Here is a 144,179-nt window from a genome sequence, read left to right on the forward strand (position 1 = left end):
GCCTAGTTAGCAACGAAATAAATGACTCTAACCAGGAAGCGGAGGCATAGGGAAGACTGGGGTTTGTGCATCAAAGAACGGTGCAAGTAAGGTTTGAGTAAAAAAAAAATGACTCTAACCAGACTAGCGTAATGTTTTGACGCACAACCCCCATGGAAATGACTCCTGTCTTAGCAAAGACAGGAGTCATGCCCCCCTGCCCAATGGCCATGCCCAGGGTACTTCTGTCACCTGGGCATGGCCATTGGGCACAGTGGCATGGAAGGGGGCCCAAGTTAGCCCCCCATGCCACCTAAAAAAAAAAAAGAAATTACTTACCTCTACTTACCTGTACTTACCGTAGATGGGTCCCCCCATCCATGGGTGTCCTCCAGAGGTGGGTGAGGGTGTCAGGGGGTGTCCCTGGAGGCAGGGAAGGGCACCTGTGGACTGCTTCCATGGTCAGAGATCATGGAAATGAGCCCACAGGTCCCTTAATGCCTGCCCTGACCAGGTGTTAAAAAATAGCGCAAATCAGGCTGGGTGCCATTTTGTAAGGCCCGCCTCCTCCTGTGCGTCAAAATAACGCGGGAGGATAAAGAAGGTTCACATGCTTTAGAGTAATTTTTTGCATGTCATTAGTGCAAGGTAGGTTTTCACGCACAAAAAATGACTCAAACTCCATAAATTTGGCGCTAGACGGGTCTAGCACCAAAGTATAAATATGGAGTTCATTTTGCGCCGGATTTGCGTAAAAAGAAAAATAACGCTAATCCGGCGCAAACAGAGTATAAATATGGGCCTTCATTTTTTACAGATTAAGCACTGGGCATAGGGCTGGAATCTCTTGAAGGGGAGAAACACTCATGCACCACAAGGGACTTCTGTTATATCCAAAAACAAATCAATTTTGAGTTGGGCGTTCACGTCCCAGAGTCATTTGTATGTTCACAAGGCCTCCAAAGCGCTAGTGATCTTCAGCCAGGAAATATCAGAATTGCACCTCGTGCCATGTACAAAATAGTACCCTGGGCATGCTCGGTGAGAATCAAAACATGAACAACTGTCTGGTAGAAACACTGACCTGGCCTTTATCTGACGATATACCGTCCTCTCCACCAACCCCTATGTCCCTACAAGCCCAAACTTGAATTTTAGATCGCAGAGTCTGCTACATTAATGCTCTATCCTGTTTACATTGCCCTGTACATTTTACCTTCTTTCGAGAGTAATATTTCATGTTAAGTAAAACGAGTGTTTTATGCCTTTCATTGCCTCACTGTTTTAAGTTTCCCAATTCTGTTATCTCTCTCTCAGTGTAATTCGTGGCCCTATGGTAATGCAGTTTCTTTCTAGGTAACTTACTGCTGCAGCATCAGTAAATTCCTTAACCGGGTATATATATGTCTGCCTGTTACAATCTTTTCTACACTTTTTTAGAATTATTTTCTTTCTTAGTTTGGTGTCTGTATCTTTCACGCTCAGTTCACTTCCAGTCCCAGTGTGTGAATGACTGCTGGCTCTTCTTTATTGTATTTCCTATCAATATCAGTAAATTGGGTGTCAAATTATTACTTTTATCAGTGTCAGTGTATTCCTTCATCCATTGTTTATGTACTACTTGTCCCAGTGTTCGTTTGTATGGGTCTCTCTGTCTCAGGGGTACAGTCTCCCATTTCGGCATGCTAGTATTGCCCTATCCCTAAAACAGAGTCTCTCTGGTTCAAAAGCAAATGTTTTCTTGGCCTGCGGTTGATATATTGATTTCTAAGACCTTCTTTAGGAGCAGGATGTTTAATTACGATATGTGCCATAACTGGTATTACCGCACATATCACAATTATCCGTTTTGTGATAAATATAGGCGTGTGAAATCTGCCGATATTTATCTGGGGAAAATGCCTGGTATTTAGATGTGGGTTTTGGTAGCACCAATACCCACATATTACTACGCAAAAACTTGTAATTGAGTGGTATTTATCACTCTAGAAAGATACATTCTAAGCATGGTGGGATTTCATCAGATGAGATAAATATCACACCAATTACTGGGCCGCCAATAACAAGAAACTACTCACATTGCAAGAGAAGTGGCCACAGAGGATATATTAAACCTGGAAAAGAGATCTATCAAAAGGATGGCCCAGAATGAATACTTCTTGCGTCTCTAAACTGGGCGAATAACGAGGAAGGGAGACAGCACAGCAGGATGGAATATACAGCTTCCTGGAGCAGGGGAGATGTATCTGTGGCATTCAAAGTAGATGTGCTTGTGTGTGAATATGGTTGGTGAGAGTAGGTAAAGGCTGTGGTCTTATGTCGGGTTTTCCAAGATACGAGGAGCATAGATTATGACACTAGCTACTATCAATGTAAAAGAATGGCTCTTTGCTTGCACACCATAGCTTTAAAAGATGTGGGACATTAATATATCTACCTCTTAGATGATGAGCAAGCATGGTGAAAAAGCTCGACTTCCTCTAGAAGGACCTTTCCAACCGACGCCAGTTCATTCACATAGGCACCTCTGGGTCACAAAAGATAAATATCATCTGTGAAGGCCCTTAGAGTTCTATATTGTCGCCTGTCATATTCAGACTTTAAATGGAGCCTCCTGTTGCTCTAATCACAGATAACAGCATCAAGATTCATCAATATGCGAATGATACACAGCTCTACTTCAAACTCACATCTGCCTCAGACATTTACACCTCAAACACTGCTTCCACATCATCCAGACCTTATGTTCGGTCCCTAAGCAACTCCTAAGAGTATCCTATTGTGTAGCATCAGATCTGACACAGAAATTTGAGGATGACTGGTCTTGCACAAAGTCTTAAGCCTTTTTTTTAACATTACACTGTTGCTTAGAGCTCAAAGCTCCAATGGAAATGTATTTTATGCAACATCTCCTTAACATGCAAGAGATCTTCCTACTGCTCAGGATTGTTTAATTTGGGGAATTGCGGGTAACAATTTAGTAGCCGATCTCAAAAAAAATTGTGACATGTAAAAACTAAACAGTGCTCTATGATGGACCACCACCATCCGGTGCAAGGCCCTTCGTACCAGCGCAAAATTTAAACAAAATTGTTTTCTTGATAGGGAGCCAGTGAAGATTATGCAGAGTGGGGGACATCCGTGTTCCGATTGGCAAGGTCAAAAGTAATCAGGCTGCAGCATTTTGGACTACTTGAAGCATACACAGCTGCTGTTCTGGTAGTTCAAGATATAAGACATTTCAATAAATCAATCTGAAGGTTATTAAAGCCTGAATCATCAACGTTTTTGCTGAAAAAGACTAGAAGTGTAATCATTTTCTTAAGGAGCATAGCACTCCAAAGCTAGGGGTGGGCAGTGAACAATGCTCCTCTTGTGGAGTTTGCTGAGTTTATTTCCACTCTGTGCTCCGCTAAGAGCAAGGAGTGGCAAAAAACTCCACGTAGTGGAGTGTTGTTTTTTCCTCGTTCGCGATAACCAACATTAAGTTGGCAACCGCGAGTGAGGAAAATCTTACTCCAGACCACCTTCAGGCGAGATTTCTCAGTGCAGGCGGTCATGGATGGGCGCTACCACTTGTGATGAGAAACCTTTTATTGATGTTGAGGAAGCTGCTGCTCGAGAAGAAAATCTACTAGAGCAGCAGAAAAGAAGCAGCGCTCTCTTGCACTGCACATGATGCAGTTTGCACTGATTTTACAGCATGGGACAAACATCCAGCGCTAAAAATCAGCGCGAACAGCAGGACCTAATGCACTCCACTGCTTGTGGAACTTTGCGTAGCATGACAGAGTTTTTTGGTCTACCCAAAGCATGTGCCAGCTACTGATCTAATTTGAAATGTGAAAGACAAACTATCATCAAATTCGATCCCTAAGTTCTTAAATGAGCCTTCTTGTAGGCCTGGGGAAATGCATCATCAGGCCAAAAGGTTTTCCAAAAATCTCCCACCGTATTACCAAAAAATATAATTTCTGTTTTGTCTGCGTTGCACTTAAGCTGGTGAAAGGTCATTCAGTGGAAGGCAGTAATCTTAGAACCTGCGAACTCTTCGCCCTTACCACATGAAAACAGCAGCTGTGTGTCGGCAGCAAATAATAAAATTTTTGCCCCAAGGGCTTCCGCAATCTGGGCCAAAGGAGTGAGATACAGATTGAATAAAGTTAGGACTTAAAGCCAAGCCCTGGGGAACTGCTACTGACAGTTCACATGGTTTTGAAGAGAAAGGAGGGATACAAATTTGTTGGCTTCAACCAGTTAAAAAAGAAGCAAGACAGTCCAAGGCTAGTCCTATTACACCAGTACCCTGGAGACATGCTTGAAGTCTACAGTGGGGGATGTGTCAAAGGCCGGCTACAAATCTAATATAATCAGCGCTGCCTTTCCCCCACTGTCTAGAATGCTTTTGATGTGTTCCAGAACCTCCAACAGTGTGGTCTCTGTGCTAAAGCAGGACCTGACGTCTGACTGGCAAGGATGGAGTTGATTATTGACTTCAAAGTAGAAGGAGAGCTGATAGTTCAAGTGCTTTTCAAGAATCTTGTGGAGGCTGGAAGTAAGAAAATCTGCCTATAGTTTAAAGGAGTGCTGGAATCTGCCAAAGGATGTTTTGCCAGCTGCAAAGCCTTTGCTTGGTTCCAAGAGGACGGTACCCCTGCAGTTGTTAATGACATGTTAAGCACTCTTTACAAGAGGATTGTTATTAGAAGCCCACACTACTGATAGTTAGGCATGCGTGGATCAGAAGGCAAGCCAAATTCAGAGTACACAAAGCTTGCAGCGAGCTCGCCAATGTTATTGACTCTAAGCTAGACAGAGTTGTGTTAACTGGATGGTTGCTCCTGACCTGCAGTTTGTCAAATACTTCTACAACTGCCCTTATCCCGGTGGACAAACTGACTTAAATGTTCTGAATCTTAGTCTGAAAATTTGTAGCTAGTTGTTTGCACCATTCAGTTGAGAGGTTGTGGGTCCTTACACTCGCTGTCACTGCTGTAAAACCTTTGACAATTGCAGAAAAGAGGGGCAGATAGCCCACCAGACACCAGGGAAGATATCTTTTTCAAAATAAGAGGGTGGAGGTATGGCCATACTCACACCCCAAATGAATGAGGCCAAAGTTATTCTGCCCACCAGTGGGCAGATGGGGCAAGTACCCCCGATCCACACCCCGGGGCAGAAAGTCTACTAGATGCCAGGGAATTGAAAAAAAAAAAGAAAATAGTGGGGGGGGTGGCTACCAACCAGTACGGGCCTGGTTATGCCCCCACCCCAACTGAAGGGGGTAACAGTCTTTCAGCTCTCTCCCCACACAATAAAACATCTTATCCCACGGCAAGCAGGAGGACATTTGATTATTTTGGGTTTTGGTTTTACATTTGGGCCATGAGAGCTTGGCTAACTCTCAAAATCGTCCCACTTGGAATGGTGAGGGCTGCACTTTTTGGATTTTGGGATGCTGCCATGCAGAAAAATCCACAAGAGCTAGACACATCTGAAAACTAAACATCTGGGTGATTCCAGGGTGGTGTGCTTCACATGCACCCCGCACCAATTTCTTACCCACAATGCCCTGCAAACCTCCAACTTTGCTTGAAATCACACATTTTTGTGATTGAAACTTTCGGATTCTGCAGGAATCCACAAAATTCCTACCACCCAGCATTGTCTCATCTATACCGATAAAAATTCTGCTGCACCTGTCAACCTAAAAATGATTTTTTTCAAACTGTCCTTTTGGACCCGCTTTGGGTCCCCCTTAATTTTGACATGTTTTTGGCTCTTCCCTGTCACAGGCACTTGGCCCACCTACACAAGTTAGCTATCATTTTTACCGGGAGACTGAGGGGAACATTGGGTAGTAGGAACTTTGTCCCGGTGCAGTGATCCCACACAGAAATGTGGGAAAAATGTGTATTTTTAGCTAAATTTGAGGTTTGCTGAGGATTCTGGGTAAGAAAACATTGGGGGATCCATGCAAGTCACACCTCCCTGGATTCCCTCGGGTGTCTAGTTTTCAGAAATATTCGGGTTTGGTAGCTTTTCCTATATGGCTTTTGAGCCCAGGACCAAAAATGCAGGTCCCCACCCTCGCAAAAACAGTAGTTTAGTATTTGATAATGTTGATTTGTCTACATAGTGTTTTGGGGCATTTCCTTTCACGGGCACTAGGCCTACCTAAACAAGTAAGGTACCAATTTTATCGGGACACTTAGGGGAATGCTGGTTGAAAGGAAATTCATGGCTCCTCTCAGATTCCAGAACTTTCTGTCATTGAAACGTGAGGAAAAAGTGTTTTTTTTGGCCACATTTTGAGGTTTGCAAAGGATTCTGGGTAGCAGAACCTGGTGAGAGACCAACAAGTCACCCCATCCTGGATTCCCCTAGGTGTCTAGTTTTTAAAAATGCACAGGTGTGGTAGTTATCCCTAGGTGCCAACTGAGCTAGAGGGCAAAATCCACAGCTTGGCACTTTGCAAACAACAGCTCTGTTTTCTTTGAAAAAATGTGATGTGCCCATGTTGTGTTTTGGGGCATTTCCTTCATGGGCACTCGGCCTACCCAAACAAGTAAGGTACCAATTTTATCGGGACACTTGGGGGAATGCTGGTTGAAAGGAAATTCATGGCTCCTCTCAGATTCCAGAACTTTCTGTCATTGAAATGTGAGGAAAAAGTGGGTTTTTTGGCCACATTTTGAGGTTTGCAAAGGATTTTGGGTAGCACAACCTGGTGAGAGACCAACAAGTCACCCCATCCTGGATTCCCATAGGTGTCTTGTTTTAAAAAATGTGCAGGTTTGGTAGGTTTCCCTAGGTGCTAGCTGAGCTAGATGCCAAAATCCACAGCTAGACACCTTGCAAAAAAACAGGTCTGTTTTCTTTGGGAAAATGTGATGTGTCCACTTTCTGTTTTGGGGCATATCCTGTTGCGGGCGCTAGGCCTACCCACACAAGTGAGGTACCATTTTTATCGGGAGACTTTGGGGAACGCTGGGTGGAAGGATATTTGTGGCTCCTCTCAGATTCCAGAACTTTCTGTCACCGAAATGTGAGGAAAAAGTGATTTTTGCCCAAACTGTGAGGTTTGCTAAGGATTCTGGGGGACAGAACCTGGTGAGAGTCCCACAGGTCACCCTATCCTGAATTCCCCTAGGTATCTAGTTTTCAAAAATACATAGGTTTGGTAGGTTTCCCTAGGTGCCAGCTGAGCTAGAGATCAAAATCCACAGCTAGGCACTTTCCAAAAAACACGTCAGTTTTCAATGTAAAAATGTGGGGTGTCCATGTTGCATTTCCTGTTGTGGGCATTAGGCCTACCCATGCAAGTGAGGTACCATTTGTATCGGGAGACTTGGGGGAACACAGAATAGTAGAACAAGTGTTATTGCCTCTTGTCTTTCTCTACATTTTTTCCTTCCAAATGTAAGTCAGTGTGTAAAAAATACATCTATTTGAGAAATGCCCTATAATTCACATGCTAGTATGGGCACCACAGAATTCAGAGATGTGCAAATAACCACTGCTTCTCAACACCTTATCTTGTGCTCATTTTGGAAATACAAATGTTTTCTTGATACCTATTTTTCACTCTTTATATTTCACCAAATGAATTGCTGTATACCTGGTATAGAATGAAAACCCATTGCAAGGTGCAGCTCATTTATTGGCTCTGGGTACCTAGGGTTCTTGATGAACCTACAAGCCCTATATATCCCCATAACCAAAAGAGTCCATCAAGTGTAACAATATATTGCTTTCATAAATGTGAAATTGCAGTACAAAGTTACAGAGTAAAATGTGAAGAAAAATTGCTGTTTTTTTCCACCTCAATTTCAATATTTTTTTATTTCAGCTGTTACTTTCAGTAGGAAAACCCTGTAGAATCTGCACAAATGACCCCTTGCTGAATTCAGACTTTTGTCTACTTTCCAGAAATATTTAGCATTCCAGGATCCACCATTGGTTTCACACCCATTTCTGTCACTAACTGGAAGGAGGCTAAAAGCACAAAAAATAGTGAAAGTGGGGTATGTCCCAGTAAAATGCCAAAACTGTGTTGAAAAAGGTGGTTTTCTGATTCAAGTCTGCCTGTTTCTGAAGGATGGAAAGCTGGTGATTTTAGCACTGCAAACCCTTTGTTGATGCCTTTTTCAGGAAAAAAGAAACACAAGCTTACTTCTGCAGTCCTTTTTTACCATTTGTTTGAAAACATTTTTTTGCTGGATTTGGCTAATTTCTTGGTCTCCTTCAAGGGAACCCACAAACTCTGGATATCTCTAGAATCCCTAGGATGTTGGAAAAATAGGCAGCAAATTTGGCGTGGTAGCTTATGTGGACAAACCGTTATGAGGTCCTAAGAGTGAACTGCCCCAAATAGCCAAAAAAAGGCCTGGAACCTGAGGAGGAAAAGGCCTAGGAGAGAAGGGGTTAAATGGTGTGTATTGGGTTTTCCATTTAAAGGCAGAGAAAATGGCAGAAAATGGTTGTAAAAACACATGACTCTCCCCAGTCATCAAGCAAATCGTCTGAACAGTACAAACAATATCCTCCCACCCCAAATGTCTCTTGTGTAAGTAGTTCAGGCACCAGATATTACAGAACAGAGAGAAGTCTGCAGTATGAACATCTAAGACGCACATAATTACATGTGGGCAAGAGCGTGGACAACACTAGAAGTTCGTACTGCAGTTCCCTGTGAGGGAGATGCTTGAGGTCAGATAACATGGCCGCCCAGGCTCGCAGACCATGATCTTTCTTAAGGGCTAATTTATAACTTTCCTTGGCATTCATATTATACTCCTTCTTCTGTCGCCTTTCCAGAATATGACATCTTTCTGTTACTACCCTAAGGCTGTCAGAGAACTAAGGATTAGACACCTATTTCTACTTGTTCTGCAAGGGAGAGGATGTGCCACTTTATCAATGGAGTCCCTGATCCAATTATCCAACAGCTCTACATCCTTCTCTAACTCACCTAAAAGAGAAGGAGAGCTAGCTTCCAAGGCGCGGGAAATTCCAAAGTCTGTATTTCATAAAATGTTCTATACTTTGCTATCGGCTAGCAGCAGGACCATGAATTTTAATTAAAACCTGCCAGGAAAACTTGACCAGTTGGTGATCAGTCCAAACCAGAGGTATAGGATCCTCAAGTTGCAGCATTCTATTGGAGAACGCCTGATTCAGAACATGACTACCTGATGAGTCGGTTTAAATATAAATAGGCTAAGATCTCAGGAGGCCATACTATCTCTAAGCTCCCTTGCCTTATTATCTTTTACTTTGTCCATGTGTATAGTAAGATCCCCTAGAACCAGCACAGAAGCATATCTCACAGCTAAGTGAATTAACACAGCCTCTAGCGATTTGAGGAATGAGCCCACCGACCCCAGTGGTCTATAAATTAGAACACCCACGACCGATTGCTGATGGGACAAAGTGATGCAGAAGTTCAATCCAACTAAGACAGAATTCCTGTTATTTTAAAAGAACAACAACCAAGAAACAATACAAACCTGGCTCAAACACATGAACCTTGAAGGCTTTGAACCACAACTTTTACCAAGCGGCAAGTCGCTTTGACACAAACCTCACCTTCAAGAAACACATTGTCAAAAAAACAAAGATGACCTATTACCAGATTTCCCTTGTAAACAATGTCAAACTCTTTCTTCCAGAAAGCAATTTCATAACTGCTGTTCTAGTTCTTACACTCTTGCACCTGAACGGGGGTAATGCCCTGCTTCATGGTCTCCCAGACTCCACACTGGCACCTCTAAGGTCATCTTACATGCAGTAACACGTCTCATCCAGTGCCTGAAGAAATATGATGACATCTCCCCCATCCTGATTGAACTCCATTGATTCCCCTTGCTGGTCTGCACCAGCTTCAAAACCTGCTGGATCATTTACAAAACCATTGTGATCAGCACCCCCTCTTATCCTGCTGACAAGTTTAGCTGCACCAGGACACCATCAGATTGCCTGCTATGAAGTGTAAGAAAAGGAAAAATAAGACAAAGGCCTTTTCCACTATGCAACCTGGATTTGGAACAAAAACCTTATATCCATCAGGACCACCCTAACACTGCACCAATTTATGAGAGCTGAAGACTCACCTTTTTAAATAATTTTAAAGCTCATTACATCAAAAAGTATTAACCATCCACAACCCAGCTGCCTTTCCTACTATTTGGGTCTTTAATTATGTTTAGTGTTCCACTTCCTTTTAGGAATTTTGGTGCTATAGAAATACCATAAACATGCATACATGCATTCTATCTGGAATTTTAAGAAAAAGGTAAAAAGGTTAATTGGTGGATTGCCTGGCACGTCTTACTCTCCCAAGGACTTTTGGTGCTCACATAACCTAAAGGAGAACAGAGGCTTAGCAGCTTTTTACTAAATAAATCTCTTAAAGAATGACATATTTTATGTTTTTTTTTAGTAGTTTGAGGTTTTCTATGGTGGGAACCATGCCATGTTGACATCCGAATGCTTTACCCTGGTGTACAGGATGACATTTTAGAGAGAGACATTGCTAGAATTTGCATAACTATTTACAGAGAATGTTGGAACATAGATTTTGTGGTACAACTTGAAGCTCAATAGGACTGTTATTGTCACCAAAGACAGGTTAAAACAGGAGCGCAGCAACATAATATATGCACACATGTGTACATGATCAAAATGGAATGCTGTGTGGAGCACACACTGTCACTCCTGAGAGTCTATGGGTGCTTTGGTGCCTTGTCTTTGTGGAAAAACCAGGTCTTGAGCTTTTTCCGGACCTCTGTTAGGGTTGGTTCTCCTTCAGTTGTTCTAGGTTCTCCTACAAATAGCGGAATGTGAGTGAGACGAACTTAAGTAGTAGAACATTAGGGGGCATATTTACAAGCCCCTAGCGCCACTGGAGCCGCCCTAGCATCATCTTTTTTTTTTAACACTAAGGCAGCGTTAATGAGGTCTTTCTCTCGCGCCGTATTAACAAAGTGTGCAATGCTTGCATTGCGCCACTTTGTAAATCCTTCCACCACACTACACGTGTGCCAGGCATAATGTACGAGGGGGGCGTTCCAACACAGGGAGGCTCAAATAAGTGGCACTGTGAAATTTACATTTTACTTCGCCATTTTTTCTGTCATTTTTTATGCCTGCTCAGAGTAGGTGTTAAAATGACGCACCCATTTCAATCAATGGGCCTCTCTGTGCTTTGCTGCACTAGCGTCAACATTTTTAACTCCAGTGCAGCAAAGCGCCAAAGTAGCATAAAAAATGTTGACACTATTGTCCTAACGACCGCCATGGAGTGCCGTATTGTAAATATAGCGTAACCATGGTGTTGTTATGTGGGGAAGGGGTAGTGCATGAAAAGTGGCGCATCGGGACTCATACACCATTTTCTTGCAAATATACCCCTTAGACTTTAATCATGAAGTGGGAACTGCTACAGAGGAAACGTTTTTTTAGCAGGTGGAGTCATTTTATTCCACTCATAGTTGACACGTACACAGGCTTTCCTCACCTACCAGACGGTATAGGACGTGGTAGTCATGGGGTAAAATTGGATACCATGCAAGCGCAGACAACCAGTACACCAAGCAGAGGAAAGCGTTTGGATAGAACATAGAATTATGCAGAGTATGCTGAAACGCCGCAATAGCTGCCATTTCGATTAGTAAAATATATAAATGAACATTCTCGAAATGGCGGCAAATCGTAGCTCAACACAAGACGTCACGAAAGAAAGTAATTCTGGAAAGAAAGAGGAAAAATATTATTGATGTTTTTCCAATGATAGATTGAGGCAAACATGAATGATTAATGCAGTTTAGGTACGGATGGAGATGACGGCAGCATCAAGTCTGTATTTGAACTCCTTTATGCCAAAGTGCTCACATTATGTCAAGTAAGGCCACTATTCTGCCATGGACAGCAAATAAATAGTCAATATTGGCTACTATGTGGCATGGATTCACCATGATATAGCTGATAGTCAAAATGTAACTAAAAAATGCTGATTGTATGTCAAGAATGCACATCTTTTACACAGCAAATTGCCAGAATGTGAGCTACAACTCCCCCATTTTGTTAAACACAACCAGTATAATGCCAGGGATGTTCAAAATGTCCCCGGGAATGCTTCGAGAGGCGCAGAACATGCCAGGAACTCCTGCCAGAACTCCCTATTCACATATATTCACGCGTAGGCACGCAGGAATGGACACACTCACACAAGGACATGTGCCTTCGCTCATACTCCCTCACTCATGCACACACATTCACACACAAAAACGTATTCATCTCTCAGCTCAAGCCCCCCTCCCTTCTCACTTGCCTCCTGGCAAGTAATCCTGGCTTCTGCAGTCTCCAAGAGTCACAATTTTTAGGTCTACAATATCCTGAGCTGCAGACAGAGGTGGCAGTATTATGTTGAAGAAGGTCCATTTGCCAACATGCCCCCTGATGCGATGGAGCGGTAGAGATCAGGAATGCTACAGAATGGTGTCTTCTGAGCTCGGATGAGACCTACGAACTGCACAGAGTTGGTCAGCACTTCAGGCACAGATGAGGGTGGCAGGAACAAGCTAGACTTACTGGCAAGGGCAGCAGGGGCAGATGAAACAGGTAGCATTGAGGGACTACAACTAGATAGATAGATAGATAGATAGATAGATAGATAGATAGATAGATAGATAGATAGATGATTGATTCATAAATTAACAGTGTGCTATCAGTCTTGTGTGTGAAAAGAATCCCCTGACAACCACAAAAAGAAATCGTTTTTCTTTGCAAAGATACATGGAAGGAGTGTATATATTTCAGTTATATGCATTGACCAGAGACTCTGTAGAATGATAGGCTCTAGATGAAACATGACTGAGTAATGTGACCTGCCACTAAGACTTTACAGGAGCTTTACTTTAAAGTGGTGCAGGAAATGTGACCCGCCCCTTTATTTGGGTATTCTGAATTAACATGTATGTTTTTCCCTGTGTGCTAAATTAATTTCACAGCGGGTGCATTCTAAGCAAGTGAGCTGCCTGTTTTAGGAGTTGTCTGAGTTTCCTTGTTTGGCAATTGGTATGACACCTTCTTAAGCAATCAAGGGGAAGGAACAGTACTTAGAATGGGTTGCAGGTGCAATATCTTCGTTTATGCTGGGCTGCAGAGAATAGACTTTGGCTTACATTCTACTAGATTTTATTCATAAAGCACCAAGTGGTAACACCAAACTCCTTTGTTTGGGGAAATCAAAGAGGGGAAGTAGAGAACAAATTATTGGTGCAGATGAAGCAGAGGTTCAGTCAGCACAGAGGAGGAATTAGGTGTGTCCTCCTCATACAGTGACAAGATTTGGTGGTGAAGCATTGGGAGTTAAAGCAATGACCAAAGCCCTGCTATTTCGGAGGGGTCTTACCAGATGGAGAGCTGGGTGTAAGAGGGTCGAGAGTATAGCCTTACAAGATGAGACAAAAATGATGAAATTCTTAGGTGACGAGTCAACCATAAATAAGATCGAGCAGGTGTGTGTTTAGGGATTTTCCAAATTGAAAAAGATCCTTTTGAACTCTGAGACCAAACGGGAGAAAGCTCCAGAGGGAGGAGACATAAGGATGGAGTGATCTGCCATCAAAATGTCCGTATAGAGTCAGCCACATGGTCATTATGTCATGGTCATTCCACAAGAGGCTTCTAGTTGGAAAATACATAAGCAGCTTTGAGTGACAGATAGTGCAGCCAGCGACAATGAAGGACTTTATGAATGGAGTAGTGTTTTTAAACTTAATTTTTGAGGTAGAAAATGGAGGGCTTTTATGTCCAGCATTATGGGGGTTATTCTAACTTTGGAGGAGGTGTTAATCCGTCCCAAAAGTGACGGAAAAGTGACGGATTTACCACCAGCCGTATTACGAGTCCATTATATCCTATGGAACTCGTAATACGGCTGGTGGTATATCCGTCACTTTACCGTCACTTTTGGGACGGATTAACACTCCTCCAAAGTTAGAATAACCCCCATTGTGTTCTTTAACTTTAGGCCAATCACCAAGCAATCACCGTGGTGCAGGACTTGCAGTTTTGTGGGTGATTTGTTTGGGAAGGCTGTTGCAGTCATTCTGTGTATACTGGACCCAAGAAAGTATCACTGCGATTTTCTGAGTCTGTGAGCCAGTGGCAGGATTGTTTTTGCGCAGGGCCGTATAACTACCTGCACAAAACAAACCCTTAGATGCATTTTCTTCTTTCTATGTGTGGTGCAAAATGCAGCACATCCAAAGAGAAAACAATGGAGAGAAATACAAATATATATCCTCATTTTAACTCACTTGAGAATATGTACCATTCTGACACAACCCCAATTTCACTGACCTTACTTAATAAATCTAGGAATATGCCAAAATCCATGGGTGGATGCATATGAACGCCCATGCTCCACCCATGGAATGCCTTCTCTGCAGAGAGTAAAGTCACTCTGGATTTACTAAAGTGGCTTTGCGTGGCTTGGTAAATATAATTTAAGGGCATGCATTGCCTTTCATTGCCTTATGTGAAGAAAGGACAATGAAAGCCCTCAGTAAATTGGGGCCCTGGTGTATCCAGTGCATCTGCTCTTTTAACAAGAGTGAGATTAGAGAGGCCGTACAGAGGGAACAAAAACCGGTTCACCGACAGTAACCATACCAATTAAAATGAACCCTTCAGCTGTTGCTCGACTTGGTGTACTATTTGCATAGTTATGAAAAAAACACAGCTAACAAATGGATATGTACATACATTCAACATATTAAATGTAAATCTGAAGCACTTAAATATTTCTCTTGGGTTGTACAAGCACGACCAGCCCTTGACAAAAACCGATGGCAATCATTTCTCAGGCTATATTTCTCTCCCCGTCTCTCTAATTTGTTGGAAGGCTGGAGGGGAAAGGAGGGTGAATTGTTTGCTGATTTCTCAAGTGCTTCGGCTGTGAAGTTGATCACCGAGCAGGATTCAAAGAAAATACAAACAGATTTTCTTCGAAAGAGATGCTGAAATCTGCAGATAATATTTCTTCACGGGATCTGAAAATAAGCCTTTTTTTACTTGTACCCGCCATCGGATTTAGCTGAAAGAAAATCCTCTGTTGGGAGGGAGACTGCCGTCTCCATGGCAACAAGTAAGCGACAAACAGAAATCAGTCAAAGAGACAAGGTTACTGTAATTTAAATATCTGGTGCTTTTTCACACTAGCTGCAAAATGCACAAACAATAATGATGCTCTTTGTGTTTTGGAAGGCGCGAGGCGCTCCCTGACTCCCATATAGCCCCACAAATTTAGCGTCCATGACACACAATCGGCAATGTGCAGTAAAATAGAGCATGCGGTAGGTCTGACCGAAGGGGTACATTTGTACATTTTTTTCCTCTAGTACTGTGTACATTTCAGGTGAGATCTATGAGTTTTACGCATGTTGAGCTAGGGTGGAAGTCCGTGTAATTAATTGGAAATTACACAAAGGCCCGTATTTATACTTTTTGACGCTAAACTGCGCTAACGCAGTTTAGCGTCAAAAATGTTTGCGCCGGCTAACGCCATTCTGAAGCGCCATGCGGGCGCCGTATTTATTAAATGGCGTTAGCCGGCGCAAGCAGACCGGCGCTGCCTGGTGTGCGTGGAAAAAAAACACGTACACCAGGCAGCTCCAGCGTAGGGAAAAATGGCGTTAGGGCGTCTTAAAAATGGTGCAAGTCAGGTTGACGCTAAAAAATCGCCTCCACCCGATTTGCGCCATTTTTAACAACGCCCAGACGCCATTTACATGACTCCTGTCTTAGTAAAGACAGGAGTCATGCCCCCTTGCCCAATGGCCATGCCCAGGGGACTTATGTCCCCTGGGCATGGTCATTGGGCATTGTGGCATGTAGGGGGGCACAAATCAGGCCCCCCTATGCCAAAAAAAATATATAAAAAAAAACAAATTTATACTTACCTGAATGTCCCTGGGGTGGGTCCCTCCATCCTTGGGTGTCCTCCTGGGGTGGGCAAGGGTGGCAGGGGGGGTCCCTGGGGGCATGGGAGGGCAGCTGTGGGCTCATTTTGAGCCCACAGGTCCCTTAACGCCTGCCCTGACCCAGGCGTTAAAAAGAGGCGCAAATGCGGGGTTTTTTGACCCGACCACTCCCGGGCGTGATTTTTGCCCGGGAGTATAAATACGACGCATTTGCGTCGCAGACATTTTTTGGGACGGGAACGCCTACCTTGCATCTCATTAACGCAAGGAAGGCGTTTACGCAAAAAAATGACGCTCTTTACTCATACTTTGGCGCTAGACACGTCTAACGGCAAAGTATAAATATGGCGTTAGTTTTGCGCCGAATTTGCGTCGAAAAAAACGACGCAAATTTGGCGCAAACGGAGTATAAATATGCCCCAAAATGTTTTGGTATAGGATCGTCATTTTCACAATGTGTTTCTCAGAGTAAATTACATTGCGTTCCTTTCCCTCACCACAGTCCACTGTCTAATTTGACACCAGTTATGCACTTCTGTGCAAAAGGCTCGTGAGATGCCCGCATCAACCTAAGTCCATCCAGTTTCTCTAAATTGCGCCGCTGATGCTGCGAGCGCACAGCACCAGCCATATCCTTTTTCTTTCTCAAACAAGTCAAACTCCAGAGAAAGCTACTTGGTACGCACAGGCAGAAGTTAAAAAACGAAATTATTCAAAGCTACCGATAGCCCAAAAATCGGGGTCAATGTAAAAGTTACAAACAGTTCCTGCATAGAGGATGCCAGAACCAACATGTGAGTTCAATTATGTCCTGAACCTCTCTGCTAACCACCATCCTCTTCGATATTAGGGGAGCGGTAGCAGCTGACGATTCTCTGCAAGGCTAAATCCAGTTCACATTTATCTCTATGTCATTGGTTTTCTCATTTTTTTCATCTGGAGCAGGCACGGTTGGCATTCTTCCAAATGGGCAACTGTGTTGCTCATGCAGCCCAAAGAATTCTATGTTCTTTTGTCAAAGGCACAAGCTTCTATATTTCCATCTGTTTGACTAACATACACTTTCACAGTAAGACCACCGGCACAGGCGATTTGCACAAGCTAGATGCATTCCTGAAATTGTTCTACCTCATATGGGTTCTCCTTGACTAACAATGGAGATTTACAACACTGTCAAGTGGGTTGTGCTGTCATCTTAATACAATTCTGAATGCACCCAGAAGATTACTTCTCTTGACCGACAAGAACCCACGCATAATCCGAGGCTTAGGGGGCCAGATGTACGACCCTCAGTGTTTGTGACTCACGGTTCACATTTTTTTTCCACTCGAAAAAAGTGATGTTCAACAGTGTCTGAGAGACTGTTTGTGATTTGCAAATGGGCTGCAAGGGACCTTCCTCATTAAAATGAATGAGGCAGGTTTTAATTTCTGACCCATTGGGAATGGCTGGCACTCCCAGGAATGGTGGCTTGCTAGGGTCAGCAGACCACCACATCTGTGACTGCTTTTTAAATAAAGCATACTTTTGTTTTTGAAATAAAGCTTGTTTTCCTTAGAGGAAAATGGGATGCATTAATAAAAAATAAAAAAAGTTTTCAATTTTTAGAGTGGGCAGGGGTCGGGGGACCACTGCCTGCTCTAAAAAAAAGGTTGGTGCCCCCATTCACAAATGGGAAGTGGTCTCCTGGGGACCTCTTCCTGTTGCAAATGGGTTGCCTCCTCCTTCAAGGAGACAGTAAAGTATGAATGTTTTGTGACCGCATTCCCGGTCGCAAAACATTCATACATACCAGAAGGGATGACCTTTACAAGTCTCTTCATATTAGCGACCTGCAAACGCTATTTTGTGAGTCGGTAATAGCTACTGACTCACATATTAGGGTTGGTACATTGGGAAATGTATTTTAACAATCGCAAACAGTCTTACCTGAGTGTCATTGGAAGTACTGCAGTATCAAATGTGTCCTGTTGTCCACATCCATCTCCTCTTCCTCTTCCTCACTGTCCTCAGTGTCCACTGCTGCCACAGCAGCATTGTCACTCCCCTCCTCCTGCAGATAGGACACATGGCTTCTTAGGGCCAAATTGTGCAACATGCAGCATGCAGCAACAATCTTGCAGACCTTCTCAGGTCAGTAGCATAGGGATCCACCTGTCAGATGGAGGCACCTGAATCTGGCCTTCAGGAGACTGAAGGTCCTTTCAACAATCCTCCTGGTATGCTCATGAGCATCATTGTACCTATTTTCAGCCCCTGTTCTCAGATTCCTTACAGTGTTCAAGAGACAGAACAGGTTTAGGTAGCCTGAGTCACCTGGAAGAAGTGAGGGACAACCATTAGCCCTGCACAATGGCATGGGGTATGCCTCCTGAAGGCATACACTGACATACATTGGGTGGGGACTCAGGCTAAATATAAGCCACACCCTGTGTCTCTGTAGTTGTGCCAACAGCTGTTGGACACTGCTGTTTCTCAGGACAAAGGCATCATGCACCGACTCAGGATATTTGGCCGTGACGTGGGAGATGTACTGGTCAGCAAATCACACCATCTGGACATTAAGTGATTGGAAAATCTTCTTATTCCTGTACACCTGTTCATTGGACCGGGGGGGAGGGGGGGGGCTAAGGCAATATGGGTCCCGTCAATGACCCCAATCACATGTGGTATAGAATCCAGCCTTCACAATTCATCAACCTGGGCGAATGCAATGTAGCTGCACATGTGTTTGAGCAAGGCAGACAAAACCCTTGCAAGCACAATAGAGAACATTGGCTGTGACATTCCTGCAGCCAAGCCCACTGTCACCTGGAAAAAGCCTGTTTCCAGGAAATGGAGCACTGATAGCACCTGCACAAGAGAGGATATTACTGTGGTGCCACGGATAGCAGGTAGCAGATCAGGCTCCAATTGTGTACACTGCTCTGTGATCGTGGCCCTGTCCAAATGATAGGTGAGAATGATGTGCCTGTCCTCCAGTGTAGCCAAGTCCATAAGGGGTCTGTACTTGAGTACAAGAAAAAATAAATGAGCTACAGCTAGTATCCACTGTTGTCCGCAATAATGTACAGAACAACTCAAAAATAATTTTAACAAAGATACACAAAATGATATTTATTACATATGTATGTACAACAAACACTAAACAACATAGTCAGAATTATATAAATATATACATATTCACAAAGAAAGACGGGCACTACATTTCTTTAAAATAATACCTACACATATATACAATCGATAGACAAAGACAAAGAGACGAGACAGGAAAGATAGTAAAAACACAACAATAAACAAAAAAATGAAGTTTGAATTTACAAAAAATACAGTGAAATAAACACTAAATATACACTTTCTTTTTCTAGAACTTAAATGATATTCATAATAGAACCATATTAGAATTCAAATCTTGACTGCGTCTCCGTCTCACTGATTCATAAAATAATAATTTTTTTTTTTTTAACACTATAAGTTCGTAGTCAATCCAAACAACTGCAGGAACCAAGCCTACGCGCGTTTCGGCGGTAGCCATCCAGTTTATAGGGCCGCCTTCATCAGGGCAGTTCCTTTTCAATATTTAATGAATAATATCGCCGATCTTATAGGTTCTCGGCCTTCCTGTACGTATACATCCTGATAGACATAAACAACAACAAAATAATGAATTTAATCTAATTCCTTGAGATCCGAATAACCACCAGAAGTTTGCACCAGAATAATACCGCAATCAAAACCAAGAAAAGAAAGTCGAAAATAAAATAAAATGAAAAGAGAAAATTGTGAAGTGATAAAAAGCAGGACAAAAGTAATAGAACACCTAAAATCCGTGCAGATGAAATAAACCAATGAATAAGTGTAGCAAAACCCCACCATATACGTGGATTCCCCCATAACAACATTCACAGAAAAAAATATTAATAATAATAGATCCCAAGCGGCGATGTTGATGAGTTTCCTCACACACAAGGCAGGAAAGGCATAAGGGGTCTGTACACAGGTGCATGCCTCCTCCTCCTATTCATCCACAGTGCTTGCTACCTATGTGAACCAAAAGTAAGAAGTGACTGGCAACAGGAAATATGGGCACACAACATCAGTGTGCACAGAGCATGTTTGTATGTTGGACACTGGAATTGTGTAAGTGTGTACATTCAACACCAATGACACACTATTAAATCAGTGCATGTGTACTAACAGTAGAAAATGGCAACCGCCTGTCCTGTATGCAGGGACAGGTGGAAGTGACCTCACTCTGCCAGCGTTAGGCGTCATGGCGGGAGGCAGTCTGCACTGCTATGCAATTCCTCATTGGCTAACATCAGACACAGGAACCAATGGTGATCAACGCTGACGGTGTTCACCGCTGGGGACGTAACCGCCATTTTCTGTCTATCACTTTACTTGATTCCTGACTTTCCATAGGACTACATCTCCACTGCATGTGCTGCTGTGACCTGTGTCTGGAACCTGCCATGGCCTGTGCAACTGAGGAAGGGGCCCCAGCCTTCACGTCAGAGGAGTTGGAGAAGCTCGTAGATGGGGTCCTACCCCTGTATGGGCAGTCGTATGGGCCTCCAGACCAACAGATGAATTCATGATGGGTACGTTGCATGCGACATGGCTGCATGTAAATGGGTGTGTGCTGGCATTCTGTCATGTGGGGGGTATGGCAGGTGACAGTCTACATGTAGAAATACGGGTCATGTGTGTGCCTGATGAGGGGCAAATGCAGCATGTAGGCCACATGTGTGACAGGCCACACTGTGTGGTTCATGGTGTCCCTCTGTTTGTGTTTCCTCTGCAGGGCAGCGTCCATCAGAAGAAGGGGTTGTGGCATGCCATCGCCAAGGACGTGTGGACCCTGGGGGTCCATAGCCGGCGGAGCTCCCACTGCAGGAAACGGTGGTGGGACCTGAGATGCTGGTCCCGGAAGACCGCAGAGGTCCAGCGGGGGACGGCCTCCCAACGAGGGAGGAGTGCCCGTCGAAACCTGGTCCCTCTGATGGCCCGCATACTGGCGGGGGCCTGCCCAGAGCAGAGCAGGGTGCTTGAGGGCATCACAGCAGCCACAAGGGGGTGAATTCAGTGTGTGTGATAACCATATTTGTTGCCTGGCATGGGATTTCGGTGCAGGGTTCTAGTCAATGGAAGCCCCAATAAGCCAGCTTAGACATTGCTCCATTGTCCAGCGTAGGTATTTTGGGAGTAATGCATATTTTGATAGCCAGGTAGAAGGCTTTCCATGTCAGACAGGGTTTAGTTGGTCCCAGTTGGTGTGCAGATGGCAGTGTTTGGCTCTTACCTGTTGTGGTACCTAGCCAATGGTATGCCAGTGTGATCCTTACTGCCCATTCTTAGTCTCAGTGTGTGATAGTGATGAGTATGCCATCTGTGCTGTTGTTGCTGTGATTGACCCAGTGCTCCCTTTCTTTCTCCCCCCTCTCCTTTTTGTCATCCTGTCCATGTGTGCATTATCATCCTCTGGTGAAGGAGCAGGCACCGGTGAGTGAGGGAGCTGCAGCCTACGGGACCCAGGAGGCTGAGTCCACTGACGCCGAGGGAACCAGTGGGACAGAGGTTGAGGGAAGCACCACAGGGGGGACAGGAGCTGACACAACTGACTCTCATTCCTCCTCTGATGGGAGCTCCCTGGTGGTGGCTGACCCCTCTAGGACCACCCCAGCTACAGGTTCTACCGCCACCCCCGTATCAGCACTACCCTCCCAGTACCCCCCCCACCGAGTTGCCCGTGCCCACTCACCCAGGAGAGTGGGTGTATCCTTCGCCCCAGGCATCTCAAGCCCTGCCTCTATCAGCCCTGCTGTCCTCAGTGAGGAGGCCATTGACCTCCTGAGATCCATCTCTGTAGGGCAGTCAATGATAGTGAATGCCATCTAGGGGCCGGCATTCCAGATTCAGTAATGCAATGCCTTCCAGGAGGGCATTCACAGTGGCTTGGCGGCCCTACAGAGATTGTTTCAGGATCTGGCCTCTTCTCTGACAGCAGCCAGTGTCCCTGTTTCTTCCGTTCTCCCTCCAACTACCACTTCCCAGTCCCAGTCTCTTCTCCCCAAACCCATCCCACGCACACATTCTGACAAGCATGCCCCAAAACAACAGACAAGACTCACACAGACAAACACAGGCAGCACACTTCAGTCCAAAAGCACACACACACACCCAACACACAGATGCACACACAACATCATCCACTGCCTCTTCTGTCTCCCCTCCTCCTCCTCCCTCACAGTCACATCAGCACTCACACCTGCATGCACAGCATCAACAGTCCCAGATCCTGCCACCTGCACAGCCTTGCCCACAGTCACAACAGCAGACCCGCAGACATGCACCCCACACACCATATGCACAGTTACCACCATCACCACATCATGCAGCACACCCACCTCACTTGCAGACACCACCACAACATCCATCCAAATGTCCTGTTTGACCTCCCACTCCTTGTCTGCCCCCCCAAAGTCACACAAACACTTGCACCCAGACTCCCAACAGCCATCCACCTCACACACGCACATTGTGCATGCACCTGCACCCAAGTCCAGCACACCTCCTCCTCCTACAACCATTCCCTCTACCTCCACTCCCATCCCTCCTCCCACAGCCTGCCCCACTGGTTCTAAGAAGCTTTTCTTTTCCCGCTTGACCTCTTCCCTCCCCCTCCCCCCGTCCTCCCTGTAAGAGAAAGGTCCCATCCCCCCAATACCTCCAGCACCAAATTTAGCCCTGTTCCACCCCCTAAGACGTCAGCTTCCACTAAGGGGCACAAGAGTGGAACTCCAGCCCCCGCCTCAAGCCCACTCCTCTGCCCCCAAAACGGAAGGGTAAAGTGCCACCCATCCCAAACCCAAGCTCAAGGACCCACCTCCCAAAATAAGAGCCAACCCCACTAACCCCTGAGGTGCCTGCCTGTTTCCAACATGGTATCCCTGCACAGTGGAGTCCCGATGTTGTCAGGAGTCAAGTTGGGGCTTGGACTTTGCCCTGTGGGCATTACAGACTTTGAACTGGCCATTGGGCCTGCAAGTAAATATGCAATTCTGTATTCTGCATTAAGGATGCCATTGACTCGGCGGCCCCTTTCAGAGTAGCTTATCGCACAGAGGGGACAAGAACATCTGCCCCTTGGTTCTCTCCTGAACTGAAGACTCTCCAAAGGGACTGCAGAAGACAGGAAAGGAAATGGAAACTCTATCCTAGCCTACCGGAAAGCATCAAACTGAGGGAAATTAGAAATTAATACAGTATAAATCAGCCATTAGACAGGTTAAAACCGTTTATTCCTCTCAGAAAATTCTAAATGCCTCAAATTCCCCCCAAGAACTGTTTAAAATGGTTAAGACCCTCTCTACTGCTTCGGTACCTCAAGGACTAGACAACCCGCAATCTTTCTGTGATAGGATAGCTTGCTTCTTTAACAAATCTATCACCAGAATCCATTCTGGATGTCAGGACTCTCAATTACTTATGAGAGACTACGACTCCGGTCCCTATCTAGAGCAGAGTGAGCTTCCTACATTGGAGAATTTTGCTCCATTAACTTCTCAACAAATTAAGGTCTTTCTATTCAGGATTCATTCAGGGTCCCCTGCCGACCCTTGCCCCCGAGGGTATTACAGCGGGTCTGTGACTCCGTTTTAGTACCGTTGGAAAAGCTGCATCCAGAAGTGCTTGAACGGGGTATGTATCCTTCGGAATGGAAAGAAACGACAATTGGTCCCATAATAAAAACCCGGGGGTGACCCAGAAGACCTTAATAATCTGTGCCCAATTGCTCTTCTACCCACACTAGCAACTCATGAGTGCCTAGATAGGTCCCAACACGGGCTCCGGAAACATCATAGCACGGAAACTGCCCTGTTGGTGACTACCGATTCAATCAGAAAACAGGTGGATGCAGGAGGGGGCACAATCCTAATCCTGCTGGATCTGTCGGCAGCCTTTGAAACCATTATGCACCTTAGGTTAACTGACCGTCTTTCTCATGTTGAATTGAGAAGACCAGCCTTAATTATTCTCACATCTTTTTTCCAGGACAGATCACTATTAGTAAAATGTGATGATTATAATTCGGATCAATTTCAGCTCCCCTGTGGAGTTCCTCAGGGATCCTCTCTTAGCCCAACTTTGTTTAATTTGTAAGTCACACCTTTGGCAGATCTGGTGTGCTCCTTTGGATTTCAGGTGTCCTCCTATGCAGAGGACACACAAATTATTGTCTCCTTTCGAGACAAGACGCAGGACATAGCTGAACAATTTCAGTCTTGCATTATAGAAGTAAGGAAACTGGATCGACTGAAACTGGCTTAAGATGAATGGGGTCAAAACTGAGGTCATTATCTTTGGGGCCAATTCATCTATTTGGGATTCAAACTGGTGGCTGGAGTCATGTGAGACATTACCGGTCCCCTCCGCTGCAGTAAAAAACCTTGGAAATGCTTATGACTCTGCCTTAACCTTCGATACCCAGGTCAATAAAATCACCAATTCATGCATCTGGATTATTAAGATGCTTAAGAAAATCCTACCTTTTATACCCCGGGACCTGTGAGCAACGGTAGTTCTAGCCTTGACTGCATCCAGGCTGGACTACTGTAAAGCTCTTTATCTTAACATCAATCAAGCATAGTTGTCATAAGTTACAACTTATTCAGAATCAAAGTGCGTGTCTGGTTCTGGGTTTAGACAAGTTTGCATCTGCCAAAGATGGTTTGAATGAACTCCATTGGCTACCGTTTAGGAAGCGCATTACTTTTAAAATTTTTTGTTTGGCTCACAAGTCCCTTACATGGTTATCACTCGCCTCTTCCATCAATTAAGTGGTACATACCTGGGCGGACCCTCAGATCAGGTGACCTTAAGTTAGCCTATGCTCCTAGAACTAAGAAAGTGAAATGGGGGGACAGAGCTTTCTCAGCAGCAGCTGTCAAACTATAGAATTCCCTTCCCTTTAAAATTAGGAATATTCCCTTCTTGTTGCTTTTTCGTAAACAATTCAAAACTTGGCTATTCCAGTCTTAATTAAGAACGGCCAAGGAACTCTTGTTTTGCCTTCTTAGCGCTTTGATACCTCCGGTCAAAATGCGTTTTATCAAATACTCTATACATACATTTGTTTGGATTTGGGCTCTTCATCCAACTGGATTACAGTGGTTGGAACAAAGGTATGTGTTCTGGCTTTCTTTGCTCTTGGGCCCTGTTACTATCAATTTACTCTACAGATGGTTCTTGGCGTGTGGTGTGTGTGTATGGTGTGTGTTGTGCGTGTGTGTGTCATTCTCCCCTCCCTCCCCCATCCTTCCCTTGTGTGCTAGGCGGCTTTACTCACACCGTCGTCTTTATCGGTATTGGTGCTCCAGGATGGCCATGGCGTGATACAGCATCAGGAAGACTTCCATTTCTGGTTCCTTGGCATCCACGGACTCCGCTGTGTCCCTGGAGGTGAGTGTCTCTTTTTATATGATGCGTTTCTGCCAGGCTTTTGGTGGCATTGCTACCGCCCCAGAAATCCTGGCGGTGTGCTATGTTATAATATGGTGCGTGGATCCTTGTCTTCCACCTGCCTGTAGGTGGGTACCGCCGTTTTCAGTGGTCATACTGCACTGTCAGTTGGGGTGGTACATTGGCTGTCTATGCGAGGGATCCCCGCCATGGTCATTATATGGCGGTCATTACAACCGGTCTGGTGGCAGTACTACCGCCGTCGCTGGCGTGCCAGTTAGCTGACCGCCAATGTCATAATGAGGGCCTATATCATTGGCCATCAGCTATACAGTATATGTGGTCCCTTATTGGTGGTCCAAAAGGGTATTATTATGGGGCTGCATGTATCCCACCTTCTTATGAAATGCTCATTGGTGACGACACAAGGAATGGGTTCCTGAGAATATCTGAAACTATTTCAAAAAGGCTAAATTCAAGTCTCTGCACGCAGTGTTTAAGATTTGGCGGACTATAAGAAAGAAAATGGGGCTTGGGAAAGTTAATTTTTATGCCTCCATAGGGGGCTAACAGTGCCCTTTCCTTTCTAGGTAAAGACCCCTGTTGTCAGGGTTGGGCAGCTCTGAGTTTGCGGAAATGGGGGGGATCTTTATGGTGGGTCCAGTATTAGCACAATTGAAGAACTTCAGCGGGAGTATGAAGTAAATAAGCATTATTTTTACCAGTAACCAACAGATCCGTGAGTTTATTTTAAAGATAAGGGCGGGTCCCGGTGAGATGATACGCTTGCAGATGATGGAAATCACAGCAAATATGTCCAGCTGTACAATCAGCTCTATGCGTGCTTAACTGGGGATTTACCGGATGATTTAGATAAAGCCGATTCTAAATGGCAAAAAGACTAGGGGGGACATTTATACTTTTTGACGCAAAACTGTGTTAGCGCAGTTTTGCGGATAAAAAATGTAACACGGGCTAACATCATTTCTTAACGCCACCCATGCGTCAAATTTATACTTTGACACACAGTGGCGCTAAGGACTGGTTAGAGTAATTTTTTTACGCTAACCATTGCGCCGCGTCATAAAGCAAAATGACGTTAATGCAGGAAAAATTACTCTAATCCGGTTTGCAACACGGAAAACATCGCAAACTGGATATGTGCCATTTTCCACCCCAATAGTGTCAAAAAGCGGCACAAATGCAGCAAACAGTGCTAAGGAGCCCCAAAATGGATCCCAGAAGCCAGGAGAGACCCCGTGGAGACCTCAGTCTACCAGGAACCAGCCACGGGGGCACAGACAAGACCCAGGGGAGAGACAAGAAGAAATGGAAGTGTCGTTTCAGCACAGAGGAGCATCAAATACTGGTCAGAGAGGTGATGGAGCACCAGCATCAACTTTTCATCACCTCTAAATTGCCAATTGGGAGGAGAGAGGCAATTTGGCAACAAACTGTCAACAAGATAAACAGTGTGGCAGAGGTCAGGAGAACTGTCACTGAGTGCAAGAAAAGTTGGCATGACTGCAAGCGCAGGACAGAGGAGAAAATGGCAAGGAACAGGAAGGCAGCACTGCAGACTGGAGGTGGGAGTCCAGCACTGCAGGAGGCCCTGGATGAGATGGAGGAGATGGTTGCAGCTGCCATCCCGGAGGAGATTGTCACAGGAATCGCAGGACAGGACAGTGCAGACTACCAGGAAACAACACATTTGCAGGGTAAGTTGCATGGGGGACCAAAATGCCTAAATATTAAGTGCAAGCAGGGGGAGGTACAAACCTACTACACAATGCATGTCAGCCATGGAAATCAGGGAGTGGAAAGGGCAAAGGGGCATGGCACGGGTGCATGGGCTGTGCAGGGGCATCCAGGGGCACAACACAACACAACACCAACAACCTTTGCCTGGGGGTACACCGCCATGCCAAGGCTGCTGGAAAGGCAAAACCAGTCCAGGAGTGTTAGCTAGAATGTAAAACTAGGCTGCTGTTAGAGGATAGCTGGTATTGTCAGAATGTGAACTAGGGGACAATGCCCAGTCTCAGGCCATTGCCTCAAGTGGCATTTACCATTGACAACATTTGCCACTATTACCTGTGCTGTGTGTGCTGGTCAGTTACAAAATGGCAGTTAGGTGCCCATGGCACAAACACACTCAAAATGAGGGTTCAGGATGACTACATGAGCAATCCAGTTCAATTCCTATCCAAATGCAACGCCTGTCAAATGCTCATGTCTATAGGCTCAATGAACATCAGGCATTGTCACTTACATTATGAAGTACACAGCAGTAATGTCATACCCATGCTGCCCATTCCAGGGTCTACCCCGTGCCTGTGTTACAATAGCTGCAATGTCACCTTGCAACATCTCAAATGTCATACTGCCAAGACAACAGCATTGAGGGGGGAGGACATATGTGTGTAGCTAGTGAAACACACCCGCACAGTCATTAGAGAAAATGGAACTCTGCCAGGCCCATCAGTGCAATGCAATGTAGCACACATTCACAAACATCAACCTGACACACTACCAATGCTGACACCTATATCGTGTCATGCCAATGCAATACATGGTATGTGCTAGGTTTCAGCAACGTATACGTGTATGTGAAATATCATAGACTGGGTCAGGGCCATATTGTTATGTGTGGTGCAAGTGGCATCAGAACACCAACAAGCATTGCACGGCCTCACCATGCTAATGGTAATAGAGGGAGGGTTGAGTAGGACAAGAAGGTGGCAAGACACAATTTGGACAGAACCTACACCTAGAGGACGTGACGCAGACAATTCCCCAAACTGCTCACACTACATGTGACATGCAGGTGGGGCATAGGCCTGTGGGAATGCAAATACTAATCACAGGAACAATGAACAGGAACCCAGATTATAATGTTCCACTAATAGGAAGTCAGTAATGTCACATTACAACTGCCACAAAACAGACACACAAATTGTACAATATCTCATTGCAGAGGACGATGGCTCTGCTGTGGATATGTCTGTCCTGGACTACCCTGATGACATGGATGATGAGCTGACAACCATTAGCCAGGAAACCCTCCAAGATGTCTTGGGAACCCTACAGATCACACCTTCAGTCGCAAGGAGGAGCACAGATGTAGCAGCCATACCAGAGGAACCACCCACCGCCCCAATAGTATGACCTGCCAGCTCCAACACAGCTGAGGACTCTGATGACACTGGGACCACCTTTGAGAGAACAGCTGTGGGAGCACAGCGGAGCTGGCCAAGGAGGTGCGGATGGGGATGCAAAATATGGCAGACAGCCTTGCGGGGATGCGCATGTGCATGATGACATCTGCAGAACAGTCAGCAGTCATGTAAGTCCAACAATCGCTATTGCAAGGACTACAACAGTGTGTGAGGGTCTTCACCACTGCAGTGAGGGAGTTGCCACAACACCTGGCCTCCCAAACTTTTCACTGCATGCATGACAACAATCATGACTCCCTCAGGGCTGACCTGGCTGCCTACCACAGGGATGTTGCTGCTATACTCAATCACCAGGCAGCTCCACCTTGCTGCAGTAATGCCCTTAATAGTGGCAGCTCCTGGGAATTCAGAGTCCTCTTCTCCAAACACTGAAGTGTGTGTTGCCCCTCCAAACCCACCATCACCAAGGGCAGAGTAGATGACACACACCTCAGAAGATGAAGACGTGGAACAGATCACCTTCACCCATAGGAGTGCCCAGTAGCACCAGCCCATGCCACATGGGCAGTGATTTTCCTATGTCCTGTGCTTGGCAACATGCCAGTCTTGATACAGTTGGTAACATGCACTGTTCTCCAACACACTGTTTACCTTACCACTATGGACTGCAATTGTCTCTCACTACCCAATTGGCAATTCATGTTCCTCTGCACTGAATGATACTCCATCGCAGCATGTCCAATGACATGTCTCTCAACATTGCACTTGTGTTGCGTCACAGTAGAATGCGTCACACCAATGGACTTACAAACCTGGACTATGTAAATATTGCACTACAGCACTTTCAAATAAACAGCACCTACACAACCACTTTGTCTCTGTGTAATGTGACACATCTACTGTGCAGGAGTTTTGTGATGCATGTAACATGTCAATGGCCACAGAATGTCAATACAAGAGCTTAGAAAGAATGTGGGCTGATATCTATGCACAAGGGTCAGGATCTTACAATCACTTGTGCTGCTTGTGGCTCATTTCTGAAGTTAAAGCACCACAAACAGTATAATGTTGTGTAAAAATTGTATATGTCAGGCCCAAGGTATCTACAAGATGAAACTCAATGCTGGCCACATCCCCTACAAGACAATCATTGTGTATGTGACATATGACTCTAAACTTAAATCCCACAACCACAACATGCATCAGGAATGGATGTGTAAGAGTGTTTGGACAATAACGTCACCTGGGAATACAATGAGAAAACTCATTGGTGTGATTTTTGTATTCTGAACTTTATAAGATTATGACACCACTCAGTTTATCAGGGTTCACATGAACAGGCAGATGTCCCACAGTGCCCAAGATTCCAACACAGGACCCAAACGATGACAGCTTTAAAATCACACCTACCACTCCAATACATGTGAACCATAGTCACACTGAGTGGTGGGTTCAATGGATGGCAGATGCATAGAGATGTAGCTTTGTTGTAGCTGCCAATGTGACAGCTCATTTGGAAGTGGGAATAAACATGTCAAGAATGGGATGTGGCTGCAGGATGGAATACACAGGAAAACACAAATTTGCCACTGTACCATCATGCAAAGGCCCAGATCTGCAAGCATATGACATATACCGTAAAGGAGTACCTAAAGCTTTATTACATATGTATGAAAGAAAACTTAAACTATGTCACACACCTATACTAACCTAACCTATCCTAACTATACATTACCCACAACTGGCCCTAACTACCCTATGCTAAACTTACTTACCACATGTAACTAAACACTCTAAACATCAACCCCTAACCTAAACAGATACTAACTAATACTAAAAAATGTTTTTTTTTGTATTTTTGTTTCTGGAATACACATAAACCCCAACATCAATACAAACCAACCCACCCACAAACTAACATGTAATAATATAACTCACCCCTCTCCCAACCTACTTATCCTATCTAAACTAATAGCCTACTCTAACCTATCACTAAACCCCCTAAACCCACTAAAAACAGTATAAAACAAAGAGGTGGGAAGGGACGGAATTAGGAGTGAGGCAAAACTGGACTCAGAGGTTTGCCCTCCTCAGAGTTTTTTTTAATCGACTTGTATCTTTGGCTGTTGTGGGCCACCTCTTGCTGGAGACTGTCCATTCGCCTTATGAACCTACGCATGTCCTACTGTAGCTGGCGCAATGCGGCCATGTCCATACCACCTGCTATGGTGGTTTGTGTCGCTGTGGATGTAACAACTGCAGGTGCTGGTGCCATGGTTGGGGGTGGTGGAATAGATGGTGCAGCAGTTGTTGTGACTTGTGCTATAGATGTTGAGGATGTAGCAGGTGTGGCAGAGATACCGGTGTCCACTGTGCCTGCAGTCGGGGTGGTGGCAGCACCTGTTGTGGCCAATGCTGGGCCCCCTTGGCTAAAAGCCCGCCATGCTCCTGTGGCACTTTCACGACGATAGCGTCTTGCCATCAATCGATACCCAGCCTCAACATCAAGGATGTGCCTGTATCTCACTGCCTGCCTCTGAAACTCTTGAATTTCTTCGGCATTCATGTTGGCAGCTGTAAAAAAGAGACAGGCAAACATTAGTGTCATCACTGTGTGATGCATGTACAGATGATAATCTAACACTTCCTCACAAATTGCATATGCAGTCAAAATCACAGTACAGATGATAAAATGTCCCTGAGGAATGACATGCCAATGCAGCTTACCCATCAACTATCGAACAGCACAGCAATGCACAACAAGGTGTGTACCAAAGTAATTGATCTGTTTATATATGTAGTGCAATTGGTCACATTGCAAATACAGCAAGTACTCAACATGTGCCAGGCCAACTAATCCCTATCATCTGGATCATCTTCAAGGCACACAAGACCTATGATTTGTATATGGAACTGGCAGGATGGTATGCAGTTGCCAATCATAAGGGGTTAGTGAGGTTTGGCACACATGCATGCTTGAATTACCTGTCTGTCATCTACACTGTGGCCATCACACCTAGCTACATATATTTTCTCCCCCTAACCCTGTGCCTCAGGTGGGATGGGCATGCAATACATATTTTCAACTGTCAAGGACAACCACTAAGCTTTGTCCATCTGTACATGGATTTAGTGAGTGGAACAAATGTAAGGAGGCCTGCCAACTAGGAGTGTGTCAACCATTGGTCATTCACATCTACATTCATGTTACAATTTGATTTGTGGGCAACCATCAATATCAGATCACACTGACACATTTCCTAAATCACCCATATTGATGCAAGCACACATCTGACCTTGACCTGCATGCACTCCTATAACATAACACTTAAGTTGTATGTAAATGGAGTACAACATGTGGGGCTAGATGCTGGGGGACAGTTACCCATAAAGTCCTACATATTCATTGCATTACAGGTGTTAGAAATGGGGTCTTTCGTTGCCAGTCAGGTTACCCCCCCTGTTCAAGCAAGGACCCTCACTCTAGTCAGGGTAAAAGAGAATCACCCTCAGCTAACCCCTGATTACCCCTTGGTAGCTTTGCAGAACAGTAGGCTTAGCTTCAGCGTGCTAGGTGGAAAGTATTTGTACCAACATACACAGTAACTTAATTTAAACACTACAAAATGACACAACACCAGTTTAGAAAAATAGAAAATATTAATGTAAACAAAACAAGACAAAAATCCAAGATACACAGGTCAAGTTATCAATTAAAAAGCAAAAAGAGTCTTTATGTAGTTTAAAACACACAGTAAGGGGGTCATCACGACCCTGGCGGTCGGTGGTAAAGCGGCGGGGAGACCGCAAACAGGCTGGCGGAAAGAAAATGGAATTATGACCGCAGCGGTTACCGCTGCGGTCATCTGCCACTTCTCCATTCCAACCGCCATGGCGGTGAAGACCGCTGGGCTGGAGATTGCGATCTCCAGCCCGGCGGTCATCACTAGACCGCCGACGGTATCAGGACCCTGCATACCGCCATGGATCTCGGGCGGTTGGGAACCGCCATGAGATCCATGGTGGTAGGCACTATCAGTGCCAGGGAATTCCTTCCTTGGCACTGATAGGGGTCTCCCCACCCCCGCCAGCCCCCACGAATCCTCCCCCCACAACCCCACCCCCCTGCCACCCCCCAAATGTGCCACAACCCCGTCCCCACCCCGACCCCGAACATGCACATATACACACCCCTACACGCACACATACACCCTGACAACACATACCTGCACACATACAAACAGACATGCACACTGTCCGACCCGCACACATTTCCCATACACACAACACCCCCGCACGCATACACTCACTCACTCACCCCCTCTACACTCTCACACGCACACCCCCATGCACACACACAACACCCCCCACCCCTTCCCTAATGGGGGCAGCTCTGCCACCACAACACCGTCACCAGAACACCGCCACACCAAATCATGGGATGGGATTCAGTGGGCAGTGTTCTGTTGACGTGGCAGTGGAGGTTGAGCAACCTCCACTTTCCCGCTGTCCGCCAGTATGGCTGCTGGAGGCTTTCCGTACGAAAAATGATGGCGGGCTGCCAGCGGTCTTCAGCACGGCGGTACCTCGGTGGTCTTGCGAAAAGACCGGCAAGGTCGTAATGACCCCCTAACAGTCTTAGCGTGAAAATGTACCTTGGGTGCGTCAAAAATAACCCTGCACGGGCGAGTGTGCGTCAAAAAGGGCTTGTGCTGTGTCAATTTCAGTTACAAGTGAGACCTTGCGTTGTTTCTCCTTTCGTCGGGTCGGGCGCGTCGTTTCTTCTCTACGCAGGAGAGCAATATGTTGATCCGGTCAGCACTCTCGGTTTCTGGCAGGCTTTGCGTTATTTTTACACGCCCAGCAGTACTTGCGTCGGAAATCCAGCCACATGGTGATTCAAAAACCACGCAGCACGGGTTTCGATCTCCAAGTCTCCATCATCAGCGATGCTGTGCGCCATTTCTCCCACTCAGTGCATTGATGCTTTGGTCGCATTCCCGGCGAGCATCGATTTTCAGCTGCAGAGCCATCAGCGTGTCATTTCTTCAGCCGCAGATCGGAGTCGCATTGATCTTTTCCCCACACAGCGCTCTGTGTGTGGATTTCTAACTCTTGGTCTGCCAGCTTCTCCTTTCAGGGTCCCAGGAACTGGATGGGCACCACAGGGCAGAGTAGGAGTCTCTCCAGAGAGAAGTCTTTGTTGTCCCTGAGACTTCAAACAACAGGAGGCAAGCTCTAATTCAAGCCCTTGGAGATTTCTTCACAAGATGGAAGGCACACAAAGTCCAACCTTTGCCTTCTTTCTCTGGCAGAAGCAGCAACTGCAGGATAGCTCCACAAAGCACAGTCACAGGCAGAGCAGCTCTTCTTCCTCAGCTCTTCAGCTCTACTCCAGGCAGAGGTTCCTCTTGGGTCCAGAAGTGTTCTAAAATCTGTGGTTTTGGGTGCCCTTTTTATACCCAATTTCTCATTTGAAGAAGGCCTACTTCAAAGCAAAGTCTCTCTTGAATGTGAAAAGTTGCTTTGCCCAGGCCATGCCCCAGACACTCATCAGGGGGTTGGAGACTGCATTGTGTGAGGGCAGGCACAGCCCTTTCAGGTGTGAGTGACCACTCCTCCCGTCCCTCCTAGCACAGATGGTTCATCAGGAACTGCAGACTACACCCAAGTTCTCTTTGTGTCACTGTCTAGTGTGAGGTGCAACCAGCCCAACTGTCAAACTGACCCAGACAGGAAATCCACAAACAGTCAGAGTCACAGAATGGTGTAAGCAAGAAAATGCTCACTTTCTCAAAGTGGCATTTTCAAACATGCAATCTTAAAATCAACTTTACTAAAAGATGTATCTTTAAATTGTGAGCTCAGAGACCCCAAACTCCACATGTCCATCAGCTCCCAAAGGGACTCTACACTTTAACCATATTTAAAGGTAGCCCCCATGTTAACCTATAAGAGGGACAGGCCTTGCAACAGTGAAAACCAAATTTAGCAATGTTTCACTGTCAGGACATATAAAACAATAGTATATGTCCTACCTTAACCATACACTGCACCCTGCCCTTGAGGCTACCTAGGGCCTACGTTAGGGGTGTCCTACATGTAAGAAAAGTGAAGGTTTAGGCCTGGCAAGTGGGTACACTTCCAAGTTGAATTTACAGTTAAAACTGCACACAGACACTACAGTGGCAGGTCTGAGACATGATTACAGAGCTACTTATGTGGGTTGCACAACCAGTGCTGCAGGCCCACTGGTAGCATTTTATTTACAGGCCCTGGCACCTCCAGTGCACTTTACTAGGGACTTACTAGTAAATCAAATATGCCAATCATGGATAAACCAATCAACAATACAATTTACACAGAGAGCATTTGCACTTTAGCACTGGTAAGCAACGGTAAAGTGATCAGACTTAAAAAACCAACAGTAACAGGGCAGAAGAAATAGGAGGCAGGAGGCAATTTGGATTGGGGATGACCCTGCATAGGCAAAAAAGTCCAACAACAGGGATGCACAATTTTGTGTGTTAAAATGATGCATCACCGTTTTGTGTGAATTAGGGTATGACTTGATGACTAAATTATGACACTGGACCACCTCCAAATCAAATGTGGGCATACAATAGGCAAAAAAAAGTCCAACAACAGGGATGCACAATTTTGTGTGTTCAAATGATGCATCACTGTTTTGTGTGAATTAGGGTATGACTTGATGACTAAATTATGACACTGGACCACCTCCAAATCAAATGTGGGCATACATGTGGCTACAAATCACCTTGTTCACCTACCCATGCCTATTGTGCAGCACTAGACTCCCAATACATGACTCTCTGCCAGTGAATGTCTAACTCTTCCATGGAACACTATGTCAACCTCCAGTCAAGTCACATATCAGATCACGTGCCAGCTCATCAAATCTTGCAATGAGTCCAACACACGAGTCAATCACACAGCAGCTGCAATCACAACACAGGACAAACATTTTCACACTTACTGGATATGTCTGGGTCCTTGAATCGAGCCACTTCACCAATGGTGTAGGGGGCTGGTCCACCTGTAAATCATGGAAGGGAGATATATGCTCAATGTCTGATCACTGTAAAAAAGTGGGAACAACAAATCACAGTGTGTGACATTTTATATGATAGAGCTGCACATCAGGCATGTAGACACTCCAACAGACATACCACTGCAAACTTGCATTGACACTGTTACTCCAGTGAGTGATAGACACTCATATGCACACTGTCAGGAATAAGGCTATCCGCGGTCCCGGTCCTGTCCGAAACTCCACTGAGCATATTTGCGGTGCTTCATGCGCACTACTGGTCATCCCTTCCTGTTCTAAAAGTGGTCATCAGCATCGCCTGCCCTGTGGTAAAGCTCATGTAGCTGCAGGGTCAGGACATTGGTGGATAAGATGCACTTATCAGTGCTATTCTATGAAGGGACTACAATTCCCAGGTTTTTAGAGGTAGCGGCCATCTTGGGGTGTGGCAGGCCTATAAAGCCCAGCCACACCAAAGCACCTTGCTCACTATTTTGAAGACTTCAATGCAGCCAGACCTCGTGGGGGTTCTTGTGAAGAACGGGCAGATTTCCTGCATGGCAGATTGACAGCAAGTTGGAGTATCCTTCTTTCCATGGTGAATTCAGATATGAGTAGGTCGTACTCCTAGCGGTAAGGTCTTGATGAGCCCAATCTTGAAGGCTGTGGTTACTTCCAAAAGTACAGCGCCTCTTAGCACAACGAGCAAAGCGTTTCCAGTTCTAAGAGTAAAGCAGCCTTGGCACGCTGATCAAAGCGCTTCGGATCACAGGAGTAAAGCGCCCCTTAGCACAACGAGCAAAGCGCTTCAGGCCACACGTGTAAAGCACCCTTGGCATGATAATCAAAGCATTTCAGCCCACATGAGTAAAGCGCCCTTGGCACGATAATCAAAGCGTTTCAGTCCACATGAGTAAAGCGTCCTTGACACGACAATCAAAGCATTTCAGTCCGCATGAGTAAAGCACCCTTGGCACGATAATCAAAGCGTTTCAGTCCACGTGAGTAAACTGCCCTTGGCACGACAATCACAGCATTTCAGGCCACATGAGTAAAGCGGTCTTGGCACGAGGATAAAAACGCTTTAGTCCACATGAGTAAAAGCGCCCACTTAGCACAACGAGCAAAGCGCTTCAAGGTACAAGAGTAACGTGCCCTTGGTACGACAATCAAACCGTTTCAGGCTACATGAGTAAAGCGATCTGAGCACGAGTATCAAAACGCTTCTGGCCACATGAGTAAAGCGCCCCTTGGCATAACGAGCATAGCGCTTCAGACAAAGCAAGTAAAAGTGCTCTCTGGCATAATGAAAAAGGCGCTTCATGTATGATGATCAAAGCGCTTCATGAACAACAAGCGAGGCGCTTATGCCCAATGAACAAAAACACTTCAAGTTCAATGAGTAAACTTTCAGGCGTAGGTGGTAAATGTGAAAACGTTTCAGAGATAAGCAAATTATAGTTTTCATTGTTTTTTGGGGAAACATAATATGTGAGATACATATTTAAGTCTTTGCGAATTTCTAGGCTTAGATCAAACGTTTATCTTATGAATGCATAATTGTTACATGATTGATATTTAGAGTATGACCATAGTCAAAATCTCTTGCCATCTCTAGGTTTAGAGGTTGCAGTTTGTTCTTGTTCCATGATTCACAGAAGGGGCTACGCCCAATTCACAAATGGTCTCAATCTGATATCACGGAGACGCCTTTATTCAAGAGTCTATTGGTGAGTTATACTGTTATGAATGAATGTATGCATATTTATTCCAACCGTTTCTTTTCAGATCTCTCTCCCTACAGTCCCTACCCTAATTCCCTTCCCCCACCTGGCTTCATCATAACTCTGTGCTATAATAGCCTTCTGAGTTGGTGATGCCGGGAGGGGGGCCTTTTGTTCAGCAGCGTAAAGATCCTGAGGAAAGGGCACAGTGACAGAATAGTGAGCCTACGAGTTTATACTTTCCTCTTGGTCTGTAAGTGAACTGCGCAAAATGGCCACCTTAGACACCCTTATGCAAGTAGTCACTCAAATGAAAAGGGATTTGACAGACTCCAAAAATGTTATAGCCGATTTAGTTAATAAAGTAACCCAGTTACAGAGTAAGGTGGATGGCTCTGAATCTGAGTCTCGTCCTACGCTTTCCACACCTACTAACATAGCTGTGAACGTGTCGACACAGATTCCTCTAGCTGCACCAGAATGATTTTCTGGGGACCCGAATAAGGTTCAGGTTTTTCTCACACAGGGGGAATTACATTTTATGTGTCGTCCCAGTGCTTTTCCAGACGCACAATCTAGAATTGCATTCCTTAGATCATATCTGAATGGTGATGCAGCTACTTGGGCAGTGCCATTAGTCCGATTAGACAGTCCTCTTTTGTATAATTGGCGTCGTTATGTAGAAGAATTTGTAAAGGTATTTGACAGACACGCAATAACTATGTTTGCAGACAAAGAGTTACTAGAACTACGTCAAAGAAACAAAGACTTGATAACGTATTTGTCACACTTCAACTGGTTAGCAGTGGAAACCGCTTGGCCAGAGGAAAAAAGGTCAGCAGTATTTTATTAAGTGCTAAAAGATGAACTGAAAGATGTATTGGCCCAAGTTGAACCGCAACCAGAAACTTGTACTGATTTAATTAATCTAACCCTCCGGATGGATCATAGACTCTCAGAGAGAAAAGGAGTAAGCAAAAAATGGGAAAAACCCAATTGGCGAATGGAAAGGTCTAGACACCTTCAGTTGTCCTCAGATCCTATTACAGAACCGATGGATATCGGAAGTGTTCGTCCGTCATTGACCACATAGGAGAAAGACATGCGACGAAGAAATGGACAGTGTCTGTATTTTGGAAAGAAAGGTAATTTCGTAAAGGAATGTCAAAAGAAACCCAAAGGTAAAATTGATCCAACATTTGTGACAGAGAAAAGATAGCTATTGCTTTGGAAAATTCATAGGAAAACTAAAGTGCCAAAAAAAAACAAAGGGGACCTCTTGGGCAAATTGACAATCCCTTCAGTGTGTTCTTGCACAAATCGCTATGTCAAACATTTTCGAATTTTAGTACAACTGACTGTACAGGGAAAAAGACATAGGGGGTTATTCCAACTTTGGAGGAAGTGGTAATCCGTACCAAAAGTGACGGTAAAGTGACGGATATACCACCAGCCGTATTAGAAGTCCATTATATCCTATGGAACTCGTAATACGGCTGGTGGTAAATCCGTCACATTTGGGACGGATTACCACCTCCTCCAAAGTTGGAATAACCCCCATAATGTACAAGTTCTAATTGATTCAGGGGCAACAGGAAATTTTGTGGACCACAGACTGCACTAGATTTACATTTACCCAGTGTCATGAAAAAGGTTCCTGAAGTTGTTTATGCAGTTGATGGTAGTGAATTGGCAGGAGGCCCCGTTACTAAACAAACCTCATGAATACAAATGATTTACAAAGATTATGAGAATCTGAACCACTGTGAGATAATTTGCTTTAAAATAATCCAAGCACCCCAATATGGTTTTATTTTAGGAATGCTGTGGTTAATGTTACACAATCCATGCATAGACTGGGGCAACCAGGTTTTGCATTTTTCTTCTTCTTCTTGTTCAAACAAATTTCTTCAACCAAGACAAGACAAAGAAGGAAATCTTCAACAATCTATTGCTACTGCAGTCGAGAAGGAAATTGAGCTGCCACCACAGTATTCGGAATATACTGATGTTTTCTGTGAAAAGAAAGCAAGCTCCTTACCACCTCACAGGCCGTACGACTGCCAGTTCGACCTTGTACCAGGCACCAATATACCAAATTGTAGAATCTATGCATTATCAGAGAAAGAAAATCAAGTCCTACGAGAATACCTTGATCAAAGCTTAGCCAATGAGCTAATTCGGCCATCACGATCTCCAGTGGCTTCTCCGCTGTCTTTCGCCCCCAAAGCTAATGGTGAATATAGACCTTGTATTGACTTTAGAGTGATAAACAAGACCACTGTTAAAAGTAAATACCCACTACCTCTCATACCAGTCTTGTTAGACCAGGTGAAATCTGCTGTTATTTACACCAAACTTGACTTACCACCTAGCTTGATTTCGAGATGGAGATGAATGGAAAATGGCTTTTAAGACTCGTTATGGTCTCTTTGAGTATCTAGTGGTGGCGTTTGGTCTATGTAACGCTCCAGCAGCTTTCCAATATTTCCTAAACGATGATCTGAGAGAATACCTCGACATCTTTGTCATCGTTTATATTGACAATATATTGATCTATTCAAACTCTGAAGAAATACATGAAGAACATTTAAAAAAGGTATTAGAAACTCAACGAAACCATAATTTTTTTGCAAATTAAGTAAATGCGAATTCCATACCAAAGAAGTTGAATTTTTGGGAGTCATTTTAACACCTGACAGCATGCAAATGACTGAAAGAAAAATTCAAGCAGTATCAAAATGGCCCACACCAAAATCAGTACGTGACATCAAATGTTTTTGGGGTTTTGCGAATTTTTATTGACCTTTCATCCATCACTTCTCCCAAAAGGTGGCACCAATTACAAAATTGCTAAGGAAAACAGCCGTCTTCAATTGGTCCCAAGAGACAGAGGAAGCATTTCAAGACTTAAAAAAGGCTTTTACTTCAGCTCCCATTCTAGCTCATCCCAATGTGGAGGAACCATTCATTGTGGAAACCGATGCATCCTAGGTCGCTGTTGGGGCCATCCTATCCCAACATCACCGAGAAACTGGACAATTGCACCCCACAGCATATGTGTCAAGAAAACTGAATGAAGCAGAACAAAATTACACCATAGCAGAAAAAGAATTACTAGCAATTTGCAATGCTTTCAAGGAATGGAAACATTATTTATTGGGAGCAAAACACACCATAACTGTATACTCTGATCATAGAAACCTACAATTTATGAGCTCCGCCAGTCTATTAACTCCCAGCCAACTGAGATGGATGCTATTCTTTGCAGAATTTGATTTCATAGTGGCTTTTAGACCAGGAGTAGATAATCGTAAGACCAAGACATTGTCTAGGCAAGATTCTTCGATCACACATACTGAACAAAAACCCATGCCTATTATAACTCCTTCAAAAGAGTTGTGTTTAATAGCGGCCGAGAAGTTCTTTGATCTTATTTGTAATCATTTTCACATCACTAAGTGGCAAGAGTGGTTACAGCAAGACACCAAAAGGTCCATTCATCAAGGCGTACCTCTACACGAATCTTGAGTATTTCTGCCCACTGAGGAGTTAAGAGAGACAGCTTTTTATTGGTTGCATAGTCATCCCCTGGCAGGTCATCAAGGTCCTCAGAAAACACTAGAACTCATGAAAAGCTATTTTTGGTGGCCTACGTTCGTTCATGACTTAAAACAAATGCTACAATCATGTGAAGTATGTGCAAGATGCAAAAGCGAACATAACAAGCCCAAAGGTCTATTGATACCTCTACCCGTTCCCAATCATCCATGGGAACATATCTCTATGGATTTTATTACTGATCTTCCTCAAGTAAAGCAATTTACAACCATTTTAGTGGTGGTGGATAGTCTTACCAAATATGCTCATTTCATTGCCTGTAAAGGTCTCCCAACCTCTGACACCTTAGCAACTATCATCTTAGAAAACATTGTTCGCCTTCATGGACTTCCAAGAGTCATCCTCTCTGATATAGGAACACAATTTCTGGCACGTTTTTGGCAGCAATGGTGCAAGGCTTTACAAATTGATTCGACTTTATCCACTAGTTATCATCTACAAACGGATGGTCAAACAGAGAGATTAAACCAAACTCTAAAACAGTACTTACGATATTATGCAACAAAGTCTACTAAAACTTGGCTGGATCTTTTGTGGCTTGCAGAACTGGCTTTTAACAACTCTCACCACTCGTCAATAAACTCAACTCCTTTCTATGGTTTATATGGGCGTCATCCACACATTTTGCCAGTTACGCTACCTGTTTCTACTCAAACCACTCCAGCAGTCATGGACATGTTAACACACATTAAAAAGGGACATTCACAATTGCAAACAAATCTACACCAAGCAAAGACAAAACATAAAATGCAATATGACAAAAAAACAGCCTGGTCCTCAGTGTACAGACAAAGATAGATTTTGGTTATCCACAAAAAACTTTGTATTCAAAAATAAAAATACGTTTCATCCAAAATTCATAGGACCCTATGAAGGTAATGCGACAAGTGAACCCAGTAACATATAAACTAAAATTGCCATTGTCCTTGAAAATTCATCCGGTGTTTCACACTTCACTTCTTAAACCTGCTTCGTTCTCAAGTGTCACACAACCTGCTCCTCTATTAGTGTAAGGTCATTGGAAGTATGAGGTGTGATCCATCTTAGACTCCAGATATTGTGGGTCTTCTCTTTGGAACTTAGTGTCCTGGGAAGGATACGGACTGGAAAATGACTCCTGGGAACCTGCAAGACATCTCCATGCACCACGTTTGGTGTGACACTTTCATCTCCTCCATCCTGATAAGCCGGGCCCTGGACCGTGCTTGGGAGAGGGTTGTAATGTCAGGAATAAGGCTATGCGCGGTCCAGTTCCCGCCCGAAACTCCGCTGCGCGTATTTGCGGTGCTTCATGCTTACCACTTGTCATCCCTTCCTGTTCTTAAAGTGGTCATCAGCATCGCATGCCCTGTGGTAAAGCTCATGTAGCTGCAGGGTCAGGACATTGGTGGCCAAGATGCACTTATCAGTCCTATTCTATGAAAGGACTACAACTCCCAGGTTTTTAGAGGCAGCGGCCATCTTGGGGTGTGGCAGGCCTATAAAGCCCAGCCACACCCAAGCACCTTTCTCACTATTTTGAAGACTTCGATGCAGTCAGAACTCGTGGGGTTCTTCTGAAGAAGAGCAGATTGACAGCAAGTCAGGGTATCCTTGTTTCCATGGTGAATTCAGATACGAGTAGGTCGTACTCGTAGCTGTAAGGTCTTGATGAGCCCAATCTTGAAGGAAGCGGTTACTTCCAAAAGTACAGCGCCCCTTAGTACAACGAGCAAAGCGTTTCCAGTTCTAAGAGTACAGTGGCCTTGGAGCGACGATCAAAGCGCTTTGGATCACAGGAGTAAAGCCCCCCTTAGCACAACGAGCAAAGCGCTTCAGGCCACACGTGTTAAGCGCCCTTGGCACGTTAATCAAAGCGTTTCAGTCCACGTGAGTAAAGCGCCCTTGGCAAGATAATCAAAGAGTTTCAGTCCACATGAGTAAAGCGTCCTTGGCACGATAATCAAAGCGTTTCAGTCCGCATGAGTAAAGCGCTCTTGGCACGATAATCAAAGCATTTCAGTCCACATGAGTAAAGCGCCCTTGGCACGACAATCAAAGCGATTCAGGCCACATGAGTAAAGCAGTCTTGGCACGAGGATAAAAACGCTTTAGTCCATATGAGTAAAAGCGCACCCTTAGCACAACAAGCAAAGCGATTCAAGGTACAAGAGTAAAGCGCCCCTGGTACGACAATCAAAGCGTTTCAGGCTACATGAGTAAAGCGATCCGGGCATGAGTATAAAAATGCTTCAGGCCACATGAGTAAAGCGCCCCTTGGCATAACGAGCGTAGCGCATCAGACAAAGCAAGTAAAAGCGCTCTCTGGCATAATGAAAAAGGCGCTTCATGTATGATGATCAAAGCGCTTCATGAACAACAAGCAAGGCTTATGCCCAATGAGCAAAAACGCTTCAAGTTCAATGAGTAAACTTTCAGGCCTAGGTAGTAAATGTGAAAACGTTTCAGAGATAAGCAAATGATAGTTTTCATTGTTTTTTTAGGAAACATATTATGTGAGATACATTTAAGTCTTTGAGAATTTCTAGGCTTAGATCAAATGTTTATCTTATGAATGCATAATTGTTACATGATTGATATTTAGAGTATGACCATAGTCCAAAGCTCTTGCCATCTCTATGTTTAGAGGTTGCAGCTTGTTCTTGTTCCATGATTCAAAGAAGGGGCTATGCCCAATTCACAAAGGGTCTCAATCAGATATCACGGAGACGCCTTTATTCAAGAGTCTATTGGTGAGTTATACTGTTATGAATGAATGTATGCATATTTGTTCCAACCGTTTATTTTCAGATCTCTCTTCCTGCAGTTTCCTACCCTAATTCCCTTCACCCGCTTGGCTTCATCTTAACTCTGTGCTATAATAGCCTTCTGAGTTGGTGACGCCGGGAGGTGGGCCTTTTGTTCAGCAGCTTGCAGATCCCGAGGAAAGGGCACTGTGACACACACATGCACTGACCCTAACAATCATATGGTGCTAAACCTGACTACACACTTTTGTGGCTAATCCATTTCATCATTTGTTATTGGGTGACAATTGCAGTGCCACTTTCCTGGTGCACTGCAATACCAGTGACTCAGGTATTGTGGCTTGTGCATCAAAGGACAATGAGTATCTGTTTGATGGACATGTGCGTTGATTTGCTTTCGGGAATTATCATGCTTTCAGTGGTCGATATTAGGTGTGCCAGTGTTGTATGTAGGTTACATATGCCCCATTGGCAGTGTCCCCTAAGCCGTTTAAGCCCCCTATGACAACATGATGGCAGGGATCCTGTGTGTGAAATGATGACAATGTAGCGCTAAACATGGATTGGCCACTTTGCTGTTCCAAAACTGCAAAAGAATGTATGCTGACAGTGTCTTAGTTGATCATCGTTGACAGAATGCATGGGCACAGGTGTAGTCATTGCACCTGAAATGTGTCACTCAGGGTCATGTGTACCTATATCAGGTATTGTGAATCACACATTGCGAGACTTAGCAAATAGCAATTAGCAAGTTGGATGATTAGAGGTAGAACACCTGAAATGACACTGTTTGCAAATGAAAAATGGGTAGCGAATGACCTACCTCTTCAATCATGATGAGGTAGGTCTCATTTTGAAAACCCCTTGGGAATGGTGGCACTCACAGGAATGCTGGCCTGCTGAGCTCAGCAGACCACCATGTCTGTGACTGCTTTCATATTGAGATGTTAACATTTGTTGAAATGCAGCAATATTTCAGCAGGGGTGTGCAGAAAGTATTTTAACAACCTATTTCATTACTAAAATAAATGTTTGGAAGCATTCAGTGGTCCCTTGCACAACTTCATGCTCAGAAATAGTTTGTGGCCATGCATTCACAAAGAGGAGGGATCCCATGCTGACCCTTTCCCTTTTGAAAGTGAGTTGGCACCAATTTGATATAGATGGTAACTGCAATAGCTCAGTCCCAGCAATTGTGCTCAAGAAAAAAGTGTTGTAGGCCCCTGCAACTCAATGACAGGATTTCAAAGCCTAATCCTAAATGCCACTAGAAGACCCTGTTTTGTGATTGTGCAATCTGATAGCAGAATGGGCTGTTAGGTTTGTCCATGTGAATGAATATTTTCCCTGACGTAAACACAAGAATTCAGTGAACTTAGATATTAGTGAAGGTTATAAAAAGCTTGGCACATATGTCACTGAATACTCTTCGGACATGGCTCAACGACACTGTGGACAGCATTGTTACCATGTGTAATACATCACATTACTGGTACACTTACAGTTTGTTCAACTTGCATTCCACATGGCTACAAACATTGCGTGCAGCATGTCACAACATCTGCTACTGTCACTCAGGAGCATTGAACTGTACACATTTGTCAATGTGATACTCTCCAACAGAGCCACCAATCACCACACCCAGGTGGTCCAGCAGGTCCTACTCTCGGGCCACCAGGTCAGCCCAGTGATGCTTCAGCTGGTACTCATCCGTGTGGTGTTAAATATCCTCAGGTGGAACAGCACCTTTGACCAACGCAGCCGTCTTGCCTCCATGTGATACCCTTGTATCACACGGCCTTCAGCCTCCAACATCATTGGAAGGAGGTGGCACACCAGCCACACAAATGCCCCAAGCTCCTCCTCACCCATGCGCCCCAGCCTTCCCCTTCCCAACATAGTACAAAACACAATTTCTGTCAGTAAATAGGGAACAAACAGGGAAAGGAAGTAGATAAAAGGAAACTTATAAAACCCAATTAAAGACCCAAACTACCCCAACAAATCAACAATAAAAGACACAAAAACACTTACACAGGTACAAAATACAGTTGATGAACACCAAAAGACAAAAGATAGACCACACAGGAGACAAAATTACAAAATCCACAGAAGAGCAAACCAACACACAGCCACACAGTCTAGAAAAATCACAGATTCCAAAGTGAAAGTACACCCACTGTACCATTTCTGTGAACAGGATATCCTATTACATCACTTCCTGTCTCATTTGCAGCCCATTTTCTGTCTTGTGTATAATTTTTTTACGCTTACGTAGTTTGCACACATTCATGGAACAATACATTTTCAATAGATTTCTGCATGCCTGGGGTGCGCTGGTGGAATTAACGCTAGGGACCCATTGATGTAATTTGCGAGTTTGCGTAATGTTTTGATGCATTTGCATCAACATTTCTGACTCAAACTGTGTTTGTGTCATTTTTCATATTTTAACATGCATGCAGCCTATAACTAGACAAAGATAGGATAGTATGACATGCAGTGTGTGTTCTAGTGTTTGGCCACATGTGGTAGACCATGCTATTGCGGCCCACATTACTAATATCGTTATGCAGGATTAGCTTTCTTAACTGGCGCAACAGCAGCACAAACTTTGGAAATTAAAATGGAATTTTTAAGTTTGCGCAGGTGTTGCATCAATAGAGTACAGCAAGGCTATGCTACAAAAATATGAATCATGGCCTGTGTGTTTTGTGTGTGAATTGACTGTTAATACTATTCTGTTGGAACGGCATGCAATACATTTGGCGTAATGTTCATGTATGAATGTGTTACAAATAGGTATCAACATCAGATGCCAATCAATGAGGTACAACAGTCATGATATGTGTTTGTAATGTGTGTCGACTCTTTTGCTGTGTGTAGTTGCCTGACTTTGGGGACAATACATTTCCCACGACAAACAATACACAGGGAAGATCGAGGATGGCTGATGAGGGCTATGTTGGACATGTTACCCTTCACATGTCATTAATTGTTGGCTACCACTTCATGGTCACTTGTGTGTATACTACCCATGAGTCAGGCATTTGAACATGTTTGGTAGGTACAGTGTTTGCGACACAGAGCCTCAATTCCAATAATAAAATTGTTATGTACCTGTGATGCTATTAATTGTGTTTGACCAATGACTTTGTGTTTCACCACTGCGCATATTAGTTGCTCATTGTTCACCAGTAGCACATTATGGGGGTGATTCTCACCCTGAGTTCCCCCCTCCAAAATACCGCTCCGCGGTCGAAAGACCGCTGAGGGTATTTTGGGTTTTGCACTGGGCTGGCGGGCGACCGCCAAAAGGCCGCCCGCCAGCCCAGTGCAAAACACCCTTCCCACGAGGACGCCGGCTCAGAATTGAGCCGGCGGAGTGGGAAGGTGCGACGGGTGCAGTGGCACCTGTCGCGTATTTCAGTGTCTGCAAAGCAGACACTGAAATACAAAGTGGGGCCCTCTTACGGGGGCCCCTGCAGTGCCCATGCCATTGGCATGGGCACTGCAGGGGCCCCACGACACCCCATACCGCCATCCTGTTCCTGGCGGGTGAACCGCCAGGAACAGGATGGCGGTATGGGGTGTCAGAATCCTCCATGGCGGCGCAGCGAGCTGCGCCGCCATGGAGGATTCATTTGGGCAGCGGAAAACCGGCGGGAGACCGCCGGTTTTCCGCATCTGACCGCGGTCAAACCGCCGCGGTCAGAATGCCCTGCGGGGCACCGCCAGCCTGTTGGCGGTGCTCCCGCCAACCCTGGCCCCGGCGGTCCATGACCGCCGGGGTCAGAATGACCCCCTATATGTTTTGTTCACTTTAGCTGCCTATTGGCTTGAACATTGAGTTAGCCATTACATTCTGTATTTAGTTTAGCCGCCTATTGGCTTTGACATGGCATTAGCCATTACTTTCTGTATTCAGTTTAGCCGCCTATTGGCTTTGACATGGCATTAGCCATTACATTCTGTATTCTGCCTATTGGCTTTGACATGCTGTATTCAGTTTAGCTGCCTATTGGCTTTGACATGACATTAGACATTACATTTTGTATTCAGCTCAGCTGCCTATTGGCTTTGACATGATATTAGACATTACATTTTGTATTCAGCTCAGCTGCCTATTGGCTTTGACATGACATTAGACATTACATTTGATATTTAGGTTAGCTGCCTATTGGCTTTAACGTGGAGTTAGACATTGCAGTTGAAACATCGCAGATGTCTGTATTCTTCCAAGCTGTGTTTTTCCACAAGATGGACCAAGCTGTTTTCTTCACACCAGAATAGACCTGATAAGAGAGAGTACATTTGGTGTTTTCCTTTCTGCTCAGCCTTGGGAATAGGAGAAGTCTAGGAGATCTGGCCAGTCTCCAAAGGCTTGCGTAGTTTTCCCGAGACTGAGAGGAAGGGGCACACTTTTGTAAGGATGACTCTGGGCTACAGTGAGTTAGATTCGACTCTGCTTGACTTCAGGCTGGAGCTAGACGTCAGTTGCCAGTCTCCCGTGTGGGTAGATAATCTCTTTCTCGCAGTTGACCGGAGTCATCAACTTGCAGACCCCAGAAAGATGAAGCTGAAGATAGGTCCTACTTGCTCATACGGTGATGAATTTTGACTTTTATGCTTTGCTTTGAATATATTATATATTTGCTGTGTACATTGCAACTGAGAAGTACTGTGATATATTTTGCTTTCTTTGCTGCGACTACTTTTACTCTTTTGAACGTGTGCTTGAAATCTACTGATTCGTCTCTCAAGAACTTGTGGGTGGGGAAGAATTAACAACAATAAAGGTCTTCTTTGAACTCAGAAGTGCATTCCAGAGAGGTTCTGTAAGCTCTGATATGAGATATGTAGGAAAGCAGAACATTTTGGCATAGTCAGCAGTCTTGAAAGTCGAATTGTGGATTTCTACGTGCACAATTTAAAAGTGTAATTGTTTTTTGTTGTTTAGAGAATTACAGAAGCACGGCAGACCATGTTTGAAAACGCATGTGTAGTTAAACTGCCTGATTGTGCTGTGAGAAACATGTTTTCTTTCTGTGATAAAGCATATTTAGAAAATGTGCCTTTTGGAAGCAATGATGTTCCTTTTGTTTTTGACAGAAGGGTTTGGATACTTTTATCTGCTTACAGAAAAATGCAGGAGAGATGTAGGCAGAACATGAAAATATGAATTTACGTGAGCAAATTAGCCAGAATACATTAATGCAAGATAATGCTGAAAGTTATAAAACTGCTGTTTTAGAAGAATCTGTCTTTTGCCATTCCAGTAATGAGGGGGTTAAGACAGCTGTGAGCCAGTCTGAGCCTCCCTGTGAGCCAGGTTTTTTGGCAGTTGAAGTGCATTCCTTAACTGATAACAAGAACAGAGCTCATAATGTGATTTAGGAGGTACCGTCCCAAAATGTGCAAGTAAAACGAAAGATTTTAGAGTTTCTTACTGTTTGCACTAAGCAAGAGACACCGAGTTTCATTTGCTTGTTTGATTTTTGCAAACAGAATAGCCCTCATCTGAGTGAAATCTTAACACTTTGGTATAAGGCCACTAGGAAAAAATATAAACAGCTGCGCACTTGTGATTTGGCAAATGAAATAATTCAGACTTTAGGTTTATGCCCAGTGCAAGAGGAAAACACTGATTTACATGTAAATCAGGAACAGGGGAAGAATGAACAGGTGCCACAAGCCCCTTTTCAGGGTGTGGAGAGGGTGCAGGGAGTACCACAGGCTAAAGAGTCACCAGTAAAATTGAGTGCACCATTTGAATTCGTGTCCCCTGAGGATAAAAAGCATGTTTGTTTGACTAATGATTCATTGACTGAAATGTTGTTTTCTAGCACAGTAGAAGGAACAGTGTTGTACAATGTGTGTCAGATTTTAAAGCAAGAGCTGCTTGAGATGTGTCATTTTTACACTGATTCTTGGTTCACTGCCAATGGTTTAGCCATTTGGTTTTCCAAATGGCTTGTACGTAATTGGTTCAATTCCCTTGCAGATGTTAAAGAGAAAAATTCAGGGGCATATTTATACTCCGTTTGCGCCGAATTTGCGTCGTTTTTTTTGACGCAAATTCGACGCAAAACTAACTCCATATTTATACTTTGGCGTTAGACGCGTCTAGCGCCAAAGTTCATGGAGTTAGCGTCATTTTTTTGCGTGAACACCTTCCTTGCGTTAATGATATGCAAATTAGGGGTTCCAGTCTTACAAAATGACTCCGATGCATATGCGTCGTATTTATACTCCCGGGCAAAAATGACGCCCGGGAGTGGGCGGGTCTAAAAAACCTGCATTAGCGCCGGATTTTAGCGCCTGGGTCAGGGCAGGCGTTAAGGGACCTGTGGGCTCAGAATGAGCCCAGAGGTGCCCTCCCCTGCCCCCAGGGACACCCCCTGCCACCCTTGCCCACCCCAGGAGGACACACAAGGATGGAGGGACCCACCCCAGGGACATTAAGGTAAGTTCAGGTAAGTATTTTTTATAATTTGTTTTGTGGCATAGGGGGGCCTGATTTGTGCCCCCCTACATGCCACTATGCCCAATGACCATGCCCAGGGGACAGAAGTCCCCTGGGCATGGCCATTGGGCAAGGGGGCATGACTCCTGTCTTTGCTAAGACAGGAGTCATTTCAATGGGGGTTGGGCGTCGTAAAAAAATGGCGCAAATCGGGTTGAGGCGATTTTTTTGCCTCAGCCTGACTTGCACCATTTGTGGACGCCAATACGCCATTTTCCCCCTACGCCGGCGCTGCCTGATGTACGTCGTTTTTTTTATCGCACACCAGACAGCGCCGGCGGCTAACGCCGGCTAACGTCATTCAATAAATACGGCGCCCGCATGGCGCTTCAGAATGGCATTAGCTGGCGCTAATTTGTTTGGCGCAAAACTGCGTTGGCGCAGTTTTGCGTCAAAAAGTATAAATATGGCCCTCAGAGTCTAAAGTGTCCACCCAGAATTCTGACTTAGTGGGGATGGCTAAGTGGGTGCACCAGAAATGTGAACAGCTGGGAGAAAAAGCCACTTACAGGTGGGCAGAGATGAGAGGGATGCACATTCCCCTAGATTTGATAAAAACTGTACAGCACGCACAAGAGCAATTTGTCCCACAAGCAGTCACAGAGCAGTTGGAGAGAGGAAAGTTACCAGGACAGATATGGCAAATTGATCAGGTTTTAGGGGGAGTGATTGCTGCAGATTACCAAGGAGAAATCAAAATTATGCTGATAACTAGAAAATAATCTGATTCATTCATACAAATTGGAGACAGAATGGCCCAACTTGTCAAAAGTGCAGTGACTGGAGGTTTGGTAAAGAAGGAGTCTACCCCAGCCCTTCTGACAGTGCAAGAAAAGGGAAGCTGTGGTGCAGCAGATAAAAACTTCAGTGCTGAGGTGTGGTTTGAAGCCCAAGATGACCCTCCAGAACCTGCAGAAATTATATCAAAGGGCCCTAAAAACGTCCTGCGATTATAAAACAGGGAAAGGAAGAGAAAGGACACATTTCAGATGACAAATGTTATTTGCAAGAAAAGTCATACTTTTTTCTTTTGCGGATCCTAACACGTTTCACCACTGTCCCTGAGTGTGCTGTGTGGTCTCCCTTCGGGTGTGTGCGTGTGGGGTCGGGGAAGGGACCGAACCCCCAACCTGGACCTGACTGAGTAAAGTGCAAGCACCATGGATCCATTTTGCACAAATGGTGCCTTCAGTTCAAGTTCAACTTGTTTGATTACATTCTTCGACTGGAACTAAGCAACCTTAACAGTTAACGGTCTGTGTTTTTTCATGTGGAACTCTGACTTTCGCTTACATTCCAGCAAACCTTTCAGGTGGACCGTGCACCTTTACATGAGTAGAACTCATGCTACATCAAATTGCTATTTTAGAGACACTATTATCTCAGAGTATAAAAGATTCAGTCTTTTCTGTGTAGATGTATCTGATGAGAAAGGTTATAAGATCAATATGTTAATCCACTTCCATTGCTTTACAGTGATTGCTTTTATCATTCAAATCTGATTTGCTGATAATGTTTTTTTTTGTGCTGATGTTTTTTTGTGTTTTTGTTTGAAACAAGAGATATGTGAAAAAAAATTCATTGGTCATAGGGTGGAATGTGATGCTATTAATTGTGTTTGACCAATGACTTTGTGTTTCACCACTGCGCATATTAGTTGCTCAATGTTCACCTGTAGCACATTATGGGGGTCATTCCAACCCACGGCGGGACAAACAAACAGTGCGACGGTCACCGCCAACAGACAGGCGGGAGACAATGTACCGCCCACCCTATCACAACCCACCAATCCGCCACCTTTTCCGGGGCGGTAGCCCCGCCGATAAAAACACGGCGGAAACAGACATTTCAAATGGAAAACGCTCACCTCCATACACCCCACGAGGAATCTGGACAGCATGGAACCCGAACTCCACATCCTACCAGCCATTGTCTTCCTGCTCCTCTACCAGAGCACGAACGCCGGCGCAGAAGACAACGGTGAGTACTGCACCTACGACACAGGGGAGGGGGGAGGCAAAACATTACGGGGACACACATATGCGACAAACCCACCCTCACCCACTACAACACACACATCATGCATAGCAACACATCACAGTTACCCCCCCAAACCCCCCAGAAGAATGCAAAGACAAAAGGAAATGATTATAAATTTAGAATTATATTGTACGACTGAGTATAAAATATATCACACATCTATAACTTTATATACATAAATTGTCCAGTCCGATATGTGTATCAACCATTGTTCGTGGGCCACTGGGCTAAAACACATGGGCAAAGCCCACACAGGATACCTGCCTCCAACGGAGAGAACACTGCAGGGGCATCAGATAGGAAAACTACAGGCACCTCAGGGGGAAGGGAAGGAGGGGCACCTCAGCCAGATGAGTCCACGACGCCAGATCCACGAGGGGCCTCCATGGCCACTGTGCCATCCTGGGGAGTGCAAAGCCACAGTCTCTCAAGTCTCTACAGTGGGTGGCTTGCCCACTGTGCCATCCTGGGGAGTGCAAAGCCACAGTCTCTCAAGTCTCTACAGTGGGTGGCTTGCCCACTGTACCATCCTGGGGAGTGCAAAGCCACAGTCTCTCAAGTCTCTACAGTGGGTGGGTTGCCCACTGTGCCATCCTGGGGAGTGCAAAGCCACAGTCTCTCAAGTCTCTACAGTGGGTGGGTTGCCCACTGGACCATCCTGGGGAGTGCAAAGCCACAGTCTCTCAAGTGGATGACAGTCTTCACTGGTACTGGGGGGGGACTAGTGCCCAGAGTTCTTCGTGCAGCCCTGCCCGACACAGATGCGGGCCTGCCCCTTCCGCCAATGGGCCAGCGGTTCTTGAGATGAAGGGCCCAGTTCAGCGGTTCTTGAGACGGCGGTGCCCAGTGGAGCAGTGCTTGAGATGAAGGGCCCAGCGCAGCGGTTCTTGAGACGGCAGTGCCCAGAGGAGCGGTGCTTGAGACGGCAGTGCCCAGCGGAGCGATGCTTGAGATGAAGGGCCCAGCGGAGCAGTGCTTGAGATGAAGGGCCCAGCGGAGCAGTGCTTGAGATGAAGGGCCCAGCGGAGCAGTGCTTGAGATGAAGAGCCCAGTTCAGCGGTGCTTGAGACGGCGGTGCCCAGCGGAGCGGTGCTTGAGACGGCGGTGCCCAGCGGAGCAGTGCTTGAGATGAAGGGCCCAGCGGAGCAGTGCTTGAGATGAAGGGCCCAGCGCAGCGGTTCTTGAGATGAAGGGCCCAGCGCAGCGGTTCTTGAGATGAAGGGCCCAGCGCAGCGGTTCTTGAGACGGCAGTGCCCAGCGGAGCGGTGCTTGAGACGGCGGTGCCCAGCGGAGCAGTGCTTGAGATGAAGGGCCCAGCGGAGCAGTGCTTGAGATGAAGGGCCCAGCGGAGCAGTGCTTGAGATGAAGAGCCCAGTTCAGCGGTGCTTGAGACGGCGGTGCCCAGCGGAGCGGTGCTTGAGATGAAGGGCCCAGCGGAGCAGTGCTTGAGATGAAGGGCCCAGCGGAGCAGTGCTTGAGATGAAGGGCCCAGCGGAGCAGTGCTTGAGATGAAGGGCCCAGCGGAGCAGTGCTTGAGATGAAGGGCCCAGCGGAGCAGTGCTTGAGATGAAGGGCCCAGCGGAGCAGTGCTTGAGATGAAGGGCCCAGCGGAGCAGTGCTTGAGATGAAGGGCCCAGTTCAGCGGTGTTTGAGACGGCGGTGCCCAGCGGAGCGGTGCTTGAGACGGCGGTGCCCAGCGGAGCGGTGCTTGAGATGAAGGGCCCAGCGGAGCGGTACTTGAGATGAAGGGCCCAGCGGAGCGGTACTTGAGATGAAGGGCCCAGCGGAGCAGTGCTTGAGATGAAGGGCCCAGCGGAGCAGTGCTTGAGATGAAGGGCCCAGTTCAGCGGTGCTTGAGACGGCAGTGCCCAGCGGAGCGGTGCTTGAGACAGCGGTGCCCAGCGGAGCGGTGCTTAAGATGAAGGGCCCAGCGGAGCAGTGCTTGAGACAGCGGTGCCCAGCGGAGCGGTGCTTAAGATGAAGGGCCCAGCGGAGCAGTGCTTGAGATGAAGGGCCCAGCGGAGCAGTGCTTGAGATGAAGGGCCCAGTTCAGCGGTTCTTGAGACGGCGGTGCCCAGTTCAGCGGTGCTTGAGACGGCGGTTCCCTGTTCAGCGGTGCTTGAGATGAAGGGCCCTGTTCAGCGGTGCTTGAGATGAAGGGCCCTGTTCAGCGGTGCTTGAGATGAAGGGCCCTGTTCAGCGGTGCTTGAGATGAAGGGCCCTGTTCAGCGGTGCTTGAGATGAAGGGCCCAGTTCAGCAGTGCTTGAGACAGCGGTGCCCTGTTCAGCTGTGCATGAGACTGCGGTGCCCTGTTCAGCGGTGCATGAGACGGCGGTGCCCTGTTCAGCGGTGCATGAGACGGCGGTGCCCTGTTCAGCGGTGCATGAGACGGCGGTGCCCAGCGGAGCAGTGCTTGAGATGAAGGGCCCAGTTCAGCGGTTCTTGAGACGGCGGTGCCCAGTTCAGCGGTGCTTGAGACGGCGGTGCCCAGTTCAGCGGTGCTTGAGATGAAGGGCCCTGTTTAGCGGTGCTTGAGATGAAGGGCCCAGTTCAGCGGTGCTTGAGACGGCGGTGCCCTGTTCAGCGGTGCTTGAGACGGCGGTGCCCTGTTCAGCGGTGCATGAGACGGCGGTGCCCTGTTCAGCGGTGCATGAGACGGCGGTGCCCAGCGGAGCAGTGCTTGAGATGAAGGGCCCAGTTCAGTGGTTCTTGAGACGGCGGTGCCCAGTTCAGCGGTGCTTGAGACGGCGGTGCCCAGCGGAGCAGTGCTTGAGATGAAGGGCCCTGTTCAGCAGTGCTTGAGATGAAGGGCCCAGTTCAGCGGTGCTTGAGACGGCGGTGCCCAGTTCAGCGGTGCTTGAGATGAGTGTCCAGGTCAGCGGATCCGGCCATGGCATGGATGTCACTCGCCACCTGACATGTGGCTGGCGGGGCCTTCCTGCCCATCTGTCTGGTGGCTTGCGGGGCCCTCCTGGGCTGCAGTACCGGGCCTGTGGGTGTCCTCCTGCACACCTGGGATGGGGCTGGAGGGGCCCTCCTGGCCAGCTGGCCTGCTGCCGGACTTGTCGGGCGTGCTGCCCTTCCCACCCTTCCCTGTTCGCCTGTGGCCCTTTCCCACCTTTGGCGGTGTGCCAGGTGGCACCCGACTTCCTGCCGGAGCCAATGTAGGGATTTTTGTCCCTGGTGTCTTTGGTCTCTCGTGCCGGGCACTGGCAATCTTCGGATGCTTTTGCGGGAGTGGGCTGGCCGTGCCTTGGCTCCTAGCTGAACTGGCTGCCCTTGAGGGTGGGGGACTCCACAGTCCATGGCAAACAGTCTTTACAGGTCCCGGTTTTGTGGTGGCTGAGGTGCTGATTGGAGTCTTATGAGATGGACGGGGTAGGGGAGTTGTTGGAAAGAGGTCAAGTTTGGAAAAGAAAAGCAATCTGGAAAGAGACGGACGGATAGCTGTAGTTGGTATGGGGAGTGGAGGAAGAGGATGTGGTTGTAAGAGTGTGAAGTCTGGTGTCTTTGGGTGCAGGTGCTAGGGCTGGAGGCTGTCATGAGGTGGATGGCTGTTGGGTGGGTGGCTGCCTGCGTTTGTGTAGTTTGGAAGAGGGGGTGACAGACACACTGGGAGAGGACACAGGGGACGTGTAAATGGTAGTTGGGGTGGTGACTGCACGTGTGCGGAGTGTTCTGGTGGGTGTGCTGGTGATGGACGTATTGGCTGAAGATGTTGTGCATGCAAGTGTGAGTGGAGACATCACAGGGAGGGAGGACGGAGACGAGGAGGAGGGGGGACACAGTGGAGGCAGTGGGTGTTGGTATGTCTGCATGTGGATGTTGCTTGTGTGAATGCTTGTGTGATGTGTGGTGCTTATGTCTGGATGAGCTTCCCTTGGGTGTTGAGGTGTGTGCAGGCTGGTCTGATGGTGTGTCTGGGATAGGCAGAGGTACAGGGGATTGGGTATGGGTGGAGGAAGTTGGAGGGGGGAGGCTAGAGACAGGGACAATGGCTGCCGTCAGTGCTGAGGCCAGAGCGTTGAACGATCGCTGATGGGCAGCCTGACCAGAATGAATGCCCTCCAGGTATGCATTACTCTGGTGCACCTCCCTTTCTACACCCTGGATAACATTCAAAAGGGTAGACTGCCCAACAATGATGGTCCTCAGGAGGTCAATGAACTCCTCACTGAGGGCAGCAGGGGTGACAGGGGCAGGGCCTGAGGTGCCTGGGGCGAAGGAGAGGCCCACCTTCCTGGGTGAGCGGGCACGGGGCAAACGCTGAGGGGCTGCTGGGAGGGCGGTGCTGGTGCGCTGGGTGGCTGCTGTATCTGTTGTTGCGGGGGGCACGGATGTTGCCGCCACCACAAGGGAGCTCCCTTCAGAGGACGAGTCCCTGTCACTGACATCAGCACGAGTCCCCGCTGTTGAGCTCCCCTCGCCCTCCGTCCCACTGGTGTATTCGGACTCCGTTGCATGGCCCTCCAGGGCCATGTGGGATGCAGCTCCCTCGTGCTCCGATGCCACTTCTCCTCCGCCTGATGATGCTAATGCACACATGAACAGGAAGACCACAAAAAAAGGGGGGGGGGAAATAAAGACATGTTGAGTGCATGCACTGGCGACACCGTTGGCGGAGAGGACAGACACAGAAGCCCCCTGCACTACGCCGCGCACTTGGGGTCCACTACGCAATCCGTGGGACATGGCCTACAAGCCTATGGACGACAACTGCACACATAGATGACACAGGGCCATGGATACCTGTACTTGGCACCCTACAGAGGTGTAGGGTGGGGGCACAGGGCCATGCCTTACGGAGGGGCCTAGCCTACAGAAATCGAACTGGCCTAGGGATACCCACAGCCCTCCTCCCCCACCCAGACACCTCCACTGCGCGCAAAGTCAGCAGAATGTATTTGTACTCACCCCCTTGTGTCTGCTGTGATGTCCTCACGCGCCCATCCAAATCGGGGTAGGCCACCGCCAGCATCCGGGACATCAGGGGGGTCAAAGTACGACTGGCACCCCTCCTACGTTGGGAGGCCATCCCCAGCTGAGCCTCCGCCGTCTTCCTGCTCCAGCGTCGGATGTCCTCCCACCTCTTCCGGCAGTGGGTGCCCCGTCTGTTGTGGACCCCCAGGGTCCGGACGTCCTTGGCGATCGCACGCCAAATAGCGACTTTCTGGTGGGCACTGACCTATGTGACATGTACAGGGAGAGAAAAATTGTCATCACCTTCTGCATGCTCGATGTGAGTGGCCCCCCATCCCCACCCTTGCCATGTGGCACATGCTCTCATCTGTCGTTTGATGCATGCCTCAATCGCTCCCCTCCCCACCATCTTTCATCCACCCCACTCAACCCAGGCATTGCCCACTAAGCATGGTCCCTGTGTACTTACCTGTTGGTCTGGAGGACCGTAGAGTAGCGCATACTGGGGGAGGACCCCATCCACAAGTTTCTCCAACTCCTCCGCAGTGAAGGCAGGGGCCCTTTCCCCAGTCGCATGAGCCATTGTCTCTTCCAGACCGAGGTCACAGCAGCACTTGCAGTGTAGGTCCTCTCCTGTGGAAGATCAGGTATCGAGTGATTGAGCAGATAGAAAATGGCGGTCACGCCCGCGGCGGTGCATACCGCGGCGGTGCGTACCGCGACCGCCGGCTCACATCGTCATTGGCTCCTGAAACCCATAGGGTTCAATGTTAACCAATGCGGCTTTGCGCCGCGGTCTTCGACCGCCTACCGCCACGGTGTGCCACGCCAGCGCATTGACCTCACATCCCACTGTCGCACTTCACAGGTCAGGCAGCCGCCATTTCAAGGGCCCACATGGCTTAATTTCTACTGCGTCACACATACCTAGGCCTTGCATCAACACTCATACAAACCTTTCAATGCATTGGGAATCGTGTTATGTGCAAGCTGTGGTTACGTACCTGTGGGTTGATTGACTCTGTGGTCGCTGTTGTCCTTCATAGGCACCGTCCGCTGGGACATGCGAGGAGATGGAGGAATCTTCCCGTGTACAGACCGCTGGTGGACCTGTCGACAATGGAGGAACGACATGTCATACTGACATACAGGCTTGACCGAGCCACTATACAGGAACTGTGTGCCCAGCTGGAGCCAGACCTGATGTCACCCATCCGCCAACCCACAGGGATCGACCCTCTAGTGCAGGTGCTGTCAGTACTCCATTTCTTAGCAAGTGGGTCTTTTCAAACAACAGTGGCCATATCATCAGGGATGTCACAGCCCATGTTTTTCCAAGGTGTTGTCCAGAGTGTTGTCTGCCCTGCTCAAACACATGAGGAGCTACATCATTTTCCCTGAGGTGGGGGATTTGGTTACAGTGAAAGGAGACTTCTATGCCCTTGGACATATTCCCAACATCATTGGTGCCATTGATGGGACACATGTTGCTTTGGTCCCCCCCCAGCAGGAGTGAACAGGTGTACAGGAACCGGAAGAGTTATCATTCCATGAATGTACAGATGGTGTGTTTGGCTGACCAGTACATCTCCCATGTTAATGCCAAGTTCCCTGGGTCAGTGCATGATGCCTACATCCTGCGGAATAGCAGCATCCCGTATGTGATGGGTCAACTCCAGAGGCACCGGGTGTGGCTATTAGGGGACTCTGGTTACCCCAACCTGTCATGGCTTTTGACCCCAGTGAGGAATCCCAGGACAAGGGCAGAGGAACGGTACAATGAGGCCCATGGGCGGACTAGGAGGGTGATCGAGCAAACCTTCGGCCTCCTGAAGGCCAGGTTCAGGTGCCTCCATATGACTGGTGGATCCCTAATGTACTCACCAAAGAAGGTGTGCCAGATCATCGTGGCCTGCTGTCTGCTTCACAACCTGGCTTTGCGACGCCAGGTGCCTTTTCTGCAGGAGGATGGTCCAGATGGTGGTGTTGTAGCAGCTGTGAAGCCTGTGAAGAGGAGGAAGGCAAAGAGGACGACATAGAGAACAGGAACACAGTAATACAGCATTATTTTTAATGACACACAGGTAAGAGTACACACCGGCATATTACATTTACTTAAAGACTCCTACCTCTCTACTGTCTGACTTTTTCCCCCAGTGTATGGTAACTGTGTTGTGACTTTCCCTTCCGTTTTCAGAGATGTGGGCCCCACTGCGTGACATCTGCTTTGTTTCCCCATGGACTACAGCTGGGTGACAGCAGTTTGTTGGCATCACAATGTGAATGAACATTTTGGCACGGTCATGTCTAATACATTTGTTCTAAATCACAGCCAGACTCCAGATTGTTTTATGCAATAAGTGTGTTTATTCAAGTGCTCTAAATTGGATGGGTGGTTGCAAATCGGTGAGGGGTGATGGTGGAGGATTGTCCATGGCAGAGTCCAGACTATCAGTATCACAGGTGCATTGTCCAAATGCCTGTGGAAAGTGGAGCAGAGGCAGTTTAAGGTTGGACAGGGTGACAATGTGGGACAGTGGGATGACAATCAGGGCGGTATCCTTTGCTGGCGGAGGTCTTGACATCTTACTCTGTCTTCTTCCTGGATCTCAGGGCCCGCTTGCAGGGTGGTTCTCCTTCTGCAGGGGGTGGGGTTCTGGTGGCCTGTTGGTCTTGTGTCGGGGCCTCCTGTCCACTAGCGCCGGCGGAGGTGGTAGGCAGTTCTTGGTCCATGCTAGTGTCAGGGGCCCTTTGAGGTGCCACAGTGTCCCGCAATGTGGTGACTACCTGATTCAGGGCCACTACAATGGTACCCATGGCGGAACTGATGTTTCTTAGTTCCTCCCTGAACCCCATATACTGTTGCTCCTGCAGAAGCTGGATCTCCTGAAACCTGGCCAGGACCGTCGCCATCGTCTCCTGGGAGTGGTGGTATGCTCCCATGATGGAGGAGAGGGCCTCGTGGAGAGTGGGTTCCCTTGGCCTGTCCCCCCCCTGTCGCACAGCAGCCCTCCCAGTTCCCCTGTTTCCCTGGGCCTCTGTCCCCTGGACTGTGTGGCCACTTCCACTGCCCCCAGGTCCCTGTTGTTGTTGGGGTTTTGGGTTAGCCTGGGTTCCCTGTAGTGGTGGACACACCGCTGATTGACGTGTCCTGGGGACAGAGGTATGGGCCCCCTGGGTGGGTGCTGTGCTGGTGTTTCCAGAGGGGGGGAAGGTCTGCTGTGGCCTGTGGCTGTGTGAGGGGAACCGACTGTCCTGAGGTCCCCGATGGACCGGGCTGGTCATCTAGATCCAGGGAGACAGAGCTGCTGTCCTCACTGTGGAACTCTCCTGGGGTGGAGTGGACATTTGTGGACCCTCCTGCGCGGTGACCTGGCGTTCGGGTCCTGCAGGGGTATAAAAGTATTGTTATTGCTTCTGTGTGTGCCATAGCGTGCAATGGGGGTGGGTGCCCGTGTACCCCAGTGCTGGCATTCCTTTGTGGGGGCTGTTGTGACGGTGGTTTGGGGGGGGGGGTTGTATGTGTATGTGCAGTGGGCATGCTTTGGTGATGGGTGTCCATGCTTTGTGGACGCATGCAGGGCTAGGTGTTGGGATGGGTGGGTTGTGATGGTGAGACATTTGCAAGGAGTAGGTGTGATGGGGTGGGGGTGAGGGTGGGGGTAGGAGTTGGCATGCAGGTGGGGTGGGGGGATGAAGTAGTGAAGATGAGACTTACCAGAGTCCATTCCTCCAGCTACTCCTGCGAGGCCCTCAGGATGCAGGATGTTCAAGACCTGCTCCTCCCATGTTGTAAATTCTGGGGGAGGAAGTAGGGGTCTGCCGCCAGTCCGCTGCACCGCGATGTTGTGCCTGGATACCATGGAACGCACCTTCCCCCGTAGGTCGTTCCACCTCTTCCTGATGTCGTCCCGATTTCTTGGGTGCTGTCCCACAGCGTTGACCCTGTCCACTATTCTGCTCCATAGCTCCATCTTCCTGGCAATGGTGGTGTGCCGCACCTGTGCCCCGAACAGCTGTGGCTCTACTCGTACAATTTCCTCCACCATGACACTGAGTTCATCATCAGAGAACCTGGGGTGTCTTTGCGGTGCCATGGGGTGGTGTGGGTGATGTGTAGGGTGGATTGTGTGGTGCTAAGTGTGGTGATGTGTATTGTTGTGTTGTGTGAAGTGCGTGCAAATATTGCTGGGTGACAGTGAATTGGGCGTCTGGGTGCTCGGATGTCTTTTCTCGGTGCGTGTTCACAGATCTCTAGGAGTGGAGGTTTGTGGGTGATGTGGGTGTGTATTTAATATTGTAATGGGTGTGTGGGAGTGGTGTGTGTATGTGTATCAGGTGTGTGTATTTTGAATTGTCCAATGTGGTAGTGTTTTGTAGAAGTGTGTGTATTTTGAGCACGGCGGTGAGTACCGCCAATGGAATACCGCGGTTGAAAGACCGCCGCGTGGATTCGTGTGTTGTGATAGTGTGGGCGTATTTCTGTTGGCGTGACGGTGGAGGTTTGGTCATCGCCAGTTTCTCGCTGGCCTTTGGTGTGGCGGACTTTTGTGGATGTCTGTATTTTGGCGGTTTGCCTGTTGTGGATCAGAATGACCGTGGCGGTTTACCGCGGCCGCAGCAGTGTTATGGCGGTCTTCTGAACGGCGGTAAGCGCCTTTTACCGCCGAGGTTGGAATGACCACCTATATGTTTGTTCAGTTTAGCTGCCTATTGGCTTTAACATGGAGTTATCCATTACATTCTGTATTTAGTTTAGCTGCCTATTGGCTTTGACATGGCATTAGCCATTACTTTCTGTATTCAGTTTAGCCGCCTATTGGCTTTGACATGGCATTAGCCATTACATTCTGTATTCTGCCTATTGGCTTTGACATGCTGTATTCAGTTTAGCTGCCTATTGTCTTTGACATGATATTAGACACCACATTTTGTATTCAGCTCAGCTGCCTATTGGCTTTGACATGATATTAGACATTACATTTTGTATTCAGCTCAGCTGCCTATTGGCTTTGACATGATATTAGACATTACATTTTGTATTCAGCTCAGCTGCCTATTGGCTTTGACATGACATTAGACATTACATTTGATATTTAGGTTAGCTGCCTATTGGCTTTAACGTGGAGTTAGACATTGAGGTTGAAACATCGCAGATGTCTGTATTCTTCCAAGCTGTGTTTTTCCACAAGATGGACCAAGCTGTTTTCTTCACACCAGACCAGACCTGATAAGAGAGTACATTTGGTGTTTTCCTTTCTGCTCAGCCTTGGGAATAGGAGAAGTCTAGGAGGTCTGGCCAGTCTCCAAAGGCTTGCGTAGTTTTCCTGATTCTGAGAGGAGGGGGCACGCTTTTGTAAGGATGACTCTGGGCTACAGTGAGTTAGATTTGAATCTGCTTGACTTCAGGCTGGAGCTAGACGTCAGTTGCCAGTCTCCCGTGTGGGTAGATAATCTCTTTCTCGCAGTTGACCGGAGTCATCAACTTGCAGACCCCAGAAAGATGAAGCTGAAGATGGGTCCTACTTGCTCATAAGGTGATGAATTTTGACTTGTATGCTTTGCTTTGAATATATTATATATTTGGTGTATACATTGCAACTGAGAAGTACTGTGATATATTTTGCTTTCATTGCTGCGACTACTTTTACTCTTTTGAACATGTGCTTGAAATCTACTAATTTGTCTCTCAAGAACTTGTGGGTGGGGAAGAATTACCAATAATAAAGGTCTTCTTTGAACTCAGAAGTGCATTCCAGAGAGGTTCTGTAAGCTCTGATATGAGATATGTAGGAAAGCAGAACAGTACCCCACCGTTTGACTAATGTAAATGGCCTATGTTGATCCTGTGCCTGTGGTGGACCAGCACATATTTTCAGAGGTTCATTGCACAAAAGTGTCCAGTTCAAGTGTGTGGCCATGTGTACCCTGTGTCAGTATTGGCCTCCATGTGTAATGGTTACGTGCAGTTCTAGTCAGGAGTCTGTTGAGGCAACCCTTGAGTTAACAGAATATCTTTCAAAGCAGATTTGAGCTCAAGCCGAAGATCAGCTAAAGGCATACAAGGGGATGTGGCAGCTCTGGTAAGAGTGAAGACAGAGCAACCTTGGTGTGGACAAATATGTAACGGATCAGTAATGGACAAACACACAGGTCGGTGGGCTAAGAAAATGGGGGGCTGTTATGGGTTCCATTGCAAAAGTGGCTAAAGAGGGAGACTGGGATTCAAATGGATTCTAGTGGATCTTGTCTTAAATTATATTGGCTTATGTAGAGGATTTCTTTTGGCATTTTTTATTTGAAAAGTAATTTAACCAGGCTCGCCGCATTTGTTTTTGTAACTAGCTCAGAAACATTGCCATGGTTTATGTTTTTAATTATTTTTTTGTTTTTTTCTTTCCTTTTTGTACCTGAAATCTTGAGATTTATATCTTGGAGTTCCCCTCACTGTGCAATAATTTATGTGGGAAAAGATTTGTTTTAAAAAACAATAACTAAAAAATATATATTTAACTGATGAACGACAGAAGAGGGAATCCTATTATTAGTTTTACATGCACAAAGTTGTACTTGCATGAATATTCTGGCATTTATTTTCCTTCATTTAAAAAACTAAGGGCCATATTTATGAGCCCAGTTACATCGCACTTGCACAACGCAACATGGTGCACGTGTGACACAACTCAAAAATTAAATTTATGAAGCCATGCAAGGCCACTTTGCATGGCCCTGAGTTGCTTCATTAATCTGGAGTAGAGCAGCGCAACACAAATTGCTGTGTTTCGTCAATCTGCCCCAGGGAGGCATTCCATGGGTGTTGCGTGGGAGTTCCCATGCAAAATCCATGGATTTTGACGCATTCCCAGATTTACCAGAAGTGGTAAGGCATAAAAAGGAGAAATATCTATTTTTCTCCCCATTATTTCCTCATTCTAAAGCACACATAGAAAGATGAATATGCCTCAGGGGATTGTTTTTGTGCCAGAGCATGCCCCTTTCTACACAAAAACAACCCTCCTTACAACGCAGGTACTGTTGCAACCCATTGCAAGGGTGCCTGCATTGGGATAGGCTACCTAACTGCTCCATTGCAGAAACAAAGTTACGAATTTGCCATATTCTTTTCAATATAGCACATTCCTGACCTTTCCCTGTGACACAGAGCAGCAAGATGACTTGCTGCACTGTGTCACTCAGCCATATATTTGGCCTTGAGTGCCTCATTCTGAGTGCCCTATTTTGGCAGTTAATACTGCATTCTGTGAATGCTGATATCAAAAGGTGCTATAATTGCTGGGAGCAATAAGTCATCTGAAGCCTGAGTTCTACACCTTGGAATAGGGAATACTGTAGTAATAGTGTGGTACCAGAATCCTCTTGACAGAATATCAGCAGGCATAAATATTGTGTCCTAAATATTGTTTACGAAAATCTCTCCCCATTGGAGTTATGTTACACCCAATGGGATGATATTTTTGAAAGTAATATGCAGGACATAATATTTGTGCCAGGCTATATTTCTGACTACAATATTCTGAGATGCAGCTGTGGTAGTACCATCTGCTTTCCCTCTTTGGGAGCTTTGTCTATTTATCCCCAACCAAAATTTTCATGGACTTAAAATCAGACCCCAAGTTTTTTAATGGAGTCCTGGAAATAGTTCTCATCTCGAGCAGGGTTGATTGACCGATATGCTTCAGTGTGTCTCCATGCATGGCCAGGCTTGTGTGACGTTGAATGCTTCAAATGCACCACTTGGTCAGCATCTGTCTACCCAGAAGGTATGGTACCAGAATACCATAACAAAAATATAATCTGACAGAAATATTGTGTCCTAAGTATTGTTTAAAAAAGTATCATACCATTAGAGTCAATAAAAGAACATTTTCACTCGGAAGAATTATATTTTTTTATTTGATATTTAGGGCACCATATTTATGTCAGCAGTATGTTTTCCAACAAAATTCTCATATATAACTCTATCTGAGCACTCTGTTTGTTGAATTTACAGTGTTGCTTCAAGAGGCATAGCACAAGAACATCTTGTGTCCAAAATGTCATTAAGAATCACAGACAGCTTCAGTTCAATCATTCACAGTGATATCCCCTTCTCCACTACAAGACCTGAAAACATTGCCAGGCTCGAGTTGGCTACCACATGTGCTTCATCCACCTTGTTTGAGTTCCATCTATCTTTACCCGTCTACAAGAAATTGGGTTACTGGTTGGTAGGGGTGAAACCTACTCAAGCAGAAACCACAATCCTCTTCAGGGTGAGGCACAAGGAAACCCTAAATTCACCTGTGTTCAACCCTCTTGTAGAGGTGGCACATAGCAGTCAGGCTTAATTTAGAGGCAATGTGTAAAGTATTTATGCAGTACTTCAAATAGTAATGAAGCAAAAACACAACATAAGAAAGATCCCACAACAATTTATAAAAATAAAGAAAATGTTAGTAAACAATATGAAGACCAGAACAACACAAATCCAATCAGAAGAGCCGGAGAGATGCAATTATTTATAGATGCATGTGAGAATAGCGCCAAAAACCACAAAGTGCCAACTGTGGATATCTGGATGCCCTAGACCAGGACAAAGTCACAAATTCAGGCCAACTGCGATAGAGTGCAGGCTGTCTTCAGGGTCCCAGTTAAATCTTAGTTTCAAATAGTTGCGGAGTCCCACATCAAGGATGTGTCGCACAGCCGAGGCACTGCGGGGTACCTATCAGAGATCTGTTGAGCAGTGTCAGTTCCGAGGAGCTGCAAAAGTTGCAATGTTAGATCCTGTGTTGTTATTGAGGCTGCTGATGAGGGGGCTGGTGTTGCAAAGTCCTGCGTTGAGGATGCGTAGCTCACCAACTGGTTCCAAAGAAGCTGTGGAACTTGTGATGCTGAGTCCTGCGTCATCATCGAGGCTGCCATCGATGAGAGGTTTGCGATACGAGGGCCTGTTTTGAGGATGTGTCGCACAGTGGTGAAAAGGCTGTAAAGGTGAAATAATTGCACCTCGAAAGTCCACACAGAAGAAGGGATGTATTGGTTCTGCTCTGGGTTGCACCACGCAGAAGAGGAGATCAATCAGCTCTGCTGGGTCCACAAATGTGCTGGAAGAGCACCTCAGGCTCACTGTTGGCACCACTCTTGCAGAGTACACAGGGACCCATTCTAAAGAATGGAAGCCCCCTTTTAACGCCTGCTCTTTAGCAGGCATTCAAAATTCTGTTATAAATGGCACAAGGAAATCCCATAGATTTCCTTGCACCATTTTACCGGCTCCCCTAACTGGGGAATGCCCTCTTTGCATACATTATGCCTAGCACAGAATTAATGTAGTGCAAAGGGTTACAGGATGGCGCAATGCATGCATTCGGCCACCTTGTAAATACGGCGCAGGGATTTTGTCCTTTCTGGGCCACATTAATGTCAAAATAAATTACATTAATGTGGCTCAAGGTGGCTCTATGGGCCTATAAATATGTCCCCTTGTTTTTCTCTGTCTAATTGAGCTGAACCCCATCACGCATGTACTCCTGGTTAGAGCGGCTTTGAATGACTATATATGCCAACTTGTATGTATTATATCCAATCTAAATATAGATTTAAATCAAAGTTTCTAAAATAATAATGAATGGAAGACAAATACACAAAAAATGTTAAAACACAAGACCAACCCACAAATGATTCTTAAGGCAGCCATGCTCCAAAACCCATCGTATTTTTTCAGAACAGTGAAAACTATAAAGTAAAACCTGGTATTGATTTTCTTCTCAGTCATGGGTCCCGCTAGATATTTATGGAAGGAAGTAAAACACGTTGCCCTAGTTTAGAGCTATGGGGAAGAACATATATCAGAATTTAAATTTAGAACCTGTAATTATGTTTTCTTACATTTAGATTAATATGCATTTTGAAACATGTCTTAACATGATCATATTGGTTGTAATATAGAGTCACAAAGAAACTTTGTTAGAAATAAAGCAGAGACACGTCTCAAATAAAACATAAGACAAAGAATCATTGAGTTTGGTTCCATGTTGCAGGAAGAACAGGGGTATCCTGTTTAGCCATAAAAGGCCTCCGCTTACGTACCCCACATACTAATTTGGATTAATATTTCAAAAAACCAAGTAACAATTACAAATGACCTTTGCTAGTAGGATTCTGTGCGTCATAAGTAGCTCATACTTGTGTAGACCCACTGTCTATGCACGTGGGACTGTATGTAGAATTATGTGACTGTTGCAGACACACTGGCTGCTGAGCACGGGGTAAAACATGTTTAGAAACTTAGGGGAAGCTGAAAAGAGATTTTCCTGAAGAAGGAAGAATGATGCATAAGGAAGTTATGTTATGCCAGTCTGATTGTCTCTGTGTTTAGATGGAGAGTGTGGAGAGTGTGGTGAGTGTGGTGCAGCTGAGTTTTTGCTGCTACCTTTTAAGTCACAATGTTGATCTAAAATTTGACCATATTGACATTATATTATGTGGATTGATAAGCTAATTATAAAGTGGTGCACTAAAAGTCTATATTAAGGTGCATTCAGTGTAAACTAGTATTTTAATGCCTGCAGTATAGCCATTTTAACTGAAGCGTAATCTTTTAGTTTGATTTCATATGTTTCCTTATGATGTTAGAGAATAGTTATCATTGAAACAATATGACTTTCTTGATGAATGTGATTTAAATGTCATAGGCTAATGTTGAAAAATGTAGATCCCCTTCATATTTATTGACATGCATTAAAAAGTTGTTTCACCTCTGCAATGTATTGTAACTTTAAATTAGACAAGATTTATTAATGATAATTTTATTATTAAAATGTTTATATGTGTTTTGCTTAACAAGAATAAAGCATGCCACTTAAATTCTATTTTGCTTTAGTTTAGCCATATTGATTTGCTAGGCCTCAGACGTGGCAGAATGTGGGAAAGCTGTTTTCTCTTTGTTAATGTGTAATTTCTTTACAGATGTTGTTCCTATAAAATGTTAGTTTGGAGATTGATGTGCTATTGTCTTATTCATGGAGAGCCTGAGAAAATAACCTTGAAGACAGTTCATGGAGAAACAGAAAAGGTGAAGACCAACCCAATTCATACCTGTTGAAAAAAGTTGTACAGGAGAGCAAAAATGGATACCTTTCTGGGAGCTTGCCTGGATGTCACAGGTGCCTATTTTATGCTGTGCTATATAATGAAATCCTTTGATCCATATGGCATTACCAATGGACAAATCATCTTTCACTTTGTACTTACATTTATCATTTCTAGTAAGCTGGATTAGCAGAGATCCCTTAGCTTCGAGAGGTACAGATCTCTTTGCCCTTGCCCTGCACTTTCCAATGCTTACTGAGGGAACTTAGGAGCATGTTTAAGAAAAGTGGCGCTGCACATGGTGCAGACTGTACCACTTTTCTTGAGTCCCTTAGCTCCCCCTTATGCCGCCATGTGTGTGCCGTATTTGAAATATGGTGCACTGTGGCAGTGGTTAGAGGACTAGTGTGAGAATTTTGATGCTATTCTGCCGCTTTTCAGGATTTGCGTAAAAAATTCTGATACTAATCTTGCTAAGCACCCAGAGGCCTATTGTAACCAATGGAAGCCTCCTTTTAACGCCTGCTCTGAGTAGGCATTAAAAGTGCCCAAAAAATGGCGCACGGAAATCTCCTACATTTCCGTGTGCAACCTTTTTGGCCCTCCCTGATGGGGGAATGCCCCCTTTGCATACATTATGCCTGGCGTAGGCATATTGTAGCACAAAAGGTTACACAAAAGCGCAATGCCTGCATTGCACCACTTTGTAAATATTGCATGCATTTTTGGCCTTCTAACGCCACATTAGTGTAAAAAAAAAGATGCTAATGTAGCATTGGAATAGTGCTAGGGGCTCCTAAATATGTCCCTTAGATTTTTCTTTGATTTATAAGAAGACTCTTGATTGAGCTTCTTGGATGTTGATACCTTCCCTTTTTACTTACTTTTTTGACAACTTTAGTTGGTTTTATTTTGCTCCAGATGTCGTTTTTCCAACTTCTGTCTGTCATTTATTTCCTTTTTACTTTTTGTCCCCATGTTTTGTAGCCCACCACATGTAGACCAATGACTTGCTGTCTGAGGGATTACCTAGTTCATTTAGATGAGATCTTAACTGTTCTAATGTTTAGAAGAGTTGGTAAGCGTTTATTTTCGGAGCACCAAATCTTGCTTTTATTGTTCTGTGTTTCTTTAATTGGGTGTTTAGTTAATATTATGCTAATCAGACTTTGATTCCTTCAACATCTTGATGGTGATATTGTATCTTTATAGTCTGATTTTGAGAGTAATTTACATTAACAGGAGTATAAGTTTCTAATAAAACCATTTAACTTTATTTCCGATTTGGGTTTTTATTTGTATGGCCAAATTGGTCTTTCTGTAAATTAAATGTTGATTGATTGTCATGTTAACCGCTCTTATCCCCTGCTGGGGTGAAAAGATTTGTCAATCCTATTTAGAACATACTTGAAATTCGACATCAAATCTGGTAGCCGAGGATGATTTGTCCAATGGGGGGAAAGTAATTGTGAGACCATAAAAGGGAGATAGTAATAGGGACTTGCGGAGTCTATTATGAAATTGCGTAGCCCCAGCCCAACTTCTCATCCCCTGGTACATTCGCAGGATTAAAGGAGTTCCAGCATTGTTCCTTTGCAGTGAATGTGTGAGTATTAATCGGGTTGCACTTTAAATTGCTTTGGCTTAAAACTTCAGTGGAGTGTGATGTTTGTGAAGTGTTTTGCTGAGTTTTTGAAGTTGTTGTTTGACTCTGGAGCTTTTTGCTAGGAGGTTGTGTTGGTTAATAGGTCCGTCATGGCCCAAGATACTGTGATAATGCACAAGTGTAGAAGATACTTGGTTAATTTATTTTGTCTGCAGTGTGAGGTGCTGGTCATGAAACGTCATTAACAGTACAAGTAGTATTCCTGATGAGAGTGTGAGAGTTTGGCATTAGTGAATCTTGAGTGCGCTCAGAGAGGAACTGTATCAATCTGAGCGAGATCCACTGGTTGAGTTTCATTCGCAGTATAATAGGGAAAGCATAGTCGGAAAGGGTTTCTCTGTACTGCTTTTGAAGTGTTTCATTTCCAGGTCCTTTAGTGAAACAGACAGTTATTGATTTTTGCTTGCATTATTTTGCAGTAGGTTTGCGTGAAAGAGGGATTGTGTGAGAGAAGTTGCAAAGAAAGGTGAGCTGCTGCGATGAGTGAGATTGATGTCACATTGTGCAACACTGGTATAGGGTGGTGGTGTGAAGCTGTGCTGGTATTGGTGGACTACATCACAGAGTGTCACCTCACTCTTGGTTGTGAAACATCGAAAACAGGATTGTGAGAACAGAAATGCTTCCTGATAGCGAATGAAAAGTCAATTGTGAAATATTGAAATTTGATTGAAAATGAAGTTCTTTAAAGCATTGAAAAGTTTGATAAAAGGTGATGTATTTATCCCCATTAGGGAGGGAATTGAAACTCTACCAGAAGGTACTCTAGGTCATCATGTATCGTCTACATGCATGTTTGTGGCTTGAACGGTGGCATAAGGTTAATGAGGAAGAAGGTGCACTAGCATTTCCACGTTATGGAACATTCAGTTTGAGAATTATTGAGAATCTGAGACAGGGTCTATATGAGATGAACCGCTTCGGAGACCTGCATAATTTGAAGCACTTACTACTAGGGAACACATAGGTCATCAGAGACAGAAAGCAAAGCACAACGGCAGAGTAAAAAAAGCAATAAGGATTGTCGCCAGAAGCGAGATGAGCCAATCAGCAGAAAGCTTGTAGAGCAGACATAATAGAGGGAACTAGATTGTATCCTACTTTCACTAGTGAAGAAGGAGAAAGCACTAAACCAAAAGGCAAGAAAAAGCCAAAAAAGACAGAGCAGATCACAGAGACAGAGAAGATAGCTGAAACCTATGAGTGTGATTCGGACAATGATTTTATAAATCAATTACTGTTAATTCATCCACCTTCATACATCTCTGAGCAGACAGGAGCATTAGGTGAGACATAGAGAAATGTGACCTTTGATACACCTACTGCACCCGTTGAACAGAGCCCTAGTCAGACAGTAAAAAGTTCAAATTTTAATCAGATGTGACACCTTTTTAATCCAAAACAGACAGGGCAGGTTTTAAATACTAATTTGACAGGACAAAGCATGTGGATGGCGATTCCACCAAATTCAATGAATTATAATAATCCAGATGCATTAACAGTGCCAATGTGTTGGAAAATGGGTTATTGGTAGGGCAGGTAGGTACCTACACCTAGCAACAAGCCACAAACCTCCACATAAGTACAGTTAGGTCTCAGTAAATTAATCCCAGCTCTACCCTTGGTAGCTTGGCATTGAGCGTCAAGGCTTAACTTAGGAGACAAAGTGTAAAGCATTCAAATATCACAAAACAGTAATTAAATAAAACACAGGAAACAGTTTAAAAATCCAAAACCAATTTCTAAAAATAGCTTATATTTTTATCTTTAAAATGACACAAAAACGATTAAAATCGGTTCAGGGGAACCGGAGATATGAATTTTTAAAGTATTATCATTTTCTAGCGCTTAGAAACAAAAAGCGCCAATCGGGTCATCTGGTTGCACCAGGACCGGGGCAAAGTCAAACTTTCAGGCCGACCGCGATGGAGCCCTGCTCGGCTACAAGTCGCGGGAGGCCTCGGTTAAAAAGTTACCTTCTGACTTAGTCTCTTTTTTGATGTTTTTCTTCCCCGGGACGAACCTGCCAGTTGGATCCGACCTCCTGGAGCCCTTGTCCGGATACGCGAAGTCGGTTTCCTCGGTGGTGATTTTTACCTTCGGACTTAGTCGTTTTTTCGAGATGAAAATCCTTCGACCGGGGTAAACCTGGATCTTGATCCGACGTCCGTGGAGCCCTTCTCGGATACGATGGCTGGAAGGTCCCGGTCAACTTTTTACGTTCGGACTTAGTCTCTTTTTTGGATGTTTTTCTTTACCGGGACGAACCACGAAGTCAGGCCGGGTCGCGGTTGAGGCAAGCCGGCTAGAATTTCCGCATCGGGTCGGTCACTTTATGGAGCTTTTTTTCAAAAATTCTCCAATCTTTTCCAAACTTCTGGGGCTTCACCCAGATGTTCTTTTAAGGTTCTTTTGGGGTCCACAGCTCACCCCAAGGGTCCAGAAGTTCTGTGATGGTCCTTGGGAAGTGCGGACTTCAACTCCCAGAATGCACCTGGCGCAATCTCCTTTTTGGCCACTGGACAGTGGTCAGCTGGTCACTTTTTCAGGAGTTGGTGCAGGGGACTCTGGATAGCAATTTTTCACCTGTAGCAAACAGGGAGTCCCTCCTTGAACCAGTGGAACCAGGCAAAGTCCTTCTTGTGGTGAAGCCCAAGTGTGCAGCTGGTGCAGTCTTTCAGAGTGCAGGGTCCAGGTGCAGGCCAGGGGTCCAGCAGGGCAGTCCTTCTTCTCCTTGTAGTTCCTTCTTCTTGAAATTTGGTGGGGATCTGAGGCGTGGGTGCAGGTCTGCCAGTTTTATCCTTGCTCCTGGGTGAAAAGCAGGGGGGCCCTGGTTCTCCAATCAGGGACAGGGTCGTCCCCCTGTGATGACCACTTCCTGGGAAGTGTGGCAAAAATCCATCCCAGAAGGCAACAGTCTCTAAAAATCCAACATGGATGAATCTGATTTTTGGAGGTTACATCTGGCTGAGCCCACCCACTGGTGTGGCTAAAAATCATAAACACACCCCTCTCCTGCCCTCTGCTAATCTAATCAAGGGGGCACCTAATTGTCTGGGGTTGCAGGATGAGGGGGTGTTGCTGGGTGCTCCAAATGTCCTTCTCTGCCTTTGAAGACCAGTTTGGCAGCCCTCCCCCTTCCTGCCTCACCATCTGCTGAGGGGAGATTCTCTCCCCCAAGCACATTCCTTTGTGTGAAGCCTGGCCACTTCACACCTCATCAAGGCAGCCTGGCAGAAGCTGCTGCAGGCTGGCCAATCAGAGCACAGCAGCAAAAACAATGCAGAGCTGAAATTGGCAACTTTTTAGGTAAAGTCTAAACTTTTTACCTGAACTAGTTATATTAAATCCAACAACTGGAAGTTGTAGGATTTATTACAACAATTAATTTGATACCAAATTCTTGGTATGCAACATTTAAGGAGACGTTAAAATTTAAAATAAAGTCTGCCCATTCTAGCCTATGAAGGCCATTTACTTCTATGAGGGAAAAACGAATTTGGCTGTTTTTACCTCACCAGGGCTTATAAATCTATTTTTATAAAGTCCCTGCTTATAGTTACATGGCACCCAGCCCTAGGGGCACATAGGGCACACCTTAGGGGTGACTTATATGTAAAAATAAGGTAGTTTAAGACTTTGGAAGTACCTTTAATTCCAAAGTCGAATTTGCATATAACTTTAATTTAAAAGCAGCCAGCAAGGCAGGCTTGCTTTTAAAATGACACTGGGCACCTCAGCAGTGCACCTAGGTGTGCACCACCTATGCTGTGGTCCCTAAACCTACATGCCCTACCATATACTAGGGACTTATAGGTAGGTTAACTTAGCCAATTATAATTAGCCTAATTTGCATATCCATTTTACACAGAGCACAGGCCCTGGGACTGGTTAGCAGTACCCAGGGCACCATCAAAGTCAGGAAAACACCAGCAAAAAGAGGAAAATGGGGGCAAAAAGTTATGGGGCCTCTGCAATCAGCCCTGTTTTCTCACACAATGACAATAGGTCCAGTTGTTCCTTTATAAGGTCCAAATATGACAGAAAATACACATGCTTTAAATGTTCCAAATGTTCAGACAGTTTCAAATACCTAGTTGCTTCAACTGTTCCTTTACCGACTAATGCCCAGAATATTGTCAGTCCAAGTGGTTCTGAATTATAAAGATGTCTTTCACTTCCAAGACCCTTGACCCCTTCACACATATCAGACCCAATTTGGATGACAAGCCAGATAGGATTTACTCCTGATGCGAGGATTTCACAGAGATCCTCACCATATTATGTGCCCAGATCAGAGCCTACTCTAAACATTGGTTGTAATACCCCATATAAGAAGCATTGCTGAATCCTCCATAAGCTTGCTAGGTTTTAATGCTCAGGAATTAAATGATTGGTTAAATGGTTTGAGCCCTAGAAATGCAGCAGGAAACATAAATTACAGTGGGAAATTAGTACAAACTCCAGAGAGAGAGACCATTAGACGCGTCCACATTAAACTTAGAGTTAAATGAGATGATAATGGGAACTATAGATACAGCTCAGTTAGACACTTACAAAGAGGGTGAACTGCGGTTCATATGCAAAGACATTACAAAATATGCAGGACAAGAATATGAGAGACTAGCTGAATTAGCCTAGAAATATGCTGTTGATATCGAGAAGTTGAAGACTTTACAGAAGAGTTACAGATTAGGACTCAGCAACAAGGATACCTCTGGGAATGGGATTGCAAATTAGAGAATTAATTTGTTACATACAAAACGAAGGATCAGAAGAAAGCGAGAACAGATCTACCTCTGGCTGGAGCAGGTAAGAATGAGGAAGACGTGAAGGTGCTTCCCATGAGGGAAGTTCCTGGTGGGGGATATGTTCATGTACCTTGGAGAAGAAATGATATTCTGTCATTCACAAATGATTTGAACGAAAAATCAGCAGAATGGTGTAGACAGACTAAGGCCCTCATTCCGACCCTGCCGGTTTGAAACCGCCAGGGTGGAGGGCAACGGAAGCACCGCCAACAGGCTGGCGGTGCTTCCAGGGCTATTTTGACCGCGGCGGTAAAGCCGCGGTCAGAAAAGGGGAACCGGCGGTTTCCCGCCGGTTTTCCCCTGGCCCAGGGAATCCTCCATGGCGGCGCTGCTTGCAGCGCCGCCATGGGGATTCCGACCCCCTTCCCGCCAGCCTGTTCCTGGCGGTAAAACCCGCCAGGATCAGGTAGGCGGGAATGGGTGTCGTGGGGCCCCTGGGGGCCCCTGCACTGCCCATGCCACTGGCATGGGCAGTGCAGGGGCCCCCTAACAGGGCCCCACCATGATTTTCACTGTCTGCTATGCAGACAGTGAAAATCGCGATGGGTGCTACTGCACCCGTCGCACCCCTGCAACTCCACCGGCTCCATTCGGATCCGGCTTCCTCGTTGCAGGGGCTTTCCTGCTGGGCCGGCGGGCGATCTTCTGGAGATCGCCCGCCGGCCCAGCGGGAAAGTCAAAATGACCCCCGCGGTCATTTGACCGTGGTGCGGTCTTTGGGCGGTTTCTGCCCGGCGGGCGGCGCCCGCCGCCTGCCGGACTCGGAATGAGCCCCTAAATGAATTGTGAAAATTTCAAACTGTTTGTGGGAGGATTTGAACACATTGTTTGATATTGTGGTTCTGAATGACTTGTGGACTGAATGCAAAATTGCTGCTGAGTGGCCTGACAGAAAACCTCCAAGTGATCCAGTGACAAGTGAGCCATCTGAAGAGATAATGAAAAGGTATCAGTAGGTGATTGCATTTTTTAAAGAAAAGGTGTCCACTAAAGATATTGATTGGCTGAGGATTGACAAAACCACTCAGGTATCTAAGGAGCCAATACATTCCTATTATGAGAGATTGTTGCAGGCTTTCAAGCATTTCAGTAGTACTGAGATCATAGAGGCAAAAAATATAGGCCATTTTGTGTTGAGATTTCCACAGAGATTGGAGCCAGAAGTGAATACCATGGTTTAAGAGCATTTGATTTGGTGGCAGAACAAACACATTGATGACATCCTGCGATAAGCAAAGTATTGCAGTGAATGGATTTGTCTTAAAGCAGAAAAAGAGAAGGAGGAGTTAATGGTTATGCAATTGAAGGCTGCACAGAGAAACCAGAATCCAAAGTTTGCAGAAAATACTGGCAGAATGCAGGGAGTGTATCAATAGGGAGCCTGATAATGCAAGGAGGTGATGGTTTTCTGCCACAAGGTAGTTTACGAGGTGTCCCTTTGGATCCAAATGTAGGTGTGGATGTGATGACTTTGAAGAGAACAAAAATGTGTCACATGTTTGGTAAATTGGGCCTTTGGAAGAGGGAGTGCCCCTTCTGTGAATAATAATCAGATGCAGAATAGTGGATTTGTGCAATCACAGGGAAATAATCAGGCTCAGATGCAGCAAGTATAGAGACCGCAAATGCAAAATTCAAATGTGTCCCAGGGACAAGAAATGGAAGTTCCACAAGCCCCAATGCCCCAACAACAGTCAAATGTTCCCTGACAAAATTTAAACCTAGTCACAAATGTAAATTCCAATCAAATGGCAACCCAGTTTCCTTTATTGATTTGGATGGTGAGAATTTCTCCGGTTATTCCCAATTAAGGTACCCGGGGTGGGGGGGGGGGGGGGGGAGCAGGAATACATACCTGTTGCATCCTTAGAGGTCGACCAGAGTGGTCCATACATTGATGGTAACGTGAATGGCCACCATGTGACCTTTCTGGTTGACACTGGCGTTACAAGTAGTAACAGTTGCAAATCAGCATTTGACAAACGCTGTGGTGAAAGCTGTCCCAGTAAAAATAGGGCCCTTTTAAGATGACCACCAACTGTGAGTTTGCTTGAATGTAACTTGCTATGCAGGTTGAATTGTTCTATCTCATCTACTCCGAGAGGCATAGAGAACCATACAAATGATGAAGATGTGGCATTCAAAATTGTAAATCAAATCCCAAGGATCACACTGTTCCCTAGGTTGATCTGTAATGATTTACCCTCAGAATTGAGAGACACTGTGTCCCCTGATATCTGGGAATTTTCAGGAAATGAGATAGGACTCATCAAAGGTGTTGAGTCAGTCAAGGTAACTGTGACACTGAATGCGGTGTACCCAAGAACGACACAACTCCCAAAACAACTGCAGGAATTACCTCAGCGATCGAGTCCAAAATAGAACAGAGATAATGGGAAGTTCATGTAATTCTCCCATTATAGGATTGTGGAAGCCAAAAGAAAAATATAGCATTTTCCAGGATTTACGGAAGGTAAATGGAATAGTTGTTCCTTGTTGTCATGTGATACCAAATTCAGCAGTGATTTTGTTTCAAATTCCATGTGAAGCTGTGTGGTTCACTCTGATTGACCTGTGACAAGCATTCTTCTCCATACTGTTGCACAAGGAAAGTCAATTTCTTTTTGCGTCTCAGTTTGGCAATCATGTCTTGGCATGGTGCCAAATCCCACAAGGGGGGCCCTCAATCTACAGCCAGATCTTGAAAAATAATTTGGAGTCCCTTAAAATGCCCTACCACTCAATCCAGACACAATACATGGATGACCTGTTAGTGGCGTAAAATACTCAAGACACTTGCAAGAGACACAATTGCTCTGTTCAACCATTTAGCTGAGAATGAATGAATGAAGTTTCCCCAAATAAATTGCAGTAGAATAAGAAAGAAGTTTTATATCTAGGACACCACACTGAGAATGGTACGAGGAAGGTGTCACAAGAAAAATCTCAGCAGTTTTGAAAATGAATCCCTAAACAACTCAGAAAGAAGTCAGGAGGTTCTACTGTTGCCAGTGAATTCCAAACTTTTCCCTTTTGTCCAAGCCCCAACACACAAGGATGTGTCAAATCCGGTACCATTGGATCACAACTACATATAGGCCTTTGCAGGGCTGAGAGATAACAAATCTTTTACGTTGTACTGCTGTGAGATGGAGGGATGCGCGCTCTCAGTTTTTACTCAATTACATGGAAAAGCACACAAACTAGTTGCTTACAGTTCTCCCACTCCTGATCCTGTGGCTTCTGCGTTACCTGACTGTCTTGAAGTGGACACATGCAGTGCGAAAGCATCGTCATGGGTCATCCTTTGAATGTTTTTGTGCCCCTTTCAGTTAAAGACAGCACTTGTCAAGTGACAGAACGACCTGTTATGAGCATACTGTTTTGGCTGCTCTCTATATTACGTTGAAGACATGTCTTACTTTAAATCCAGCCACACTTTTGCCTTTACCTGTTGATGATAACAATGTTGAGGGTATTGATGAAATTGAGCATGGCTGTCTAGATGTCACTGAACTATGCACCAAGCCAAGACCTGATATTCAAGATATTCCACTTCCTGAATCTTATTATGTGATGTGTGTTGCTGGCTCCTGTTTGAGAGACTATGATGGAACCCTGAGCTACGTATGCAGTCTGTACTGCCTCAGGTATGGTCAATGCTTCCTGGCTTCAAAGAGTCTTTACTTCCCAAGCACTTGAATTAGTTGCTCTTACAAGGGCCTGCTGTGTTTCAGAACATCTGAAGGTGACCATTTTCACAGCTAGTCAGTATCACTTTGATGTTATTTCATGGTGTTGGAAAAATATGGTCCCAGAGAGATGTTGTGACCTCTTCTGGATCCCCCACCCGTAATGTGAAAAAGGTTTACAATTTGTTGAATGCATAACAGTTGCTCACTCAAATTGTGTATGTGAAGAGTGCAGCGCCCGCAAAGCCACTGACTATGCCACTGTTGGCAGTAACTATGTTGATGAAGTGGATAATTCTGTGCCTTACATTTTACTGTCTGTAAGGAGGATTATGTAAATGAAGGTGATGATGAGATGAATTACAATCTCTCATTAACTGCTACAGATACATAGGAGGAAACCAAAGATTGCAGGAAGAAGTGTCAGAGGGAGAACCACGCAGTTGGATTAGAGCAGGTTGTGTCTAAAGAGATTCAGATGGTGTTTGGGTTTCAAGCAACTAAAGAATTGTGGTGCCTAAAAGTTTATTACCACCCATGGCGAGGCTTTACTATGGTCCATCTCATGTTGGTCGTGATGCCATGGTGAGTTTTTTCAGCAGAAAGGGTTTAACCCCAGATTCAGATTGATGGCAGAAGCTCTTTGTCACAGGTGTGTCACTTGTCAGCAGATGAGTGTAGGCAATTGTACTGCATTTACACTGAGTCACACAGGAAGATCAGAAGGACCTTTCAACAGAATGCAGCTTGATTTTATTGAGCTACTTGTATGCAAAGGACTGAGATACGTCTTGGTTACTGTATGCAGTTTCTCTTGTTGGGTTGGGGCTCACCCAACCAGGAGGAATGACAGTCTCACAGTGGAAAAGCTGTTGCTTACAGAGTTCATACCTAGGTTCTACTTTCCAACTTCTCTAGAGTGACACCCAGGGACTCACCTCAACAGTAAGGTCTTTAAATTACTGTGTGCAGCATTACAAGTTGAGCAAAGACGTCATTGCAGTTACAGACCGGAAGCTTCCAGATTGGTGGAACAAGTAAATGGAACTTTGAAATCCAGACCGGCAAAGTGTGTGCATCCACCTCATTGAAATGGCATGGTGCATTGCCTATTGTGTTGATGAGTTTGTGCAGTACTCAACAGAAAACACTCACGAAATAATCATAGGGTGTACCATGAAATTACTAGCTGTGCCTCCAATTGCTCTTGTGAACATTACACATGACATGGAACTTGATTATTGCAAAGGACTGGCTGATGTGGTTTGTTTTGTGTCTTATCAGGTTGGAGAATCTACAGTCCAGCCAGTGAAGGAGCTGTACCATGACCTGTGTCTACGTGACTGGGCCATGGTAAAGATGAATGTTGCCCTGCTTGGTACCTCAGTAAAAGGAGCACTACCAGATAATATTGGTGATGATGACAGCTGTAAAGTGTGGTGGTCTCCCCAGTTGGGTGTCCACAGCACATACTTGCAAAGTTCCAGGTCCTCTTGACGAAACAACACCTGTCCCTGAAGGGCTGTTTACAGTGAGATGAAGGGAGCAGATTAGTCAAGCTGTTAGGGATGAGCAAGTGACTAAAACAGCACAGGTTTAGTATGAGGGTGTCTGAGTGAGGGGGGTCTGAGTGAGTCAACAGCAGCAGTTGGTACAGAAGGGTCAAGACAAAAGGGTAGAGACAAAAACAGTTTACCCCGCAAAATTCAGAGGCTGACAAAGGACCTAGTGCGCTAGCAAAAAATGTTAAGCCTGGAGTCCAGTGACCATGTGAACAGACTGTGCCTATAGTAGAAGTGCCACAAACTATTCCAGAGGAAATTGAAAAGTGACAGTGATATTGATGGACCAGTAGCTCGAAGATCAAAGCAAAGGAGAGTACCTTATCAAAAGTACACAGCATCTGAATGGACATATTTTGCAGCAAATGAACAAGAGAAGGAATTTTGACACTTTTACTTTAACAATTTGTATCCAGTTGAACATTCTTGAATTTGTTCTTGTGGCCTAACTGAACTTTGAAATTACATTGCCACTTGACAAACTGGGACATTATATCCTGGTTGTGATTGTTAGTGATTTTGAACTGCACATTTATTAGAGACACCTGGACACTTAGTAGAAACGGTAGATGAACTTTGTAGGGAATAAAGAAGATTACCTAGGTCAGATCAGAATATGCATCATTCATCGTAGGGTTGTCACTTAGAAGAACATGGAGTAGGGTTAATAAGGACTAACCAAGATTATTCCAGATTAACACTTGAACTTTGTTGAAAGACAATTGATTGCTAATTGCTTTGCTCACAACAAAAAGATTGAAAGAGACATTGCTGTTTTTGCTGCCTCTTTTTGCATTTTTTTGCATCTTTGAAGTTTTGATTGATTACCCATCTAAAATTAGATAACTTTTTGAGCCCAATAAAAACAAGAGCAGTGAAGGTAGGTACATCTGTGTAGAAGTGTTAGTTGTGACAGTTGTCCTGATGATTGTATTGCTTGTTGGATTGAGATTACTTACACTTCCTAGAACCAGCTAGATACACAAGTGCCAGAGTTTCAAAGTGTCTACTGATAATAGAGTTCCTACACTAGATGATAAGGAATTGCACGTAGATGTTTAAAGAGGAGATCTTTCTTCAAATGTTTATTGTAAATTGCTTTATGAGGAGATTGACACAATGAACGCGAAGAACTGTGTCTGCATACAATTGCCTGCATCAGTTAGTGAGGGAATTACATATCACAGTCGTCCCTAGTCTTATGGTATTTTTTGTAGTTTGTTGATGATCCTTTTGTATGAAAAAGAACACTTCCAGTATTGTTACCATCATGAGACTTCTAAATAAGGTTTCCAAAGGAAAATGAATAGAGACATTAGGAGAATTCTTTGAAACTACCTTGACATTTGGTACAGTTTGGGCCCACAGAATTATTTTGACCTTACTCCAGTAGAAAAGGAAATTTTAGGACAGGTTGAAGATAGAAAAAGAGAGATGAAAACAAAAGCAGAAAGAGGAGTGGTTGTACATAGTTGGGGAAAGGAGAAAGAAGCGGATTCAGCAGCCGTGTAGGGGAATTATGTAGGGGAATTATGTTTATATAGACCCATGTTGAAAACTGACTTGAAATTTGTAGAGACCAGTGAGTGTAGACATGTATTTAAGTTTCAGAGTATTTGGACATTTATGTTGAATGGACAAGATCCAGCAATTCTAGAGTTTATTTCATTTGTGGAAAACATGCTTATTTTAGATTGCCAAAATGATGGTATGGTACGTTACTTAAGAATAGTTTTTCCAAAGATTTATCATGTGGAACATTTTGATGATCTTGTGTGGGACGAGAAGTCAAATGCCTGAATAAAGAGAAGGGCCAGTGCTTCAGAAGTTGAAGGAGATATATTTAGTGCTATGATTCCATCTATAGGAGTGATCCTGAATGATCTGAAGATAAGGAAGTTGTCAACTAATATAGATATGTTGTCTACAGATAGAGCAGGTGCCTTCCTGTTAGTCAACACTGAAACGGTTGCCATAATATCAATGTTTTTTAAATTATCTTCCTTTAGATTTCCTTCCTGAGAAAAATGGCAGTGTTGTTCAAGCTACTGACAGTTCAACAATGCTGCACTTATTTCTAGATAACAGTAAGGAGCTCAAACAGCATATTAAGAATATGACCGACCTTAAGGAATCAGAAGAAACAGATGCCTGGGAAGCAATACAAAGTGGTTTTTCAGCCATTGGAAAGTAGTTTGGAAATCTAGGGATCAGAATTATTGGTAGGATTTTGAGACCTGTGCCGATAATAGCCTTGTGAGCTTTAAGTGTAATTGGTTCTTTCAAGCTATATGACAGCATTCAAAGGAAGAAAGCTGAGATGGGGAGAAGAAAAGAAGAATTTGAACCTGAGAATAGACAAAACATCTATTACAGAGACATTAAGCAGTTAGGGGTGTCCAGAAGATCTTTCCTGGTTCAACCTCAGTCATTTTGATCTGTTTCATTGATATGAGAGATTGCAATCTGATTTGCGATGGCTTGATTTGCAATCAGATGGGTGACTGATGCAGCTGAGTTGTGGCTGCTACTGCTACCTTTGATGCCACCATGTTGATCTAAACTGTGACCATACTGACATTAAATTGTGTGGATTGATAACAAACTAATTCGAAAGTAGTACACCAGAGTTCTATATTAAGATGGGTTCACTGTAGATTAGTATTTTAATGTGTGCGATATAGCCATTTTAACTGAAGCATAATCATTTAGTTTGATTTCATATGTTTTCTTATGATGTTATAGAATGATTATCATTGAAACTATAATTCATTTCCCGATGGATGTGATTTCAATGTCGTAGGCTAATGTTGAAAAATGTAGTTACCATCATATTTATTGACATGCATCAACAAGTTATTTCACCTTTGCAATTTATTGTAACATGGAATTAGATAAAATGTATTAATGATGATTTTATTATCGAAATGTTTATATGTGTTTTGCTTATTGTGAACAAAGTGTGCCATTTAAATTCAGTTATTCTTTAGATTAGCCATATTGATTTGCTAGGCCTCAGACTTCGCAGAATGTGAGAAAGCTGTTTTCTCCTTGTTAACGTGCCATTTCTTTTGAGACATCAATCCCTTAAAATATTAGCTTAGAAATAGATGTGCTATTATCTTATTCACAGAGAGCCTGAGAAAGTAACCTTGAAGATAGTAGATGGAGAAACAGAAAAGGTGAAGACTAACCCAATTCATAACTGTTGCAAAGTTGTACAGGAGATCACAGATAGTACCTTCTAATGACAGTCCTGAGAACTTGCCTGGATGTTGCAGATGCCTGTTGTATGATGTACTATGACTGGGGTATGAAATATTTTGATCCTTATGGTGTTACCAATGGTCAAATCATCTTTCACTTTGGACTTTAATTTATCATTTCTAATTAGCTGGATTAGCAGAAATCCCTTGAACTTTGAGAGGTACAGACCTCTTTGCCCTTGCCAGCTCTTCCCACTGGTTGCTGAGAGAACTTCGATTTTTCTTTGACCCATGAGAAGAGTCTTGTCCGAGCTGTATAGATGCTGGGCCCTTCCCTTTTTACTTACTACAGCAAACTTTGGTTAGCTTAATTTTGCCCCAGATGTTGTTTTTCCATTTTCTTTTTGTCCTTTATTTCCTTTTTACTTGTTTTCCCCATGTTTGGTAGCCCAGCACATGTAGACCAATGACTTGCTGTCTGAAGGATTCCCCGTTTGCTTAGCTAGCTAACTTAAATGATTCCTAAATTGCTTAAAAGTTTAGAACAGTTGGTAAGCATTTATTTTTGGAGCACCAGATTGTGCTTTTTTTAATCTGTGTTGCTTTAATCAGGGTTTTAGTTATCTTATGCTAATCAGACTTCGATTCTTTCAATGCCTTGGCCACCAGATGATGACATTTTATCTTTATAGTCTGGATTTGAGAATTATTTTCATTAACCTGAGCATAGGTTTGTAATAAAACCCTCTAACTTTATATCCGATTTGGGTTTTGATTGAGTGGCCAAATTGGTCATAATGTTAATCAAATGTTGATTGATTGTCATGGTAAGCGTTCTTACCCCCAGCTAGGGTGACAAGCTTTGTCAACCTCATTTAGAGCATTCCTAAAATGCTTCACCAAGTGTTATTAGAGTGTTTGATTCAAGAGCTGGTCTCTGGAGAGAGAAGAGCAGAGCTGGCAGATGCTACCCACTAGTCATCCTTATGGATCCTCTTCTCGGCATGGATGGTAGAAAATGAACACCATGTTTGGAGGGAGGGACTTTGTCAATCCAATGCACCAATGCAAAGCATGAAACGTAACTGAAGAGAGGCTTGTGGATGGATGGCCAAGCATAAGGGCTAGCCAGACTACTAGTGAGCAGAATCCCAATGGCTTTCCATCTCGTAGCACATGAAGAAGCTTGGAGGGGTGGAGTGTGTGGCCTGGAAAGGCTTCAGCATGGACCGTAGGTGCCTTCGGGATCTCCTTAACATTGTAAAATGTACATTTTACCAGAACTAAAAACTGGCTGCCATCTTCAGAACCTACTGTGCCCTTGGAGATTCAAATGCCACGATTGGAAGTAGCTACATCACAGAGAACAGCCCCATTGAGCACAAGCTCCTCTTTCCTACTGGAGCAGGTTAAAATGGCAATTGAAGGAGGTCTCAGTTCAGCTGAAGCTGGGAAGGGTAGAGCAGAAAAGAAAAACTGGGGTTAAACCCAATGTTCAAGATTGTTGCTATACTGCAGAACAGCCCTGACTTTGGTTTGAATACGGAGACCCCATGCAGGTGATTTTTTTTGCCATGGCATTTGTGAGCACAGCTGCAGAGCTGTGCTATTATATAGTTCAGAATGAGGAGCCCCACACACACCCGCCAGGGTCATACCCTGGGCAGGCCATAGCCCTCAGGTGTGACCTGCTAAAAGCTGAGACAATTCCTAAGATGGGCCTGGAGGTGGAAGATTTTTCCCACTATTCAAAAATAAAAAACGACTGAGCAACACTATGATTTACAGGCGGAATGATGCATTGAAAGCTACCAAGCTGAATAAAGTAGGGTTTCAGCAACAAGAGGTTCCAGTGCTACAAATTTGGGCGGCTAGCTTCAATACTGAGATGATTGCTTACCCCTTTGTATAGCCCCTGCTTACTAACAGATAATAACACACACTTCCCTAATCTCGGGGGCATAATCAAGGCACCGGAGCATGCAAGGCACCAAACACCCCTTACATAAAAAAAAATATTGTCTGAGAACAAAGTGGATAGGTTGGGGACACAAGACACTCTGCAACCACTGCCAGGAGCTACCGAAGATGTGACTCCAACTGGGGGCCTCTAAACCTGTTCTGCCAATGTAGATATTCAACTGTTGCACCTTGAATTTAAGAAAAGCCTGTGTTCAGTATAGCAAGACTTAGCAGAAGCCCTTTCTGATCTAGACCACTGTCTTTGAAAAGGATTAAACCCAAGTAGACAATACCGAAAACGATCTAGCTGAACATGTACATGATGAGCTCACAAACAGAATGGACAATATTGAGGTCCACGAGCTGGGATCATATGATAATCGTGAGGTCAGTGAAAATCATTCTTGTTGTAATAATGTACAAATCTGGGGCAAAAGCAACAATGTATTCAAAGCTGATGTTGAAAGTCATGTGCATGCTCTATTTTCCAAGTTCTTCAAGAAATGCTAGAAGATAGTGAACTGGAACTACAACGGACGCATGGGGTCTTCTGTGTCTTCTAGGGCCCGTATTATAGATTAGATTCACTGTCCCTGCTTCCTCTATGGTGCACATTTAAAAGGCTACGTCAGGCATGAACAGGAACAAATCAATCTCATACTTACAATGTACTGCCTCCAGGGCAGACATGAGATATTTAAAGCAGCCACTCTTTTTTTTCAGTGCAGGCGGCACCTAACATGCAATTTTAAGAGGGAGCAGATAACTCCTGCAGGTGTGTGGAATGAGTGATTGCACCTGCCTGCGGGGAGGCATCTTGGGCATCAATTAAAACCCATTCCACACACCAGAGGGATACCCTTGGGGGTGCATTGGCAGCTTACCACTTCTTTGTGGACTACTATCAGTAGGCCTCCAGATGACATATTTGCCTTTGTGCCGGAGTTCCCAATATGGCACGGACGCAGACCCAATATGGCATGGTCAGAGAGGCAAAGTGTTTCCCTCATTTGCATGAGCCCATGCCCACCATGCAAATGAGAGAATGCCCCTTTAGGATAGCACAAGCACAGTATGTGCATCTGCAGTATTACAGAGGGGGGAGCACAAGCATCTGTAAATCCTTCTGTAATACCAAAATGCCTGAGGAGGCACAGAAAAGCGGTCACACATACCTACTGTTCCCCAGAGCACTTTCTATAATACAGCCCCAGATCCACAAAAGTGCTCACAAGAGTATATTTATTTAACCAAAACAAAGACATCCTTCAGGCAGCGAGACAAAGGGGTATGATCGACTTTAAAAGGGATTTAATATCCCTATTTCAACGCATGTCACAGATTGAAAAAATTCCGCCTCTCCTTGGACAAGAGAGAATCCTTTAAAGGTGGGGCACCTGCTTTGGCTGCACTTGACATTTAACACTAATATTCAGTGAAACAACCGACCAACGTAAAAACAAATTACCCGAATTTCCTTCATCCCTATAAAATAGCAGTGAAGTAGTCCACTAACGCAAATGAGATTTTGAATAATAAGCCCTCAGACGTCACTTAGGAGACCACAGAGATGATCCGCATCGCGGAGGAGGATGGAAAAAACATTTAGGCAGAGACAAGAGAGACAAGAGAGCTATCAGCTTGAAGACAACAGAAAAACACCCATGCACAAATCACCAGGTGTCAACTGACAGCAACTGCATGGAGAACACCTGTTGCTATCTGTTATTTGAATTTTGGTGAGGGTGTCTGATTTGTTCTGATGCCTCAAGTGATGCAACTCACTGTCCATTTGCCATAGATCTACAGGGCTCGCTAATGGCCCAATAGGTAAGTTTGGGAACAACCCAGTTGTCCAGATTGTTTTTCATGATACGGTTTGGAGGGGGTAAACCCAGAGAATGGCCGAGTTGTTACTCTTCTGCGTGGCTGATGGTCATTTGCTGCACCTGACAAAAGTGTTATTTCCATATTGTTGGTGCTTACGCTATCCGAAATGGACCAATGGCAGTTGGTGAAGTCTGAAAGTGGTGGGGCCTGGGTGAACATGGGCAGAGAAGGTCTAATATGCATGGGCACAGTGCAGCCTATGTGAAAAGAGAGGCGAGACCTTGCAGAGAGACATGCTGTTTTTTGACTTATCAGGCCATTGGTAAAAATGGTGTAGACTAAAATCATTAATTTTATTATGCAATAGAGAAGGAGTCAAAGACGCTTGGTGCTAAATATGCATTTTATGATATTTCTATGTGTCTGTTAGCATATCCCTCTTTGGAGAGAAGCAGGATAAAACCATGTATAACAAGCATCCCCATTTTAAAATCACACAAAAAGGGCGCTTTGGTGTGTACTTCATGTGACATGTTTTATCAAGTTCTTCTCTTTGCTCTTCCAGTAGATATAGTGAAAGACCCATAAATCATGTCATTAACACACACATATAGATAGCTATGAAACATTTCAGCAACGTTAAACTACAAAAAAAGCTTGCCCAGCCTGTCTGATTTGTCAGCCTAGATTCTTTGGTAATATATGGTGTTTGGGGACAATAGGTGCAGAATGAAGAGGCCGGTGTACTTAGAAGGTGTTCCCCTGGAAAGAGTGGGCACCTTCGATTACCTGGGCATTAAATTGGAAGACTCACATCATTGGCATGCTCAGCGCCAGAAATCCTTACTGTGCTTGAAGCAAAGGGCGGGTGGCATTGTTAGAATTGCTTCTAGATCTCCCAAATTTGCAATGTCTCCTGCCCTTGAAATATACAAATCTCAAGCCAGGGGGGGGGCCCTTTATGGTGCCGAACTCTGGGGCCACTGTAGTCTGGTGAAGTTTGTAAGGGCAGAAAAACAATTTTTGAAAATGTTGCTTAAAGTTCCCTCCAGTACTCCATCTCTGCCCATTAGAATGGATCTAAACCTTTTTTCTATTTCGCAGATTGCTTCTTTAAGGCCCTTGCTATTTTGGATTTGGCTTTGGTCAACAGATGCCCTATCTCCATTTCGCTGCGGGCTTCTATCCTTGGTGGGTCATAACACCATCATCAAAATCAAATGGTGTGCTTATGTCAAACAGTCTTTAACTCTCCTAGGTCTAGGGTCCTACTGGATGGACCCACCCTCCATTCCCAAAAACGCTGCACAGGTACTGAAGGATGCTTTTTGGCACAACGTTCAGACTACGCAATTTGCTAAGACTGTCCCGCTCTCTATGTCGGACAGGTTCTTATCATTTAAATGCCATTATGAACTCGAGCCTTTCATGGATATTGCACTATCTCCATTCGCACTAGCTCTTTTTGTTAGATTTAGAGTAGGGTCTCTCCCTTTCTGTTCTTTGACGCACAATTGGCCTAGTTCCACTAACAGATCCAAGTTTTGCCTGATGGGTTGTAAAAGTGAAGAGTCTGTTTCACATGTTTTTTTTTTTTTCTGTCATGCATACCTTAAACAAAGAGCCCTTTGGATTATCCCGCTTTGTAAATCTATTGGTGTCAGGTCTCATCTTCATGCTGAGAGAATTCTAAAATCTGATCCATCCGTCCAAGTAGTTTTTCCAGTGGCAAAATTTCTCGAAGCAATCTGGCGCCTTAGAATAGTTATTTTAAAGAAAAATACAGGGTAGTTAATTTTTATACTTATTTATGCATATTTATTCACTTGTGATGACCGATTTTACATTTCCCCTTTTAGAACAAAGTTATTTTTTTACTATATTATTGAGTATTTATGGATCCTGGGAAGTGGCCCCTTGTTGAGGGGACCCCCTTATTGTTAAGAGACTCATTTTTGATACTTTGGTTGGATTTTAACCCTTTTGTATTTTTTAATTCTTTACTGTGCATGTACTTTAGTGTCTTTTACTATTCAACTGTTATTGTCTGCACTGTACTTTTATGGTATGTTTTTTTACTTACCGAAATAAAGTTAAATGAATGAATGAAAAGATTCTTTGGTAAAATAAATATCTGGAGAGCACCTTTATATTTCCTTTATATTTTTTCCGCTCTGGGCTCCCTCGGTTTTCGATACACGGAAACAGGGTGGGAAATCTTAGGTGCCTCTACTATTGCACAGCGGGGCACTAAGTGCAGCACAGGAATCAATTGATGAAGCCTGCACAACTCATCAAAACTAAGAGCGATAAACCGCACAGACTCAATGACCATCTTGCTGTCTGCATCCTCTAATCCCACCCTTTCACAACTCCTCACAGTGTGAGGTGGGGTCTGTAAGGTTTGCTGGCCCACACCCATCCTGTGAGACGTGTTAAAGTGTGGGTTGGCTTGGCGCAAGTTTCTGACTTGACTTGAAGGCCCTGCCTCTACAGAGCTTAAGCCTGAAGGGCCCCCATTCTAACAGTCATCAGGGTGGAGTTTAGCATACCAGGTAATAACTTTGCTGAACTGATGACCTCATAGGCCACATGGCTGTGAGTTTATCAGCTCAGCAAATGGTGATTAATGACACCTGTTTCCTGAGAGCTGCCCATGTGCAGCATCAAAGGAGGTCCAGGAAGGAAGTGAGTGTGACTAAGGGTGAGTGCTTATAAGTGCTGCCCTCAGCGTGTTGTCTTCCTTTAAAAATTGTTTTAATCTATGGGCAACAATACATGGGGCGGAGCCTCAGAGTCCATGTGGAGAACTACTCCCGAAATGGACTTTACTCTGCTGCTGTTTGTAATTAATATGTTTTTGCATACTTCATGGTGTTAGACACAAATAGAAGATCAATATAAAGTAAAAGGTCGGGTTGAGGTACTGAACCTGCCAGGCTGATTCTTACTCAGTCTATTGTTTGTGTAAGTTTAATAAGCTTACCTTTAGGGCAAGTGATTCTTGGGGGGCACTTGCCACATTAGCGAATGGTATATGAAGCCCCTCATCATAGTCACATTAAATTGCAAGTTCGGAGTTCTTCAATCAAGAGGAATTCATTATTGAAATTGTAACACACTAAAGATGCCGATGGAGCCCTTTCACAAGAAAGAATTGTCAACATTTTACCATTTAGTGTCTCACAAGTATTTTCCTGCCTGAGGCCTCCGATTACATCTATTATCAGTCAACTAATGACTTCAAAATCCATGGAGAGCAATGCCCACAGAAATGTACTTAAAGTAAACAATGAGCTTTCTCCCTAATGTCAGATGAGTTTGTCACAAGATTGATAGCTTTTCAACCCACTGGAGGTGGCAGAACACCAGTTCTGAAATAATTACATGACCCCAGGTTAGTGGTGCTGGCCATTATACGGCAGAGGCATTTGCAAAGGAGGCAAAGCAGGGGCGGTAAGATTAGAAATGTATGTTGAAGCATGGCCCTGTGAAGTGGAAACAATGGGCCTGATTCTAACTTTGGAGGACGGTGTTAAACCGTCCCAAAAGTGGCAGATATACCACCTACCGTATTACGAGTTCCATAGGATATAATGGACTCGTAATACGGTAGGTGGTATATCCGCCACTTTTGGGACGGTTTAACACCGTCCTCCAAAGTTAGAATCAGGCCCAATGTGTTTTTGTGTGCAGGGTAGATAAAGACCAGTTTGTTAAATTTTTTAGGTTTGAGGTTAACCAAGACTTTTTTATTTCCAAAAAATTAAATATTTGGTATACTTACTTATAGGGGCTTTCACTCAGACATCTTCATTCATTGTTTTTAGGGTCGAGCATGTAAGTGATCTGGCCCATGTTGCAATCTCTCTGTGGGCTTTTAACCATGTCACGCACATCAGTTTGTTTGGTTTATGGGTTTTCCTTTTAAAATTCGATTGATTTCATTTGTGAAAGGCATGCATACGTCATGCCTTTTCCGGTGTTTAGCCCTCCTCGAGAGCACCGGTAAACTACTGAAAATATACGAGGCTCCATGTTTTCTGCATGGCTTCTGGACTACTTTTTCTTTTTATTTCCTACACAATGCAATCTCGCTGGGCAGTAGTCGAGCGCTTTGCATGACATCGACCCTGTTACATGGATAATTGCAAAAGGGCTGCAGAAGAAGGCTTGTGGTTTTTCCCTGAAAATGGCATCAACAAAGGGTTTATGGTGCTAAAATCACCATCTTCCCAGCTTTCAGGAACAGGCAGACTTGAACCAGAAAACCCAATTTTTCAACACAATTTTGGCATTTTACTGGGTCATAACCCATTTTTACTATTTGTTGTGCTTTCAGCCTCCTTCCAGTTAGTGACAGAAATGGGTGTGAAACCAATGCTAAACATTTCTGAAAAGTAGACAAAATTCTGAATTCAACAAGTATTAATTTGTGGAGATCCTTCAAGGGTTTCCTACAGAAAATAACAGCTGAAATAAAAATAAATATTGAAATTGAGGTGAAAAAAACTGCAATTTTTCTCCATGTTTTACTCTGTAACTTTTTCCTGGGATGTCAGATTTTTTAAAGCTATATACAGTTACATCTGCTGTACTTTTATGGTGGGGGGATATATAGGGATTGTAGGTTCATCAAGAACCCTAGGTACCCAGAGCCAATAAATGACCTGCACCTTGCAATGGGTTTTCATTCTATACCGGGTATATAGCAATTCATTTGCTGAAATATAAAGAGTGAAAAGAAGGTAGCAAGATACCTTTGTATTTCCAAACACGGCACAAGATAAGGTGTTGAGAAGCAGTGGTTATTTGCACATCTCTGAATTCTGGGGTGCCCATACTAGCATGTGAATTACAGGGAATTTCTCAAATAGACCTCTTTTTTACACGCTGTCTTACATTTGGAAGGAAAAAATGTAGAGAAAGACATGGGGCAATAATGCTTGTTTTGCTATTCTCTGTTCCCCCAAGTTTCCCGGTAAAGATGGTACCTCACTTGCGTGGGTAGGCCTAATGCTCGCAACAGGAAACGCAACATGGACACATCACATTTTTACATTGAAATCTGACGTGTTTTTTACAAAGTGCCTAGCTGTAGATTTTGGCCTCTAGCTCAGCCGGCACCTAGGGAAACCTACCAAACCTGCATATTTTTGAAAACTAGACACCTAGGGGAATCTAAGATGGGTGACTTGTGGGGCTCTCACCAGGTTCTGTTACCCAGAGTCCTTGCAAACCTTAAAACTTGGCCCAAAAAAACAATTTTTCCTCTCATTTTAGTGACAGAAAGTTCTGGAATCTGAGAGAAGCAACAAATTTCCATCCACCCAACGTTCTCCCAAGTCTCCAGATACAAATGGTACCTCACTTGTGTGGGTAGGCCTAGTGTCCGCAACAGGAAATGCCCCAAAACACAACTTGGACGCACCACATTTTCCCAAAGAAAACAGAGCTGTTTTTTGCAAAGTGCCCAGCTAAGGATTTTGGCCTCTAGCTCAGCTGGCACCTAGGGAAACATAGCAGATCTGCGCATTTTTGAAAACTAGACACCTAGGGGAATCCAAGATGGGGTGACATGTGGGACTCTCACCAGGTTCTGTTACCCAGAATCCTTTGCAAACCTCAAAATGTGGCCAGAAAAACACTTTTTCCTCACATTTCGGTGACAGAAAGCTTTGGAATCTAAGAGGAGACAAAAATTTCCTTCCACCCAGGGTTCCCCCAAGTCTCCCAATAAAAATGATACCTCACTTGTGTGGGTAGGCCTAGCGCCTGCGGCAGGAAATGCCCCAAAACACAACGTGGACACATCACATATTCCCAAAGAAAACAGACCTGTTTTTTGCAAAGTGCCTAGCTGTGGATTTTGGCCTCTAGCTCAGCTGGCACCTGGGGAAACCTAGCAAACCTATGCATTTCTGAAAACTCGACACCTAGAGGAATCTAAGATGGAGTGACTTGTGGTACTCTCACCAGATTCTGTTACCCAGAATTCTTTACAAACCTCAAAATTTGGCCAAAAAAACACCTTTTCCTCACATTTCGGTGACAGAAAGTTCTGGAATCTGAGAGGAGCCACAAATCTCCTTTCACTTAGCATTCCCCCAAGTCTCCCGATAAAAATGGTACCTCACTTGTGTGGGTAGGCCTAGCGACCACGACAGGAAATGCCCCAAAACACAAAGTGGACACATCACATTTTCCCATAGAAAACAGACCTGTTGTTTGCAAAGTGCATAGCTGTGGATTTCTGCCTCTTGCTCAGCCAACACCTAGGAAACCTTGCAATCCTGCGTATTTTTGAAAACTAGACACCTAGGGGAATCCAAGAAGGGGTGACTTGTGAGGCTCTCACCCGGTTCTGTTACCCAGAATCCTTTGCAAACCTCAAAACTTGGGAAAAAAAAAAACACTTTTTCCTCTCATTTCGGTGACAGACAGTTCTGGAATCTGAGAGAAGCCACAACTTTCCTTCCACCCAGCGTTCCCCCAAGTCTCCCGATAAAAATGGTACCTAATTTTTGTGGGTAGGCCTAGCGCCCGCAACAGAAAATGCCCCAAACAGAATGTGGATGCATCACATTTTCCAAAAGAAAACAGACCTGTTTTTTGCAAAGTGCCTAGCTGAGGATTTTGGTCTCTAGCTCAGCCAGCACCGAGGGAAACCTAGCAAACCTGCACATTTTTGAAAACTAGACACCTAGGGGAATCCAACTTGAGGTGACTTGTGGGGCTCTCACCAAGTTCTGTTACCCAGAATCCTTTGCAAATCTAAAAATTTGGCCAAAAAAACACTTTTTCTTCATGTTTTGGTGACAGAAAGCTCTGGAATCGGAGAGGAGCTACCTGTTTTTGCGGTGGGAGGGCACCTGCATTTTTGGTCCTAGGCTCAGCAGCAATCTAGGGAAACCTACCAAACCCAGACATTTCTGAAAACTGGACACCAGAGGGAGTCCAGGGGGGTGTGACTTACGTGGATCCCCCAATGTTTTCTTACCCAGAATCCTCAGCAAATCAAGAATTTAGCTACAAAAATCACATTTTCCCATGTTTCTGTGTGCAATCACTGCACCGGGACAAATTTCCCACCACCAAACATTCCCCTCAGTCACCAGGTAAAAATGATACCTCACTTGTTGAGGTGGGCCAAGTGCCTGTGACAGGGAAGAGCCAAAAACATGTTGAAATTGAGGGGGAACATTTATTGTACAGATAATAAAATCCCATACAATTAAAACAAAAAAGAAACAATCAATAATACATTTGATAATACAAAAAAATAAAAAGAGCCCCAACTGCACATACGAGCCAATGATTCAGATATTAACCTCTGTAAAAGCATTCCCACAGTGGTATTGTAAAACCCACAATTAAAAAAGGAATCAGACCTCCACAAACCAGAACCCCATGTGGTACATAATAACCAGGGGTTGGTCTGAGCAAATTTAATACATTTGGTCAGTAAAACATTCAACATTGAGTTCGCAGGATGCAAGGACATAAAAATGCCCAATTAATTCTACTTACTCCGAAGCAGAGATTTATGCTCTTTGAGCAGGGCTGGACACAAACAAACCACATGTTCAATTGTTTCTTCCCAACAGCCACAACCCCTGCACATCAGCCCCTCCTCTGGATTTAACCGCCATGTGAGTAGATGTTTCAGAAAACCCAAATCGCCCGTCCTTAAGGCCATAAATGCCTCTTTCAGATCAAACCTGTATGAGCAAGAAAGATAGCCAGCTGGAGTACCTGCCTTAAATGAATTAATTACAGACCAGGCATGCTTGCGTTTGGCAAGGAGGGTACAATCCAAGTAGTATGAGTGTAACTGTAACTGTAACTGCCAGACGAAAAGGGCAGTTTGAAAAAAAATAATTCAGCTGATAAGTGAGGCAGAATTTTTATCAGAATACATGCGACAATGCTGGGTGGTAAGCATTTTGTGGATTCCTGCAGATTCTGAAAGGTTCCATCACAGAAATGTGGGAGAAATGTGTGATTTCAAGCAAAGTTGGAGGTTTGCAGGGCATTGTGGGTAAGAAAATGGTGCCGAGTGCATGTGAAGCACAGCACCCTGGACTCACCCAGATGTTTAGTTTTCAGATGTGTCTAGGTCTCGTAGATTTTTATAGATGGCAGTGTCCCAAAGTGCAGCACTCACCATTCATGGTGGGATGATTTTTAGTCAAGCTCTCATGGCCCAAATGTAAAACCAAAACTCAAAATAATTAAATGTCCTTTTGCTTGCCATTGGGATAAGATCTTTTAGTGTGCGGTGGGGGAAGAGCTGAAAGACGGTTACCCCTTTCAGTTGGGGTGGGGGCATAACAATGCCCATACTGGTTGGTAGCCACCACCCCACTATTGTTTATTTTTTTGTTTAATTCCCTGGTATCTAGTAGGCTTTCTGCCCCCCCCACCGGGAGAGTGGATCAGGGGTAATTGCCCCATCAGCCCATCAGTGGGCAGAACAAATTTTCCCCATTTACATATTTTGATATGGCCACACCTCCACCCTATTTTTTTGTTTTAAATCTTCCCTGGTGTCTAGTGGGCTTTCCGCCTACCTTGGGGGCAGATGGGCCTTACAAAAATAGGCTGATCTGCCCCCAAAGGGGGCAGAAATGGCCAACAGTAATGTGCCCCATTGGGGAGCGACCCTTGCCCAAGGGGCTGCCCCCCAAACAAAACACACATGCACCAATCCATGGTGCCTAACTGGTTTTTGCCCGATTTAGGGGCAGATTGACCTAATAAAAATAGGCCGATCTGCCCCCTAGGGGGGCTGAAATGGCCTAAAACAAATTTACCCCCTTGGGGAGTGGCCCTTGCCCAAGGGGCCACTCCCCTCATGTGTTTACTAAATGTTAGCTCTAATCCCTGGTGTCTAGTGACATTCCTGCAGCACGATTGCTATGCGATCATGCTGCAGGAATGCTAAGAGAGTCATGAAAAGAAAAGGAAAGGAAAAGATATTCCTTTCCATTTCATGCCTCCCTGACCTCCCCTGCCCCCGTACCAAGGAGAAACAAATCAGTTTCTCCTCGGAGCTCCTGGAAGCCAAGCTTCCAGCGCAATGGAGACTACCTCTGATGAGGTCATCACGCGCTGACGTCATCAGACGTTACGGGGGTCAGCGTGGAAGAAGAAGCGATTCCCCTTCCATCCCTGCCCAGAGGAGGGGAGTGAGAGGCTCACGGGAGAGCACTTGCGATCCCCCCCCCCCATGGCCCGAGTCCAGGACGTAACGGTTACGTCCTCGGCACCCAAGCGGTGCAGCTGAGGACGTAACCGTTATGTACTTGGCACCCAAGGGGTTAATGGACCTCGGGTGCTTTGCAGGATTAGCATAAAAAATTAGGACGCTAGTTCCCTAACCACCGCCAAGGTGCGCCTTATATTAAATATGGTGCACACGTGGTGGCTTTTAGGGGGTGCTAACTGGCGCACTAGGTGCAGCACCACTTTTCATAAAGCTGCTCCTTAACAATTTAAATCTTGTTTATGGTTATGTAAAAGGAGAGGACTTTAATGAGTAAAAGGATACAAAATAACGAATATCAGACCAGAGCATCAGGAGGCATTCTAAAAACACAGTACTTCAGATGCAATGGTAAGTCAAAACACTATTGGTATTTTAAGGGGTGTGATGTACATTGACATAATGAAATAGGCACCTTTTATTGCTGACCCACGATTAACAGTGGGAGATAAAATATGATTGTTGGTTTTTTTGTTAGAAAAGGTTTTTGAAAGGTGAAAGCCTTCAGTGGGACAAGGCTAGATGATGTAATTTTGAAGAGCTGCAATGGTAGAGATAGTACTTGTAAGAAAGTGGGTTAGTAATTAGAGTGAATGTGAGTCCATCACAAGGAATAACACCACAAACTTTTCAGGGTAGAGCATACTTTCAATAATTTGAACTTAAGCTCAGCCCTCTTGTAGCTGTAGTACAGGGCAGACAGGCTTATCTTGGAAAAATGTGTAAAGCGGTTTCCAGTAACAAAACAGTTAAATAGTCAAAACACAACACAATCAAAATGTAACAATCAATGTAGAAAAATAGAGAACATTTTAATTAATACATTGAAACCAAAGTGACAACTATCCAATAAATGGAACCAAAGATTTGAATTTTTAAAGATTTTAGAAAATAAGTGGTAAGAAAATGTAAAGTGTTGATCTGTAATCACTGTTCGCGGTTGACCAGACCCTGGATGTGGCGTAATGGCCAGAGCTGCCAACTTTGGAGATGAGGAACCATGTTTGAGTCGCACCATTGGCTCAATATCCTGGGATTCTAGGCAAATCACTTAGGGGGTGATTCTGACCCCGGCGGTCTTAGACCGCCGGGGCCAGGGTCGGCGGGAGCACCGCCGACAGGCCGGCGGTGCCCCGCAGGGCATTCTGACCGCGGCGCTTTGGCCGCGGTCAGTGCAGGAAAACCGGCGGTCTCCCGCCGGTTTTCCGCTGCCCGTCAGAATCCTCCAAGGCGGCGCAGCATGCTGCGCCGCCTTGGGGATTCTGACACCCCCTACCGCCATCCTGTTCCTGGCGGTTCGCCCGCCAGGAACAGGATGGCGGTAGGGGGTGTCGCGGGGCCCCTGGGGGCCCCTGCAGTGCCCATGCCCATGGCATGGGCACTGCAGGGGCCCCCGTAAGAGGGCCCGCAAAGTATTTCAGTGTCTGCAAAGCAGACACTGAAATACGCGACGGGTGCAACTGCACCCGTCGCACCTTCCCACTACGCCGGCTCCATTCGGAGCCGGCGTCCTCGTGGGAAGGTCGATTTGCCCTGGGCTGGCGGGCGGCCTTTTGGCGGCCGCCCGCCAGCCCAGGGCAAATCCCAAAATACCCTCAGCGGTCTTTTGACCGCGGAGCGGTATTTTGGAGGGGGAACATTGGCGGGCGGCCTCCGCCGCCCGCCAATGTTAGAATCACCCCCTTAATCTCCCCATGGCTCCTATGCTTGTGTACTGTAACTGGTGCTCATGTACAGCACTCAAATACCTTTGGGTAGAGTTTTCTCTATAAAAGATTGCAAAAATAAATAAAAAACCTGGTCTATAGGGAGGTCTTCACATCTGCATCTGCACTTGAGATAGAGTTAACCCTACCCACAGAGGCAGTTTAACAGATGTATAGTAGAATGGTGGCCAACAAGGCTATCTCCTAGGCCTTAGGTTAGGACCAGCTCTGCCCAAAAGGCAAGCAAGCAACTGATATAATTGACAACTGTCAGTATCAGAGACCAGGCTACTTGCCATCTGACAAGTGAATGCTCCAATCTGGTGTCTTCAGTAGTCCTCACTTCTAGCCTTTGGACTGGCTTGGAGCCACCCACTTGCTTCTGAGGTCCCTTTGCCTGCTTAGGTTTTTCAGAGTAGGATCTACAACCTCAGATTGCAGACACCCTCCTTCCACTCATACATCTGCCTTCCCAGGGTCTGTAACCTGAGGCTGAATATATGGTTTGTAGTCCAGGACTTCTAGGGTGGACACTCAGGTGGTCATTATGACATTGGCGGTGACCATTAAAGTGGCGGTAACACAGGCAACAGGCTGGTGGTAATTACCGCCAAATTAAGGCCATGGCAGTGAGAACTCCCATAGACTGCCAATGTACCACACCAACCGCCAGGGCGTAAACACCACGCACCAAGGCGGTAGCCATCAACAGCCAGGCGTAAGACTATGTACTGCCCACCATATCATGACACAGCAAACCACCATGATTTCTGGGGCGGTACCAATGCCATCAAAAGCCTGACGGAAACACTGCACAGAAGACCAAAGACTCACCAACAGAGACACAGAGAAGATCAAAGTGCCATGGAACCGGAACTTCTAGTTTTCCCGATGCTCTTCTAGGCCATGCTCCACCTGGGACACCAAGGCCGACAAAGACAACAACAGAAAGTACAGCGCCTAGCACACACGGGAGGGAGGGAGGAAAAGGAGAGTGACACACACAAGCACAACACATACCAGGCACACACACACACCATATATACAACCAGCTGTAGACGTAAACCAATGGCACAGGACACACGGCATAATAATACAAGGACTACAGGTCGGCAGTACTGAGATTGTAATGGCATGGCAACAGCCACCATTTGAACCAATTTTAGAACAAAGATAAATGAACAATTGTCCAGAAAGGGCCAATGCCCAGTCCAAAGTACATGAGGCCCACATGGCCACATGGCACACTCCAAGCCCCAACGTGATCCTGACTAACTCCGCACAAAACTGTGTAGGGGGAACATCTCAGAAGTGGACAGGCACCTCAGGGGGAAGGAGGGTAGAAGGGCACCTTAGCTGAAGTCGGGAGCTTGCCCATTTCCTAATGCTGGGGAGTGCAAGGTCACAGTCTATGAGTTGGGGAACTTGTCCACTGGTTCTGGAGGGGGCTCCATGCCCATTTCTCTTTGCTGGGGAGTGAAAGGTCACAGTCACTGCGGTGGGGAACTTGCCCACTGGTTCTGGAGGGGGCTACATTGCCATTTCTCTTTACTGGGGAGTGCAAGGTCAGAGTCTCTGAGATGGGGAACTTGCCCCCTGCTTCTAGAGGGGGCTCCTAGTACAGCAGTCCCTAGAGGGTGGCCTACATGCCCTCTGCTGGAGGTGAGGGCTGCTGTGTCTCTGCTGGGGGAGGTGTCTCCTGAGCAGCCTCTGCTTGAGGTGAGGGCTGCATTGTCTCTGCTGGGGGAGGTGTCTCCTGGGCAGCCTCTGCTGGAGGTGAGGGCTGCATTTTCTCTGCTGGGCAAAGTGTCTCCTGGGCAGCCTCTGCTGGAGGTGAGGGCTTCTTGCCTTTCATTGGTGGTTGAGTGGGAACCATTACTGTCACTGGTGGTTGAGTGGGAATCTCTTCTGTCATTGGTGGTTGAGTGGGAACCTCTTCTGTCATTGGTGTTTGAGCGGGAACTGCTGCTGTCATTGGTCGTTGAGTGGGATCCTTCCCTTTCCTGGCTGGTGGAGTGGGATCCTTCCCTTTCCTGGCTGGTGGAGTGGGATATTTCACTTACCTGGCTGGTGGAGTGGGATATTTCACTTACCTGGCTGGTGGAGTGGGATATTTCACTTACCTGGCTGGTGGAGTGGGATCCTTCCCTTTCCTGGCTGGTGGAGTGGGATCCTTCATTGTCTTGCCTCCACAACTAGGAGGTGCCTCCACTGTTCCCGTAGAATGTTTGGCTAAGGTACTGGGTCGTGGGGACCCTGCTCTTATGGACACAATGGAGGGGAGGAGGAAAGAGGGCAAGATGGGCAAGGAAAAGCTTCTTCGAGACGGTGCGGCGGGATGAGGGAGGATGGATGGGATTGGATGTTGAGGGAGTGGTTGTTGGAGGAGTACGTCTGCTGGACTTGGCTGCAGGTGCATGGGCAGTGTGCTGATGTGAGGTGGATGGCTGTTGGGTGTCTGAGTGCCTTTAGGAGGAGGGAGACAGACAGGGTGGGAGAGGACACAGGGGACGCGTGGATGGATGTTGAGGAAATGTCTGCTAGTAGGTGTGTGTGCTGCTTGGTGTGTTGATGTTGGTGGTGGCTGTTGAAGCAGTGCATGCAGGTGTGAGAGTGGACGTGACTGTGGGGGAGGAGGGGGAGGGGGAGACATTGGAGGCAGTGGATGTGGATGTGTGTGCAACTGTCTGTTGTTTCTGTGAGTGCTTGTGGACTGAAATGTGGTGCCTGTGTTTGACTCTGCCACTCTTGTGTGATGTCTTGTGTACATGCTCGTCTTTATGTGTGCATGGGATGGGTTGAGGTTCAGGAGACTGGAACTGGGAAGTGGTAGTTGGAGGGGGGACAGTAGGAACAGGGGCAAAGGCTGCCATCAGAGAGGAGGCCAGACTCTAAATCAATCTCTGTTGGGCCCCCAATTCCACTGTGGATGCCCTCCAGGAATGCATTGCATTGCTGCATCTGGGATAGCAGCCCCTGGATGGCTTTCATAATGGTTGACTGCCCTACAGAGATGGATCTCAGGAGGTCAATAGCCTATTCATTCAGGGCAGCAGGGCTCACTGGTGCAGGGCCTGAGGTGTCTGGGGCGAAGGAGATGCCCACCCTTCTGGGTGAGCTGGCACAGGAAGCTCACTGAGGGGCTGCTGGAAGGGCAGTGCTGGTACGGGGGTGGTGGCTGTGCCTGCAACAGGGTGGCCACAGAGGTGTCCACCACCACCAGGGAGCTTCTATCAGAGGAGGAATCAGAGTCTCTGTTGTCACCTCCCGTCTCTGCCGAAGTGCTCCCTTTGCCCTCCATCCCACTGGTTCCCTTAGCGTCAGTGGATTCTGCCTCCTGGGTCCTGTGGGATGCAGCTCCCTCTGTTGCCAGTGCCCCTCCTCCTCCTCCAGATGATGCTAATGCACACATGAACAGGATGACAGAAGGAGAAAGGGGAGAGAGAGAGGAAGGGAGCACTGAGTCAATTACAGCACCAACTCCACAGTTGGCATACACAGCACCGCCACACACAGGGATCAGAGTTAAGCACTGTGCATTGCAATGGCATTGAATTGGCTATATGCCACAGCAAGATGAGGGCCAAACACCGCCAACTGCACCACTCCTGGAACTCACAAAGCCCTTACTGACATGGAATGCAAACAAGCTAGGTTCCCTGCACTTGCCATACACCCATTACCCTTGAGCTGGATCACGCTGCAATGTTTGTTCTGGCGTTAAGGGGCACCGGCTAACTCACACCCACCACCTGGAACCCATGCCACCTACCAATTATTGTAGTAATGGCCACTGTACTCACCCTCTTCAGGCTGCTGTGATGCCCTCAAGCGCCAATCCAGATCTGGGTATGCCACCGCTAGTATGCAGGTCATCAGGGGGGTCAGGTTCCAACGGGCACCCCTTCCTCATTGAGAGGCCATCCCCAGCTGGGCCTCCGCAGTCTTCCGTGCTCAGCGTCTCAGGTCCTCCCACTGTTTCCTGCAGTGGGTGCTCTGCCTGCTGTAGACCCCCAGGATCCACATGTCCTTGGCGATGGCACACCACAATCCCTTCTTTTGATGGGCGCTGACCTGCAGAGGTAATATAGACAGGAGGACAGCATTACACATACAATCCAGCCGGTCACACATATGGCCCACAAATGCCGTTTCCAACTCCATTGGCACACACATTGCCCGGCGCACACCATGTACACTACCACCAGAAACCCCCCCCCCCACAAATGGCATGATGCCTGCACACACATCTCCATGCACCCTTCCCACATGCATCGTGCCCAAGGTGTACTCACCTGTTGGTCTGGAGCCCCATACAGCTGTCCATACTGGGGCAGGATCCCATCCATCAAGCGCTTCAGCTCCATCGAAGTGAAGGCAGGGGCCCTTTCCCCAGTCACACAGGCCATGGTAGGTTCCAGACACAAGTCACAGCAGCACACGCAGTGTAGGTGTTGTCCTGTGGAAAGTCAGGAATCAAGTGAGGATTGAGATAGAAAATGGCGGTCATGTCCGTGGCGGCGTACACAGTCACCGCCGCCGCTGATCCCCATTGGCCACTGTACTCCATAGAGCCCCATTTTAGCCAATGAGGAATTGCACAGCAGTGCAAGAACACATTCCGCCATGACACCCAACGTCGAAGGAGTTACCTCACTTCCATCTTTCCCTAGATACAGGACAGGCGGTTGCCATTTCATGGTAGTGGACTAAATTCAGATCTTCCATAACTGCGTCAATGCTGAAAATTGTAAATACATTTCCATTCCAACTGGCCCATCACATTAATGCTCTATGTACACTGATGTGGTGGTTCCATTGTTCAAATTGTGACAGCCTACTCACTCTTGTGTCCCTTAGATACCTATCACTGCAGATGAATAGGAGGAGGAGACAAACCCCTGTGACCAGACCCCTTGTGGACTTGGCTATACTGGAGGAGAGGCACATAATGCTCACCTATAGACTGGACAGGGCCACAATCACAGAGCTGTGTGCCCAATTTAAGCCTGACCAGATATCAGCTTTCTGTCATCCTACTGGGATCCCCCCTCTTGTGCAGGTTCTATCAGTGCACCATTTCCTGGCAACTGGTTCATTCCAAGTGACAGTGGACTTGGCAGCAGGAATGTCACAGTCAATGTTCTCAATCGTGCTGTCAAGGGTATGGTCTGCCTTGGTGAAACACAGGTGCAGCTACATAGCTTTCCCCCAGGAGAAAGATTTGGACACTGTGAAGGCAGGATTCTATGCAATGGGACATATACCCAATATTATTGGGGTGATTGAAGGTACACATATGGCAACTGTCTTCCCCCGCTAGAATGAACAGGTGTTCAGAAATCAGAAGAATTTCCACTCACTCAATTCTCAATGTGCAAATGGTGTGCCCGTCGGACCATTACATCTCCCATTTCACTGGAAAGTATCCTGGGTCGGTGCATGACGCCTTCGTTCTGAGGAATAGCAGCATCCCAAATGTGATGGCCCAATTACAGAGGCACAGAGTGTGGCTAATAGGTGAGACAGAGTCCCCACCCACTGTATGTCAGTGTATGCCTTCAGGTGTCATCCCCATAGCATTGTGTAAGGCTAATGTTTGTCCCGCAATACTAGCAGGTGACTCTGGCTACCCAAACCTATCATGGCTCCTGACCCCTGTGAGGAATGCCAGGATAGGGGCTGAGAACCGTTATAATGATGCACATGGGAGAACCAGGAGAATAATCGAAAGGACCTTCGGCCTCCTGAAGGCCAGGTTCAGATGCTTGCATCTGACAGGTGGATCCCTGTGTTACTCACCCGAGAAGGTCTGCTAGATAGTAGTGACATGCTGCATGTTGCACAACCTGGCCCTCAGACGACATGTACCTTATCTGCAGGAGGGGGAGACCGGAGATGACACTGTGGCAGCAGTGGACCCGGAGGACAGTGAGGATGAGAGGCAAAGAGTGAGGATGTGGATAACAGGACATCAGTTATACGCCAATACTTCCAATGACACACAGGTGAGACAGTGGAACTGACCATTACTCTGACTATTGATTTATTTGTGTGGCTGTAGCATGAAGGCATTCACTTCCTTTGCATCTCAACGTACTGTCACCTATGGCTTGTCCTTTTACAGATGTTGGTAATATAACAACAGTGTCCTGATGTGTTTACTGCAGACAGATACATGTCATTATTTGTATGCCAACACACTGTTCAGATCATTCGCACTACATGTGACTGTTCCCATAAATGCACCTTTTCAACACATAAAACAGTGTCACTCAAGTTGTGTTCAAGGGTGTTTATTGTAGTGCAAATAACTGATGGAAAAGTGCAATGGAATGGTGTGATGGTAAAGGAAATTCCAGGGTATTGTTCCAGTCTGTTTGTAGCACAGGTCCAGTGCCCAAGGGGCCATAGGAAGGGGAGCAAAGGCAGTTCAGAGTGGACAAGGTGACAGAGTGGGACACAAGGGGGACAATCAGGAGAGTCTAATTTCCTGGAGGTGGTCTTGGCCTTGGCAAGTGTCTCTGGATTCTGTCTGGGTCGCAGGGAACTTTTGTGGGGTGGTTCACCTTCTGCAGGGGGAGGGATGCTGGTGGATTGTGGGTCCTGTGGTGGGGCATCCTACCCAGTAGCTGCAGCAAACGTGGAGGGCTGGTCAATAGACTGGCTAGTGGTAGGGGCCAGCTGGTGTGCCTTGATTCCCTCATGATTTTGGCAATGTTTGCCAGCACCCCTGCTATGGAGTTCATGGTGGTGTTGAGAGCCTGCAAATCCTCCCTGATCTCCTGATGGTGTTCCTCCTGCAGCTGCTTGTTCTCCTGCATGTTGGTAAGGATCTGGCCCATCGTGTCCTGGGAATATTGGTAGACACCCAGGATCTTGGTGAGTGACTCCTGGACAGTCAGTTCTCTGGGCCTGTCCTCCCTCTGGTGCACAGTGTCCTCCCAGTATCCCTGTTGCCCTGTGCCTGTGTCCCCTGAATGGTGTGCCCACTGCCACTGACCCCAGGTCTCTGATTGTCTTGGGGGCGAAGTGTGACCTGAGGTCCCTGTACAGGTGGGCACACTGCTGATTGACAAGCCCTGGGGACAGAGGTGTGGGGACGCTGGATGGGTGCTGTGGTGTTGGATACTGATGGGGTAGACTTTGTGGTGGACTGTGAGTGGTCTGGGATGGCCAACTGACCAGTGGTCCCTGATGGGCCAGGTAGTTCATCCAGGTCCAGAAGTCAGAGTTACTGTCATCATTGGGGGCATCTTCTGTTGGGGGACTGGTTTGTCGGGGCACCTCCTCTCCACTGAAATTGGCTGGGGCACCTGTGGGGATGTAAGTGATGTATTATGGTTCTTGTCAGTGACATATTGTACATCCCTAGCTTCCCCTCTGTCATTGCTGTTGCCCTGCCACCTTTGTTTGTGTATGGTGATGTATTGTGGGATTGTTAGTTCCCCTATGGTGTGCATGCTTTTGTGATGGGTGTCCATGCAGGGCTGGGAGAGCTGTCTTTGCATTGGTATAGCATGCAGCACTTGGCATTGTGGTTAGTCATATGTGTAGGTGCAGTGTGTGGGATGGAGTAGAGTGATGAGAGTGAGGGTGAGGGGGTGAGATGCCATGCAGGTATGGGGGGTGATCAGTAGTGAATGTTGACTCACCAGTGTCCAGTCCTCTAGCAACTCCAGTGAGTCCCTCAGGATGCGGTATTGACAAGTCTTGCTCCTCCCATGTTGTGAGCTGTGGGGAGCAGGTGGGGGTCCACCGCCAGTCCTCTGTATGGTGAGCTGGTGCCTTGCTGACACGGAACCTACCTTCCCCAGTAGGTTTTTCCATCTTTTCCTGAGGTTGTCCCTTGTCCTTGGATGCTGTCCCACAGAGTTCACCCTGTCCACAATTCTCCTCCGTAGCTCCATTTTACTTGCCATGGATATTTGCTGTATCTGTGCTCCAAACAGCTATGGCTGTACCCTGACTATTTCCTTGACCATGACCCGCAACTCCTCATCTGTGAAACTGGGGTGCCATTGTGGGGACATAGGGGTTGTGTGTAGGTGTGTGGGTGTTGGGTACTGTGGTTGGGTGTGTGAAGTGGAGTGCATGAGGGATGTATGGTTGTATGTGGTGTGTGTGTCTAGTTGTCGCAGTGGTCTTGGTGTCAGGCAATAATTTCTTTTCATAAAGGGTTGTAGGTGATGTGGGTATGTGTTTCATAGTGCTGTGAGTGTGTAGGTGTGGTGTGTGTACTAGTGCCAGGTGTGTGTTTTTGGTTTTGGCCTGTGTTGTGTAGTTTAGTATATGGGTGTCCATTCTAAACGCGCCGGTGTGTACCGCCAATGATTTACCGCCATTGAATGTCCGCTGTAGTGATTCGTGGGTCGTGATGTGGTGGGCGTTGTTTTGTTGGCGTAATGGTATGAGTGTTGGTACCACCACTTTAGCACTGACCTTTGGGCTGGCGGATTTGTGTATGTGGCAGTATTCCGTTAGATTGGTGTGTATGTGTTTGTCAAAAAGTTGGGGAACGGATGTTCGCCTCTAGGGCGGTATGTTGGCGGCTGTCACTGCGGCGGTAAGCGGCATTTACCACCAATGTCATGATGAGGGCCTCAGTCCTCCTCGCAGGTGACACACTCAATATCTTGTAGGAGTTTGTTTGGTCTAGGTCCTCTGTCTCCTATGACAGTGGTGGCAGTACCTCTTGGCAAGAAATAACCTCACCAGAACCAGTCTTGGTGTCCTCTCTTGTCAGAGCAGGTAATCTGTGGTTCTTCCACTGTGGATACTACAAACCTCAAATTCTTAGGGTTTATGTAATTCAATATGAGGAATTCAGTGTCATAATCAGAGTTAAATGATCTGTTCTAAATTGTTGCCCTGAACTTTAGCCACAGTATTTCCCAAAAGGCTCATCAGGTTCATGGGTTACCCCCAACTTGTTTACCGTTTTAAAACCTCATGTTCCTTGGTGCTGAGGAAACACTGATTTACCTTTTGTAGAGTGCATAAGGTCCTGAAAACAGAAATGGGCTGTGTGCAATTAAAATGAACTAAGTAGACTACTTGTAATCGGATATTTCTACTGTCTTACTGTCTGCAAATGCAAAAACCTTGCCCCTCAGTATTGAGAATGAAGAAGGGCCGTTGAACAGATGGAGCTGGTGTTTCTGTGAAGAAATGCCGGGTGCCATTTGTAATCGAACATTTTGCGGTGTGTTAGAAATTGGGTTTCTAGTTGGCAGAGGTATGCACTCTGTCCAAGTAGGGTGAGATACAAACCCTAAATGAGCTCACCCTTCAGTAGCCTAGTACAGAGCAGTCAGGCTTAACTTAAGAGGCAATCTGTAAAGTATTTGTGAAGCACCTAAATTACAGTAACACAGTGAGAACACAAGAAAACTCCACATCAGTTTAGAAAGATAAAGAATATTTTTATGAGTAAAACAAGACCAAAACAAAAAATATAAGTAGAACTTGATACATTAATTTTTAAAGAATGAACTGCAATAGAGTGCTTAGAAATCATTAGCGCTTAAAGACTCAGTGAAGTCGTGCTGGACCCTGGAAAACCCAAAGTTTAGGCTGACCACAATGGAGGGCAGGATGGCTTCAGGAAACACACAGGGCCCGCTGAAAAAGTACCTTGGATGGAGGGTTGCGTCAACGGCGAGGACATGAGAAGGCAATGCATCAGTTCTGATACACAGAGTAAGCGAATGCTCGTCATCTAACCACGCAGTCATTGACATAATGTCCTCGAGATGCAGCATTGAGCCCTTTGCGATGAAGGTAGTGCATCATCATCATCAGGCCGCACAGCCGGTGATGCAAAGGTGGTGCATCAAGTCTGGTGGTGTAGAGCCAATCCCGAGCTGCGCAGACAGGGATGCAAAGTTCACATTCTCAGAAGCAGCACCGATGCGGCGTTGTCGACTACGGATGTGGCAGTTCTGATCAGCGAAACAGTGGCGAATCTTCAATTTTAGTTGACAAACAGCTGCCAAACCCACTTCCAAGGCCCAGGACTGGATTGGCACCTCTTGACAGGGCAGGAGTCACAGTTGGCAGAGTCCACCAGCTGAAGCAGGATTGAAGGAAGTCTCTGATGGCCCTGAGACTTCAAAACTTGAGGCAAGTCAGCACACCCTTGGAGTCACTTAGGTGCTTGGAGGATGTAGAAGCGCAAGTCCAGTTCTTCTCATTCCTAGGCAAGAGACAGCAGGCCAACACAGTAAAGCAGTTCAGCAGAGTGGCAGTCCCTCCTGGCAGCACAGAAATTCTTCTTGGCAGAATGTCCTTAGATCTAGAGGTGTACTGATTTAGTGGAGTTTGTGATCCATTACTGATACCCAGTTGTGCATTTGAAGTTGGGGGGGCTTCAAAGAGAGGCCTTTGGAGAGCAGAAAGTCTCTGTCCTTCCTTCCCTGGCTCCAGACACACTACAGGGGATATGCAGCTCTTTGTGTGGGGACAGGCACAGACCTATTCAGGTGTAAGTGTCAGCATCTCCCTCCCATCCTGCCCAGGATGGCTCAGCAAGATGTTAATGGACCATCAGGAGGTGGCTTTGTGTGTGGCTGTCTAGAGGGAATGCACAAAGCCCAGCTGTTACCCACCCCAAACGTGTATTCAGAGACAGGCTTACTTACAGAAAGTAAGAAAATGCCAACGTTCTAAAAAAAAAAAATCAGACCTGGAACTTAAAATCTGACTTTACTATAAGTTGTGATTTTACAATTGTGAATCCAGAGACACCGAACTTGAAATATCTATCTGGTCTCACACTTACACTTAGAAAAAGTAATAAGGCAATACCAATGTTTACCTATGGGAGAGATAGGCCTTGCACAAGTGAAAAATGAATTTTAGAGTTTTTCACCTTCTGGACATATAAAACTTAAAAATGCACGTCCAACTTTTTCAATACACTGCACTCTACCCCTGGGACTGCCCCAAGACTACTTTAGGGGTGACTTACATGTATTAAAAAGGAAGGTTTGAGCCAGGCAAGAGGGTTAACTTGCCAGGTCGACATTGCAGTTTAGAACTGTACACACAGGCTCTGCAACAATGGGAGGCCTAGGCCATGTTTGAAGGGCTATTGAAGTGGGTGGCGCAATCAGTGCTGCAGACCCACCAGTAGAATTTAATTTATACACCCTGGGAACATGTAATGTACTTTACTAGGGACTTATAAGTAAATTAAATATGCCAGTTGTGTGAAGGCGAATGGCAACTTGTTTTAGTGAAAGAACACATGAACATTAGACTGGTTAAAGTACCCAGAGTCCTAAAGCCATCAAAAAACAAATTCAGCAACAAGGGAAGAAGGAAGGCAAAACGTTTTGAGATGACCCTGCAGAAAGGGCCACTTCTAACACTGTTGATCTGAATGAAAAAAGGGGGATCCTTCCTTCTTGAAAGCTGAACCAATAGCTAGGTGCCTGAAGAAAGTTTGTGCAAGTTTGGAAATTATTAAATCATTTAAAAGAAAGTTACAGATCTTTTGCATCATTTTGAGTATCAGAAAAATGTATTCATTAGAGCACCACAACAAGGTTTCAGACCTCTACAAATAGTAATACACTCAGTGGCTTTGGCAATGTGCCCTACTTTGATCTTCTGACCACTGAGGGTCAAGAAGGCAAGCTGGTGATTCTGCCTGCCTCATTACAACTGCATTATATCCTAATGCACTTGTAATAAGCCGAACAGGATATCTGTCATGTTTGTAGAGGAACACCTGCCCTCCAAACTCTGAATCAGGACCTAAACCCGAAGGTAGTAATCTTGACTGGCTGAAGGAGTGGAAAGTGTCTGCAGATGCAAGGACTACGTCCACCATGAAATTTCAATTTCTACCGCTCTGAGCTTTTCCCGCCAAGATCTCCCCCTGCGGCTGTCCAGCTTTGGGAAGACTTCAGCAGACACAGTCCGCAAATATAAAATCGTTGACTGGGATAAACCTGCTTGGAGTGTTCAGCCTGTGATCCATCATGGTCAGCCTGAAATCATGACTAGTCCCATTAACCATGAACAATGACTACTTATTGATGCTTTACTTTTTCTCTGTGCTTTTCATCCTAATCTTTAAAAATTATCTTTGAAAATTATTTTCTTCAGTTTTCCTCATTGAGTTTTTGTCATTTTGCTCTATTTTTTCCCTGTTTTTGTGAATTGGTTGTGGGATTTGTATTGTGCTGTGTTCCTTTCTACTTTTTAACTTTTTTCTTGCTGCTAAATGTTTTACACATCTTCCTAAATTAAGCCTATCTGCTCTGTGCTATAACTACCAGGGGGCTGATCCTATGTTTCAATTATTGAAACTGTGTGTTCCACTAAAAAGTTTGTGGTCTCATTCTTTGTGGTGGGCTTGCATCAACCCAATGAACAACCCACTTTCTTACATCAGTGTTCGGCGGTGGGATCCATAACTTGTTGTTGGCAGTGCCCAACATTGTAGAAGCCAAAGTAAAAAAAAAAAATAAAACAATGCTAATCTGAGAGCAAAAAATTATCTTTCATTTTTAACTGGCATCAGGCCTTTGATTAAGTATTGTTTTTTTTTGTTTTTTTTCAAATTCATTTCTGATTCCAGTCTTTGCTCCCTAACCTTTTGGGAACTTGGAAGTGGATCTGTCTGTCATGGTGAGCATTAGGATGGCAGAGCTGGTGAGCACTTGCAAGCAGAGATGGCTGAAGTTGAGCAGGGAATCCATGAAGGAGGAACTCCATAACGACCTCAAAGCCTAGCAAGAGTCTTAAAATGTACTCTGTAGGGCCCCTTCCAGGGCTGGGAGTGATGCGGGCTTCAATTGCCTATGCCCTTCTAAGTTGGCCATCCACCAGATGGAGTAGAGCAACAAGCAGTCAGAGAGGGAGATTGAGGCCAAAGTGGCAGCAATAGTCCTGGAGGAGACGAAGTTTGTACTGGAGTAAAAGAACACAGCCTTACAGGAAAAGGAGTCCCAATTGATACTTGTGCAGTGCAAAGATGATAGTGGCAGAAGAGGTGAGGTATCTGTAGGAGTGTCAAACACCCTTCGATTGCCCAAAAATGTGGTTCCTAGCTTTGTTGAGTGGCATTACATTGATAAAGGCTTCACTTCCTAATTTCCTATGAGAAGGCATTAAAGACGTGCAGGGTAGACAAACAGCACTGGGGAACATTGTTGTGGGGATTTGTGCCTACAATGGAGAGGGGTACATTCCTGTCTTTAGACGAGTAGGTAGCAGATTTATACAGCCACATGAAGAATGAGCTAGGAGAGAAGTTTAGCAATATCATTAAATAATACCACAATATGATCAGAAACACACAAGGGGTCACAACAAACCTGAGTTGATTTTGTAGGTGTATTATCAAAAGCACTGTAAGGTTGGGTGAATGGCAATGTAGTGGACACTTATAATGGGTTATATAATTTGATTATGCAGGAGCACGTCCTGAGTAATTGTTTTCAAGAGCTGCACCAGCATCGTGTGGACTCTAAGCTGACCTACCCAAGAATGCTTGGAAGAGCAGTTGATGTGCAGGTATGTACTAGGGTTAGGGTGCTCAAAGTATCTGAATGGTGTAATCCCAAGAAGAGGAGGCCTGATCTGTACCAGGAAAAGGAGGGAGGCAACAAGTCAAGGAGAAAGAGTTTCAAACCACTCATGAAAAGCAGGAAAGTGGGCACTTAGGGGGAAAGAAACCCTTTGAGAAGGGTAGGTGATTTGACTGTCTACTGCCAGAGACAAGAAGAGGGGATTTATCATGCTCCAAGAGAAAGGCTAAGACTAGTGGGCACTCCATATCGTGATGTAAACTTTTAGGGGAGCATTGAACAGGTGAAGAGTCCAGGTATGCCCAGAGACTACTTCCTGGACGGTGAACTCCCACGGATGAGTAAAGAGCCATGTGGGGGCTGCTGAAGTTCATACTATAGTTTACTTTACCCATATCACACTTTTGAAAGCGGTGTTTTCTGTTATCTAGGTGGAAAACAAGGCCTTTTAAGCACATCTGACTATTCTAGATGCAAGTGTGGAAAATCTATCCTTCAGTCTAGCATCTCATAATTGAACTTTGTGCAAATTCATAAAACATTTATAAACAATTACAATTGCCTCACCAACATGTCATTTATGGCAACTTTAAAGCAAAAATATTAGTTTTATTTTTAAGGAATATAACGTGTAGGCCAATCCTAATCACCATACCTCGCTTAAAGCACGGCCAAATACTAGATGTTCAGAATAAAAACAAAATACTGTAGAGACCAGGCTAAAAGGTAGCTTTCCAAATAGTGGTTCAAAATGTTTGTATTTAATCACTCTGAAACTACCCATTGATTTTTGCGACGAATGAACTGCCACCTAAATAAAAGTACAAATTAATTTTAACAATTTTTAAAACAATTTGCACACTGTTGACATTATGCTGGTGAACGTTTTTAAAATTTCTACAGTACTTCTCATGACTTGAGTGTAATCAGACAACAAAGGAACCAAGTTCTAAGGAAAGCTGACGTCCTCGGAAATTTACGTCCTCCAAAACTCCTGCGGAAAAGCAAGATTGCAAGCAACAAACATGTGTAAACTAACCGTGGCAGGACATGTCAAACTAAAGGAGCATCCACTTCAGGGACATTGCCTGTTAATGAAAAAAGTGCTCTTCTTGCATTTTCTAGATATAGAAACTTATGTTTTAGTTTTCTGGCATTTAACTGAAGGGACAGCTCTCTTGAAATGACGTAGTTTATGTATTTGTTAGCGACCTGTTTTCTTAACCCTTAGAATAAAATGTAACGCATTAACCTCTCAGTAAACACTAGGAAAAAAACACCAATGTACTTATCAGCATTTGAGAGGCATCCGAGCTGTCTCTACGCCATCTCACTCAACCCAACTGAATACACTTATCTTCATTGTTCTGATATATATATATATGATATAAAATTTGAGGTGAATGACATTCCTAACTTCTGAAAGGGGCATAAGATTAACTCTGTTTCTCTTCTCATTAAAAAGCTTCTTAGGGGTTGCACATTTTAATCAAGACAGGCAAAACTGGTAGCAGGGAGTGTTTCCCAAATTGCAATGGCTACATGAGGTGCAGATAAAAAAACATTGTCGCACCTTCCTATCTATGGAAATGGAGTCTCTAGATGGCAGTCAGTTTGCACCCTATCCTAGTAGAGACCCTCTATTCAGGGTGAGGGAGATACACAGCTTGGATAACCACGGCTCACCCCCTTGGTAGCTTGGCACAAGCAGTCAGGCTTATCTCAGAGGCAATGTGTAAAGTATTTGTACAAACGCACGGAGTAACACAAAAGCCCTCAGCACCAGTTTAGAAAAATAGCCAATATTTATCTGAGTAAAACAAGACCAAAACCACAAAAATGCAACATACACAGGCAAATGTACGCATTTTCAAAGAATAAACTTCATTATAACTCCAACTTGGGCTATTGCAACGTCGTTGACAGAGTCGTTCCCAACAACCCAACGCTACTCACAAAGAGGGCGGCACCAATCACGGAGTCACACAGACATCCATGTACAGTACCTTTGGTAAACAAAGCCGGTGCACAGAGTCAGGGAGATGAGTCGTGGCTGGATCCGGTGCGGCGTAGGTTCCACTGCGGAGCAGCGGAGGTGTCGGTGGGAGGCGTTGGTTCCTGATGATCCGGCGGGGTTGATGAATCCAGTGGGCCGAGGCACATTGAGCAACCTCACAGGGTTGCGGTCACTCCAAGGGCTACAGCGCTGCAGCAGAGTCGGGTGTCACAGACATCAGTGACACAGCACTCAGGACTCACAAAGTTAAGGGACGTCAGCCGGGCTGCAGCGGTGTTGGGCCTTCGATGTCAGTCGGGGTTGTCGTACTCCAGTGGGGACCAAGGCTCTGTGTTGCAGGCAGCAGTGCGGGGTCGTGCAGAGGTGCCAGTTCTGTAGTCGTCCGGAGTCAGTGTGCCTGGATCTTCTTGTTTTCTCACCAGAACTCACTTCCAAGGGCCCAGGAACTGGATTGGCACCAGTTGGCAAGTTAGGGTTCTCAGCAGGAGGACCCAGGTGCTGGCAGGTGAAGTCTTTGATGTCCCTGAGACTTCTTAAAAGGAGGCAAGCTAAGTCCAAGTCCTTGGAGAAACTTCACAAGCAGGATTTTAGAAAGCAAAGTCCAGTCCTTTCCCTCTTAATGCAGAAGCAGCAGCAGCAGGCCAGCACAGCATAGCAACAGGCAGACTGGCAGGTCCTCCTCAAGCGTCTTCTCCTTGGCAGAGGTTCCTCTTGATCCAGAAGTAATCTAAAGTGGGTTCAGCAGTCCAATACATATACTAATTTCTGCCTTTGAAGTAGGCAAACTTCAAAGGAAAGTCTTTGTAGTGCCTCCTCCTTGTCGTGCCCCAGACACACACCCAGGAGTTGGAGACTGGATTGTGACAGGCACAACCCTTTCAAGTGCAGGAGTCAGTTCCTCCTCCCACTCTAGCCCAGGAAGACTCATCAGGATATGCAGGACACACCTCAGCTCTCTTTGTGTCACTGTCTAGAGTGAATTCACAAACAGCCCAACTGTCAGACTGTCAGTCTGACCCAGACGTGTATTCACAGCTAGGCAGAAGCACAGAATGGTTAAGTAAGAAAATGTCCACTTTCTAAAAGTGGAATTTTCAAACAGACAATCTAAAAACCAAATTCACCAAAAGAGGTAGTTTTAAATGTTGAGTTCAGATACCCCAAACTCTCTATGATTATCTGCTGCAAATGGGAAACTGCACTAAAAAAGATGTTTAAAGATAATCCCCATGTTAACTTATGGGAGGGCTAGGCCTTGCAATAGTGAAAACCGAAATTGGCAGTATTTCAATATCAGGACATGCAAAACACAACAGTACATGTCCTACCCTATAAATACACTGCACCTGCCCATGGGGATACCTAGGGCTTACCTTAGGGGTGACCTACATGTAATAAAAGGGAAGCTTTGGCCCTGGGAAGTGTGTACACTTGCCAGGTCGAATTGTCAGTGCAACACTGTACACACAGACACTGGAGTGTCAGGTCTGACACATGTTTACAGGGCTACTCATGTCAGTGGAACAATCAATGCTGCAGGCTCACAAGTAGCATTTGATTTACAGGACCTGGACCCACATAGTGAACTTTACTAGGGACTTACCAGTAAATCAAATGCCAATCATGGATAAACCAATCACCAATACAATTTAGACATATATACATATGCGCTTTAGCACTGGTTAGCAGTGGTAAAGTGCCCCGAGTCCTAAAGCCAACAAAAACAGGTCAGAAAAAATAAGAGAAGGAGGCAAAAAAAATCTGGGGATGACCCTGCAAAAAGGGCCAGGTCCAACGGTATTCATTCACTATTTTCTGCTCCAGGTTGTTCCTGGCCACGACATCAGGAGGAAATGAGAAATGGCATGGTGATTATTTGCACTAACACCTATAGGTGCTGGAGAGGTCAGCCAGGACAGTATAGGATGTGGTGCCGTGGGGGTTCCTAGCAGGTAATGTACAGCCAGATCAGGCCTGGAAACATCTGTCAGAACCTTTTGGTGAGTTGGTTGGGTTGGTAAAATTGCAGAGCCTAGCCGGGAATCTGTGTGCAGGGGGACATTGAGCTCAGATCTGGGGACAGGGAAGACAGCTGCCAGACAGCACCCTTCGCACGCAAAGAGTTGCTCTCTGCTGGTATGTAAGCACTAATGACGCCACCTCTTTTTCAAATTGTCTTTCTTACCACTTGTACATTAATAGACAACAATCACAGCAACTTGGTTCATACACTTCCCTAACAGGTTTCCAGCTCCACAAAAGGGGAAATCGGACAAGATCTCCCTCCTCTCATTCCACACCATCCAGGCATACCACATTTTCCTCCCATTTTTCCAAATCACGTTCTGTATTTTCATCCATCCATACCCTTTTCAATCTGCACTCCTTGGCTACTGCCCACTCACGTGTGCCTGCCAACCACTTGCGTAGAGGAGGTGGTGCTTGACTGATCCAGTGTATTGCAATACGCTACCTGGCCAACACCAGGCTCAATAGAGCAAATCTACATCTCATCTTCTTCCCCTCTCCCTCATTAGGGATCGGCAGGAGGCCAAGGAGGAAGTGGCAAGTTGTCATTTCCAGCTGGGTTCCAGTGCCCCCATCCTCGTAGGGCCTGCACCACTTCACCTCAGTAGGCCTTAAGTCTGTGACACCCCAGTGTTACATGAAAGAAGTTTGCTGGGGTCCCCAAACACCAGGTGTACCCTTCTGTTTGCATATATTCTCTGCAAACGCTGTAGCGTTAAATAAGCCTGGTGCAGACAATAGGATTACATAAACTTAATATGCACATTGCTAGTGATGTCCTTCATTTGAGCTCTAGCATGTTTTCGCTTCCCATCAATGAGTGGGTCATCAATATCCACAGTCCAGCCATCATGATCAGACGCCATATCTGTGCATCTATCCTCTTTCAAAGCTGTGTACAGCCACAATATAAAAACCTTCACTCAAGCCCCGGTCCAGTATGATGTTCAGGGCACAGGATTACTTAGGCTCCACAGGAAATGTCGTCCAGATCTCCCGAGCTGTGAGGGATATTGCATATTGTAGGAATTGTCCCGGACCCAGCCCAAACAGATGCCCCACCTCATCCAGGGTCACAAAGATGCCATCCAGGTACCCATCCTTCTTCCTCCGACAGCCACTTGCCATCCACTGTGACACATCCATCAGTGACTGTATGTGCAGAAAAGGTTATAGACACCAGAGAGGGAGAAGTCTGGCGTACAACAACCTTCCCAGAACATGGGTTACTGCCTGTTCCCAAACCTCGATACCTATTGCACTATCTATGGTTTGTTGCCTTGTACCATGAAGCCACACATCAATATCTTGTGGCAGTCACCCTCCTCCACCAGCCTGGCCAGGAGTCTCTTTTCTCAGTTCTTATAGTCTGTGTACCTCAGCGCTGCTTAATGAAAGACCCCTGCCAAATGATACAAATGTAGGTCCGGAAGTCCCAACTTGCTGTCCTCAGGGTAGAACTTGAGGACATCCAGCCAGACCCTGCTCCCATTACCTGTCCACACCAAGGACAGTAGGAGACTTGAGTTTCCTGAATGGAGAATTCGGCAGGACACAGAGGGAGTTCTGCATCTCATATAAACACCAAGGTAGCATCACCATTTTACTCAAGGCAACCCTGCCCATGAAGCGCTCAGACCCTTCACTACCTTGCCCATATTAAGATAATATTGTTGCTCTGGATATTGTGCCCTCTGTATAGCCAAATACCAGAACGTCTCCAGTTCTTAGGGTAGTCCCACTTCAAGGAGGTCCGACTTCCGTCTGGTCACCAGGGACGCTAGGGGAAAAAGGACTGGCTTATGTCTATTACACAAAGGCAAAACTCCCACCCAACGTTTTACATTATTCTCATAAGCACTGGTAGCAAACTTTCTGGCCTTCTCAGGTATTGAGGGTATCATCTGTGTACATTGAAACAATAAGAACCCGGCCCCACCCCCATATGTCACAACACCTCCCACAGATATTCCCAGTCCAGGGTGTCAAAAGCCTTATTGATGTCTAGGGCCCCAGTGCTGCTTCCAAGTCAGACCCATGTACCGCATGCAACACATGGAAGAGGTGCCACAGATTCCTATGGGTACCCAGACCCACCATCAGATCGCACTGATCATCATCCAAAAGATGCAGGACCACAGGACTCAGCCTCATTGCGAACACTTTGATAAGTAGCTTAGTATCCACGTTCAGCGTAGAAAGCTGTCTGTAGGATCTCAGGTCTCTCGCGTCCTTTTCTGGCTTAGGGAGCATCATGATGAAGACTTTTTGCATGGGCATCAGCAGTACACCTCTGCTCTTAGCCTCCAATGAAGCCTCCAGGAGTTTGGAGAGTAGTGTATGCGAGTACATTTTAAAATACTACACTAAAAGCCCATCAGGACCTGTGCACATACCCTGGGTCATATCTCAGAGAAACATTTGCAATTCTTCCATTTAGATCTCCTCCTCTAAACCTTCCCTCTGGGCCCTAACCTGGCGCACAACCACTTGCTTCAGGAAGGCTGTCACCCCAGTCCTGACACCTACCCCACAGAGGAGCTCCAAAAAAACCCTGGTATATGGTTGGGTAACAAATTGTTTATTGCACGCTGGCCTGCTGCGGAGGTACGTTCCATATGGATAAGGAATAAAATCAATAAGTATGGTCTCTCTTGTTTGAGGAGGCAGGCCAATAATCGCCTGACTTCTCTCCTTCTTGTTGGGCCCATTGTCTATTTTTATGTCTCATGCAACAGTTCAATCTGTCCCACAAATCTGCTACCCTACATTGCGCTATGAGGAGTAATTCTTCAGCCGTCCTTTGTTCTCCCTCGTCTCTGCAGTCTCTGCCTGGTACTATAGGCCTTAATGAGGATCTCTCTCCACACCACTACTTTCACAGCTACCCACTCCATACCTCTCAACACCACTGAGTTCCACTGAGTCAAAGTACCCCTGTAGGACTGATATATACATAGGGCACACATCAAAAATACAATGTCCATTTAACGTCATTTCCTTGTCTTTTTATTCCTTAAATTCTGATTTCCAGCCGTGAGTCTCAATAATTTCTTGTCACTTGCTGCCAATACGTGTTTCGTCTGGGGTGTACCCCATGACTTTCTCAGGGCTGTAATTACATAAAGCAATCCATTTATTTCAAGACAAAGTTCGATTAGCATCCATTTACCCTCTTGTGCAAAGAGTGGGATATTAATATTGTTCGTGATTTGTACCATTAGGCCCAGAATAAAGAAATTAAAAAAAAGTGGTTTTTTTGTGCTATGGTAGTGTTATAGAAAATCCTTCTAAAGTTTCCAGTGAGAGATATATAAGTATTGACACCTATAAACAGGCAGTGTTAAAAAAAAACACATATGGAAAAGTAAATACTCAAACGTGTTTGCTCATACACTGCTATTAGTTGTGCTAGCATGCACATGTGCAGTCATGTCGATATCATTATAACTTACAAGTGTACAGAACACCCCTTCACCATGTTCAAATCTCTAAAACTACCTTCCAACCGTTATTCCATATGTTCCTTTCACAGTATCCGATTTGCCTTTTTTCTTCCGTATTCCAATCCAACTTGAACTTTGTGATATCATACATCTGAATCGTCTGTGAGTAAACCATGTCAGTCAATTTCCCTTATTTCACTATCGTTAATTTTCCATTCATCCTCATAATCCTCCCCTTCTACTTGAAACACCTCCTCGCCCAAGATTCGATCGATAATTATACAAATCCCAGTACCTCATTGACTCGTCAGTCTCCGATATACACAAGTAGGACCCCTGTGCTCTATATCTTGCCAATCAAATCCACAATATATATCTGTGATCCAAACACCCAAATCTATTGGTTTCAATATTATTAAACACAGTATCGTAGTTCTCAAGACCGCGATTATATGGCGTAAAACAAGTTATGTATGTAATATGTGCTGTCGCGTTTTTGGCAAATCCCCGTAGTAAAAATCTCTCAATCCGCTATCAGGTGACCCACTATCAAAATTATTCCAATTACTGTAACCCTCCAAGTGTTATGAAACCAAACCTGAAAGTTCTAGCACGATTCCCTCACCTGAATTCTGGTGTGTTGTCGTTGCGAGTACGTTCTATGGACTATTCGCTAGTCCGTTCTCGATCTTCCCCGATTAAATAGGCAAGGTTACTAGAAATAAAGATAGGACTGTAACATATCCTCGGGAGCTCTATTACTATGTTACCTGCATTTGGGTTTCATTATTCATTCTAGTGCCCCCAAAAAAGCGTCCAATCACAATAGATATACTAATTAAAATAATCAAATTTTATCCCCACATTGAAATGTATCGTCTAATTCCCTAGACAATTCACTAGTCCATTACTACTTGTGACCATTTAATAATCAATACTCAATGATTATTAAATTACACCTTCGTGATATTCCGAAACTTGTCACAATGTTACAGTCAGTTTCCACAATGTCCATGTGTCGCGGTCATGATTATTACATGGTATTCGCCCAGAATATGAGTCTAGTTTGTTTTAATATAAAAATCGTGTCTCTTCAGGATCCTGATATGTATATGCCAGCACAACTATTTCCTATGGTCAATTCATTGTTAGTACATAGACTACAAACATCTATTATACTGTTGGAAAATGGGTTATTGGTAGGGCAGGTAGGTACCTACACCTAGCAACAAGCCACTAACCTCCACATAGGTACAGTTAGGTCTCAGTAAATTAATCCCAGTTCAACCCTTGGTAGCTTGGCAACGAGCGTCAAGGCTTAACTTAGGAGACAAAGTGTAAAGCATTCAAATATCACAAAACAGTAATTAAATAAAACACAGGAAACAGTTTAAAAATCCAAAACCACTTTATAAAAATAGTTTATATTTTTATCTTTAAAATGACACAAAAACGATTAAAATCGGTTCAGGGGAACCGGAGATATGAATTTTTAAAGAATTACTATTTTTCTAGCGCTTAGAAACAAAAAGCGCCAATCGGGTCATCTGGTTGCACCAGGACCGGGGCAAAGTCAAAGTTTCAGGCCGACCGCGATGGAGCCCTGCTCGGCTACAGGTCGCGGGAGGCCTCGGTTAAAAAGTTACCTTCTGACTTAGTCTTTATTTTGAAGTTTTTCTTCACCGGGACGAACCTGCCAGTTGAATCCGACCTCCTGGAGCCCTTGTCCGGATACGCGATGTGGGTTTCCTCGGTGGAGACTTTTACCTTCGGACTTAGTCGTTTTTTCGAGATGAAAGTCCTTCGACCGGGGTAAACCTGGATCTTGATCCGACGTCATGGAGCCCTTCTCGGATACGATGGCTGGGAGGTCCCGGTCAACTTTTTACCTTCGGACTTAGTCTCTTTTTTGGATGTTTTTCTTTACCGGGACAAACCACGAAGTCAGGCCGGGTCGCGGTTGAGGCAAGCTGGCTAGAATTTCCGCGGCGGGTCGGTCCCTCTCTGGAGCTTTTTTCCAAAAATTCTCAAATCTTTTCCAAACTTCTGGGGCTTCACCCAGATGTTCTTTTAAGGTTCTTTTGGGGTCCACAGCTCACCCCAAGGGTCCAGAAGTTCTGTGATGGTCCTTGGCGGGTGCGGACTTCAACTCCTAGAATGCACCTGGCGCAAACTCCTTTTTGGCCACTGGACAGTGGTCAGCTGGTCGCTTTCTTCAGGAGTTGGTGCAGGGGACTCTGGTTTAGCAATTTTTCACCTGTAGCAAACAGGGAGTCCCTCCTTGAACCAGTTGAAGCCAGGCAAAGCCCTTCTTGTGGTGAAGCCCAAGTGTGCAGCTGGTGCAGTCCTTCTGAGTGCAGGGTCCAGGTGCAGGCCAGGGGTCCAGCAGGGCAGTCCTTCTTCTTCTTTAGTTCCTTTCTTGTTGAATTCTGGAGGGGATCTGAGGTGTGGGTGCAGGTCTGCCAGTTTTATCCTTGCTCCTGGGTGAAAAGCAGGGGGGCCCTGGTTCTCCAATCAGGGACAGGGTCGTCCCCCTGTGATGACCACTTCCTGGGAAGTGTGGCAAAAATCCATCCCAGAAGGCAACAGTCTCTAAAAATCCAACATGGATGAATCTGATTTTTGGAGGTTACATCTGGCTGAGCCCACCCACTGGTGTGGCTAAAAATCATAAACACACCCCTCTCCTGCCCTCTCCTAATCTAATCAAGGGGGCACCTAGCTGTCTGGGGTTGCAGGATGTGGGGGTGTTGCTGGGTGCTGCAAATGTTCTTCTCTGCCTTTGAAGACCAGTTTGGCAGCCCTCCCCCTTTCCTGCCTCACCATCTGCTGAGGGGAGATTCTCTCCCCCAAGCACATTCCTTTGTGTGAAGCCTGGCCACTTCACACCTCATCAAGGCAGCCTGGCAGAAGCTGCGGCAGGCTGGCCAATCAGAGCACAGCAGCAAAAACAATGCAGAGCTGAAATTGGCAACTTTTTAGGTAAAGTCTAAACTTTTTACCTGAACTAGTTATATTAAATCCAACAACTGGAAGTTGTAGGATTTATTACAACAATTAATTTGATACCAAATTCTTGGTATGCAACATTTAAGGAGACTTTGAAATTTAAAATAAAGTCTGCCCATTCTAGCCTATGAAGGCCATTTACTTCAATGAGGGAAAAACGAATTTGGCTGTTTTTACCTCACCAGGGCTTATAAATCTATTTTTATAAAGTCCCTGCTTATAGGTACATGGCACCCAGCCCTAGGGGCACATAGGGCACACCTTAGGGGTGACTTATATGTAAAAATAAGGTCGTTTAAGACTTTGGAAGTACCTTTAATTCCAAAGTCGAATTTGCATATAACTTTAATTTAAAAGCAGCCAGCAAGGCAGGCTTGCTTTTAAAATGACACTGGGCACCTCAGCAATGTACCTAGGTGTGCACCACCTATGCTGTGGTCCCTAAACCTACATGCCCTACCATATACTAGGGACTTATAGGTAGGTTAACTTAGCCAATTATAATTAGCCTAATTTGCATATCCATTTTACACAGAGCACAGGCACTGGGACTGGTTAGCAGTACCCAGGGCACCATCAAAGTCAGGAAAACACCAGCAAAAAGAGGAAAATGGGGGCAAAAAGTTATGGGGCCTCTGCAATCAGCCCTGTTTTCTCACACAACCCCCGCCCAGCCCACACGCCCAGGAGACTCAGCCCAACCCTGGGAGAGTCTTCCTGGCTTGTTAGGCGAGGAAGACAGTGAAGAAAACTGGCTGTCCCTTTGCAGGGCCTACTCTGCCTTATATCCTCCTGTCAGGGTCACTCCCTATGGGTAGTGAAGCCATCCCAACAGTAAAAGGACCCAACTCAAACTGAAACTTTCCTCTAGGGGGGTCTTCCTCCTTTCTCTCTGCCAACTTGGGTAGTGAGGTGCCCACCTCCCCTACTCCAAACTTTGCTAGGGCAACACCTAGCTTACCCAAAGAGGTCACCCAACACTTGAGCAACCCCACCATGACCAATAGGGTCAGGGGGCCTAATTTGCTATTGGCCCTGGGGTCTGCCTCCCAGGCCAAGTACAGTGCTGCCAGGAAGGCTAGCACCCAGCAGAGGCTACTGACAGCTGTCAGTACCCAGAACCATACCCTAAGCTCTCCACTGACAGGTGGCTGAGCTGCTTTAGGGGCATCTTTGGGGTCCTGGCACCCCTCTTGCTGTCTAGAGTGGGGGGCTACCACTTCCTGTGGCAGACACCCTCCTTCCACTCTCCCTTCTGTCAGTGCAGGGGCAACACCTTGCATCTGGACAGCTGCCTGACTACTCAGGACTTCCTTGGGGTCAGGTGAGGCCTCACCAGTGCCAACTCTGGGCTCCCCCCCTACTGGGGCAGAAGGCCCTTGGCTCCCTGGAACTCTCTTTAAGAGTGTCCTACCCTTCCTTTTCTTCTTTCCTTTTCTTGGGGACCCCTGTCTCCTAACTGTAGGGACTGACTCCCCAGGACTTTGGGTTGGGGGGGCGCCCTGGGCGACCACCCCATCTGTGACCAGACTCACCTCTGGGAGGTCATTGCCCAGGATACAATCTAGGGGGAGGTCAGCACTGACTACCACCCTACTCCAGACAAGGATACCCTCCCTCTCTAGGGGCACTATGGCTACAGGTTTGGAGGTGACCTCCCCTGTGGCTATCCTGACTTTCTTTGTCTTTCCTGGGACATACATGTCTGGCGTCACTAACCGGTCACTCACTATAGTGTGACTGGCACAGGTGTCCCTCAGGCCAGTGGTAGGGATCCCATTCACTTGAATGTGGTGGAAGTGCCTACTCCCACCCTCAGGGATCACCAGCTTACCATCTGGTCCTGTCTCCCAGCACAATGCTAGGAGGACTTCATCATCTGAGGAATCCTCCTCTATGGCTACACTGGACAGCCCAGTGCTAACCACCTTCCTTGGACAGGCTGCATCTCCTCTGAAGTGACCTGTCTGCTGACAGTCAAAGCAAGCCCTACTGTCCAAGAGTTTTTTTAACCCTGGGTCTCCCTGTCTCTGCTTGTCAGAGTGGGAGTGGGATTTACTCTCCTCCTTCTTAGGGTTCTGGGGTACAGAGGGAGTCTCTGTGGTGGGCTTACCACCTCCCTCCTTAGGTTTTTGGGGACCTGTCCCCCCCTTCTTGGAGTCTCCCCCCTGGGACTTGACAACCACCCTGGTTCTCAACCACTCATCAGCTGCCTCCCCTAGCTCTCTAGGGTTGGTCTGCTTAGAGTCCACTAGATGCTGGCGTAACCTTTCTTGGGTACAATTGGTCAAGATGTGCTCTCTCATGATCAGATTGTATAACCCCTCATAAGTATTTACTTTGTTACCAATAATCCAGCCCTCTAGTGCCTTTAGTGAAATGTCCACAAAGTCAACCCAAGACTGGGTACTTACCTTCTGGGTGTCCCTGAACTTCATTCTATATTGCTCTGGGGTCAGACCAAACTTCTTGGCTAAGCACCTCTTCATACTAGGGTATGAATCTGCCTCCTCCCCCCTTAAGGTCAGAAGCCTATCCCTCCCTGAGTTGGGGACCAACTCCCACAAAAGGGAACCCCAGTATTGAGGCCTAACCCTTCTCATTTGGAGTGCCCTCTCAAAGCCCCCTAGCCACTTATCTATGTCATCCCCCTCTACATAAGCAGGAACTACCCCCTTGGGTAATCTGGGGCAAACTCCCCCACCCATGGACACCTCAGCTTCTTTATCGCTGCTTCCATCTCTTTTCTCTTTGTATGCCCACTTTTTCTTTTCTAGGGCCAGCTTCTCTGCTTCCAAAGCTATGTATGCTAGCTGGGCCTCCAGCTCTCTTTCTCTGATGGATGGGTTCTCTCCTCCTGAAAGGACCCCCTTCCCACCACTAGCTTTGGATCTGCCCCTAGTGACTGTATTTACTGAGGACCGTTCTTCCTCATCCTCACTTGGGCTCAGATGCCTTCCCTCCCCTGAGTGGTTAGAGCTTGCATCCTCCCTTCTTTCTCCCTCCTCTGGAGCTTCTTCTGACTCTACCTCTTGGGCCTCAGCCCATGCTGTCAGGGATGTGATCAGGATTTGCTTCCTGAGATCAGTGGTTGCAGGCAACCCTCTTTCAATACACAACCCCCTAAGCTAGACTACTGTCAGTGTGGGTAGGCTAGCCAGATCAAGCTCCATGGTTCCCTAGTTTTGTGTCAACAAAAACTTTTTGCAAAAATTGGAAACAAGAATTTAGAAAAAGTACAAAAATTCAATAATTGAAATTAATCCAAATTAAAAATTAAAAAATTTTTTTGCACTAGGACAATTTAAAGGATTTTTAGTTTGTTTTACCTAAAACTGTAACGTGATATTGAACACAAGTACAGGATCCCGTCGCTGCTTCCAATTATGTTGGAAAATGGGTTATTGGTAGGGCAGGTAGGTACCTACACCTAGCAACAAGCCACTAACCTCCACATAGGTACAGTTAGGTCTCAGTAAATTAATCCCAGCTCAACCCTTGGTCGCTTGGCAACGAGCGTCAAGGCTTAACTTAGGAGACAAAGTGTAAAGCATTCAAATATCTCAAAACAGTAATTAAATAAAACACAGGAAACAGTTTAAAAATCCAAAACCAATTTATAAAAATAGTTTATATTCTTATCTTTAAAATGACACAAAAACGATTAAAATCGGTTCAGGGGAACCGGAGATATGAATTTTTAAAGAATTACTATTTTTCTAGCGCTTAGAAACAAAAAGCGCCAATCGGGTCATCTGGTTGCACCAGGACCGGGGCAAAGTCAAAGTTTCAGGCCGACCGCGATGGAGCCCTGCTCGGCTACAGGTCGCGGGAGGCCTCGGTTAAAAAGTTACCTTCTGACTTAGTCTTTATTTTGAAGTTTTTCTTCACCGGGACGAACCTGCCAGTTGAATCCGACCTCCTGGAGCCCTTGTCCGGATACGCGATGTGGGTTTCCTCGGTGGAGACTTTTACCTTCGGACTTAGTCGTTTTTTCGAGATGAAAATCTTTCGACCGGGGTAAACCTGGATCTTGATCCGACGTCCATGGAGCCCTTCTCGGATACGATGGCTGGGAGGTCCCGGTCAACTTTTTACATTCGGACTTAGTCTCTTTTTTGGATGTTTTTCTTTACCGGGACGAACCACGAAGTCAGGCCGGGTCGCGGTTGAGGCAAGCCGGCTAGAATTTCCGCGGTGGGTCGGTCCCTCTCTGGAGCTTTTTTCCAAAAATTCTCAAATCTTTTCCAAACTTCTGGGGCTTCACCTAGATGTTCTTTTAAGGTTCTTTTGGGGTCCACAGCTCACCCCAAGGGTCCAGAAGTTCTGTGATGGTCCTTGGGGGGTGCGGACTTCAACTCCCAGAATGCACCTGGCGCAAACTCCTTTTTGGCCACTGGACAGTGGTCAGCTGGTCGCTTTCTTCAGGAGTTGGTGCAGGGGACTCTGGTTTAGCAATTTTTCACCTGTAGCAAACAGGGAGTCCCTCCTTGAACCAGTTGAAGCCAGGCAAAGTCCTTCTTGTGGTGAAGCCCAAGTGTGCAGCTGGTGCAGTCCTTCTGAGTGCAGGGTCCAGGTGCAGGCCAGGGGTCCAGCAGGGCAGTCCTTCTTCTTCTTTAGTTCCTTTCTTGTTGAATTCTGGAGGGGATCTGAGGTGTGGGTGCAGGTCTGCCAGTTTTATCCTTGCTCCTGGGTGAAAAGCAGGGGGTCCCTGGTTCTCCAATCAGGGACAGGGTCGTCCCCCTGTGATGACCACTTCCTGGGAAGTGTGGCAAAAATCCATCCCAGAAGGCAACAGTCTCTAAAAATCCAACATGGATGAATCTGATTTTTGGAGGTTACATCTGGCTGAGCCCACCCACTGGTGTGGCTAAAAATCATAAACACACCCCTCTCCTGCCCTCTCCTAATCTAATCAAGGGGGCACCTAGCTGTCTGGGGTTGCAGGATGTGGGGGTGTTGCTGGGTGCTGCAAATGTTCTTCTCTGCCTTTGAACACCAGTTTGGCAGCCCTCCCCCTTCCTGCCTCACCATCTGCTGAGGGGTGATTCTCTCCCCCAAGCACATTCCTTTGTGTGAAGCCTGGCCACTTCACACCTCATCAAGGCAGCCTGGCAGAAGCTGCTGCAGGCTGGCCAATCAGAGCACAGCAGCAAAAACAATGCAGAGCTGAAATTGGCAACTTTTTAGGTAAAGTCTAAACTTTTTACCTGAACTAGTTATATTAAATCCAACAACTGGAAGTTGTAGGATTTATTACAACAATTAATTTGATACCAAATTCTTGGTATGCAACATTTAAGGAGACTTTGAAATTTAAAATAAAGTCTGCCCATTCTAGCCTATGAAGGCCATTTACTTCAATGAGGGAAAAACGAATTTGGCTGTTTTTACCTCACCAGGGCTTATAAATCTATTTTTATAAAGTCCCTGCTTATAGGTACATGGCACCCAGCCCTAGGGGCACATAGGGCACACCTTAGGGGGGACTTATATGTAAAAATAAGGTAGTTTAAGACTTTGGAAGTACCTTTAATTCCAAAGTCGAATTTGCATATAACTTTAATTTAAAAGCAGCCAGCAAGGCAGGCTTGCTTTTAAAATGACACTGGGCACCTCAGCAATGCACCTAGGTGTGCACCACCTATGCTGTGGTCCCTAAACCTACATGCCCTACCATATACTAGGGACTTATAGGTAGGTTAACTTAGCCAATTATAATTAGCCTAATTTGCATATCCATTTTACACAGAGCACAGGCCCTGGGACTGGTTAGCAGTACCCAGGGCACCATCAAAGTCAGGAAAACACCAGCAAAAAGAGGAAAATGGGGGCAAAAAGTTATGGGGCCTCTGCAATCAGCCCTGTTTTCTCACATATACCAAATAGCTATAATGTACTCTTTGCAATCAGTCCATCATCAATATGTTGCATAACTAGAATTATAACAACATTGTCATTCCACAGTACATAAATATTAACACTTCAAGTTTGCTTGCATTTACTCTTATTCGATTTGCTGTATTATCATTGTGTTCCCAAAAAATATTCAAGTTCTAAGTCAGTATTAAGGCCCTTTTCCACTGCCCTTAATTTCATAATCCACAAAGACTCCTGTCAGGATCAAGGCTGCGCGCGGTCCAGGTTCCACCCGAAGGTCCGCTGTGCGGATTTGCAGCACGTTATGTGCACCACTGGTCATCCTTGCTTGTTCCAAGAATGGCCAGCAGCGTCATTTGCCCTGTGGTAAAGCTCACATAGCTGCAGGTTCAGGCCATTGGTGGTCAAGATGCACCTATCAGTGCTATTCTATGAAGGGACTACATTTCCCATGTTTTTAGAGGCAGCAGCCATCTTGGGGTGTGGCTGGCCTATAAAGCCCAGCCACACCCAACCTCGTGGCTCACTATTTTGAAGACTTTCATGCAGTCAGACCTCAAAGGACCTTCCTCTGGAGCAAAGAAGAATTTCTTCAAAGGCAGCTTGGCAGAAACTCAAAGGTTCCTGTTTTTCTATTTGGGAATTTAGACACAAGTAGGTCGTACTCGTGGGCGGTAAGGTCGTGAAGAGCCCAAGACAGAATGGAGTTGATTTTTCCTAACTTTCAGCATTACCCTAGCCTAACGAGCATGGCGTTTTAGGCCACTTCAGTAAAGCGCTTCAGTTTACAGAAGCAACCGCGCTCAGTAAAGCGCTTCAGTTCACAGCAGCAAACGTGCTCAGTCAAGCCCTTCAGTTCACGGCAGCAAACGTGCTCCGTAAAGCGCTTCAGTTCACGGCAGCAAACGCGCTCAGTAAAGCTCTTCAGTTCACGGAAGGTAACACGCTCAGTAAAGCGCTTCAGTTCACGGCAGCAAACGCGCTCAGTAAAGCGCTTTAGTTCACGGCAGCCAACGCGCTCAGTAAAGCGCTTCAGTTCACGGCAGCAAACGCGCTCCGTAAAGCGCTTCAGTTCACGGCAGCCAACGCACTCAGTAAAGCGCTTCAGTTCACAGCAGCAAATGCGCTCAGTAAAGCACTTCAGTTCATGGCAGCAAACGCCCTCCGGAAAGCGCTTCAGTTCACAACAGCAAACGCGCTCAGTAAAGCGCTTCAATTCACGCAGTAACGCGCTATCAATAGATTGCTTCAGTTCACAATAATAACGCGCATTGACTTAGCGCTTCAATCAAAAGGAATAAACGCGCATTGGCATAGTGCTTCAGGCCCAGAGGAGAAAAAGGCGCTTTGGTCAGAATAGTTGAAAGCACTTCAGTTCACAGAAAGTAAAGCCCCCTTGACTCAATACTTAAAGCGCTGTTCATGTACAGAAGAACATTTATCCAAAAAGGGTTTCAAAGATAAAGAAATCGCAGTTTCATTGTTTTAAGATGCATAATATGTGAGATACATATTAAGATGCTTTATATTGTTTGAAAAGACCTCTTTAAGTGTTTTACAAGTCTTGTAAACTGAGATCTAATGTTTAGAGTTTTATCAATGCATAAGTGGTTCTATGATTGATATTTAAGAGAGTGGCCATGGTCTAAAACTCTGGTCTTCTTGTGACTCTGAGGTCTCAGTCCATTCTGGTGTTGTGATTTACAGAAGGGGCTATTGCCCAAGCACAAAGAGTATCAATCTGGTATTATGGAGATGCATGTACGCAAAGGCTGTAATGGTGAATTAGATTGTCATTAATGAGTATATGCATGCTTGTTATAACCTTTTCCTTTTCAGATCTCTCTCCCAGCTGTTCCCTACCTTAATTCCCTTACCCCCGCCTGACTTCATCATAACTCTGCGCTATTAAAGCTTTCTGAGTGGATGACGCCGGGAGGTGGGCCTTCTTCTTCAGCAGCGTGCAGATCCTGAGGAAAAGACACCGTGACAGAATAGTGAGCCCACGATTTAATACTTTCCTCTTGGTCTGTACGTTAGCTGCGCAAGAATGGCCACCTTAGACACCCTTATGCAAATGTCACAGCTAATTTGGTTAACAAAGTAACTCAGTTACAGAGTAAGGTGGATGGTTCTGATTCTACTACTCGCCCTATGGTTGCCACACCTACTATTATAGCTGTGAACGTTCCACCACAGATTCCTTTAGCTGCACCAGAAAGGTTTTCAAGCAACCCTCATAAGGTTCAAATTTTTCTCACACAGGTGGAGTTACATTTAACATGTCGTCCCAGTGCTTTTCCGGAAGTACAATCTAGAATTGCATTTTGGATATCGTATCTGAGTGGTGATGCAGCTATTTGGGCTGTGCCCTTAGTTCGAGTAGACAGTCACAGTCCTTTGTTATATAATTGGCGCCGTTTAGTGGAAGAATTTGAAAAAGTATTTGATAGGGGCGCTATAACTATGTCTACAAACAAAGAGTTGCTAGAATTGCGACAAGGAAATAAAGATTTGATAACGTATTTGTCCCATTTCAACCGGCTAGTTGTGGAATCTGCTTGGCCTGAGGAAAAAAGGTCAGCAGTATTTTATCAGGGGTTAAAAGATGAACTAAAAGATTTATTGGCCCAAATTGAACCACAATCAGAAACTTGCTCTGATTTGATGAATCTAACTCTACGGTTAGATCATAGACTCTCTGAAAGAAAAGGAGTAAGGAAAAGATGGGAAAAAACAATTAGCGTCTAGAAAAGCCCAGACATCTTCAAGCATCCTCAGATTCAATGATTGAACCAATGGATATCGGAATTGTCTGCCCATCATTGACCAAAGAGGAAATGGTCAAACGACGAAGAAATGGTCAGTGTTTATATTGCAGACAAAAGGGTCATTTTATAAAGGAATGTCAAAAGAAACTCAAAGGTAAAATGGACCCAACTTTCGAAACAAACAAAAAGATAGCTATTGCTTTGGAAGACTCACAGGAAAACTAAAATGCCCAAGAGAAAATGAAGGGGACCTCTTGGGCAAACTGACAATCCCTTCAGTGTGCTCATGCACAAACTGTTATGTTAAATATTTTCGAATTCTAGTACAAATGACTGTGCAAGGAAAAAGACATAAAGTACAAGTTCTAATTGATTCAGGGGCAATAGGAAACTTTTTGGATCAGCAGACTGCACTAGATTTACAGATACCCTGTGTCAAGAAAAAGATTCCCGAAGTTGTTCATGCAGTCGATGGTAGCAAATTGGCAGGAGGCCCAGTTACTAAGCAAACTTCATGAATCCAAATGATTTGTAAAGATAATGAAAACCAGAACCATTGTGAAATCATTTGCTTCGATATAATACAGGCACCCCAGTATGGTTTTATCCTTGGAATGCCGTGGTTAATGTTAGATAATCCATGCATAGACTGGTGTAACCAGGTTTTACGTTTTTCTTCTCCCTCCTGTGCAAAAAAAGTTTTTCAAATGAAGAGAAAGAAGAAGAGTTTCAACATTACATTGCTACTGCAGCCAAAAAGGAAGTTGATCTGCCATCCCAATACTGAGAATATTCTGACGTTTTCCGTGAGAAGAAAGCAAGTTCCTTACCACCTCACAGACCGTACGATTGTCAGATCAACTTAGTACCTGGCGCTAATATACCAAATTGTAGAATCTATGCTTTATCTGAGAAAGAAAATCAAGTCCTACAAGAATATCCTGATCAATGTTTGGCCAACAAGTTAATTCGCCATCACGATCTCCAGCAGCTTCTCCCCTATTCTTCGTACCCAAAGCTAATGGTGATTTGAGGCCTTGTATTGACTTTAGAGCAATCAATAAGATCACAGTCAAAAACAAATATCAACTGCCTCTTATTCCAGTCTTGTTAGACCAAGTAAAATCTGCCGTTATCTATACCAAACTTGACTTACGAGGTGCTTATCACTTAGTTCAAATTTGTTAGGGAGATGAGTGGAAAACGGCTTTCAAATCTCGTTATGGCCTGTTCGAGTATCTAGTGATGCCGTTGGGTCTATGTAGTGCTCCAGCAGCCTTTCACTACTTCCTAAATTATGTCCTGAGACAGTATTTAGACATCTTTGTTATTGTTTAAATAGACGATGTATTGATTTATTCAGACTCAGAGGAAATACATGAAGAACATGTGAAAAAGGTATTAAAAACCCTGCAAAAGCACAATCTATTCTGTAAATTAAGTAAATGTGAATTTCATTCCAAAGAAGTTGAATTTCTAGGAGTCATCTTAACACCAAATAGCATGCAAATGACTGAAAGAAAGATTCAAGCAGTATCTGAATGTCCCACACCAAAATCAGTATGTGATGTTCAATGCTTTTTGGGCTTTGCAAATTTTTATCGACGTTTCATCCATCATTTCTCCCAAAAGGTGGCACCAATCACTAAATTGCTGAGAAAAAAGGCAATTTTCAACTGGTCCCAAGAAACTGAGGAAGCATTTAAAGAATTAAAAAAGGCCTTTACTACAGCTCCCATCCTAGCTCCAATGTGGAGGAACCTTTCATAGTGGAGCTGATGCATCCGATGTTGCTGTGGGAGCCATCTTATCTCAACGTCATAGAGAAACGGGACAGTTGCACCCCGTTGCTTATGCATCAAGGAAATTGAACGAAGCGGAACAGAACTACACCATAGCTGAAAAAGAGTTATTAGCAATTCGCAATGCTTTTAAGGAATGGAGACATTGGTGGTCATTACAACCCTGGCGGACGGTGTTAAAGCTGCGGAAATACCGCAAACAGGCCGGCGAAAAAAAAAAGGGAATTACTACCCTGGCGGTAACCGCCAACAAAGACAGCCACTTTAACACACCGCCAGCCAAGGCGGTACAGACAAACAGCCTGGCGGTCACCGCCAACAGACAGGCGGAAGACAATGTACCGCCCACAGTATCATAACCTACCAATCTGCCACCTTTTCCGGGGCGGATTCACCGTGGATAAAAACACGGCAGAAACAGCTTTTGCTATGGGAAAACACTCACCTTAACACACTCCACGAGGAACGACGACTCCATGGAGCCCGAACTCCAAATCCTACCTGCCCTTGTCTCTCTGCTCCTCTACGACCAACAGCGACGTAGGCGCAGAACATACCGGTGAGTACTGCACCTACGACACGGGGGAGGGCGGAGGCAAAAGTTAGGGGGACACAAACTAAACACCCCCACCCTCGCATATCACAACATACACACCAATGCAGTCAAAAATATCACATGAACAACCCACAATTCCCCTGGAAGAATGCAAAGACAAAGCGAATTGCGGTCAAACATTGTAATGTGCCAATATACATGTCATATACAAATATACAGAATAATATCTCGAAATCTGTCATAATTATATATACAATACAAGAAGTAGTGCAGATATGTACACAACAATGTCTGTGCACAAACAGTCCAAAAATGCATGGGCGAGGCCCACAATAGATACCTGACCAAAATCCGAGAGAACACTGCCGTGGCATCAGATAGAAACACTACAGGCACCTCAGGGGGAAGGGAAGGGGGGGCACCTCAGCCACATGAATGCAAAGCCAGATCCACGACGGGGCTCCATGCCCATTGATGTATCCTGGGGAGTGCAAAGCCACAGTCTCACAAGTCTTTGCAGTGGGTGGGTTGCCCACTGGACCATCCTGGGGAGTGCAAAGCCACAGTCTCACAAGTCTCTACAGTGGGTGGGTTGCCCACTGTGCCATCCTGGGGAGTGCAAAGCCACAGTCTCACAAGTCTCTACAATGGGTGGGTTGCCCACTGTACCATCCTGGGGAGTGCAAAGCCACATTATCGCAAGTAGATGCAGTTCTCTACTGGTACTGGGTGGGACTGGTGCCCAGACTGGATGAGTCTCCCCGTGAAAGTTCATGTCCTGTCACTGTCCCAGCTGCACATGGGATAAGGATGCCTGATGTGGCGGCCTAGTCATACCCACACGGTGTTTGCCTTGTTCAGCGGTCTTCACCATTGCGGTCTTGGCCTTGTTCAGCGGTGCCTTGTCATGGCAGTCTTTGCCCTGTTCAGCGGTCTTCACCATGGCGGTCTTGGCCTTGTTCAGCGGTGCTTTGCCATGGCAGTCTTTGCCCTGTTCAGCGGTCTTCACCATGGCGGTCTTGGCCTTGTTCAGTGGTGCTTTGCATGGCAGTCTTTGCCCTGTTCAGCGGTCTTCACCTTGGCGGTCTTGGCCTGGTTCAGCTGTGCTTTGACATGGCGGTCTATGGACTGTTCAGCGGTGCTCTGACATGGCGGTTCGGATACTGACATTGGTGTGTGGCATGACGAGCTCCACACTGGACATTGGTGTGTGGCATGACGAACTCCACACTGGACATTGGTGTATGGCATGACGAACTCCACACTGGACAGTGGTGTGTGGCATGACGTTCCATCATCGCCCAGCGGGGCTGTTGGATCCTGGTCCCTCCTGGGCACTGACTCCGGTGGTGGTCTCCTGACCAGTAACAATACTTGGGCCATCCTGGGCAATGACTCCGGCGGTGGTCTCCTGACCAGTAAAGATACTTGGGCCCTCCTGGGCAATGACTCCGGCGGTGGTCTCCTGACCAGTAACGATACTTTCGCCCTCCTGGGCAATGACTCCGGCGGTGGTCTCCTTACCAGTAACAATACTTAGGCCCTCCTGGGCACTGACTCCGGTGGTGGTCTCCTGACCAGTAACGATACTTGGGCCCTCCTGGGCACTGACTCCGGCGGTGGTCTCCTGACCAGTAACGATACTTGGGCCCTCCTGGGCACTGACTCTGGCGGTGGTCTCCTGACCAGTAACGACGGTGCTGGTGGTTGTGTCTGGACCGCCGGAAATGATGGCGCACTTCTCCGCTGTGACACTCACAACAGGCTGGGCAGACTTCCTCGGGATCTTCCCCACCTTCTTTGGAGTTACAGCTGACTCACCAATCGCCTTCGATCCCATTTCAGTTGTTGTCCCACCAGGAGTCTTGACACGGTCCAGTCGTCCACTCTCCAATTTCGGAGCCTTTACAGGGGATGGGCTGCCAGTGCCTTGGCTCCGGGGCCTACTGCCTGCCCTGGTGGACAGTGCACTCCAAAAACCTGGAACACGCACCACTGGCACTGGAGGCTTTTTGGCTGAGGCGCTACGACGGGACTGATGAACTGGAGGGGGGTGGTGGGGGCAAACAGATCAATTTGACAGAGGGACAGTTTCTGACGGACACTGGGATGGGTAACTGGAGGGGCTCTGGGAGTGGAGGTAGAGGAGGTGGTTGTAGGAGGTGTCACTTTAGCTGTTTTGGGTGCAGGTACTGGAGGCTGTCGTGAGGTGGATGGATGTTGGGTGAGTGATTGCCGGTTTTGGGTACTTTGGGAGGGGGCGTCACAGACACACTGGGAGAGTACACAGGGGACGTGTAAATGGCAGTGGAGGTGGTGAGTGCAGGTGAGCGGCTTGTGGTGCTGGGTGTCCTGGTGCGAGTCCTAGTGCCTGTAGATGTGGTGCATGCAGGTGTGCGTGTAGACGACACTGGGAGGGAGGAGGGAGAAGAGGAGGAGGGGGACACAGTAGAGACAGTGGATGTTGCTGTGTCTGTATGAGTGTGATGCTTGTGTGAGTGCCTGTGGTGTGTGTGGTGCCTATGTTTGCTTGAGCTACTTTTTCGTGTTGACTTGTGTGCCTACTGGTCTGTAGGTGTGCTTGGGATGGGCTGGGGTACAGGGGATTAGGTCTGGGTGGAGGAAGTTGGAGGGGGTAGGCTGGACACAGGGACAATGGCTGCCATCAGTGCTGAGGCCAGAGATTGCAGGGTTCGCTGAAGGACAGCCTGACCAGAATGAATGCCTTCCAGGATTGCATTACCATGTTGCAACGCCCTTTCTACACCCTGGATGGCCTTCACAATGGTAGACTGCCCAACAGTGAGTGACCTGAGGAGGTCAATGGCCTCCTCACTGAGGGCAGCAGGGGTGACTGGGGCAGGGCCTGTGGTGCCTGGGGCGAAGGTGATGCCCACCCTCCTGGGTGAGCGGGCACGGGGCGAACGCTGAGGGGCTGCTGGGAGGGCGGTGCTGGTAAGGGAGGTGGCAGCTGTACCCGTAGAAGTGGGGTGCACAGATGGTGCCGCCACCACAGGGGAGCTCACATCGGCGGACGAGTCAGTGTCGCTAGTTGGTGATCCTGTGGCCGACGTGAAGCTCCCCTCGCCCTCCGTCCCACTGGTGCATTCAGAGTCTGTGGTGTGGCCCTCCATGGCCATGTGGGATGCAGCTCCCTCCTGCTCCGGTGCCACTGTACCTCCGCCTGATGATGTTGATATACAAAAGGACAGGTAGAGCAGGAAAAGGGGGGGAGACAGAAGAAGGAGAGTTTTAGTGCATGGCATACCGCTACCGTCGGCGGACAAGACAGACGCAGCAGCCCCATGCATTACGCCGTGCTCCTGCCCTCTGCACATGCAATTTCTGGGATATGGCCTACATGGCAATGGTCGAAATCAGCGCACATGGATGGCAAAGGGGCAATTATACATCAACTTGCCTCTGTTCTGATCTGGGGTAGAGTCCCACATGGCCTACATTACGGAGGAGCCTTGCCTACCTAACTCGCCCTGGCCTAGGGACACCCACAGCCCACCTCCCCCACCCAGACCCCTCCACTGCACGCAAAGTGCGCAGAATGAGGTTGTACTCACCCCCTTGTGTCTGCTGTGATGTCCTTAAGCGCCCTTCCAACTCCGGGTAGGCCACCGCCAGGATCCGGAACATCAAGGGGGTCATGGTGCGACGGGCACCCCTCCCACGTTGGGAGGCCATCCCCAGCTGAGCCTCCGCTGTCTTCTTGCTGCAGCGGCGAATGTCCTCCCATCTCTTACAGCAGCGGGTGCCCCGTCTCTGGTGGGCCCCCAGGGTCCGGACTTCCTTGGCGATGGCACGCCAAATGTCTTTCTTCTGGTGGGCGCTGACCTACATGACATGCACAAGGAAAGAGGACCAATCATTACCTACTGCACCGTCAATGTGAGTGGCCCTCTCCCAACTCTGTCCATGTGGCCCATTCATCCCCATGCATAACTGTTCTATGTACTCTGCCCCTTCCATCTTCCACCCAGCCCTCTCCACCCAGGCCTAGCCCATACAACGTGCTCCCTCAGTACTAACCTGTTGGTCTGGAGGACCGTAGAGTAGCGTGTACTGGGGGAGGACCCCATCCACAAGTTTCTCCAACTCCTGTGCAGTGAAGGCAGGGGCCCTTTCCCCAGACGCAGCAGCCATCGTCGCTTCCAGACCGAGGTCACAGCAGCACTAGCAGTGTAGGTCCTCTCCTGTCGAAGGTCAGGTATCTAGTGATTGAAGAGATAGAAAATGGTGGTGACGTCCGCGTCGGTGACGTCCGCGGCGGGGCGCATCATCACCGCCAGCGCACCTGTTCATTGCCTCCTGGGACCCATAGGGTCCAATGTTACCCAATGCAGCATTGCACCGCGCTCCACAACCGCCTACCGCGACGGTGTCCAACGCCAGCGCAGTTACCCCACAATTCCATTGTCCCAGTTTAGCGGTCAGGCAGCCGCCATTTCAGGGGCCCACATGGCTTCATTTACTACTGCGTCACACATACCGAGGCCTACACTCCAAACAGTTCCCGTATGGGTTAATTGTCTGTTGTAGTCTTGTGTGTGACTGTGGGTACATACCTGGAGGAATGGTGACAGTTTCTTCGCTGTTGTCCTTAGGCACCGACAGTTGGGACATATTGGAAGATGGCGGAATCCGCCGGTGTACCGACCGCTGGTGGACCTGTTGACAATGGAAGAGAGACATTTGATCGTGACCTACCGGTTCGACCGTGCCACAATCCAGGAACTACGTACCCAGTTGGAGCCAGACCTGATGTCACCAATCCGCCATCCGACTGCAATCCCCCCTGACGTGCAGGTGCTGTCAGTGCTCCATTTTCTTGCAAGTGGCTCTTTTCAGACAACAGTGGCCATGGCATCAGGGATGTCCCAGCCTATGTTTTCCAACGTGTTGTCCAGAGTGTTGTCTGCCCTGCTGAAACACGTAAGGAGATACATCATATTCCCTCAGGTGGAGGATTTGCCTACAGTGAAAGGTGACTTCTATGCCCTTGGACATATCCCCAACGTCATAGGTGCCATTGATGGGACCCATGTAGCTCTGGTCCCCCCTGCAGGAGTGAACAGGTGTACAGGAACAGGAAGAGTTATCATTCCATGAATGTACAGATGGTATGTTTGGCAGACCAGTACATCTCGCAGGTAAATGCTATGTTCCCTGGCTCAGTGCATGACGCCTACATCCTGCGCAATAGCAGCATCCCTGATATGATGGGTCAACTCCAGAGGCACCGTGTATGGCTATTGGGGGACTCTGGTTACCCCAACCTGTCCTGGCTATTGACCCCAGTGAGGAATCCCAGGACCAGGGCAGAGGAACGGTACAATGAGGCCCATGGGTGGACTAGGAGGGTGATCGAACGCACCTTCGGCCTCCTGAAGGCGAGGTTTAGGTGCCTCCATATGACAGGTGGGTCCCTATTCTACTCACCGAAGAAGGTGTGCGACATCATCATCGCCTGCTCCATGCTCCATAATTTGGCATTGTGACGCCAGGTGCCTTTTCTGCAGGAGGATGATCCAGATGACGGTGTTGTAGCAGCTGTAGAGCCTGTGGAGCCTGTGGACAGTGATGAGGATGAAGCTGATGAAGAAGAAAACGACATTAGGGAGTCAGTCATACAGCAATATTTCCAGTGAAACACAGGTGAGTACATTTTCATGTTTAACATGATGTTAACTTTCACACGTCTACCTCTATCCTGTACCTACATTTCACTCACTATTTGTTAACTGAGTTGTCCCCTTCCATTTCAGTTTCAATAATGTGGTAACCTACGTGTCAACAGCTTGCACCCTTGAAAGGCTTGTGATGTGTGACATTGGTATGTTGGCCTTCCAATGGGTAACCATTTTTGACACTGTAATTGACAATGCAAACTTCAAAATCATTGACTGACTCCAGTTTTATTAGTGTTTCAAGGATGTTTATTTAAGTGCATAACAATGAAGGGGGGTTGTGAAATGGGGATGGGTTACGTTGGAAGAATGTCCATGGCAGAGTCCAGTCTATTAGTCTCACAGGTACATTGCACATCTGCCCATTGGAAGTGGAGCTGGGCCAGTTCTGATTTGGACAGGGTAACAAAGTGAGACAGTGGGGGGACAATGAGGGTGGTCTTATTTCCTGGCGGGGGTCTTGCCATCTTGCTCTGTCCTGTTCCTGGATCTCAGGGACCGCTTTCGTGGTGGTTGTCTGTCTGCAGGGGCTGGGGTGCTGGTGTGTTGGTCCTGTGGCGGGGCGTCCTGTCCACTGGCGCCAGCGGAGGTGGTGGGCATTTCATCATCGTGGCTAGTGTCAGAGGCCCCTTTGAGTGCCACAGTGTCCCTCAAGGTCTTTTGAATGTCCGTCAGCACCCCTACAATGGTGCCTAGGGCAGAGCCGATGGTCCTGAGCTCCTCCCTGAACCCCAAATACTGCTCCTCCTGCAGATGCAGGGTCTCCTGCAACTTGCCCAGTACCGTTGCCATCGTCTCCGGGGAGTGGTGGTATGCTCCCATGATGGAGGAGAGGGCCTCGTGGAGAGTAGGTTCCCTTGGCCTGTCCTCCCCCTGTCGCACAGCAGCCCTCCCAGTTCCCCTGTGTTCCTGTGCCTCTGTCCCCTGGACCGTGTGCCCACTACCACTGCCCCCAGGTCCCTGTTGTTGTTGGGGTGTTGGGTTAGCCTGGGTGCCCTGTAGTGGTGGACACACCGCTGATTGACCTGTCCTGGGTAGGGAGGTATGGGACCGCTGGGTGGGTGCTGTGCTGGTGTTCCCAGAGGGTGGAAGTTCGGTGTTGGGCTGTGGCTGGGCAAGGGGAACCGACTGTCCTGAGACCCACGATGGTCCGGGCTGGTCATCAAGATCCAGTAGGGCAGGGCTGCTGTCGTCACTGTGGGCCTCTTCTGGGGGTGGAGTGGTGTTGTCTGGACCCTCTGGTGTGGTGACGTTCCTTCGGGTTCCTGCGGGGGTATGAGTACATGATTTTGCATGTGTGTGTTTCATGGTGTGCAATGGTTGGGTGTGCGTGTAACCCAGTGCAGGCATTCCTGTGTGGGGGCTTGTGTGCTGTTGTTTGGGGGGTGTTGTAGGTCTGTGCAGTGGGCATGCTTTAGTGATGGGTATCCATGCTTAGTTATGTCATGCAGGTCTTGGGGTTGGGATGGGTGGTTGGTGTCATGGGTAGATTAGTGAGGATTTGGGGTGATAGGGGAGGGAGTGAGGGTGGGGGTGTGTGATAGCATGCAGGTAAGGTGGGGGATATGATAGTTAAGATTTGACTTACCAGTGTCCGTTCCTCCAACGACTCCTGCGAGGCCCTCAGGATGCAAGATGGACAAGACTTGCTCTTCCCATGTTGTTAGTTGTGGGGGAGGAGATGGGGGTCTGCCGCCAGTCCGCTGTACCGCGATGTGGGTTCTGGATACCGTGGAACGCACCTTCCCCCATAGGTCGTTCCACCTCTTCCTGATGTCCTCCCTATTTCTTGGGTGCTGTCCCACAGTGTTCACCCTGTCCACTATTCTTTGCCATAGCTCCATCTTCCTGGCTATGGATGTGTGCTGGACCTGTGAGCCAAATATCTGTGGCTCTACCCGGATGATTTCCTCCACCATGACCCTGAGCTCCTCCTCGGAGAAGCGGGGGTGTCTTTGGCGTGACATGGGGTGGTGTGTGTGATGTGTGAGGTGGTGTATGTGTTGATGAGTGTGGTGAGTGTAGTGGTATGTGGTGTTTTGTGCGTGGATGTTGTGTGGGTGATGGTGTAGTGTGCCTCTGTGTGATGGGGTTCTCTATTCTGTGCTGTCTCTCTCTGGCCTTCTCTCAGAAATTCTGGTCTTGGGGGGTTGTGGGTGATGTGGGTGTGTGTTTTATATTGTGTTGGGTGTGTGGGAGTGGTGTTTGTATGTGTATCAGGTGTGTGTATTTGGAATTGTCCAATGTGGCAGTGTTTTGGAGGTGTGTATGTATTTTGAGCGCGGCAGTGTGTACCGCCAATGGAATACCGCGGTTGAAAGACCGCCGCGTGGATTCGTGGGTCGTAATAGCATGGGCGTGGTTCTGTTGGCGTGGAGGTGGAGGATTTGTTTCCGCATGTTTATCGCTGACCTTTGGTGTGGCGGAGTTGTGTGGGTGTCTGAATTTCGGCACATTCCGTGATGTGGGTCATAATAGCTGTGGCTGAATTCCACGGCCACGGCGGTGTGTTGGTGGTCTTCTGCACGGCGGTAAGCACCTTATACCGCCAATGTTGTAATGACCCCCATTATCTGTTGGGAGAAAAACACACCATAACTGTAAATTCTGATGATAGAAATGTACAATTTATGAGTTCTGCCAGACTGTTGACTCCCAGACAATTGAGATGGAAGCTATTCTTCACAGAATTTTATTTCATAGTGACCTTTAGACCAGGAGTTGATAATCGAAAGGCAGATGCTTTGTCTAGGCAAGATTCTTCGATTACTCATATCGAACAAAAACCCATGCCTATGATAACGCCTTCAAAGGTACTGTGTTTAATAGCAGCTGAGAAATTCTTTGATGTTATTCGTAAAAAAATGTATATCACCAAGTGGCAAGAGTGGTTACAACAAGACACCAAAAGGTCCATTCAACAAGGTTTACCGCTACATGAATCTCAAGTTTTCCTGCTTACTGAGGAGTTAAGATAAACAGCTTTTCGTTGGTTACATAGTCATCCTCTGGTAGGTCATCCAGGTCCTCAAAAAGCAATTGAACTCATGAAGAGGTATTTTTGATGGCCTACATTTGTTCACGATCTTAAGAAAATTTTACAATCATGTGAGGTATGTGCAAGATGCAAAAGGGAACATAGCAAACCTAAAGGTCTACGAATACCTCTACCTGTTCCCAATCATCCATGGGAACATATTTCAATGGACTTCATTACTGGTCTTTTGCAAATAAAACAATTTACAGCCATTTTAGTGGTGGTGGACAGCCTTACTAAATATGCTAATTTTATCGCTTGTAAAGGGCTCCCAACCTCTGACACCTTAGCAACTATTATCCTAGAAAACATTATTCGCCTTCATGGACTTCCAAGATTCATCCTCTCTGACAGAGGAACACAATTTTCTGCACGGTTTTTGCAACAATGGTGCAAGGCTTTCCGAATTGATTCAACCTTGTCTACTAGTTATCATCCACAAACGGATGGTCAAACAGAGAGACTAAACCAAACCCTGAAACAATACTTACGATGTTTTGCAACAAAATCTCCAAAAACCTGGTTGGATTTTTTGTGGCTAGCTGAACTGGCTTATATTACCTCTCATCATTCCTCGATAAACTCAACACCTTTCTATTGGTTATATGGTCGCCATCCACATATTTTGCCAGTCACATTACCGGCTTCAACACAAACTACTCCGACAGTTATGGACATGCTAACGCACATGAAAAAGGTACATTCACAACTGCAAACAAACCTCCATGAAGCTAAGAAAAAATATAAAATACAATATGACAAGAAACACCAGCCTGGTCCTCAATATACAGACAAAGATAGAGTTTGGTTGTCCACAAAAAACTTTGTATTCAAAAATAAAAATATGTTCCATCCAAAATTCATAGGGTCCTATAAAGTTTTACGACAAGTGAATCCAGTAACATATAAACCGAAGTTACCATTGTCTTTGAAAATCCACCCAGTATTTCACACTTCACTTCTTAAACTAGCTTCGCCCTCAAGTGTCACACAACCTGCTCCCCTCTTAGTCCATGGGCACTGGGAGTATGAAGTGCTAGCTATCTTAGACTCCAAATATCAGGGGTCTTCTCTTTGGTACCTTGTGTCCTGGAAAGGATATGGACCGGAAAATGACTCTTGGGAACCTGCAAAAAATGTCCATGCACCACGTTTGGTGCAGTGATTTCATCTTCTCCATCCTGAAAAACCAGGCCCTGGACTGCGCTTGGGAGAGGGGTGTAATGTCAGGATCAAGGCTGCGCGCGGTCTAGGTTCCACCCAAAGGTCCGCTGCATGGATTTGCGGCAGGTTATGGGCACCACTGGCCATCCCCGCTTGTTCCAAGAATGGCCAGCAGTGTCGTTTGCCCTGTGGTAAAGCTCACATAGCTGCAGGTTCAGGCCATTGGTGGTCAAGATGCACTTATCAGTGCTATTCTATGAAGGGACTACATTTCCCATGTTTTTAGAGGCAGCAGCCATCTTGGGGTGTGGCTGGCCTATAAAGCCCAGCCACACCCAACCTCATGGCTCACTATTTTGAAGACTTCGATGCAGTCAGACCTCAAGGGACCTTCCTCTGGAGCAAAGCAGAATTTCTTCAAAGGCAGCTTGGCAGAAACTCAAAGGTTCCTGTTATTCCATTAGGGAATTCAGACACGAGTAGGTCGTACTCGTGGGCTGTAAGGTCGTGAAGAGCCCAAGTCAGAAGGGTGTTGATTCTTCCTAACTTTCAGCATTCCCCTAGCCTAACGAGCATGGTGTTTTAGGCCACTTCAGTAAAGCGCTTCAGTTCACGGCAGCAAACGCGCTCAGTAAAGCGCTTCAGTTCACGGCAGCAAACACGCTCAGTCATGTGCTTCAGTTCATGGCAGCACTGTCCCCTCCAATTCTTTTGCAACTTCTGTGCCTTCCCCTCCATCAGGTGAGATTCTTGAATCATTGCAGAATATATCCCAAGCCGTCATAGGAAGGAGTTCACCCAGTAGCACATCATAAAGGAATTCAATTCACAAACATTCCAGGTTACCATATACGTAGTTCCTAACAATATGCCATTCAATCATCTTTGGACCTGTTGGCCCGGATCGGTCCCTCTCCCCCACACCTCCCAGGCACCCCCACCTACAGCATAACCCATGCATACCTATAGTCAGGACGTAGGATTACTGTGCACTGCATAAAACAGGTCCTACTAAACTTCCCCCTTTCCTTCTCACTCCCTGGGTTAACACTCACCAACAAAATGTGTTTCTCCCTACTCATTCCGAACACTCACTCCATCCTCAATTTAGTATCTATAGAAATGTAATCCCTACATTGAGTAGTGGAGCCCAAACCTTGACCCTACAAACTAGCTAAAGTATA

The 144,179-nt window shown here is 46.0% G+C and overlaps 1 long non-coding RNA gene across 1 annotated transcript; it reads right to left on the reverse strand.

The window, feature by feature from the left end:
• Positions 1-29,946: 29,946 nt before the first annotated feature.
• LOC138258624 (uncharacterized) lies at positions 29,947-119,764 on the reverse strand. The gene is made up of 3 exons (XR_011198463.1): positions 119,703-119,764; positions 35,613-35,672; positions 29,947-31,189 (listed from the first exon to the last, which is right to left on the reverse strand). It is a non-coding gene; the product is annotated as an uncharacterized lncRNA (long non-coding RNA).
• Positions 119,765-144,179: the final 24,415 nt, after the last annotated feature.

The sequence above is a fragment of the Pleurodeles waltl genome, chromosome 9 (genome assembly GCF_031143425.1).
Source record: "Pleurodeles waltl isolate 20211129_DDA chromosome 9, aPleWal1.hap1.20221129, whole genome shotgun sequence".
Lineage (NCBI taxonomy): Eukaryota > Metazoa > Chordata > Amphibia > Caudata > Salamandridae > Pleurodeles > Pleurodeles waltl.